The sequence below is a fragment of the Chiroxiphia lanceolata genome, chromosome 7 (assembly GCF_009829145.1).
Source record: "Chiroxiphia lanceolata isolate bChiLan1 chromosome 7, bChiLan1.pri, whole genome shotgun sequence".
Taxonomy (NCBI): Eukaryota; Metazoa; Chordata; class Aves; order Passeriformes; family Pipridae; genus Chiroxiphia; species Chiroxiphia lanceolata.
This window is the reverse complement of record NC_045643.1, coordinates 34,127,659-34,271,837: the sequence shown is the minus strand read 5'-3', so window position 1 is coordinate 34,271,837 and position 144,179 is coordinate 34,127,659. Positions and strand designations below refer to the sequence as shown.

At 40.0% G+C, this 144,179-nt stretch overlaps 3 protein-coding genes and 1 long non-coding RNA gene across 9 annotated transcripts; 3 read left to right on the top strand and 1 right to left on the bottom strand.

Moving 5' to 3' along the window:
* Nucleotides 1-5,100: 5,100 nt before the first annotated feature.
* Nucleotides 5,101-10,541, top strand: LOC116789806 (basic helix-loop-helix transcription factor scleraxis-like; the record flags this gene model as incomplete). The annotated part of the gene is made up of 2 exons (XM_032694026.1): nt 5,101-5,451; nt 10,500-10,541. Coding segments are annotated over 2 exons (393 nt in total), but the record flags the coding sequence as incomplete, so codon positions are not given.
* A 29,736-nt stretch (nt 10,542-40,277) lies between these two features.
* Nucleotides 40,278-78,497, top strand: NXPH2 (neurexophilin 2). Of its 2 annotated transcripts, none has more exons than XM_032692935.1 (2): nt 40,278-40,510; nt 75,655-78,497. In XM_032692935.1, exons 1-2 carry the CDS (start codon nt 40,457-40,459, stop codon nt 76,396-76,398), a joined length of 798 nt encoding a protein of 265 aa, XP_032548826.1. In that variant the 5' UTR covers nt 40,278-40,456; the 3' UTR covers nt 76,399-78,497. The 2 variants fall into 2 exon arrangements, with proteins under 2 accessions (XP_032548826.1, XP_032548827.1); XM_032692936.1 differs by lacking the exon at nt 40,278-40,510 and adding an exon at nt 41,031-41,110.
* On the bottom strand, nt 64,079-127,224 carry SPOPL (speckle type BTB/POZ protein like). Of its 4 annotated transcripts, none has more exons than XM_032692934.1 (11): nt 127,121-127,224; nt 111,228-111,362; nt 110,934-111,055; nt 110,518-110,669; nt 106,823-106,950; nt 102,490-102,667; nt 102,339-102,394; nt 100,672-100,794; nt 99,323-99,465; nt 99,185-99,238; nt 64,079-64,142 (listed from the first exon to the last, which is right to left on the bottom strand). In XM_032692934.1, exons 2-11 carry the CDS (start codon nt 111,303-111,305, stop codon nt 64,115-64,117), a joined length of 1,062 nt encoding a protein of 353 aa, XP_032548825.1. In that variant the 5' UTR covers nt 111,306-111,362; nt 127,121-127,224; the 3' UTR covers nt 64,079-64,114. The 4 variants fall into 4 exon arrangements, 3 of the variants coding, with proteins under 3 accessions (XP_032548825.1, XP_032548823.1, XP_032548824.1); XR_004357965.1 differs by lacking the exon at nt 64,079-64,142 and adding an exon at nt 92,859-97,109 and having other exon boundaries at nt 99,080-99,238; XM_032692932.1 differs by lacking the exon at nt 64,079-64,142 and adding an exon at nt 92,859-97,109.
* A 10,363-nt stretch (nt 127,225-137,587) lies between these two features.
* On the top strand, nt 137,588-140,798 carry LOC116789615. Of its 2 annotated transcripts, none has more exons than XR_004358100.1 (3): nt 137,588-137,650; nt 138,309-138,421; nt 140,506-140,798. It is a non-coding gene; the product is annotated as an uncharacterized LOC116789615 (long non-coding RNA). The 2 variants fall into 2 exon arrangements; XR_004358099.1 differs by having other exon boundaries at nt 137,596-137,650; nt 138,314-138,421.
* Nucleotides 140,799-144,179: the final 3,381 nt, after the last annotated feature.

Below are 144,179 nucleotides of genomic sequence, written 5' to 3'. Positions count from 1 at the left end.
GCCTATTTAATACTATAAATTCTACTCCTATACTTCTCAGTGACCTAGAAAAACTCCAGGGAAGCTAGATTTTCCATCAGTGACATAAGCCAGTAAGCCTGGATCATAAGACATTGCAAAACAGACCTAGCAACCCTTAGCCTGTGAAAAGGCAAGAACACAGAATGTGGAATAGTAAAACATTACACAAACTGGATTGGTGAAGGATCTCAGACCCTAAACCATGCACAACAGCTGAATGTTCTAGACAACATCTTCCCAAACACCAATCAAGCTCAGTTAGGACGGATTTGAAAAGCAGTGAAATAAGGCAGCAGGTAAGGAGGGCTCTGGAAGCTTTAATGAACAAAAAAACCCTTCAGAAACACCGCTTGCAAAAAGTCTTGTTTCCAAGGACAGATATATACTGTCCTCATATCACTTCAATTCAACAGAGAAAAGAACATGCCTTGTCATCGCTCTGCTGAATGCAACCACAGTCAAAAATTACTTGCAAGGCAGTTAATAACAACTTTGAGAGTATCAGCAGAATTGTGTAAAACACCACTTAGATTTGGCAAGTTTAAATGGTTTTGAAATAACAGGTGAATAATATATTTGGATTTGCCTCTGTGGGCAGCTAAAGCAGAGAAAATTACTGTAAGACAGATTTTTTGACAAAAAAACATAAGATAAACAACTCAGCTTCTTTTTGTCAAGAGTAACAGAGTAGGTGTATAAATAAAATGCAGTAGGAAGGATGTCTCTGGAGTTTAACAAGGCCTCTAGAACTCCACCACACAGAAAACTCATTAAGACACTGGGGAATCACGGCACAGATCAATGCAGATGAAGAACAGAGATTGTAAGTGAAGAGATTGCAAGTGAAGAGATAAGTGTCATGCTAAATCTGGTTGGCTAGAATATCAAGAAGGGACTTGTTAGATCCCACGTTAATCAACTATCAGCAGTGCAGAGCTTGTCCTGCTCCTCCCCTACCTGGGAACCTGCACTACAGTAGGAGACTGATAGTTCAGAACGTGTGGAGGATATTTATTACAATCCAGAAGGTTCACCATCACACCTGACAGGACTTTAACACATGAAGCTTTAAATCTACCTCATGATTAACCTTTCCTCATCTAACATGCTCTGCCCAAGCCCCCCTTCTCCAAAAAACTTTCTTGTACCATTCCATATTTTCATTACTCCTCAATCCTCTCTCTTTAAAATTATTCTCTTACAGAACCTGTATGGGGTAAAATGCCATTTAAAACATTCTTCAATCAACAGGTATTTTATGACTGTCACATTTATTAAGAACTGCAATAAAAATGACAACTCCATCATCCAGGTTTGTGAAGGACAGAAGCAGCTGTCACACCAGCCAAAGTCCCAGACAGACACATAATGGATAATATTTTGTCAAATATATTATTTTCAGCTGTGTGGACCTTTCCAGCTATCAGCATCCTTTATTTGTTTCTCTTTGTTAGATCCCTCTGGACTCTCCCTTGAATCTGCCAAGTGTGATTGAAATATAGAGTGTATCCTGGTTACTAACACATACATGGAATCATAGACATCCTCAGTTGGAAGGGATAATCAAGCCTAACTCCTGGCCCTGCACAGGACATCCCAAGAATCCCTCCACATATCTAAGCATGTTCTTTTCCTAACATCCAAGCTAACCCTCCCTGACACAGCTTCATGCTGTTCCCCCAGGTCTTACTGCTGGTCACCAGAGAGATCTGTGCCTGCCTCTACACTTCCAATCATGAGAAAGCTTTAGGCAGTGAACAGGAACACCGCAGATTACTCCAGACAAGACTGCATAATTTGGGTGCCTGGTGCCTCTTTGCAAGGGGAAACAGCTCCCAAGTGTGCTCACAACACCACCAAAATTCAGGGCTGGTCACTATTCCTCCCACTATGAGCACAGGAGCCTGGCAGCCGCTGGAAGCACCCCCGTGTGTGGATGGCTGACCTGTGTTTGGAATGGTTGCCATGGTGATATTTGCCAAAGCCAAAACACAAACTAGGAGGTCTTAAGACAGTCAGTGGCTTGGAAATCCATACTAGAGATCTGTGCTGCTTTTGCCTACAACATATACATACCTTCTCGTGCGTGTGAGCAATATTGTACACAGAAATAAAAATATATATGTATGTGTAATGACTTTAATGGAGAAGACAAGCAACAGAGAGCATAGTCCTTCAAAAAAACACAACATGTGGCAAGAAGCACCAGAGTGTGAGGCAAAAAAATGTGAACAGCTGTGCAAAAAAATAACGATTTTGTCTATAGGATAACACCATATTTCTGCTCTTGAGTAAACAAGTGTCTAACTGAAGTCAATGTGACTTGCAGGTGGAGAATGCTACAAACTTTCAAGTACTGCTTTCTAAAGGCATTTTGTCTCTAAATATCTTTTTTTTAAAAAAAGTGAAACGATTTTGTGTTTTATTTTCTATTTAATGGAAATACATTTGCAAGGTTTCTTTGCTATGACCATAGGCATTCTGCACTACTAATTTAGATTTGTTTCTTTTGTTATCCTCTAAATAACTTGCTCCCTTCGCATGTATAGCTTTTCCAAATTGCTTCCTTCAAAATTCTTTTTTTTTTTATTTTCTATTAACACCATTCTTCAAAAAATAAAGGCAAATTAAAGAAATACCAGCCACTAGACTGCAACTAATCAGTGAGATACTTCATATTTTCAGTCTTTTGAACATTGTTGAATGCTTCCTTACAATGGATATCAGATAACTTTCTCCGTGTAGCACGAAGGCAAATTTCAGGCAAAACCTTATCACTGCACATAAAATACTGCCCAGTCTTCTGCTTTACATTCACGCAGCCCCATTCTTGCTTGCTATTAGCAATTCAGCAAATTGTAAAATAACAGCAATGCTGCACTACTGCACCTTCCTTGAGGAATATTCTCCCCCTAGCACTTGCATAAATGTTATCCCAATCAATAAGCTAGTAATTAAAGTCACCAGCATTTTGACCTTATTACAAGACTCCTTATCTGACCAAAAAAAAAAGTTTCTTGCTTTCTCTTTGGAAAGAGAACAAGCATCATTTGGCCACCCCTTTGTCCTTAACCCCCGCATTAACTATTGCTGTAACGTCACTGAAAATCGTTCTGCTTTTCTTTGCAGACACGGCATAATTTTCTTCCTGAGTATCACTTGTTCCTTTTTTCATTCTTGGTTTATCAATAAGCCATAAATTGTGACTTCGATAATACCAGTAGTAGCCTGTGGTGATGAAGGGCACCATCCTGCTCTTCACCCCCAAGGAACTCCTTTGGATCAGTGGCATGGCACACACCTGCCCATCCAGCCTCATATTTCTCCAGCCTTTGCTATCAAATACCTCAACTTCAAGCTAGATTTATTGCATCAGTATTTTCCCATGGAATCACAAAAATCTTACAAACATCATTTGATGGTAAATCAAAAACCTTTTCCCCTCTTTCTCCCGAGTAATATATATAAAAATTGCACTAAAGAAGTGGTTCATACTGCCAAGGTACAGTACCACTGCAACTGTCTGACAGAGCTGTTGGTCCATTTTTTCCTGCAACCTCTGTCTAAAGGGAGAGTGCAACAAGCGTAAACCAGCACTTTGCCATTCTGGTAGAGGAATGCACTGCAGAGATGTAGCCCTGCTTGTTGGTACCAGCTGTATTTTGAGAGGGCATGACTCCCAGCCAAACATGTCAAAGCAGCTGTCTACCCTGTGTGCATCCATGATTAGAGAGATATGACTCTGCTAATCCAGTCTTGATTTGAGAACACCGCCACAAATAAGCTTCCAGGACCATAAAAAAAGAGTCAGTTGAGGCTGCTTAATCAGGTAGAGATGATTCATTCGAGAAACCCTGCGCCATGACCTTTCATGAGTCTCTGAGCTCAGACAGGATGTCAAATTTTTATGGAGAAAAGAGGTGTAATCAACTAGTGCTTATGATGACCTTTTAATAAGCGAATGGTTGAGGCAGGCACATCTTCTGAACAGAGTGAGAAATTGGATTTGTATGTGTGTCTAGTGCTGGCTGGGGAAGGCGATGAAATCTTGTTCTATTAGTCCACTCCAGCCAAAATATAACCTGAAGGGAGGCTGTAGCAAGGTGGGCATCAGCCTCTTCTCCCAGGTAACTAGGGACAGGACAAGGGGGACATAGCTTCGAGGTTCAGATTGGACATCAGGACGAATTTTTTCACACAAAGGGTTGTCAAGCATTGGAAAGGGCTGCCCAGGGAGGTGGTGGAGTCACCACCAGTGGAGGTGTTCGAGAAACAATCAAACATGGTCCTTAATGCCATGGTGTGTTTGACGTGGTGGTGTTCAGTCACAGGTTGAATTTGGTGATCCCAGAGGTCTTTTCCAATCTAATTGATTCTCTGATTACCTGGGGTTCTTATGGAAGCACTGCAAGCTTCTCCAGCACTGCATGGATGAGGTGGTTGGTGAAAACGCGGTATAGGGAACTCGGTGTGCAATAAACATACAATTAAAACTCAGTTTTGACTAATTTCATAGAGTTACTATGTATAATTGACAAGGTCAGAGGTTGGACTCGATGATCTCAGAGGTCTTTTCCAGCCTAAACGAACCCGTGATCCCGTGATATACACAAATATTTACATTCGCACGGCGGGCACAGCGCATGGGGGGGGCGCAGAACGGGTAAAACCCGCAGAGGTTTGTACACCCTGCGAGGAGACCAGGGTCGGTCACACCGGCGGATGCGGGAGGCGCCTGACCTGGAGGGCGCCGGGCAGACGAGTCCCCCGGGCCCGGCACAGCTCTCCGTCACCCCGCGCTCCGCCCTGGGCGGGAGGGGAGGAGCGGGGGGTTTCCCGCGGGAGCCGCTGCCGAGCGCAGGGGCCGCGACAGGTGCGGCGGCGGCCCCCGGCCGGGAGCAGCGGCCAAGCGCGGCCGGCGGGGCGCGGGGCGAGCAGGGGCGATGCGGCACCTGCCGCGCATAAAAGTGATGCCGCGGCGGGGCGGCGGCGGGCGCGATGCGGGGCGGCGGGGGCGCGGCGGGCGCGGGGCAGGCGCGGGGGCCCGCGGGGGGCTGCGGGCGGCGGCGGCGGGCGCGGGGCGGCGGCGGCGGCGGGGGGCGGAGGGCGGCGGCGAACGCGCGGGAGCGGCACCGCACGCACAGCGTCAACTCGGCCTTCGGCGCCCTCCGCAGGCTCATCCCCACCCGGCCCGCCGACCGCCGCCTGTCCAAGGTGGAGACGCTGCGCCTGGCGGCCAGCTACATCTCGCACCTGGCCAACGTGCTGCTGCTGCAGCAGCGCCGGCACGACGAGGGGGTGGACGCTGAGCAGCCCTGCCCGCAGAACCCGCAGCCCCCTGCGTCCCCGCAGCCCTGCTCGCCACCGGGCAGCTCCACGCCGCGGCCCATCTGCACCTTCTGCCTCAGCGAGCAGCGGCAGCGGGTAAGGGCTGACCCCTGATAGCCTCTCCTGGAGCTCTGTTATGCAGTTATTCGTATGGTCCGGAAGTTTGGGACTTCGCCCCTCTTGGAGCTCTGTTTTGCAGAGGGTGGTTATGGGTATCCCCTGCAAGTTTGGGATTTCGCCCCTCTTGGAGCCCTGTTTTGCAGAGGGTGGTTATGGGTATCCCCTGCAAGTTTGGGATTGACACAACAAAAGGGATCAGTGGCGTCCTTGGTGCATCCTAATCTGTGTTTTTATCCCTTGTACAGCACCGAGAAGGAGAGAAACCACCAGCTGGTCCAGCAGTGAGCGGGCACTGAACCGGCTGAGGTTCTCACACCAATCCTGCACTGACTGTACCACTGCTCTGGGTAACCTCGTCACACTCATGCTGCATGTTTACATTTAAATAGCACAGTCCTAAACGAGTTACTTTTCAAGCCTATATGCACTTTGTTTCACATTGTGAGAGGTTTATTCAGGGTGGGTTTTTTGCAAAATGAAATCGAACGTTGCTGGGAGGGTTGCACCTGGTGCGGCAGCTATTTTAGCGCGAGAAACGTTAAACCTAAGCAGCCAAGCCCTGATCCTGATGTCTCCTGAACCTGTGTCGCATGATGAAACTTGAACTTCCAAACACACGGTGTGCCCTGTCAGAGGAAGCTGTCATGGACACGCTGTGCCCTACGCCTCCAGCCCAGCCTGGGCTGCACGCAGCGCTGCCTCCCACTCCTCCAGCTGCACGCCAGTTCCCGGGGAGGGGGCCTGACACTGACAGCTGACATGCCCGAGAGGTCTCAGTGATGCTGGAACATTATTTTAAGGTGTTCACAGAAAGTCAGAAAACTTCAGTGAAAGCACTGCTGGTGGCTGTGCGCAGGCACAGCAGCACATCCGCACGGGACGTAGCCAGGACAGGACAGGAAGGTGGAGCAGTGTAAGCGATGCTCTTTTCTTATTAACACTGTGAGTCGTGCCAGTCCTTTATATAGCATGGGATATTCCTAAATCTGCCTGGCAAGCACGGGGTAGAGAGGGTTTCCCAAGGGCTTTTAGCTATTACGCAGGTCATTCCCAAATTGTGCCTGTACATCACTGAGGTCATTTACCTCCCCTCTGTTTATTAACTTGTATATTTATATTCAGAAGTAACTCTAAATAGCAAATAAACATGTTATGTTTTCAGTTTTGAACATCAGCGAAGCAGCAGGCTAGAATCTTAAACCCCAGTAATGCAGGATTTTAAAAAATATAGAGATAGTTTAATTTTGCAATGTTTTTATAGCTATTTATAATATGCTTAATTAGACTTTAATTAATCTTAACTTGTCAAATTGGGAGGCACTCTCTATTTTTTAAAAGCTTAGTTACTGTACCACTCTGAGAAGTGCTGCAAAGAATACTTGTCTCCCTTTTGTTCCCCTGATCCCATCTGTTCAGGGCTCCTGGCCAGCCTTGCTTTAGCCAAAAGTGAGGGCTGAAGGAGCAGCACTGTGTTGTTCACTTTATTTTCTGTATAGAACTTTCTCTTCTTCCCCTACGTAAGCGCAAAGCAAATTCTGGCATTCAGTATGAAGAACTTGGCAAGGGCAGGGTCTTGGTATATTGCTCATACAACTTCATAGTTTTAGTTTCCCTTCTCCCCTCCCCAAAACACACTGATCACCTGTCCTTTGGCACAATGAGGAAAACCCTACTGCACCTACAGAACCTGGAATAAACTTCTCCTTTGAATCCTAATAAAGAAAAATACTGAAGCAAAGTCACATCATATCAGTCTATTCAGTTATTTAAAAATACACACTGTATTTTCCTGGATTGAGAAGAGTTGTTTGTTTTTAGAAGGTTTCTATCATTAATCTTGTTTTTAATAAGGAACTTTAAATGGCTGCCAGATTATGATCTCTGTTTTGCTTTGGCATTGATTCATGAAGCTGGAACTCTTTACAAGTTTTGTACAAAGTGCTTTTTAATTTTGATGTTGTGTTGGCCTATGGGTGTGGGTATATATTTCCACAAAGACATCTTCTTGCCTTTTTTTTTAATTAATTTGAAAAAATTTATCTTTTAAAAAGGCATTTACTCTATAATTAAAACTGATCTTACTGTTAGGCCCTACACTCTTATGAACACATTAAATCAAAGCATCTGACCTCTTTATGGATACAGTTAATACTAACTTGTTCATTTAGCTGTATCATTCTGTATGATACTCTAAAATGATAAAACATAATGCAGTTTCACACAATTGTGGGGAAATTCTGCTTTGAGTATGCTCTGAGTTTTGAAATTTGTAAGACAATAAAATCATTTCAGGTTTTCAAAATGTTGTGATTTTATTACAGTTCTAAGAGGTTTTTGTGTGTTTCTTTGCAAATGTATCGTATTTGGATTTAATAGAATGTCTATATAGTCTATATAGTTATTAATGGAAACAAGTATAAAAAAGTGAGGTCCACTTTTGCACCACACTATTAGCTGAAAACTCATGACTTGAAACTCTCGTGAATAATTTGTACAACCCTACAGGAATTTGGTGTTTGCACTGCAAATGGGATTTTATCTCTCTGGTTTTGTGTAGGGTTTATCCAAAATGCTTTTCAGTGAGAAAAGCAGGAGCAAGCCCTTACGACTTGGCCTTCTCTCCTGTTTAATGTATCTCAGTGTAGCATTAAATTCTTTTGTCTTTACTCAGGATAAACTGTTGAATTTAACTGGGCTTGAATACTTTCTCAGGGTTTCAATAATACAGCAGTTTAGTAGCACTGATTGATCATGTCAGTAGTTAGACCCCAGAGCACTGTGGCCCCAATAGTCATGGTATAGACAGATAATATCTATCCAAAACAATTATAACAGTGATTTCTCTGAGGAACCTTTATATATATGTAACACTACTTATTTAAATGGGGACAAGTGGGGACGGATGCAGAACTTTGCTGAAATTTATTTATAATGTAAAATTTCTCTACCCCAGGAGCAAAAAAAAGATACAGGATTGAGCTGTTACTCTGTAATGGGTTTTCTATAAACCAAGACAAAAGAATTTAATTTCTGGAGACACAGATGAATGGAGGGCTCAGATCGCAACTTGTAAAGAGCTCATCATCATTAGGTGCTTTATTGAATTTTTGCTGTATGAGTTTTTGTGTCTTACCAGTTCTATTTTTTTAATCATGGGGCAGGATTATTCATGGCATGCACAAATATATAAGTCAAAATTTTGAGGTGGTGGCGAGGCATTGGAATGACGTGGGTTTTTCCAGAGGTGCTGAACAACCTCTTGTTCTGCTGCAGACATTGGGGTTTTGACTCATTTGCAAGTGCATTCTGCTCTGTATGTGTGAACAGAGGAATGCCTGATGCCAATCCCATCTTTGTTTTCCTGTAAACACTTGGCTATTCGATTTACATGATGCATGAATAAAGCAGAAACAGTGAGATACACACCATTTGGTCTCAGATCCTATTAAATGATTGGTAAAATATTCCCAGCATAGTACTTTGTATAAGCCATTGTACTTAGTCTGCTACATCACAGTATGAAAACAGCATCAAGCAAAATAAATAAATCATGTTGTTTGATTTTGCTGCTTAAGTTTAAAGAAGTATTTGAACATAGTTCTTGGTTATTTATGAATTAATTGTAATGTAAGTCAGAGTAGTTTCATATGTTAGCTACTATTTTAATTTCTGTTCTACAAAACAGAAGTTTCCATTCATGGAAAATCTACTTCTTTACAAAAATCTGTATTTGTTTGCAAAATGTGCTTTTATTTGCAAAAGGAAACAGTATTTTTGTTACTAATTTGAACAATAAACTATAAACACGAAGGTAGTAGTTCTTTTCTGTAGTCTTCTCAGTTAAGACAAAAGTATTTAATCTTTTTCTTTACCTTTTTCAAATCTTTCTATACAAGATTTCAGCATATTTGTGTGTGTATGTAACTACTACTGTGTGCATTGGCAGGACAGAAGGAAAGCTTGGGAAAATGAACAAGTGAGTTCCTCTGCTTGGGACCTGCCCAACATCCTAAGTGCCAAATACAGAGGGAGCTGGATGAAGGGAAAGGATGGAGGAACAGTGGAGGGAGAAGAAAGGAAGAGGTTGATTTATCAATGGAAGTTCAACAGTTTCCAGCATCAGGGTGAACAAGTCAGTATATGAGTGAAATGGAAAATCAGGATGGATATATGCATGCATTTTCCCCAAGAGAAGGCCAAGTAAAGGCAGTCCTCCCTCCAGCTTCTCTTTCCTGACCCCTCAGCTGTGTAACTGGGTCACTGGAACTTTTTGTGGACCCCTTCTGAAACGAGGTGAGGGTTATGATTTATGTTAACACAACAAAACAAATAAACAACCTCTCCCAAAAAACCCTACAGATATCTAGCTCCTTGAAAGGTTTTGACATCTTGATACAAGTAAACTGCGATGTACCAAAGAAATTGTCCCCTGTTCTGATGACAGACAAAATGCTCATGTAACAAAACACTTAAAACACAAGTTGCTTTAGAAAAGCCTTATCTTCTCTCATTTATTTACTACATTCACATCACAGTAGTGTTGTGAGGTTTTAATTAAACATTTGGAAATTGCTATGTGGTCTTCCAAAGAAGAAACCAATATAAGTAAGACATTACACTGAAATGGGTGATGAAACAAGTAAGTGATAAAAGCAATTCTACTTGCTATGACATCTCTCTCTAACATCTGATTGTCTTTCCTTCACATTATTAAAATAAACCCTACTTTCCAAGCATATGTATGCAGATCATTTTTAAATGCAGAGATTACAGAAACAGGTAATTCTTCCAGTAACAGAATGGAGCTTGCTGAGAAGTGTAGGCATCTGTCAGGCCCAGATAAGATCAGACAGCTGTGCTCTATCCTGAAAGGGTGCCATGAAGCTCAGTTTTCTTAGGGAAATAATATTCTCAGTATGAAAAGCAGCAAAATGCAATGAAGTCTCCAAACAAATAAGTAGTGAAAACAGGAACTCTCAGAGCTCATTTTTATCTAAAATACCAACTCTACATCAGGTGAAAAAATGCAGGATGAGAGGAGGAAAACATCTTTACGAAACAGTAAAAAGTAAAGGGCAGGAGGATCATTTCACTTTATATTCTCTAACCCTTTAGATTAGAAACAAAGATAAGATATGAGTTTAGCAACAATAATGGCTGCAGAGAGCAGTTACAGTAAGAGGGCTGGAACACCGGACAGGCTATGGGAAGAGGGGTGTTAAATGGAGACAAGAAGGCAAGGCAGGTGGAAATCCAACAGCAGTCTCACAACAGCTACAGGGGAAGGCAGAGCCAGGCTTTTCCAAGAGGCACACAGTGAAAGCACAAGTTGCAATAAGGTAATATTTATTCTCTTTTACTTAAGGAAGAATGCTTCTCACCACAAGCATGGTTAAGCACTGGAACAGGTCATCCAAGGAGGCTGTGGAAGCTTCCACCTTGGAGAGTCTCAGAACTTGGTGGAGCAAGACCCCAGTCAGTCTGGTCTAACTTTGAAGTCAGCCTTGCTTTGAAAATGGGAGAGGTATTGATTAAATCAAAAGGTCCCATCCAATCTAATTTTTCCCATCATTTTAGGAAATGATGAGCTTATGACTCTCTGGAAAGGAAGATTGTAGAATGGAATAATAAGAAAAACTTGAAAAGTTCAAGGACTTCACAGGAAAAATCTATACCTTTGGGCACTGCCAGGATCTATTCCAGATGAGATAGGAGGCATCCGGTATGCATACCAAAAAGAGCAAGAAAGATTTTGGGAGAAAGGAAAACTGAATATGCCTATAAAGAGAATTTCCAAAAATAGAAACAGAGGCAGGGCATTATTTCTATCAGAAGGACCTCTCAGGCCTATTCTGGCTCTGAATTAGTAAATAGGTTCTAATTATTTGTTTGGATGATGGTTAAATTTACAGGTGACAACTTTGGAGGGTAGGATTATAATCAGAGATTAACTCATAGAACAATAAAATGAGAAATGTTCTTAAAAAGATGCATTTCGGTGTAGGAATGTAGGCAGTGCCACACACGGACAGGAATAACCCACCACACAAACATATGATGGAGAATGACAAGCAGAAAATTAATTTTGAGGTGTCACATATCGCAGACGTGACAAGCCTTTGCAAGGAAATTAAACCCCCCACTGGATGCATATTTCACCAAGACCCCTTTCGGCAATATTTTCTACGATTATTAGAACTTCCCCAAGTTCTGTCTGAAATGTCTGGCTGGGTAGAAAATTTGATAAAATTTGTTAAAAATTGTAACTTAGAAGAATACTACGTGTAGAGAAATACATGATCTTAACTACTGTGTCTGTGTAAACAGAATGATGGAGAGGGACTTGAGATAGTGAATGCCAAACTAGGTAATGGTGACACAGGATACCTGTATCTTAATAACTAATAAATGTCTCCCAAAGACACCAGCAGTAGTATAAAAAGAAGTTTTGAGACCCTGAGGTTTTCAAGGGTAACATTTAAAGAGCCTGTGGTGCTGCTTGTGATTGGAGACTGAGTATATGCTAAATATATGCATATAAAGTAATCAGAATATCAGAAATGCGCGATAGAAATTTTAGCATCGTGGCAAGGGGTATAACAAACTGATTCAAGATATATCCATGGGCAGCAGGAGCCAGGCTGCAGGGAACAAGGTCCTACTACGTGCTGTTTTGTTACCACTGCAACCGATTATTTTTATTTGCTACACTGCTCAAAGAAAATCTGAGTGGAAAAGACAGGCTTTAATAACAGGTGCTGTGAAAGATAACAGCACAAGTGTGAGTTTCTGGCTGATGTAAGAGGCAGTCTCTGGAATGCTCAGTATCTCTACAGGCTAAGTGTTAAGCACCAATTCTGAACTAGCCAAGTGCAGATCAGGACCACTGAAGCACCAGCAGTGGCCAGCAAGAGAGACCCAAAGAGAAATGGCCAAACCCAGCAACTCACAACATTCCTGCACTGCACAAAACATAGCTGAACCCAGCTAGAGGCAGAATAAAAATCAAAGATTACTTTTCTGCTGCATAAAACATGTTAGTACTTATTTTAGCATCTGTAATGAGATGAAGCAGAAATAAAACATGTTATGGGGTGTCTCTACATTCCAGTAAATGCTGTAACATTGCAGTGTCCTCCATTACACGAGACAATCCATTGACTGGCACATTTCAACTCTCAGTGACATATTACAGATTAGCAGATCCTCTTCTCTGCAGAAATTATTTTTCTCTTCCATCTTGGTGTGCTCAAGTGGCCCAGCTTTCCCCAGGATGGGAAATGCATAGGAAAAATGACTGAACAAATCACTACCATTAGGAAAACATCACCACACTTGAAAAGTTTTAATTAAGCTGGTTAAGCTGCTTAATTAAAACTATTTAAAAGGCCCATTCTCTCATTTCTGTTATGGACTTTAAAGATCTTACAGCCTCAAAGAGTATAAAGGGGTCCAAAAGCAGCCATAATATAAATAAGAATTAGCAAATTTATTTTCACTGGCATTATTTATAGTTAGTGATCTTCTCAAGTTGGCTTAATTATCATCTGATTCTAAAAGGCTAATAATTTCACTCCATTACCCTCCAGATCTACTTCTCTTTAGTTAAACAGATGCCAAAAATAAAAAAAAAAATAAGGAAAAAGAAAGATTAAGAGTTTAAGGAATGCAGAAAATCAAGGCTGTTAAAAGAAAAGGTTGCCATTTGCTGAACCAGTGATTTGAAATTTATTGCCCACCACCTCCATCTGCTGAAAGTTGCTGTCTGTACAAGCAGAAACAGATCAAATCTTATAGGCACCACTGTTCCTGGACTCATGTAACTAGGTCAATATATATATATATATATATGTATATATATATATATATATATAACTATAGATATGTATATATAACTTAAACTAGATCAATAGCAGTTTCAAAGGATGCAATAGACAGTTAGTTCTGGTGCTTAAAGCTCTGGTTCCTTTTGCCAGCTCCTCTGGCTCCTTGCTCTGCCACAGGCAATGACAATAACTTCTAAAACTCTATAGTCAGGAATTGCCAGAACTTACCTTTAAATGTCTGAATTCATTGATTTTCAACAAGATTTGGGTCTTTGAAAACAAAATTAAGGTTTTATGGGGAAAAAATTGCTGGGATTCAGATGCTGATTAAAAATGACAGCACCTACAAACATTTAATACCTACACACACACAAACACCCCTCTGTGCATGTACTTCTAAATCAACCATTACCTGAACTGCACCAAAACTGATCAGCATGGAAATGAGCAGGAACACAAGACACCACCTTTGTGTGTTCCAAATTGAGAAAATGATCAGACTCATGCAGAATAATTTATAGGGGTGAACATCAGCTAAGAAATTATGAACAGAGTGTATCACCTCTACGTGCTCGCTACCAGTTTACTTCCATAAAAACACCGACAGAGCATCCTACTCCATCCCTGCTGGACAGGACCAGCCATGCATCCAGGTCACAGAGAGGAGGAGTCAGGAAACAAGATGCCCTGCTCAGTATGTTTGTTCCATTTTACAGTCCAAAGACACAGAATTGAAATCCACGTTTCAGTAACTCAGCTCAAAACAGCAAATTCTGCGATTTCCGCTGAGCAGGTCCCCAAACAGCACAACTGCTGTTCCACAACCAAATGTCAGCAGAGCAACTGAGCCACACACAGGCCTGGAAGGGAAAGGGAGAGCTCAGAAGCCTGGAAGGGAAAGAGAGATCTCAGTGCTGACCAGGGGGAAATAACAAAAAAACCCTTCTGTGTAGCTGCTTGGTGACATATGGTACATGGTTTGAGCTTCCCTGTGAATCCCTGTCAAGTCAATCTGCTAGGCAGAATTGGAATATTACATCAGATAACATCTCAATCCCAATTTTTTTCAGGATCCATACTCCATTACACTCCCATTTTAGGCAGAAATGAAGCCCACAGCCCACTTTGCCTCAATATGTAAGGATAGGTTTCTAATAACTCTGTGTCACCTTGGAAAATTAAAATACCACCTCTTGTTCTGATTGCATATGAAAGTATAGCTAAAACAAATTTCATGGCACTGATTAAGTGTCGTGTCCACTAAACTTTCCAATCCCGTTATGGATCCTTCTATATTGGTGTTTGTGTTGGCTGCACGATGAGGAAGAAAAATCAGATTTCAGGTGCTCCCAGGCATGACAAATAGGCACTGAAGTGGCCTTGAGCACTGGGATGTAGTAACAGAGAGGAAATTGAAGCATTCAATATTCTGAGGTGCCTGAGCCCTCTGCAGATGGCTCGTGGATACTACTTAGTAATCTAGCAAAACAAAAAAGAAATCATCCAGTTTTGTTAGGGCTTGTTTTGTTTGTTTTGGTCTGGCAAAATAAATAATTTTAATGCATGCAATACAATGTGAATAATAATAATACACACACTAACTTGCAGGGAGCTCATCTCTAAATGATTTAGCAAGTCCCTTGCACAGTAACAAATCCCTAGTTTCAGGAGGTTATGGTACATTTCTGTAATTAGGAGCTTTGTGGAATTTAATTCAAGGTTGCTGACAGAATGGCTGGTGATCAAGAGTATTTTAAACCTGTGACTGACAGTAACAGCAGCGCTGCAGTCTATTGCCTTAGTTGGACTATGTGTTCTGCTCATCTTCATACCCCACCATTTCATTAAATAACTTGATGCTTAAAAGCTCATCAAATTTAAATGTATTTCTATATGTTAATCTTTGTATATGTTTGCATTTTCTAAATGGAGATATAATTAAAATGCAGAAATTGAATTATATGCTTTTATTTTGGGGCCTGTTTCTATCTGACAAGCAGATCTGTGGAAAGAGATGAACTCATAGATAAATAGAAGATCTGAAAATATTTATGTATTATATAATCTATTTCAACATTCACTTCTAGTGAATAAAGAAAATATCAGCAGGTGTCTATAAATTAGATACCATCAGCCATGCACAAAGATAAATTTTAATCTGTTCTACTACAGTCAAATTATGGAGGTTTAATATTTTTAAATTAAGAGTTTCTCTGGTTTATATTTTCATATATATGGAGGTGTTTAAATTCTGAAGTAAATTTTAGTATTAAAAAAGTCACAAAATATTAGAATAGTCATATTTCCTCTTAAAATTGTCAGGCACTTGTGAGTCACAGCAAAAATTTCTAATTTGTTCGCACAAATCTCCCTGATCTTCCAGCAAACATTGTTCTGTATCTTTAAATAAAATTAACTTAGATTGTTTGAGTTGTAGGTCTGATCAAATGTGCGTAGCACATTAAAGATCAGAACAACAAATTGGCTATTGCTCAGTAATATACACAGGTGTGACCCCGCAAAGGTCAACAACCAGACACTTTGTTCAAGTATGGGAAGTTAAAAATAGGCTGTGCAAGTGTAGTTTATATAAATTGGTGATGTACAGTGGCCTTTGAAGGTGAGTGAAAAAACGTATTTAATTACTTAAAAATTTAATTGACCTCTACATGGGAAAAATATGAAATATGAACAACCCAGAAGCCATATGAAAGAAATTAAGGGGGCCACTTTATAAGACTATTAGAATTTCTATTGATTTTGTGAATAATTGTGTCCTTGATTATTTTATCTGTCTTTCCGCACATTCAGCCATCCCCTACAAATAAAATTTAATTATTGTTTAGACAGAATCTGAGCACATCCTCAAGCAAAATAGTATAACTGGTGATGGCACAACAATTCAACAGCTCCCTGCAGCAGTACATAGAATCCAGCCAAAATTAGATTGTGTCCCAGCATGCTGCAAAACTACACTTTGCTGGCTGTCCTTATGTTATTAGACAAAGCCAAGTCAGACAAAGGATGAAATGAGGTTGGTTGAATTCCTGTTTCTCCTTTAAAGCCAGCACTCACATACTCACTCACAGAGCCTTAGGACCAAGCCTGCAGACTGTACAAGGGCAGTGATTCCCTGCTGATGGCTCTCTCCTTCAGGAGTACGGAGGGAGGAGAGGTCTGTGTTCCTCCTTACTGAGGAAGAACGGAATTAAACTGACAGAAGGAAAGCAGCCTGTGGAGGATCACTGGGTTGGAGCAACCAGGACACCCCGAGATTGCAGGGCTTGTGCAGTGCCAGTCACAACACTGAGCTGATGTTTCAGACCGGCTGAAGACTCAGGCAGGTATCACAGCACCACTTATCTCCAGATCTGGTCCCAAGTGGTAAAATCTGCTTTATTTTGAGATGTTCTTCATGCCTCCTTTCAGTAGAAGAAGGGTTCTCTGGAAAGTACCATCAGTGTTAATACAACCAAACCCCACACCCAGCCATGACATTTCTGTAAAGGTTGCAGAAATACAAACGAGAGCTGGACTCAGCAGCTGCCTGTCATCTATGCCAGTCCTAGATGCCAGCATAGAAGACTGATTTAAAATTGCATGATTTAAAATGTACATCAAAAACCTGGATTTATACAGGCTAGGTTTATCACTAATTTTATAAGTACATCTTGTCACATTTTCCAGGCAGCTTAACCTTTTGAAACTACCGGCTATTACTGGCCCAAAACCATCCTTTAGGTTTAGAAGGTTTTTAAATTCAAAATATACTTGGTACTTCTGTTTCAAGTAAAGATTAAAAGCTAGTAAAAAGAGTTTCACACTGAGCTAAACCCACCCAGAACGATGTTATAAATATGCAGTGGCCACAGGGAATAAAAACAGAAAAAGACTATTCAGCAAAAAAGCTGCTTCCTTTTCAGGATCAAATGTGATCTTCAAGATCCAAGAAAAAAATGATGAAAACGATAAAAAATTACACAAAATGAGAACTTGAAGCAAAATTTAGAAATATTCTTCAGTGATGTGTAAAAGAACAGGGAAATAATCATCAGTTTATGGTTCTAGATTGAGACACCCAAATTAATCTCACTGAAATGACCATACTCAAGGCTTGAGTAGAGATCAAACTACAATGAGATTGAGGAACTGATGGAAAAGTAAAACTTGATGTTCTCAAATTCAACATGTTCAGTAGTCTGATAAAGAAAGTCTGATAGCATGATTTATCTTATAAATTTAATAAATTTAGGCTTCAAAAGAGAAAATACGCTGTGTATGTTTTAAAATGTTGGATGGAGTAACCGGGGAACTACAAATTCATTGGTCTGACCTCAATAGTATGTGAGTCTTTAGAACACACTTTGAAAGATTTTATGTAATGGAGATAAATGGAAGCAAAAATAATGATGATGGTCCTGTACACTGACCAAAATAGCTTTTGCTTGTGCACTTTCTCAAGAGAGAAAATAGAAAGAAAAAAAAATAGAGGAAAAAAAGGAAAATTAGAACAAGAGTTTACGCATATTTGTAGGCAAATGAACACATGCAAGGCAAACATGAAGCCATCATGTTTTCTGTAATATTCCATGTGCAGCTGTGAATGCTTTTACTAATTCCAGTTAATCTACAGAGCTATGAAGTGAGGGAAGGGAGTGTTGGCTGCAGTACTGGAGTCATCTCCTACTCCTCAAACACTGTATTCGAATCCTTCACATCCTCCTGGACTCTACCAGAGCTGAGCAGATGGAGCCTCACTGAGCTGCTCATTCAAACACAAATGCATAATAAAGCAACAAACATGAAGGCTTTGACATGATACCAAAGCAGAGGAACAGGAATAGTTTTACTAAAAGTGCTTCTCACTTAAACCTTTGTGATGCTTCTAATAGAGTGAAGGGTTCGTGGTTCAGGACTAGCATCGTACAATTAAATCTAAGTAAATCTGGCTTACATTTAAAAACAATTAAATCAAAACTAAAGAAAAGACACTGCAACAGCACAGTCTTTGTTTTTATGTGATGCATCAACTTCAAGCAGCTCTGCAGTTTGCTGAGTGTTTGTATCCTTGCAGTTAAAGCAGAGCTCATCCCTGACATCCTGAACTAAGAGGGTGCCTTTTGGTTTGCTTTTAAGGTTTTTTTTTTTGAAAGGCCCGACACTTTTCTCTTTCATACCTGCTCCAGCTGAAATTTGGAGGGGTTTTTTCCCTTTCCATAAGTCAAAGCTTTAGAGAACAGATAAAATGAGGATGAAAAGTTCTTCTTGCTCAGCTTTCTAACATAAAGACTTTTCTGCTTTCATTTTTTTTTTTTAATTCACTTAAATCTTAGGGTCAGTAGAAAGTGTGCCATTTAAGTATCTCTTTTTCATGAAACCATGGCAGAAACTATCCATGCCTTCCGGAGAAGCACACTGAAAGCAAATCTTTGTTTGTTCTCTTTCTCATGGCTGAAGTGAAATTGCTTGCACCCACTGGATTATAACTTCATTTTAAAGGGGTTTTCTTCATAAATGCAAAGTAGGATTCAGATTATATAGAAAGATAGATGGGGCAGAAAAGGGTAAGGGATTCACAAGAAGAATAATGATTTTCTCCTACTTTGTGGATCTCTTACTGTGATTCTGACATATACTTCCACCTGACAGAGTAGTTCTGACTCCAAACTTTTTCATAGCAGCTCTTTTGAGTTTAAGAACATTGCCACATAATTTGTGATCTTGTGCATTCCAGCCCCTTACCCTACTGTTTTGTCAGGCTGCATTCCTGTCTCCTTTTATTAAATACCCTGAGGACAATATTAGTTGCAACACAATTAGGCAAAGAAGAGAATGTGGAACGAAGTCTTAATTCTGAATTCCCTGACCAGTCCTATGGTTCAAATAGAAATAAAGAGTATGGAAGAAATCCAAACAGGAGAAGAAGAACACAGTTTTCTGTGCTTATTCAAAGGATAATGATGTCCTAAGGGAGCCAATAAAAGAAAAGGAAATTGTGAGAAGGACAATTCTAGTACATCTAGTAAATCGTGTAGGAAAACACAACAACAAAAATCAATAATAAGAAACTATTTGTGAGGATGCTAAATAAAGCAAGCCAGGAACAAGACCTTTGAAATGCATATATTGTAAGCTCAATTCTAATACTTCAAAATAATTATTCATAATCCAGCTTGAAATTCAATAAGGATGTTTACCCAGTGCTTACCTCTTCTTTTGTCTAACCTGACTTTATATAAATGATCAGGGAAAGAGAAACATGGCAAACCTCTTCAGCATAGTACAGTATTCTCTCAAAACAATGTTTGCATTTACCCAAAAGATATGTGCATGTTTAAGAAGAATAGTCCATGTCCTGTTTTGTTCCATTTGCATGGATGGTTAGTCCTGTTAAAGCCTATTGATTTTTATGTAAGAGGAACGGCAAAACAAAAGTGTGAGTTCAGAACACCAAAGTCACACGCTGCACCACTTCACAAATATACCAGCAAAGTCCAGGAGTATTCCAAAATCAGCCTGGCTATTCTGTGTAGCAGGCATAAGAGTGTATTTTATATATGCTACTCGTTTAAAAGGGACAATCATATTTTCATATAATTATTACAATTATCTGTTTCTACTGAAACTAAGCGCAATAAAAAAAGGGTCTAAAAGGGTTTTGCATAAGTTTGGAAAGACTTGGGGGAAAAAGTCACTGACTGAACTAGAATGATACTTGACAGAATCCAGGAATTAATCTTCAGGTGTGCTATAAAAAATATGGATTAAAAAAACAGTAACCTGCCCAAAATACACACATACTTGTAGTCCAGTACTTATGCAAATAAAATAACTTGTATTCACTAATACTATACACCTCCAAAAGACAAGTTCCTAAATACTTACACATTCCTTTGAACTCTGGAACTCTTTTAAGTGAATTGTTTTGAATGAAAACTGCACACTTCAGCAGTACTTATGTTTTCAGGTAATTCAAAATTCATCTGAAAGTTCAAAGAGATTCATACATAAAGTATTGGCATTTCAAGCGGCTGACTCTTAATCTGTCAAATGATATATCTTAAAAACTACAGCAGAAGTCTCTTTTCAGAATACTTAAGGTCTGGTCATGCACTGGAATTTATCAATAGCAAAAAAGCTTGGCAAAGATAGAGGCTGTGGTTGAATTTTGTATCAATATAGCATAAGGTCCCAAGGAAGACTTTCTGTCTCACTAAAAGCTTTTCTAAAGGTTTAACTCAAAAAATGCTAATGTTATTGTAAGATTTCTCTGCACTGGACCCACATTCACCCTGAAGGAGTTTCCCACACATTATCACAGTTATTAAAAATGAATGCAAATAATTAATATAAACAAAAAATCCCTTTTCAGTACCATGGCATTTACATTTCAGGAACTGATGAATGATGACAGTGGTAATTCTGAAATTATTTACTGCCATCAAAATTTGGGCCATTAAAATAACTCTTACTCTAAATATGCAAGTATAAAGTACAGGAAAAGTTCAAGGAAAAAACCCTCAATTCTCATTCTTTCATCATATTTTATAACTTAAAAACTAGCTATATCCAAGTCTTAGAACATTTAATAATTGCATTTCCACCATCTATTTTTCCTTTGAGATGTGCTTTATTACATGGGTGCAGAACTGAGTAAGGATGGTCTGACTGACCTCTCCCTTCTCTTAAAAATCCAAGATGAATTTCCACTTACTATAAATGATCAAAGTTTTATGGACTAATGACAGTTTAAAATACTTTTTTCCCCCACTTTTACTGCAGCCCTGTCATTAAGACTAACAATCTAAAGTAGCTAAGAGAATGAGTAAGCAAGATGATTTACACAGATGATAGTGTGATGGTAAGGAGTGGGGAAAGATTCTTTGAAATTTCTTTTGTAGCTGAAGCATTAAAAAGATTTACACCAAGGTCTTTAAGTGAAAAGAGAGCGTTGCCAAAGAGGTCTGGCAAGCTCTTCTCCCAATAAAATACTCTGATCCATAAATTTAGTCAAACCCTCATCTTAAAACCTGATTAGACGTTAGAAGGATCTTGCTTTGTTACCAGGGACAGCCCACCAACCCCGTATGCAAAGGGATTACCTACAGAAATCAGACAGGATAGCAACACTTTTATAAACTCTTCACCACCATGGCATCTCCTATACCTTTTTTTTTTCCAGGAGGCCATGTACAAAAATTGAGGAAATATTTAGCATGAGAGAGCACAGATTCTAATACAAAACAAAGTCATGTTGAAATTATTTAGGCCTGGACACAGCAGTAAAACCTGTATTTTTTTTATACCTGGCTGATCTCTACCGTATAACAAGACTTAAGAAAAATCACTCCACAGCTTATAAGGTATTGGTTTTAACGTCTTTCATAATATGCTTTAGTTAATTTAGAACAAGCTTCTATCATTTTTATTCATTAGAAATAGCCTCAGAAGTCACTAATCAGACCTAATCAGTCATAGGACAGGTTCAGAGTCAAGGCTTGGTTTTTATGACTGTACCAGTACATACATTTGGAATTTGAAAGCAACAGTATTTGATGCATTTCATGGCAAAATTTCAAGACAAAGAACAGAAAGAACACAGGAGGTTTGCTGTTGCTCAGTACAGCAGAACACTATTATTTGTTGGGTGCTAAAAATGGTCTGAAGGTTGTAAAACATGAGTGTTTTGACAGTCCTTGCTTCCAGATCAGCTGTTCATGACATTTCCATCAACTTGGATTGCAGCCCATCCAGATCTAGAAAACAGGTGCCATCCAATTTTGGACTTCACCCAAAATCAAAAGAGTAAGGATAGATACTCATATGTCCTCACCCTCACCCTGAAAGTCTGAATAGAGTGACAAACTTTATATAGGGTACCCAAACAGTCTGACTCTAGTAGGAAGAAAAGCAAGGGACCAAAGAGGGGGGACAAGGAAAGGAGTCTGTTGGTTGCTTGGTCATTTTATGCCATAGTAATTCATGCATCTCTGCTGCCTGAGGGTAGCAGGTTGCCGCTATTTTGACACCTCTGAGCCAAATTCTTTAACCCCCAAACAGAAATATGTTGAAAGAAATCCCCTTGGATGGCAACCACTGCGCACATCTTGTGCAATTTTACTCTGAAGCTGAATGAGGACGTAGCCTTGGCTAACTGGTACATCATAGTAGCCTTGAGTTTCTATGGAAAAGTTTGATAAGCAGCTGAATATCATTCAAGAATTTTTGTGCTCCTCTAGCCAAATAAGGATGGAAGAGAAAGACACCAAGAAGGGAGGAACCCTCCATAACCAACACCACCTTTTCCAGGTCATTGCTGTGATTTGGCAGTCTGCAGGAAGGCAGAAATGTCAGGAAATTTAAACTGATTACACAAAGGTTACAAGCACTGCTGGAAGCATTTAGAAACACACTCTCAGAAAGAGACAGATCCCACTCCTCTTCCTGCTCAGCCTTCCCTCAACTGAACTTTGAGCACTTGAAGGTCCAGTTTCCAATTCAGCTTTTGTCCAGGTCTTGGTCTACATACTGAGCAGCATCAACACCCAGCTGTAACACAGTGTCACAAAATCCAAGTGTTGGCATGGTAAAATTATTCATAGAGAGCCAATACTGCATCAAAGGAAAGTCAACTTACAATTCTTATTGCCCATCTTTTATCTCCATCACAGAATATACTCCTTTGTCCAACCACAGATATTACCTCTTGCTGTCTAAAATACATTTAGTGACTCTTGTGGTATTCTGAATGTGATAGGGAAAAAACCCCACTGAAGATCACTAAAATTCTGACCAAAAAAACAAGGAAAAATTGGCAAGCACTTTCATGAGTAAATAAACTCACTATTTCAAATTATTAGAGAACCTGTCCTGGCGTTACAAGCATTCATTCAGAAACATACATTCACACGTGCATAAGGAAGCTCCAAAGACAGATATGTCATAAATAAGAAAGAGAATATGAATTTCAGAATGAAAAAGATTTAACTGAACACAGAGATTTGAAGCTGTTTTAGGAAGGTACTTTTTTCACATTCACCAGTTTGGAGAAAGATACCTCTTCCACAAATGCAACTGCATCAACTCTCAATGGCAGATGGTGAGTGTGGACATAAACAGAAGGATTTAACTCTCTAGTCAACATCCAGATATATGATCAAGTTGTCAGGATTTTTATATAGGTTCCTTTTTCATTGAAGGAAGATTTGCGCATATTTCTTCATTTGTATAAAAATATTTGGGAAAATTTAGCAGGAAACTGTTACAGAATCACAGCGTTTTCCACCCCTTAGCATCTTGTACAGCAGCCTGGGAAACCAAAACAGGTCATGCATTGAAAAACAATTTTCAGAACAATTCATTAAAAGCACTGAAGAGTGCTTGTTGCTTACATATCCTCCCGAGATGATGTGTTGAGTGCACACATGCAAGCTCTCATTCCATACAGACCTGGTCCCAAGAGATTGAGTGAGAGAGTTAAAAGTGGGAAGACACACTACTCATCCAAGTATGAGAAGTTAGAAAGGTTCAGAGGGGATTACAAATATCATTTTTGTACCGAATCTCTTTCACGCTAAGCACTGTTTACTGCACACATTCACACAACAGTGCCCTTTGGTTGCACAATCACAGAACCATTTCAACCTCAAGTATCCTACGTGAGGGAAATGCTGCATATTTCTCTTGTTTTCAGTGTGTTTGGGAAAGCCAGGAAACTTACTCATAAAGAAATGGTTTCTTTTCTCACACATTTTTCTCTCTCATGCGAAATTCGATTTTTACATACTGCATATTGATTAGTTGCATAGTATGGTGATTTGTAGCGCTGCACAGAATCACAGAATATGCTGAGTTGAAAGGGACCCACAAGGATCATCGAGTCCAACTCCTGGCCCTGCACGGGACAACCCCAAGAGTCACACCATGTGCCTCAGAGTATCATCCAAACGCTTCTTGAACTCTGTCAGCCTTGGTGTTGTGACCACTGCCCTGGGGAGCCTGTTCAGTGCCAAACCACCCTCTGGGTGAAGAGATTTTTTTCTGATATCCAGCCTAAACCACTACTTGTTTCAGTCATTTTCATTGCAGATTTTTTATTCTGAATATATTTTCTTTTTCGGCTTCCTCTTTCAATGACTGGGTTTTCTTCTACGGCGAACGAGTTAAAGAAAAAGTTGCGGAATAAATTTAGAAGTGTTTGTTGCAGAGTCCCGACGGTGCCTGTTGTCAGTAGATGGCAGCATGTGGCCGCTCAGCTCACACGGGCTCTGCCAAAATGCTTACAGGGGAAACAAGCTTTCAGACAGAAACAGTTGGGTCTTTGTAAACTCACATCCCTATGTATTTTTCACAGCAAAATATTGTAGTCATGTCTCTTAGAAATCCTTCAGGGATTGAATCAGACGGCGAAGTTTTCCTTGATTCTTCGTTTCGTTCTGATTCTGTGTTTTTATTGTGGGTTTGTTTGTTTTTAAACTAGCTTTACACAGAAATTAAAAGATTTCTGTAAAGCGGAGATAATCTGGACGAAGTCTCTTGGTACAGACGCTCAGAAAGATCTGTAAATTTGGAATTCCAGCCCTGCTTCTGCAGTTCAGGACATCAGTTCTAGCAATAAAAACAGCTTTTCTGGCCCTGTCTCTTCAGAATTCTTGACTTACACAAGATATTTTCCTGCTATCAAACAATGCTCACACATACATAATGTTTACTCTCTTTCCTACCTGTATAAAAGGCAGCAGCAGTGTATCTAGGAGTACACACCTAACAAATTTAAAATAAAGAATTCCAAAACTTCGCTACTCTCTTGAGTCATTTTCATATGATAATTTAAATGGAAACAAAACCCAAGTAAGTACCATGTACAGATTTCAGTCATTCTAAATTCCTAATTATCTACGTTCTCCAATACAAAATGGCCTTGAGATAATGAGCGCTGCTGTTTGCACTTGCAATTTACAGTCTGCTTCTACGAGTAAGCAATTATATTAAATGCTGTGGGCAACGTAGCAAAAGTGTATTTTTGTATGTAAAGTTTATTTCAATTCATGTGATGTGGTTCTTTCAGGTTAGGAAATTTAGGGTGCATTTATAATAGAGTTTTCACAGTGGATAGAAAACCTTCTCTCTCCTATCACTGTTAATGGAGCCTGGATATATTCTTTTCACTTTCTGACAATATAGAAGCTCAACAATGTATTTTATTGATAATTTTATAAAAGTGAAAAGAATTAGCAGCCAGCTCATGCATCCCCTATGTTGTGTTGATGCTACAGCCAGAATGACTTGGTCATTTCAAAGAAAATGTTAAAGAAACAAGAATCTGATCTGGATTTCTGGTGTTTTTCTTACCTGATATGTTCTCATTAGCCTTCTTCTGTCCCTCAGAAGCAGCTAAAATTCCACTTTTTCCACATTGTAAGTAGCAGCTGCTTCAGCACTGTAGTGAAAGAAAACCTTTCTGTCAAACAATACATTGCTTTTATATTACAGCACATCACACAACTGATCTTGAAGAAACAAGGCTTCAGGAGGGCCTTCTAACACATGAAAGCACACAGAACTTCATAAAGCAGCAAGTCCATTTGGCTTGAACTTGTGAGGGTGATTCACATGGCTCCCATGCCAGAGGTGGGATAGCTGGAGTGCGGAACACTGATGGAAGCACTGGCTGTGAAGCTTCTGCTCCCTGTGGGCTTTCCAGCCTCTGAGGTCTGGGCACTCAATCAGGGCCTCTCCCTGTCCATCTCCTGCTGCCCCAGGACTCTCAGTGCCTGTCAGGAGCAGCATGTGCTCCCCAAAGCTTCACCTAGCAGCTCCTTGAATTATTTAGTCTCCAAAAGTCTGTCTGTCAAGGAGCAGTTGAAACCAGCTGCTTATTCCTGGAGAGCAGCATTAGGCAATTATTGCTGTAAACTAACTCAAAAAGTCCAAATTTCGATATGCCTTTGAAATTCCATGTGATTTGAGGTGCAGCAGATGAACTGCAAAGAAGGATGCAAAAATCCTTTGTGCTGCTAAGCAATATTAATGGAGTAAAATGATGATGGGATTTAAAGACCCCCAAGGTAATGGCAGTTATATGACAACAATTATAGTAAAGAATGGCAGTAAAAGATCTGTATCAACCTAATATTGTAAACACAAGGAGATAGATTTTCCACTACTCCACTACTTCTCAAGCTGCACTAATATATCCTACTTGAAACTGTTGCTTTGCAGTTCCTGAGGACATCTTATATTCAGCATAACTGGCAATACAGTTCTTTATCTCTTTGATAAATACTCTTCTCATCCTCTGATTTCTATTTTATGACCTCTTTTTCCTTATTACCTTACCATTAATCCCTATTTCCTCCCTGACTTCTCTTTCCCACTGTTTCCTCCCCTATTTCTTCAGGTCTTAATAAATTTGATGTATCATAACACTGGGGGGGGGGAGAAGAATCTTCTCTGAAGCAGCATTTAACAAAGGTAAGGTTAAAAGAGGGGCAACAGGATCTAATGTCATTGTATATTTAAATGCTGCTAATAGTGCATGAGCAGACATGCCAGAACTCACCAGCTGTCCCTAAAGGTACAAGCCAGCTTTCTGCCTCCTCACATTATAGCCCAGTTTAACCTCTGTTGTAACATATCTCAGCACAAAAAGATTATAAAATCTGCTTCACTAGAACCAGAGGTCTAATTTGTCTGCTTTCAGAAACATGTTTTTCTGTAGAGTTAGAAATTCAAAGATTACACTCAGTGTTACAGATAAATAACACAGCAGAAGTTTAATAGTATGATAGTATTGCTTGAAGCAGAGGGTTAGAGCTTGCATAGCAGAAGATTCTTCACAGAGATATGTATGTATATGAAAGATATGTCTGTAGATATATTTATACATATCTATACTTATCATGCAATAGATATATAAGTAATATTTTCTATATGGGCAAACTATGACACCATAAGCAGAATTTGGCATAAATTCGAGTCATGCATGGGAAATAGTTGTGGACATAGAGACATGCAAGAAATTAAGCCACAATTAGCAGAGGCAAGAAGCTAACTGTGCTGCCTCTAGCTAACAGAACAGCCATTGAGTTGCAGGTAGTAATATCTGATCTAGACAGTTTCAGATGTTTAGGTTAATTGGCACCTAAATGGAATTAGAAAACAACAGGTCAAAATTCATGAGGAGCCACATTCTTACTCCCTGCCCTCACTATTAAGAAGCAAAAATAGGGCCTACAAATTAGAAAGAGAATTAATTTCTAGGTAACTGTGTGAATACAAAGGATCTGGATAGTTAATTTTGGCTATGTTCATCTGAATTTGCAATTTCTAGTATTTTCAATAGGCTTTTCCATTCTACTATGTGTCGTGTATTTTCTAACATTGCCTGCATTAGGCAGCCCTTATCCTTATGCAAGTTCTTGTACTTACAAAACTTGTTCACTTGACTGCTTATAAAACAACTTCTCAGTTCAGACACTGACAGAAAAGTTTCTAGTAAAGTACCAATTCCCATTCTCTCCATGTGTGCATCGATGCTTTGGAAATGAAAACAAGCCACAGAAACCAGGCCTAGATTAAAGAGGCAGGGCAGCTGCAGAAGCCAGTTGTGATGCGTGACTTGAAGCTCTGACTGGTGAAACCACAGCTGAGTTTCAAAAGCCTAAGCACAAAAGATCCGAAAATTATTTTTAATAACTGGGCCTCCCTGAGTCACTTTAGTCAACTTCTAACAGACACAAAGAGATCCTGGAAGCAGGATGCACCATGTAAAAGTACAAACCAATTCCTCATTGTCTAATACACAGAAATGATTGCTAGGATTAATAAGCTACCAAACCAACATTTGCTGAACAGGCAAATTATGTGAGGCAGCTTTCCTCAGTTTGTCCTTGGGACAGGTTGATCCTTGCTGCTGCAGACTTGCTGTCCTCAGCCTCCTTGTTTTCTCCTTAGGATTGTATACCTTTCCGTATTTGTTTTTCCTTTTGAATCCTTGAGCTGCCAGCTGTGCCCTTCTCACCAAGCCTATCTGCAGTTTCACCTTCTTGGGGCTCTGTTCTGTGCAGGCTTTTGCAGCTCCTGCTATCAGGTCGGCAGGTTGCTCAGAAGTCTGAGCTGGGGCTGCACAAGCATTGCTGTGTTCATGCTGGGTCCTGGATCACAGACAGCTGGGAGGAGGTTACAGGTACAACAGACTGCTCTGGAAAACTGTTGACATTCTCTTACCACATCTTTTATTGTCAGATCATGTTGCTGTGAGGGAGCAGAGAGCAGCAACACACACTTAATAAAATAAAAGAACCTCTTTGCATTTCATTCAACTCTGACACAGCAGCGATAGCAGCAGAGGATTCACTGTTTGGGAGCACTGAGCACACAAAGGCAGGCAGAAGCACATAACAGACCTCTTCATTTGCACTAAGATGTTAAGCAACAATAAGCCTACTTATGCCTGCAGATGGTTCAGTGCCTATAATGTTTGGTTTGGGTTTTAATGCAGAAATATCAAAAGCTGTTAGTAGCAATGCTGAATGACCTCCTGCCTACGGTCAGTGATTTTCTTTTAATACTGAACACATACTATGGAGCGACTGATCATATTTTGAGACTCATTAGGCAGTCAAAAATGGAAGGAAAAGAGGCAATAGCTAACTATCTCTGCCCTGACGAGCAGTAGCAGGATAAACCACTGCCAGCCCTCCTGCACACTCTGGGAATGCATCAGCAAGGAAAGGTTGGTGTGTGTAGCCAGCAACATGTGCCAGATGTGACACTGCAGGAAAAACACAGGAAGAAGCAAAAAGGCATAATGGATATAACAGCCCTACATGTGGCAAGCACTCTGTCTCTCCTGTGAGATGAAGAAATGTCCATATCTTACCACGTAATCACATCTAACTGCATGAACCCACTGCTTTATTCATCCGAACAGCGAAATAAGTGTTTTCCACCTTTTCTCAGCTGGAAGGCCCTTGAAGTGTTCCAACATTCCAACACTGCAAATGTAAACCACCTTTTAAATAGCATATTTTCCACTATTATTGGTCCCTGAAAAGAAAGGCATTCAACTCAGGACAACAGGTCAGCAGCCACTGAACTAGACCGGTTGCATAAGCCGGGATCTGCACTTGGACCATTTCCATTCACACATACACAGGGCTGCTAAAAGAAGCTTGGAGAAAAACTAGTAAAGCATTTCAATATCTTCTCCAACTGCTGTGAAGAGAAGGAAAAATGACAGATAGAGCCAGACATAAGCCACTTCAATATAATTTTTTTTCCTCTTTTTAATGTCCCAGCATTTTTTCACTCCTTGCAGTAAGGTTTGTCTTGCCAAACTCATTCTGTTAAGCACTAGTATCAACTGATTTAATCCTGAAGTTGCCCTAGAAAATTAAGTATGTTAAGTGTTTCTAGAAAACTGCCACAAATGCTGTAAGCTTGTGGAAATTGCAATTACGACACAAGAATTCCTGGTAACTTAAAAGTTTTCTGGAACAGCTTTGAAGGAGTCTATACATGTCAGGTTGCACCTGCCTAAACTTATGTCCACTATTGCTTTGGACTGACTGGAGCATCACTACTGATGAGAAAGCACAGAGCATTATCTGTTTATACCAATGTTTTTGACTCCTAAAATGAATTTTGAACACACTACTGAAGATTTCTATTTGCTTCACTGAACTATTTGCAATCTGGCTACAATGTGCCTTACGTGATCTGAGAATAAGGAGGCAACTGCACGATAGCATGAAATCCCAAACTGTCTTTTATGAATTATTTAATCCCAAAAAGCATATTTCCCTTGATTCATTACTTTATTCACGATATTTGCTGTTTGAAAAATTACACCAGTACTTGTCTCCGCTAATCATCAGATCAAAGAAGGTCATTAGGGTGTTAATTTTGGTAACACTTTTGAAGAATGCCTTTTGATTTGAGAAACCTAACTTCTCTCGTGCACCTGGGCATTTTCTTGTCTTCTTCCCTCCTGATTCCACTCTGAAAAGAAAATGAAAATTAATCCGTCAAATCTTTCTTTCTCTAACTCTGAAACTTTTAAAGATGGCAAAGGCTTTTCAACTTATCTTACAATCATAAAAGCTGACAGAAGTCTGCAAGAAAAATGAGAGCATGATAGATTTGTCAAAGACTCAGTGGATAAAAATGAATGCAACAAGACAAATGTACGCCTCTTTCTGCTGTAAGTGAAAGAAAACCTCTCCAGAGTCACCAGCAGGAACATTCCATTCCTCATCTTCCAGTCACGCCAAGTTTACAGCTTTGTCTCCCTGTTGGCAGAGGGATGATGTCTCCTATTCAGTCCAGCAGTATCAGGCCTGATCATACTGGTGATACCCAATGATGCAATTTTGGACTCTAGTAACTTCAAGGCCAATGGAGGCCGATTGCTACCACAGTTTCCAGCACTAGGGAAACCTCCAATTTCTGTTCCAATTCTCTCAAAGTAATGTAACATTCACTGCTATATTTCAATTTTCATACAGGTACCTATCCCCCGAGCTGGGTGGTAGAGTAAAATCTAAGGTCGGCACAGAACAAACTGCAGTGTGACCTTACACAGGAATTGTTAATAGGTCATTCATAAATCATTGTTGCTCTCCTTACCTAACACAAGTGGTCTCACCACACCAATTTTAGACAGCTTGCCCTTATTGAGAGGGGTTTTTCAGAGCAAAAGACAGAGTTAAACAGCACTGACAGAGCATGTGGCACACTTAATTGCAAACCCATGGCCCTACCCCAAGCTTCTGCCCCAGCAAAAAAAAAAAAAAACTAAAACACTTTCTGCAAGCCAGCTTCTCTTTCCCCACATTTGATTGAATTTCAAGAACCCAGTCTCCAGAGATCACAGACTTTTCAAACAATATCCCAGCAAATGAAAATTGAAAAAACAACAACACGAACTACTTTGTTTCAGGGAAGATTCCCAAGGCCCTCTGATTTATTCCAATGCTGGAAAAAAGAGCTTCACAGCAGCTTGCCCAGTTCTCCAAAACCATGCCAGCAGCTGGAGTCTGCCTTTCTTATTCTCTTCATCCACAGATGGAAACAGTTTCTTCAGAGGGTCAAAGCATAGCTTCATCCGAAGTTCCTCAGTGGTTCTAGTCTGGATTCTAAACAAAAAGAAGCTTGTGTTGATTTCCCCAGTCCTGAACAAACCTTCTAAAAGTAATTCCCTCCTCCCCCAACAGCTATGAACCCAGCTGAGCCACAGTTTAATGGGAAAGTGGAAGGAATTGTGCTTCCTCTCCACCTCAGCTGCCTAATGACAAGCTTACAGGCAGGACGCGGGAAACACAGGTTCCTTCACGGTGGCATGAGGGAAGCTCAAAAAATTCCCTCTTTCCCTGGGATATAAAAATGTCTTGTGACTAATTGCTTTGGCATTGTGGAAGATGATAAAGAAAACAAAGAATTTGTGACAATTTTCAAAAATCAGCAAATTACGGACTTAGCCCTAAGAGCCTGAGGTTTTTGTCAACCTGCTCTAATTGTTCCCATAACAAAATGCACGTTCTGGACGTTTTATGAACAATTTTATCTCGTGAGGCACCAAAGGCCACTGGGATATGTGCTGGGCCAGATTTAGAACAATAAAAAAAGAGTAACACAATCTGACATCTGCTGATAAACAATGTGAAAATAGATGCAGAGCACAATGTTTTAATTGGTGATTCAAGTCAAGTTCAACTGCTTATGTTGGAAATGATGTAAATAAAGACATACCTATTTTGGCAAATTTGGCCAGAAAAACAATGTTTTTAAAAACTACATGGAACCTCCTTAAGGAATAATGAGATATGTTTCTCTCTATCTTTGAAAAAGTTCACTTGGGCATATTGTCATTCCTTTTGGCTATTTATATCCCTGACTTGCTAAAACTCTATTAAAAATAATATATTTCTGTTGTCTTTTAGAACTAGCCAGAGTTCACCTTTATATTAGTAATTGTACATGTGCTATATGGATATTTTCTTATCACTCCTCATATGAAAGTTGACAGTAAAAGAAATTGCATCTTTTTATATAAGAGATTATGACAGAATTGTTGTAAAAATGAAGGGGGAAGTGGATTTGGAAGTATTCACTGAACAGTATTTTTTTCAGTACTAAATGAATGCAATAGCAAGTTTAATCTCTCAAGACACAGTCATCATTTTAGCATAGCTCTGGGACTTTTTTTTCCCATATTATAAAGTTGGATTTTTTTTTTAACAGAATTACACAGCAAATATTTTTGACATAATACAGATTTGCATCTTTCATCTCCTGGATTAAACATAAACCACATCTTAGAGCTGTGCTGATATAGTTTATTCATATTCTATACAAAAATAAGTTAAAAATTTAAATTAAAAAAAAATAAAAACACGAAAACTTCAAAACTAAATTTTAGAACTTAAAACCTTAGAGATAAATTAAACCGGGTAGCCACAGCATAAATTACACATGAGGGTTTATTCTAAATGAGAAAATATTCCTTTGCAAGAAATTAACTGATTAAATAATTTATCTATTTATGATGAAGAAAACATATTAAAAATTTTGAAGGTAGGAAAAAAAACCCTGAGAGTGTTAATAAAGGACCACTCTGCCCTCAAATGTTATGATTGCTGTCTGGATATTTAGTATTGCAGTAACTCTAGCTATTATGACTTCTAAAACCAATTTGATTTAATAGCTCTTCTTACCCAGTTACAGACAACCCGTTTTCCTTTAAAGCAGAATTTTCATTATTACTTTTCCTTATTATTATACCTTCCAAAATTTTTTCCATGTTCTTGTTTTGACATAGTTTATAAGCTTTGGAAGTTTAACTATTCTAGTAAATTATATTATATATAGTAGACCTTAAAATAAAAATGGGAGAATTTGAGCAATCTTAACTTTCTAGCAAGTGTAAAGCACTAATATAAATTGAAATTAATCTATTCCTGGAGTACCCGCTACACTGTCATATAGAAATATAGAAAATACTGTGAGTGATACAGTAGATCAAATAGATAACATGTTTCACCTGTCAGAGTGGTTCATATGGTTCTAGTTCAAGACAGGCTCTCTGCTGAAGATGTTTATAGGTGACTAAAGAAAATGAAGTTGGGCAGATGCTGAAATTATTTCTTGAAAAGGACTTTCATACAGGCTGCAGCATTTCTCTGAATGGGATTTACTCACCATCAAAGAACACTCAATTCACACAAAAAAACCCCACATAAATTAATTTTTAAAAACCACACACACACAAATAACATGCTTTTCTTGTGACTATTACAGTTGAACTATTGCAAATTCTTCTTCACATAATCAAATATTATTATTAATTTTTGATGGAAATTTTGGTCTAGTTTCTGTAAAAGCAGGAGTATCAGTCACCAAATTGTTTTACAGGTCCTATTGTATGAATTCCCTTAATATTTGCTCAGATATTTCGCCCACCTTTGTTAATAATTACAGGTTTCCAGATGTCTCTTTTTATTCATTCATTCATGCTTATAAAAAGGTTTAAAATGTATTGATTACCACTACTGCAGTTTTAATTAATGACCTGCTCTCACCATTCTTCTTCCAGTATCATCAACATATCTGCTAACAGTTTTGTTTTATCCAAAGGACTGTATTTGTCCATAGAATTAGATCTGGATGTGCCCTTGTATTTACATACAGATCTGTCCTCATTGGTAAACTGTGTTATACTTCACTTGCTTGGATTTTTTAACTTCTTTGAATATATGTAAACTCAGGGAACTCAACATGAATTAGTAAATATTGGTGACTTATTTCTCTTTCAAATGGTTTTTGAGATCAAAAATCAAGTTAAAGGGTACAGAAGAAAAACAGCTCAATGTGGTGGTCCCTCATAGCCTTCTTAAATCCAGCTTTAAATCTAAACATGCAATGAACTGCTTTGAGCATCTGGACTAGAGTCTGTCAGTGCAACAGCACAGATGCATTACCTGGGTTAAAGCAGGAGCAGGCTATAATTCTCTGCTTAGACCAGCCACTGTGGAAAAAACCAGCACATTGGATGCACTGGGCAAAGAGACTTTTTGTGTAACCCAAATCAAAGGATGTGACAGAAAATTCTGGTGGAGAGGCCTCCTCAGCTCCAAGGCAAACTTAGAGGTCAACCTGAAGGCAACTGAGCACCTCAGATAAACGAGGGAAAAATGAATAAAGGCAAATTAGTGGGTAAGAGGATGGATAGCAAAGAGATAGAAAGTGCTGCTAATGCAGCTGTAGCAAACAAAGTGATAAAATTAAGATTTAAAAATTATATGACAGTCATTACATATAGCAAGAGAATAATCTAAAATATTTTTTCAGCAATGCATGGATTCTGGAGAACGGGAGGACCCAGAAGTACTGATGCAGAATATGTCAGCTTGCCAAGCCTTGCCTGGGGAAACAATGCTACTGATAGTCCTGAATGGACCTGAGGAAAATAATTATTTATTGGAATACAGAAAAATAGAAAGCTGAAACAGGCTTGTTTGCTTAGTGTGCAGGTAAGATATTTAGAGCAACCAGTCATAGAAAATCAACCTGTAATGATTAAAAAAAACCCAACAACTTCACACATTTCAAATTAAATTAATGGATAAATAAAAATAGGCCTCCAACTTGGGTTCCTAATGTCTCAGTGCCAAGTGTGCTAGGCCTAACTAGATAAAAATTAGCTTAATATTTAAAGATAAGAACAGACCACAAAAAAATATGGCAAAATATGGATAATCAAAGCTAGTGTATTTTTGAGAGGCCAGAAAGTGTAATAATGTAAGAATCACAAAAAAAAATCACATGAAAAAATACCAAGACTCTTCAACCTCATCCAGAAGTATATGGAAATTAAAAAACCCAAGGCACCCTCTTTTTGGAAGAAAATTAATCTCCCTCAAATTAATTTCCTACTTTAGTTTTCAACATGAATGAAGATTCTGAATATCAGGGTGAATATAACTAATCAAAGGGCAGGAGAAAATGGAAGTTACAACACCCCCAGTAAAATCAAAGGCTGATAGGATCAGACAAATGTAGATGCAGAAGTGGTGGTGGACAGTCTTTACTCCAGAACTCTGAAATAACCAATGTGGTTGGGATATAACCAACTGCAAGTCAGACAGAAGAGATCTGTTAAAAAGTCATAGAATCAGGAATGGTTTATATGTAGAACAGCAAATGCAAATCTTATCCCTAAGAATATGAAGAGAAACACAGCATCAACAAATATGAGCTTTAGAAATATGCAAAGCCACTGAAAGCAAGCTGAAGGAGGAGAAAAAGGCTTGGAAACATGGATAAATAGAAAATGGGATAAATTTATCCGGGTTTTGGTTTAGTTTAAGGGGTTTTTTTGAGAAAGGTAGATTATTCTAGGATGGCAAATATTTCATTACCTGCCTTTGATTAGGCTGCTAATTTCCTAGACAAATGAAATAGAGTCTTCTATCAGCACTTCAGTCAAAATGTGATTGTGTGGGAAAAATAGATAGGTAGGAGAAGGTGACTGGGAAAAAAGTTGTGGAGAGGGTAAGGCGTGGTTTAACAGGTTGTGTTCAGGATCTGGAAAGAAATAACTAATGGGGTTCATCAAAGATTCATCTTGGGGCCACTATTATTCAATAAATTAATTAGCAATTCCAACATTAACTGTAGGACCTTGCTGCTGACACAGAACCAGCAGGCAGACAGTAGTATGAAGGATCTGCATAACACATTGGAATAACAGAGACAAAATATAATTGTGATGTATTCTTGACAAGGAGAATACAGTAACACCATGTATGAGAGGCTATATTTCCAACACAGATAGATTAGGCATTAATGATGTTCCACATGACTGCCAGCATCTAAATTTGGATGTTCACCCACTTTAAAAAAAAATATTCATTCCAATGGGAATAGACAAAAGAGAAGTTTTACTAGATAACACAGGAAATGGAGTGCTATTGCCTGAGAGAGACTGCCTAGCTCACATAATTAATAAAATTTGAGAGGGAATGTGTACCTATACAATGTCAGAAGGAGGAATAGGAGCTCATTAAGATATAGCAGTGACTGTAAAAGGGCAAATGAGTATAAAATCAGATATCAAATGCAGTAAATCTGAAAATTAGAGGTTAGAAAAAGGTTTTCAAATGGCAGAGGAGTGAAATTTTGGAGCAGTTTCCTAACGTAGCATGAAACTCCCCCTAGTCCTAATTTGAAGATGGATTTGCAGAGTTTCCAAAACAAACCTACATTTCACTGTCTGCAGTTAAGGGAGATGGACTGAATGACACAGGCAGCTCTTTCCAGTCCAGTGTTCCCAGTATTTGGAAACAGAGTGAAGGGTCCAAAGATATTGGAGAGCAAAGGTTGATGTCAATGTTTTCAAGTAACTCAGAGGAATGAGACTTGAGACTTGAATTGAGGTTGGACAACAGGTTGGTTTGGTGCTAACTAAAGGTTTTACATGTTTGTGCTTATAAATTACTTTATAAAGAAATAAAAAAAGTACTACTGACTTTATGCACAAGCATTAGAGATCATGTGTTAATCGGATATTTTTCACTGTCTTGTAGCAGCCAAGAAAGTTTAGTAGGACCTTGAGCTCGTAGCTTAGTTTTTCTACAGCTGGGTCATCAATCCATTTCTGGAGAGATTATTTCCTGAAGCAGACAACAATTATTTCCCAAGATGAACCAACTATTTGTTATTGTGCCTTAAAATTAGACCAGAAAATTTTCCTGTCCCCATTTAAATGATGTTTGAAGATCATGCTAACACGACAAAGCACGGGAATGCAAAGCACAGACCTCACATTCTGTTCTTACCCAGCACTACAGTGACTTTTTTGGCAAGTAATGCAAATAATAATAATACTTATCACTTGCTCTGCACAGTGCTTCAAAGCGCTTTACAAATATTTATTGCTAGTTAATCTGGAAAAAGTATGATTTAAGGCCAGATTCTGGCAGCTTGTGTGATAAACTTAACGTCATTTGAATCGACTCCGTTTGTATTTAATAGGATAGAACTGCAGCGCTTTAGTTTAAACGCTATTGTTCCATTAAAAGCCAATTACAGAAATTCGGCTTTCCCTGAAGTCATAGAGGACAGCTTTTCATTTAGTAAAAAAAAAAAAAAAAAAAAAAAAAAAAAAAAAAAAAAAAATCTATTAAATGCTTCATCCGAATTTAGTGCTCGTAATTCCGACCAAAGGCTTAAGAGCCTTTTCAGGAGCGGCACAAAGCGATTCGCCGCGAGGCGGTGCCGCAGTTCCGCCCGCGGGCGGCAGAGGGAGCCCGAGACGCGTCCATCCGCCACGAGGCGCCGGGACCGCAAGAAATGCCAGGGAAAAGTGTCACCTTTCCATGCCAAACACGCGCAAAGCGGCGTTCGGCTGGTTTCCCGCGCGGGCAGATGCGAAAGGCAACTCTTCGGATTTAAATTTTTATGCGGGTAAATCTTGATGTGTTTAATCGTTCTGTATCAAAAGTCGGATCAGATGGTGGCACAGCAGGTTGGAGATCACTAAAATAAACTCTGGGCAAACCCAAGCACAGACACAAAGTGAGCGAAGAATGGGTTGAGAGCAGCCCCAAGGAGGAGGACTTGTGGGTGTTGGTTGATGCAAAGCTCAACATGACCCAGCAATACGTTTGCAGCACAGAAACCCAACCATGTGCTGGGCTGTATCCAAAGCAGCGTGGGCAGCAGGCTGAGGGAGGTGACCCTTCGCCCCTTCCACGCTGGTGAGACCCCACCTGGAGCACCGCATCCAGCTCTGTGTTTCCCAATATACAAAGGACATGGACCTGTTGGAGCAAGTCCAGAGGAGTACATGAAGATGCCCAGAGGGCTGGAGATCCTAGTGTGGAGACAGGCTGAGAGCTGGAGCTGTTCAGTCCGGAGAAGAGAAGGCTCTGGGAAGATCTGAAAGACCCTTCCAATGCCTAAGGGTGCTCCAAGAGAGGGAGAGGGGTTTGGGGCATGTAGCGATAGGAGAAGGCGGAATGGCCTTAAAACAAAAGAGGACAGGGTTAGAGATTAGGAAGTAATTCTTCCCTGTGAGGGTGGTGAGGCCCTAGCACAGACTGCCCAGAGAAGCTGTGGCTGCCCCATCCCTGGAAGTGTCCAAGGCAAGGTTGAATGGGGCTTAAAGCAACCTGGTCTAGTGGAAGTTGTCCATGCCATTGCCACCGACTTGGAATGGGATGGTCTTCCATGTCCCTTCCAACCCAAACTATTCTACAAATCTCTGATTCCATGAAAAAGAACTTTTGAATACTGCTACAAGAAGTAACCACAGGAATCACATCATAATACATTGACTCAGTGACCATCACTGCTTCAGTTTTCTCCAAATCTTTGAATGTGCTGCAAACGAGCCCATTTTAGAGTGGTTTCCTCTATATGTAGTTTCCTTTGCTATAGAATAAGCATCTTTTCTGAACCCAAACGAGAGATAGTGATTTGTGGCTCCATCACATCCACACAGTACATTTTGCAAGACACCTTGCAACAGAGCTAGGAAAGGAACCAGTGGGATATAACAACTAAACAACTGCAATTATTATCTGGTAAAATCATGGCTGCTATCAAATGCAATGAGGGGGTTGCAAAGCTGTTTCTGTCGACAAGGATTTTAGTGGTTGAAAATACAAAAGTGGTCAAAAGGTAACCTGAACACAGACCTAGTAAGAAGATGAGACTGAGAATTAAGAGGAAAGTAATCTGCAAATGACAGGCAAGGTTTGGAAACCGAAACCACTACCTGCCAGTGGCAGAGAGCTTGCATGTCACATCACCTCTGAATTACTGATTAGCAAACACAGGCACTGCCAGGCTGGACACAGGTGTACCTGTTATGGGTCATGGTGGTACCGCTTCAGCCCTGGGCCGTGTGGGAGGCACATGTGCCAAACATGGGGTCACCCTCCAACCCAGCCTACTGCATTCAAAACTTTATTTCCCCTTTCAAGGTCACCACATTACAAGCTCAAAAGCACAGGGACAAGTGTTTCAGGCTTCTCATGCCCACCTCAAAATTGTGTCCAGATAGTGTTTGTTAAATTATGTTATAAAATAAATCTAATCTCAGTGACTTCTTTGGAGATGGGTCCTGCAGCCCTCTGGGCTCCCAGGAGGCTCATGTGTCATTACCCCAACCCCGCTGCCTTGCACAGCTCGAGCCCTACACAAGGAGCCCACTTGGACACGACCCTGTCCCTGTGCCCACTCGAGGGGACGCCATGCCCAGGTGACAGATGCATGGTGTCCCCAGGACAGACTGAGTGTTCCAAGAGCAAACTGAGTGTACTCAGGGCAGACTGAGGGTTCCCAGGATGGGCTGCAGGACCCGGCCGTCTTGCAGCGTCTCCTCACAGCTGGGAAGAAGAAACACGTCGGGTTTCCCCACAAGGACAGTGGCTGCCCATCCATGTGTGGGTATCCGGGGGGGCAATCCACCCTAAAGAAAGGGACCTGTGACAGGAGTGTCCTATAAAACCGGGACTGGGGCCGTCGAGTCCGACTCTTCGCCTGTCTCCCTTTCCACACCGGCGGTCGGGCAGCCCGTGGTTGCTCCGGGAGGCGCATCCCGGCTCGGGCTGGGCGGCTGCGGGCGGAGGAGGGGCCGCCGCCTCTTTAAACTTGCCGGGAGGGCCGGGCTGCCCCGCCCGGGGCAGCGGGGGCTCCTCAGCGCCCGGCGGGGACGCGCCGCCCCCCGCCAAGGCTCTGCTCCACTCCGGCCCGGGCGGGCGGTCCCCGGTGCCCGTCAGCGCCATGCGGGGCAGCGGGGCGGCGGGGCCCGGCCTTGGGCTGTGAGGGGACCCCGCTCTGCCCCCGGGGGAAGCCGGGCAGCGCCGCCACCTCCCGCCTCCCTCATCCCGCCTCCCTCATCCCGCCCGCCATGGCCGCCCGCGGAGCCGGGCGGCGCGGAGCCGAGAGGAGCGGCAGTGCCGGGGTCTGGCTGCTGCCTGGCAGCGCCCCGTGAGCGGGGACAGCGCCCCGTGAGCGGGGACAGCGCCCCAGGAGCGGGGACAGCGGGCGGCGTGTCCCTGCGCCCGGTCCTGCCCCCCCCCGTCCTCCTCCCGGAGCGGGGATGAGCGAGACCCGCGCCAGGGGAGTCGCCGCCTAGACCGGCAGCCAGGATGGTGCCCCTGCAGCCCCTGCCCCTCGTCGTGGTCCAGGGCGTCCTCCAGCTCGTAAGTCTCCAACCCTGCGGCACCTGGGCTCTCCCGGGGGGGCTTCGGGGGCACCGGCGCCCTTCCACCGGGTAGCGCGGTCCCCTCGGGCTGGCTCCGAGCAGCCCCTCCAAACCATCCTTCCTGCAGCCCGCGACCGATTCTTATTCTTTTTTTTTCTTTTTTATTTTCTTTTTTTCTGTCTCTTTTTTTTTCTTCTTTTAATTAAGCGAGCTTGCTTCTTGCCGGGCCGTTTTGGGATATGGGACGCTCGCGTGCCCGAGCCCAGCGCGGCCGCGGGGACCGGGATGCGCCGGGAGCCGCCGGGTACCGCGGGCGGGGACGGGGGGATAAGTGTGTGTGTGTACCGAGCATCACCCGAACTGTCCGCTCCCGAAAAGTTTTCTGCTCGCCTCAAGCGCCTCTTTTCGTGTGCGAGACATAGCGGGTTGTGCAGGTAGAGCCACCTGCGCTTGGGAAGCTCCCCCGTTAGTCTCGGCTTGCTGCAGCGCAAGCCAGGTGTTTCTTTAATTTTTATCAGAAACTGTGCGACCTGCCGGTGTTACGCTAAATATTCCTCTGCATGCGGTGGGGGAATGCGGGGACTGACGTGGTGGCAAGGTGAGATGCAGACTGTGAAATTCAGGGCTCTGAAGGGAGGGAGGCAAAACGAGGTGCGCGGCTGGAGGCGGGCGAGGAGCTCAACTTCTCCCATGCCGGCAGTGCCTCGTTCGTGGAGCACTGATGGTGGGAAACAAATAGATTAATGCTCGTGTTCAGGCGGCAGGAGAGGTTAAAAAGAGGAAAATATGTATTTGTAGAAGAGTTTGGCCATCTTCACTTTAATTTCGAAATCCCATTTTAACTTGGGGTGAGTTTTGGTTTTACTGCCAGATACCTCCGCTGCAAAGTTATGCCTCTCTTCCCCAGCTGCCTTGGACCCGAAAGTTTGTCACCGTAGTCAATAGGGAGTGTGTAATAAACCTTGAAGGGATTAAACACCCTCCTTAAGAACTGGAGTCTAGTATTACAGCGTGAGGTGATTGATTAGTTTTTGAGGAAGCTTATGTCAAATTCTAATCCGGTTCTGGATTGTGTTTGTCGTGTAATGTTTTTTGCTCCAGCACTTTATCATAGCAATGAAGTAGCGAGCTGCAGCCCTGCGATAAGGCACACATTTCTTTCACACTCCCATCCTTTTGGACAATAAAAGGCTGTTTACATTCTTCACATTCCTGCAGCCCAGTTTCCAGCTAAACAACACGCAGGGGTGAGAGATGGGAAAGCAGAGCAGCAAATGGATTACAAAGTTGCTGAGCAGAAGGGAAGTGAATAAAAACGCTCCTTCCTCATGCCTGCAACCTCTCTCACCCCCTCTCACACCTTCCTCTTTATTTTTTTTTTAAGAGATATCAAAAGGGATCGATTAAAACCTGAATCATCAGGGATCGGGTCTGTTACACAATGTCTTATGGATGATGTTGGGAAGTTTCTTGCTGTGGTTTTACATGCTGTAAGTGAAGGCTGGCTAAAAGAAGCAAAGTTGCTGCCTTGAATCAAACAAAAATCACAGTCACTGAAGGTTCCCAGGTGGATGTGGCACTCGGCTCACCCAGGAGGATTCATTTTTTTTCTGCATTCTTTATATACAAACCAACAAGGTTTTGAACTCAATTAGTTATATAGTTTATATAAATTAGCTTAAATAGCAAATTAAAGCAAAATGAGAATGTGTGAGATTTTTTGATACACTTTAGGCTTATCTTGTAATGCTAACCCACTGCTAAAAAGTTGTGTAAATACCTTTTGGCATGCTCTCACCAGAACATCTGGTTAACATCTGGTTAAAGTTTTTGCTTATTATAAATTAAAAAATATTTGATGTTGGTGGTAGTGCATTGAATACAAGTCTCTGCTATTCTTTGTTCTCTGGCCAGTATTTGTAGGAACTGGTGGCTTCCTGGAGTCTGATTAGGAGCTTTACTAGGCAGGCATTTGTGTTACTGGTTCCTGAATTTTTATTTTTAACCAAAGATCAACATGGTTAATATTATTCAAGAGTAAAGGCTCAGCATTTCAGCAAAGAAATAAAAAAAAAATCATTGGTTTCAGTGTTGCAGTACAGCAACATTTTAGTAAGCCATAAATGCTATCAGCAAACCCTTCCTGATAGGGCAACCTTAATTTTTTATAAAACATGTAAGAGGTGTCAGAATGTGAAACATTTTGGCACTGTATTTCAGTGAAGATAGAAGTACTTTTTATTTAATAAATTGAATTTCAAATGGTGCCTTGCCTTTCAAATACCAAAGTGTGCTTACCTACTTCCTGAAGATGCATAAATTAGGATGAAATCCATGTGAAACTTCATAAATTTGAGGACATTATGGCAGAGAGTCTCACTGAATTTCTGAAAGCAGTGTTAGATGATTTTTTTATGTGCTGTTCTGTCAGCAGTTCATGTTTAGTACCTTTAATAGAGTGTAGGCATATTTTTGTAACATGTTCCTGGATTATTATTTTGATTAATAGTTGGTGTACCAGTATGCATGCAGCATAAGCACATATATATTTCCTCAAATATTTTGCATATTTGGGCATATGTAACAGTAAGGAAGCCTGCTGTAGAGTCAGGTTAAGGTGCTAACTTGCTCCTGTATAAATGCTTTGATTTTAAAAGTCAGGTTTACCTTATGTTGACTGTATGGAGCAAAACAACAGTTTGCAATGCCCAGCCAGTACATGTCTGGGCTGCTATTGATAAGAAAATGAAGAATTATTGTGTTGTGTTATCACTAATAGATACTCTTGCTTTACCATTAATTTTCACTAAGCTTTTCCAATTGTCACGTAATTGCTGAATGCCCTGTTAGTTACCTCTTCAGAAATAATAGAGTTCTACATGTTGAATATTGAAGAGAGTGAAGTATTAGGATAATATAGTGTATAGTATGCCTGATAGTGTTTTATTAAGTTAGCTTTAAATACCTTAAAGGAAAGGGGGCTTCTCCTACTTGCCTGGGAATATTACTCGTCATTTTAAAGAAATCTTGTTGAAAAAAAAAATAAAATGCTGTCAGTATCCATTATTTCCTTTTCATGTTATTAGTTTGCACATTTAATGCGTCATGTTTCATAACATTGTTTAAAATAGCTTAGATGGGGTCTTCAAAATGCGTGATATTTCCCTCTTTCCCTTAGGAAAGAAAAGAAATAAAAGCAGTATGCAGGTTTTGAATCGGGAAACACGAGTTAGTTACTACTTTGTCTTGGTGAGTTACAGACACTCACTCAGGCAGGACCTGTGGTTCTGTAGGGTCATCAGGCACCATAACCATTTGCACAGTCTTGCATCTTTGAGGTCTGAAAGTAAGGAAGGATCACAGCAGCATTTTCCAGTGCCTACAGTTAAAGCTGTGCCAGCATTTCTATCAAGAAACTCCCTTCTAACATTATCATTGGGCAGAGTTGTTGCTGTGCTAGAAATCCAGAAAGCAATCATTTTACAAACCCTTAAAAGCAGTTGATTTTTTTTTTTCCCCCAGTAGTGTTTGCATAGATAAGAAATAATTGGGGAAAAAATGACAAAGGGTGTTATTTTAAGACTTTTCTCCACCAACTTTGAGAGTACAGTGTTTGATATGAGGGAAATTCAATGATAGATTGTTGGTCTTGGAATTTCAAGGGCTGAAATTGTCTAGCAAACTGGTTTTTGTTAAAGTTAATGAAACAAAATTTTTACAGAAGTTTTTTTTAACAGAATTTAAGGTTCTTAATGACTTTAAGCTGAAAAGAATATTTGCTACAGTAGAAGACATTGCTTCATAAGAAGAAATTACTTGAAAACTGAGATGACACTGCCTTTCAATTTAAAATATGTATACCCTGTAAGGCATAGAAATACAGAGGTATGTTCCTCCTGGCTACTTTAATTTTGTCTTCTAGCCCTGCAAACATATTCCAGGTAATGTGCCCTTGCAGTGAGAATCAGAAACAGGCACCATGCAAAACTCTCAACTCCATTTCAGAAAGGTAAATGCTTCCCTCTGGTCATCTTGAAGCACATGGCTGAAATTCCATCCCCTTTAATTTCAGGGGGAAATTTGTCATGAAATATATTGGTCCCAACCTTTCATTTGGTTTATTTTGTTATTTTTCTCCATGCTGTGGGCATTCTAAGCCTATGTTTCATTCTTGTATATTAATGTGAGTAACCCAAGGAATGCAGCAGTTTGCAGTTGAAGACAGATCAACAAATGCTGGTTTCAGAAGTTTGAGAATTTATTACCCTGAATGAGAAGTTGTGTCTTAAGGTGGAGGGGGCCAGGTTTAGTTTACGTAGGAGGTTCACAACTCAACCTGTCCTCACATCATGTCTTTTGACCTAGTTCTGTGGAATTGGTGGCTGATGTTTTTCAATTTGACTGAAAATTGTAGGTTGACTGGGGCACAGAAAGGTTAATGATCCTACTTAAAATCTGTACAGAAAGTCTGTTTGGTGTCCAGTAGACCACAAGACACTCCAGGCTTCCCTAGCACAGGGCAAGTAAAATCCAAGTCTCAGTCTTTCCACGTGTAACATGCAAGGAGTTTTTCTGCCATTGTAAAGCACTTTGAGAGATGTCAGAGATGTGCTGTAAGTGTAACCGGCAGGGAAGTGAAATGGAAAGATCAGTGGAGCCCAAATGCTAAATTGGGATGCACTGATCACTCCCACCTTCCTGGTTTTCCTCCTGCACCTTGGTTTCTGCAAGAAAGGAACTCAGACATGGGAGTCAAAAAGGAGCAGCAGAAATCCCTCACTAGAGGGACATTCGGGGCATCAGAGAGATACAACTCTGCTCTAGTTGCACCAATTTTCTCCTATACTGTTGAAAATTTTACCTTTAATCAGCACTTTATAAGCCAAACTGTATGAGAAGAAGCAAGAGCTGCTCAGCATGACGTGGGAAATGAGCACTGGGGTGTCAGCAATGCATGGTCTGTGGGTGAGGTGTTAACCCGTATTTGGCCCAAGTGTTTAAGGCATGGTAGTTCTTGGGCACATCTGGTAAAGAGCTGAAATAAGGAAAGATCAGTGCTAGTCCAAAATGATTTTAAGACAAAAGCTGCGATTCCATAGCTGTGGGTTGCATCTTGGTCAGAAACAGAGCAAGCCCTCCGGGTGCTGAGGGAAACCTGTCGCTTTGGATCTTTCACATGTACTTGTCAATGTATCAAAATCAAAAGCAGTGAGGAAAAAGGAAGATTTTTTTTTTTTCCCTTTTTGTGCCTGCATGCTTCACAGGACGGTACATTTGCTCTGTTAATCCATCTTCTAGTCCTGATTTTTGCTGACTTCTTTAACATACCACTTCACTCTACCAATTATAAAGCACAAATAGCAGCCTTAAACTTTTTACCACATCAAATCTTGGAGAACTGAGTGAAATCTAGCAGGACTGGAAAAGAGAAAAGTTCCCCTTCACATGACTATTAAAAATTCATCCTGAACTTGATTTCCAAACATCTTTTTTGAGGCAGCTCTGGCCATTCATTTTGAATCTTAAATATGTGTATGTTTATTTGTCCAACCCCATTCTTCATTCCCATTCAGTTTCCATTTGCTCAATTTCCCCACTGTGTTTGTAGCTAGAGTTCCTGTAGTTTGTTTAGGTAGTTAAAGACTCAGAGTTAAAGAAAATCAGGGTTGGACCTGCTAGTTAGGTTCTGCTTCCAGCAGAGCATCACTACTGCAAAGTAAGTCCATGAGAGACACATTTCAGCCTCTTAGAGACCCTTTCCTCAATTTAGGACTGTTTACGCTTGCAGGTTTTATCTGGTACTCTTATCTGTAAAAAAAATCCATTTATCAGTTGTTTCCTTGTGGTTCAGAAACTCTTATTGTAGCATTGTAGCACTGAAAATGTGATACCATCCATGCAGTCACGCAACACAGTTGTGCCTGCAGCTGAGTCACGCACCTGGGTTACACCCTGAGTAATCTGAGCTGATGGAGGACCCTCAATACAAAGATGCAGCCCAGGAGTCTGCATCTTGCAAGAGGAACACAGGCTGCAGTCCTAATGTTCCTCTGCTCCCAGACTCCACATACAAGGCACTTGGGATGCTGGAAAACCTACGGGTCCTGTGCAGAAATACGGGAGTTGTCAGCACTCCGCCAGGTGAGCAAGAGATGGAATGGAAGGGGCGGGTGTGGATGAGTTTCTGGGTGAATCTCACACAAAATCTATAAGGTCTGCAGGTCAGGAGTTGGAAAACAATGTTAATTCCTTTCCTGCAGGGAATCTCCTCGTGGGCTGGTGTTCTGTGTCAGCTTTAAGCTCAGTTGCAGTTAACAAAGAGGTTCAAGGAAACAAATTAAGAGTGGGGAGGAAATAAAGGGCTGTGAAGTTGGGTCTGCAGTTCAGACTAAGTAGTTCTGTCCTTGCAGCAGAGATTTCAGTGCTGGTGTGATGCTCTGCTCTTCCTGGAATGGCAGTGCTTACTGTAAATACAGAATTTGAATGATTGACTATAATTTGAGGTAGAATTAAAGAGCTGTTAGAACTGTAGTTCTTGAGATAGGTTTTCTCTTTGTTCCAAATGATTGGTAGTAACAGAAGCTATTATTAGCTGGGAAGTGAAAATGAAAGAATAGGGAGAAATAAAAAAGAAAACGAAGAATCTACTGTCTCTAAAATCGGTTTTTATGTGTATTGGGGGCAATTATGGTTATTGTATCATTGCAGTGCAGATTTGAGGCTACTTTAAAAGCACTAATTCTGCTTTTCCAGATCCAGCATATTTCTTTTATGTTTACAATCAGCTGAGAATTTCTTTACTTGTTTTTGGTGATGACCAGGTATTTCTAATATCACAAATCACCAGTATAAACACGACCTTAATTTCATCTGACTTTACCCATTATCTAGGAAAATAAACCACTTGTGCATAGAAGTGCTTCTATATTTATTCTGTTATTAAGTAGATTTAAGGGCTTTTTATGGTTTTGATGGAGAAGGAGCTGGCTGTGCTTGAGGGTGACCTGGAGGAAAAAAGCCCTGGGATTTTGCTGAGAGAGAAGGAGATGAATATAAGAAAGAGGAAGATGATGGAAATAAAACGATGCCTTCAGCAGTTGAATTGAGCCTGGGCACTTAATGCAGGAGGAGAAGGACAGACAGACTGACAGTAACCAGGAATATTCCCACAATTACACCGAGTTCTACCTGTGTGTGAACCTCAGGAGGGTGAAATATGGGGCCTCTAGTGCTGTCTGGCTCTTCTCCTTACAAGCACCTGCTGGTTGTGTCTGTTGTTCGCTACATATCTCTGGAAAGTTGGAATTGCTATTTCTTGTGGGGCTTCAAGGGTCTCATGGCCAGTGTTTTTTTTTCTTGAGCCTTTAGTTTTAATTGTTACTAGTGAGTGTGTTCTTCCACCACTGGGAGCCTAAAACAGATGAAGTATTCCCAAGTTGAATTTTCTCCTTACTCCAGGTGATTGTTAGAAGAAGAAACCTCCAAAAATTGTAGTACAGGAATAGGTATATAACAGTAATTTTATAGTGCGCTGTAGTCAGAATTCATGACACTTTTTAGTCAGGATGTCTTACACGTGTGCCATTATTGTTTTGGGAAATCAAAGAAACAAAATAGAACCTCAAGGCACATGTCTCAGCTTCACCTCCAGTAGACTAGAAGAATATTCTGCATAGCTGACCCTTTCCTTCACTGGCCCATCTCCATACAAAGGCAAAAAGCTGCTGAATCTGATCTTAACTGGCTGATAACAGGGGCATTTTCAGAGTGGCATAATATGGATCAAGGCAGGAGTGAAGCCCAGCCCTTTCAGTCTCTTGAGCAAAGTGTGCCAGGGAGAAGGATAAAGCCTGTGTTGTTTTCCACTCATTAAACTAATAAAATGCTAATCAGCTCTGTGGAAAGATTCTCAGTAGATAATGTTACTTCTGTGGCTGTGGCACCACTGAATTATCAGGTGTGTTAACCTCGGCCACTTTAAATTAGGTGATCGAAACACCTCGTTTTCTTTTGAAGCCTATTCAATTTTGTCTACTTTTTGGACTCCTTTCAATTCTGTCACTGCTAAAGGCAAGGAAAAGACTGATGTTAAACTCCTTACCGGGTTAGGACAAATCCTATGATACAGCTGCTGTTGTATTCCAGGCTCTGCTTCATCCCGCTGCTGAACCTCTGTGTAGTTTACATTAAATTAGTCTTCCCGTACTGGAAACATCCATTTTTTTAGTTAATTTTGAATCAAATTGCACTGTGTTCTGTGCTGAATGACAAATCCATCAGTCTTCCTTGCATTCCCCTGGCTTGGGTCTGCTCCCTGCTGTAAGGAAGTTTCTGGCCCTCCAGGGAGCTTTTCCAAACTGCGGTCCGCTGTGAGCTGCCTGCTTGCTAACTCTCTTTCTCCCTCCCTCCATGCTCCATCTTCCTAAAGTGTTTTTTTTTTTTTTCCAAGCAGAGAATGCTCAGTTCCTCTGGGAGAAGCAGCAGCTTCCTTGCTTTCCTCTTCCTTCTGGAGATGCTCACCCGATCCAAAGTACAGTAGCCAGCAGCAGGTAGAAAGACTATATTTCTTTCTACTGCTCAGCTTCAATTTTTTTTATTTAAAGATTTTTAAAAATTATTTTTTTTATAATTGTATTTAATTTTTGTACAGGAAACTAGTAGTTAGAACCACCTTTCCAGAATCTATTAGTGGTCATCATTCAGCCTTCACTGACAGCTTCTGTCCAAGCTCTCTGGTAGCGGATCAATCCAAAGGTTTATTGGCTCTGAGTTGTAGATTGTATAATGTAGTTCCAGAACGTTTCCATTTAAAATGGTCAATTTTTAAACCTATTTATCATGATTCAAAATCTGAGTGGATATCCACTATTATAACACATGAGTGGAATGTGATACTTTTTTTTTTTTTTAGGGGAGCAAGTTTTACAGAACTTCAGATCCTGTACACTCTGCCCTAAAAGCATTTGTCTCTAAAAAGCATATTTTTCCCCTTTGACACCCTTTCCCTGTGAAGGTCTTGCTGTGACAGTGAGCTGTGGTGTGTAACATTTAGACTCAGACCAAGAGATACAACAAACTGCATTTCTTTCACATTAACATCCTGGGGGCACAGAAGATATTTGGTTTCTTTACACTCCCTGTTCTTCCTCCTAGAACCCGAAATCCTGGATATTTTTTTTTCTATAGCAGTTCTGGTGAAATCACAGCTGATGCTTTTCCTTACAGTTCTTAAAAAGTAGGAAAGTCATTCTCATCCATCTCACTCTTCGAGCCTTTTCTTATTTTTCTTCTCACTGGAATTCGGTATCCAGTTCCTGGCACCAAACTGAAGTTAGCTAAAATAATACCCATGTGTTGAGTGTCTGACAGGAGAATAAATGCATTGTGAGTTAGGACCTATTTGATTTAAATTAAATTAAATGCCTCTAAATGTAAGAATGAGAAAACATGACATACCTCATACTCAGATCCATTTTATGGTGTTCACCCTATAATCCTTTTATTCAAACACGCATGACCTATGTGTTATCAGCAATGGACAGCTTAAGACTGCTGTGACTAGGGAATTTAAACTCCATATTTTATTTAATAAAACCTTTTTGTGGATATTGGATGGGATCTGTTACTCTACTTGCTTAGACTGAAGGTTCAGTGTTGCTGCTTTTAATACTTGATGTTGAATAATGGGGGAAAGAATGAATTTAAAATAGCTAACTTTGTATTTATGATGACTAAGAATACCAATCTGCAGAAATTTGCCTTCTGGAGAGTTTGCAATATTCTTCCAATCAACAGCAGAGTTATATTTTTGGTGGAACAAAAAGATTAATATGGTGGAAAATAGAAATATAATGGCAATTGTATCTTTCTTGTACTTTGACGGATTGAATTGTCTTGTCCAGTTCAGATTTATTTTTATTTTTTTTCAATGCAACTGGTAATTGTGAAGGAGATTCAATTTTTTTTCTGTTTAGGTATTGAAACTGTAGTCCTGACAACACAACCCACTAGTCACTTAGCTGACTTGTCCCATACCAGTGACTTTGACATCCTTCTGTGCTTTCAGGGAATGTTGAGATAAACTGAGTCTGTGACTAGGGGTTAATAAAGCCTGCTCTTTTATGAACATGTGCCCCATGCCCCAATTTCTGTCTTACCTACTACAGTTATGTAACAGAAATCTAGTTATCCTTGGGATCACCAGCTCTGATCCAACTAAAGCACACAGAATGGCTGAACAGCTATTTCAGTGGGACTTCCTCAGTTTGAGAATAACATCTTAACTAAATGTGGTTAGGATTTTTTCTACGCTTCTGGAAAATTCAAAATCACTGAAAGATGGTACAGAAGTTATCAATGTCACAGCTTTGAATCACACACCTGCAGAATGGTGCCTGAGAGTGAAATTTAGCAAGTTCCCCACACAGAAAGGAGATGCCTGTAAGGTCCAGAACCCTCTCGTGGGTCACAAGGATGCCCACTTTCACCTAGACTAGGAGGCTTTTTAGGGGTAGCTGGGCAGCCTAAGGTAGAACAGCTATTAATGACTAACGAATAAATAGGTGATAATATCTCCATTCTCTCTGAGCAAATAAGGCAGTGCTTATCCCCTAATTAGGATAGCAGATGGGAAAGTGAGCCTGCATCTCTCAAGGCAGTATCAAATTTATCAAGGGAGACAGGATTCTGCAGGAGGGTGCTCAGTCCCTGCCCTCGACAGGACTAAAAGCTGCTTGGATCTACCTTTTGGGGGAAGAGAGAGAATAGGTACAAATTTGTTCATTTATTTTGGTGGGAGGTCAGATATGAACAAATTCAGCGAGAGCAGGAAGCTGACTCTTCTCACATGTATCTTGCTTCTGCACAGAGACACTAGAAGATGAACTGTGATGGAGGCATCACTGCAAGCATTCTTACCTCATTCTGTGACCTTAGTCAAAGGTGCATGAAAACCACATCCTGGATTGGATCCTTCAACAGAAATTAATGAAGAAATGCCTGGATTTGTATCCTGAGAGAGCCCATACACGGATTAGATGATCAGGTCCTCAGTGAGGCATGCTCCAAAACAAACTAAATGGAATTTGCAACATTAAAACTCAAGGACTACTTGGGTCATGTGTCTTCCTGTGTCATTTCAGAAATTATAGATTTAAGCATCTGTTACAAACCTGGGGGAAAACTGCACTAGCTCTCTGTCAAGCTCTCCTTGCTTTTTGTTGTTATCTTTATCAGATGGATACCAGGAAAAGCTATCCAATATCCTGTGATGTTGGCTTGCTCATGCTGAACACTTCCTAGTATTCTTCCTTAATGTTTTTTTAGAAGGTCCCATGATAATCCCTAGGAAGTCTCACAGCTGATGGTATCATATTGTTTAGTAAGTTTTTTCTAATACTATGCACAAAGTTTCCCTAATTCGTTCCCTTTATGCTTAGCTATCTCCTCTTCTATCACTCCTGAGACACTTTGTTCAGGCTGCATTATTTGCCTGTTCCTGGGGACCATTTTCTCAAAGAACTGCAACATTAGCACTATGAGTCATGGAGAGTTTTGCCTCCTTATTCATCTTTTCTACTGATTCTGAGTGTTTAGAGTAATATACACTTTTTTTCTTCCCTCTTCCCTGTTGGTTTTCACAAAACATCTTAAAGGAAAGATATCTCACGTGCTGAACAAATTTGCTTAGATGATGTCTTTTAACCCGTTAGGGATTATATAGGAGTCTTGGAGAATTTGGCAGTTTTTCAGATTAAGACAATGGGCTAGATTCAGGAGGAAGACATTATATTTTGCATAATTCTCTTGGAATATTTTTTCTACTTCAAACCATGATGCTTCCATTACCAATTTTTTTTTTTTTTTTAATGGGCATGTGATCTAGACAGGTTGGATTTTTTTGGGGACATCTGCAGCCAGCCCATGAGGATGGGACACTGTGTGTGTTCTGAAGATGTGAACTACGTGACTGTATTAGCACTATGCATCAGTTAACAAGCACAGCATCAAAAACTAGGATTAGTGTAGGATTCATACAGTTATAAGGTTTTGATCAGCTCAGAGCTCAGGGAGAACACTCTTGTATCTAGCCAGAAACATTATCAATCTCCCTGATGTGATATTTCCATTGCAAGATCTTCAGGGGTGTCTTCTGCTTTGTGCTCTGAGTAAAAATTAGAGTGTCTGAAAAGAAAAATAACAGCAGGAATTACACATAAACAGATTGTGTACCTAAATGTTTTGCTCACTGTAATTTCTGATTAAAGAAATGTCCCACAGATTCCCAAGGGACACTTTTCTTTGCAAGCAGTGACAACCTTTATAGTTGTCAGTGTATAAGAAAAGCTTCTGTTGAAGGATGTTATTAAAAGAATCACATGTTTTGTTGATATAAACCTAATACTGCTTCAAATTTCCTATTCCTGAAAGAAATACATTTAGAGTAGTCTGTAAAATAGTCTTTTTGCCTGGAACCACCACCTTTTCTCATACAAGCCATCATCTTTAATAGATAAACTTTCCATTAAGAGCTAGACAAGATGCTAGTTTTTCTTTCAGCAGTTAGAAACAAGAACAATAAATGTGTGGGAGAAATGCATCAATTTGGTTAGGAACATCAAAGTGTGTTCTTATCTGAAATATAGACAAATCAGTTCAGAGAAGGCTCCAAGTATAGAATTATTGACCCTGGAGGATAAGATACAGAATAACCTTCCTAGGCTGCGCTTTGTTGATTTTAAGTAGTGTTTGCAAGGTGAGTTTAAAAGTCTCATCCCCCTCAGCAAAATATTAATAGTAGATGCATCAGACTTTTTCCTAAAAGTTTTTTCCCTTTATAAATTACACTGCTATAAAAGTATATTAATGTTCTATGCATCTATTAATCTTCTGTAAGACAATATGAATAAATCCAACTGATTGATGTAACTCATAAAAGTACATAATTGTGTCTCTCTCTGATCTGGTTGTTAATTTTCTGATGTGGTCTCAATTCTGGGACTAACTGGTTGAGCCCTCTCTGTAGTGTATCACAATCCTGGAAGCGATGGGGTCTGCAGTCCTACATCCCTGTAGGGTGAAAGATTAACTCAGTAGATCACAATGAATATTTATTTAATCATTGTAAATATAAATACAATTCTCACAAGTTAACTTATGAGATAAATTCTTCTTCCACATGATGCTAATTGTGATATATTTAAACCTATCAGGCAAAAAAATTATTCTGTTTTATTCAAAATGCTTTTGAACCATCTATTCAAGAAATGAACTGTATTCCAGACAACCCAGATAGGAAGCAGTCCTCGTTACATTATCAAGAAAGAAAACCTCATCCTATGACACATTCTCTGTGTGTGTGTGTGTTTGTATAAATATATATATATATATGTAAGACAGTGTCCTGGGGAAGTTAGCAGGTGAAAGCTGTCCTTTAAATCAAGCCCACAACACAAATATGACTTTTTTTTCAAGGAATATGTAGATTAAAAACAAGGAAAAAAAAATTGCTAAACACCTTTGATCCAATATCAACAACTGTCAATGGTATATTTTAAAAATAACTTTATAATGAAATCTGAAGCAAACAAGATTGTTTAAATCATCTTCTTTGGGTAGATTAGTTATCGGGGGGGGGGGGGTGTTTATACTGTGATTTCCGGCAAACCACGTCAAAACTTTTCGGTAATGATAGTGATTATGAACATTTAAGCCTCCAAAATCCCTCTGTGAATTCAGTCTATAAGTCTTAGGGAAGAACAGGACCCATTTGTTACCAATGTCTGGTTAGAGTGTGACACATTAACTGTGGCCTTCTGAGCCTCAGCCCAGCAGCTTTTCACCCACTTTTAGTCCACTCCTCAGGGCAGCAATGTTCCAACCTGGAGACAGAAATGCTTGGGAGACTGTGTCAAAAACCTTGACAAAGTAGAAGACACTCCTCTGCTCTCTCCTCATTCACAGATCTAGTAATTTGATAAATATTTGGCAACCAGTTTAGTCAAGCATGGTAAATTTAGTAAATCCATGGTAAATCTATGTTGTTTATTTCCAGTCATCATCTTCCCCTTCATGTGTCCACATATGACTTTAGAAAGGATTTACTCTGTGATTTCCCTGAGGGCTGAAGTGAGTCTGAGCATCTGATAATCTCCCAGATTGTTTTTAGCCTTTTTAAAAACAGTTGCTACCTCTGGGGTCTTTCCTGGTCATCAGGATCCTCCCCCAGTCTTCAAAACCTTTCAAACTAGATAGTGAAGAGCCTCACAATAACATCGACCAGCTCTTTCAGCACATTTGAATGACACCCATCCATCCCTCTGGGCAATGTATGGGTTCAGATTGCTCAGAATTGTCTCTGTGACTGATAGTAAGGATTTACATAGGGAAAAGAATCAAACTTCAGAGGATTTGAATTAGAGTTACTTGGTGCAAGAGTCAAATGTTGGAGTTCAATACAGTATCATTGAGACAGTTTAGTGATGTTGTTTAGTGATGGATGCTAAAGGATTGTTAAGCCATAATTTAAATAATCATCTGCAAAGGAATGGTTTTCAATCCAGTTTTGTCTCTAAATTAGCTAGAAGGACATGATGGTTCACTCCAGGTCTCTTTAGGAGATCTAAGCTTTACTTCCAGGGGTAGATCTTAAGTTTGGTCTTCCAGTATCAATGCAAATAGCCTTGTAGAGTCAGAAGTAAATGTTCCTTGTGGATGAGGATGCTCCAGGTGAAGCAGCAATGTGCACTCGCTTCATGACTCTGGAGCAGTCCTGTAAGAACTGCTTCATTTTCCCCCTTCTCTAGGGTTTGAACATGGGATACTTTTGCCTGAAATCTATACTAGCAGTGTATAAGATTCAACAGAATTTTCAAGATCATGATTAGTGTGGGTTAGCCCCACTTTCTGGAGCTAAAAACTCAAGACCATCTTGCCTAAAATACTGATTATTATATTCTTTGCTGTGTTACATTTTAGCAATGCCCATAGAAATAATATATGCTTAAGGCAGACACAAGAAGATTTGTAATTCTTTGTAAGCCTCATCCTTCTGAATTCAGTGTTTCGTGGAGACTAAGCACAGAGGTAGAACTGTCAACCTGTGCTTCAACTCAGACTAACAACTTTTGCTCCTGCAAAAACGATTCACATTTTTAATCATCCGTTAGGTTGTGTTCTACATATTGAGGACTTGTAGATAAATAATTAAATTGAGAAATTCTGGATAGGCAAATGAACCTCAAAGCAATTATAACACCATAGAATTTATCAAGTGTAGTGATATTTTTCAGCTATGGAAAGAAATTATCATTAACCATTGTCAAGCACTTGCAGTTTTCTACCATAGGGGAACTTGGTTCTCCCTCAGTTTGTGAGCTGATGTAGTGACAAGCTGCAGAGAGATGACAGATTTTGCTAAGGATTCAGAGTCTGAACACCTGTGCAGTGTCATGCTTTTAAAAATAGAACGTGACAGCAAAACACATCAACCCTCTAATGTCCAAATGGAAACCACAGGGGTTTTTCCTTCAACTTTTATCCGGAGAAATCACTTTCAGTCATCACTGGCCAAGTGAAAACACAAAGCAAAAGCTGTTTTGTTGCAGTCCAAAATTAAGAGCAACAAATCGGGATGGTAGGCACAGGTGCACAGAAAATTCAGTAATCCCCATTTCTTTCTTCTTAGTGCTGTTCTGACATCCTGCATCTCCAAGGGGTGCAGATTACTAATGGTCAGTAGCATTTTCTTCAGGAAGCCCTTGGAGGATGGTTAGGAGAGGACTGTCACCCAAAGCTGCTTTGCATACCTTGGCTTTTGTGTGACTCATTCAACCCTCCAACGAAGCTATCAAAAAACAACCAACACATTTTTTGTTTTCTATAATCTTCTCTCTGGAAGAAAAAAGAAAAAAGAGCATTAACCAAGGGCAGAAAGATAAAGCCAGGCTTGCTTGATTACTGTGTTAGAAGTGTGCAGTATGCTCTTCTCTGGAGGAGCCGATGTCACTGGCAGCATTTGAAGGGAACATCTCCACTGCCCATCTCCTTTAATAGTATCCTTGAAACGTTAATCAAATCTAAAGCGTGTAATCTTTTCCTTTTTTTGTTTTTTTTTACAGAGGGAACTAGGTTTCCCAGTCTGCCAGAGACTCTGAGCCCACTGCCAGCCTGCTCTGCTCTCCTTCAGGGCTGAGCACAATTACTGGGCAGCACTATGGGCTGGCCAGGAACCCACTTCATCTCATTTTTCCCATTACACAGTGCTAACCTTTCAGTATATTCTCTTTCTTCAGCAAAAGCTTTGTTTTCAAAGATCATATGTTTTTTCTACATATCTGGTACAATTATTTTGAGATGTGGTTTCGGCCTCTTTTCTATTGCAATCCTATTAACTGTCTTAAAAAGGACATTTATTCAGTATTTTTTAGACAAGATTTTTATATGATTGTGTGATGGAGAATTAAGGAGTGTCCATATTTAGCTCTTGTGTGCTCTCATTTATGTATGAGAGAGACAGAAATCTACTTTAAACTCAGATAAGAATTAGCATTTTGGATGACAAAATCTATCACACATGAATGAGTCGCTTCTTAAAATCAACCAAATAAATTAGACTCCCTGTTTAGGAGCATCTGGCACCCTTAGAACCTAGTTCATATAATGACATCTCTCTTTGTTAAGAAGAATTATGTAACAATATGGTTGATTTATTTCAAGATGATTGGCTTAGCAACTTAATTGGACTATGCAGTATAGCAAACCAAAAAAAAAAAAAATTTAATTAGCTCATTCATTTGTGGATGACTGGAAGCACTGAGCATCATGCTCAGCTTCTTTAGAGGTGTGCAGCCATTTGGTCCTGCAAGGAACCAAACCTTTTCAGCTTCCACAGAACTCAAGCTGATGTTCAGGCATTGGGCCCCAGACAAAGCCCACAGAAACCAGCAAGAAGTTTCCTCTGAATCCAAAGAGCTCCAAAGAGCTTGGTGACTCCTGGAAGGTAGAGAAACCTTCCTGGAGAAACATCAAGACAAAAATGTACCTTGAAGAATAAGGCTCATTTTCTTCCTCCGTGGCCTCCCTTTTCCCTTCAGCTTAAACTCTCACCTTCCAAGCTCCCAAATGCTGTTAACATACCAGAAAATTACCATGCTGTATCCAAGTTTTATATTCATCCTGGTGCAAAGTTTTATTTCCTCTATTTTCTGGATGACTACTTATATATGAAAAACGTGCATTTGCAACATCATTTGACTGCTTTATGGGGTCACCACCTCTCAGCTGAGACAGAACATTATTATAATTATTACTATTATTGAACATCTTAGTAACACAAAATAACACAAAAGTAGCAGTGTTATTTATTGTAATGTGTTCAAATTACTTAATATCCAAATAGTATTTTCAGAATGGCACTTGACAGTTGTTCAAATTTTCAAGATCTCTCCATTTTATTTCAGTTCCAAATGCAGCTTGTGCCAGCCAAGAGACTGCTTTCTTGTGGGCAAATTCCTCTTAAGTGGAGTTAATCACATCAGCTTGTTTCTACACTCTAGTTTTACACCAATTTAAATAAAATTAGAGGTGTGAGTACTGATTTCTCTTGTGTTGTTAAGCTAAAATAATCTGAGTCCCCAACGATTCCTTTTTCCATTTCTATAATTGAGCAACAAACTCCCCACTTCTGTCCCACCCCCCAAAGCACACAGAAAACAAGACAAAACCCTAAATTAAAATCAGAGTAAGGATTTGACTTACAGCATAAAAGAAGAAATAGGGCTGAAATTCCACACTTATCACACCCTGTAGTACCTAGATACTGCTGCACATCTGGTGTGTGAGATAATGTGCTGTTTAGAGACCACAGTATGAACAGAGAAAATTGGAAATGAGTTTCAAGTCTTAACACTACATTTCCTCACTTCTGGGAGCAAGCAAGGCCCTGTTTTTCACTCTTTTTGTAGGTCGTGTGATTTGATTACCCGGGGTTTTTTTTCCTCTGAATAATGTAGGCACTAAGGAAATCAGAAAAGGAATAGTTCTGTAAGAAGTATTTTGTGCAGCACAGCTGAGAAGGTTTTTTATAAATTCCCAGACCAAATAGCAAGGTTTAATTGTAATATTAGCAGCAGCAAAAAAAATAAGAGATGCTCACATGAAGTCATGGGTGGAGCAATAAAAACCACATGTACCTTGTTCATTCACTTATCACATAATGTAAATAATCAAAGCCAAAGGCAGTGTTTAGCCATTCTCTGCAACAGAGCATATTCTCTCAGGACTACCTGGTCTTACAATTGTCACAATCACACGTATCAGTTATTTGCACGTTTCTAGACTGTAGGTATCAGACAGGAGAAGTTAAATCTGCAGCCAATGTGCTTTCCAGTTATTTCTTACTGAAACCTATGGATGTTTGCATAGGTCTGACTTCTGGCAGGGAATATTTTCCTTGTACAGTCATGTGAAAGAAAAGATTTTTATTACTAAAAATGACCCAAGCATAGTGCATTTAGCTTTGGACTTAACATAGAGGAAATCAAGTACATCTCTTAATGCAGAACATCAGACTTGATCTGACCTTTTAATACTCACATGTTTCCAAACTGAATGCTTTCCCTCAGTTTTATGTGTGTGTGCCTGAATGCCAGTTCACGTGGGGAAGGAGAGGGTTTCCATGGCAAGCCAGGGCACAGAAAAGGAGACTGGCTGTCTTTAATACAGAGCCTGGTATTAGTGATGTGCTCCCAATGTACAGCGCTAGGTGGGACGGCATCGGGGAGGAATACAATGAGCAGGGAACCTGTTGGCATGTCATGGACACCCTGTTCCCAAATCTAGACCAGAGCAGGAGCAGTTCTCATACTGAACAGTGGTGGGAGCATCACGGCCTGGCTACAAGGCCAGGAAATCAGCACCCCAATGCAGACAGAGGTGCAAACAAGAAGTGTAGTGACCCTCCTGCTCCCTCCAATCTGTGCTGCATTTTTCCTGTGTACTGACCATGAAGACAAATGGAGAAGAGCAGCTGAGGGAAGCATGCTGTTAGCACTCCAGAGAAAACATCTCCTCCTGAGTATTGAGCAGCAATGAACTGAACATCAAAATTGTTTAGACATTTCAATCCATATTCAGCTATAAGAGTTTGTGCTGAAGTTCGGCTGAGCCCTAAGCGAAGTCGAGCACGAGCCATGTACATCTTATCTACACTTAATGAGGTGTTGCCCTTTGCTGGCTGGAAGGACATCTGCCAAGATTTTCTCTTCTGGAGCTTGTTCTGGAAATATTAGCTCTCTGTTCAGTGAAGTAACATATCCAAGCTTCTTGTTCTCTGAACATAGGTGATAACGATCCTTGTTTCTACTGTGAGTCTATGCCCTCCTCCAGGTGTGGCTTGTGGACAGGAGAAGCTGCTATGCCTCCAACAGGAGCTGGAAGGTTCCCAGCTTCAAACTCAGCCAAGAACAGGGAAACCAGACTTATGCACAAATTTCTGAGCCAAAATCTGTAACAGACTACTCTGCATATACTCTAGTAAATTTGATGGTCATGTCCGGTCCAGATTAAGTTTGTACCAGTGGACGATCCAGGCACACAGGGAGTTGGCACAGGGCTGAGCTCCCTTCATCCTTATCCCTGCAGCATTGCAGGCAGGTAAAACAGACAAACAAACCCTTCCTGAAATGGTTCATCACAAGCAACTGGCTCTTCCATAGGTATCAGAAGTTGTAATGCTATTTGATGTAACAAGTTTGCTGGCCTGAACATGGAGACTCGGAGATTTATAAAATCACATTTTTATTACTGATTCAGTCATGCACATACATATTTATAGGCTTTGTAATTGATCACATAGGGCAACACATTAAATTTTAATACAGGGGATTACTTCCTGTCCCTGTAGAACCACCTTTTGTATCCACAGGAGGCAGTTTAAAACATTTACAGCAGAGCTGCTTTTATGTCTGTCACAAGCCTATTACCAGCTTTGGTCTAGGCAGCAGTTACATTTAGATTTGTTTCCTTCTTTGATCTCCACAATCCGTGTGAAAACACACATTAGAGACGAGAAGGATTGTGTGGCTTTTTAAGCCTGGCATCACTTAGGCATCACAAGTTCTTGTAGCTTCTCCTTATCAGCTCACATCTCATATTTCCTGCTCTAAAAGCCTGCTCTTCCTACCCCCAGTGTGTTTGGGTTTTGAGATTACTCAGGGCACCTGTTAACACTCATTCCCAAACCCATTCATGGCCAGTGGTTAGGTTTCTTATACAGACTCAGAATCTGGCAATTTGATGAAAAAGACTTCATTTTGTGTTACATCTGTTCAGTCAGTGCATGAATGAAGCAGTGAATACAGGTCTTATTAGCAATCATGAATCCTTCTGAACTGGTTTATTCTGCTTTTTAAAACATAGTGAGAACTGACTACTGCAGAGTGGATATTTTCAGAGTAAACCTTAAATTAGAAAAGTCTATTTTGGAAGCAGATTCATTACCTGCAAGGGAGGTCAAGACTGTGGTCAACTGAAAAAGAAAAATCCCCAAAGAAATTTGAACACCAAGGTGCATAAGGAACATTTTGGTTTTGTTACCCTGCGTGGTCAAGTCCTGGAGCAGCAAAGTCAAATGAGTTGTTAGCAGAGGAGTGTGGACAGTAGTACCCCTGGAACCGTCCTGGTCCAGCAAAGGGGTCCTTGATCATGGCAAGGGGTTTTGGAACTAGATGATCTTTAAAGTCCTTCCCCACCTCATCAACCATTCTGTGATTCTGTGATTATCTAAACTTTCAGGGAAAGAATGTCTGTGAGTAAAGACAAATAAGTCAACGGAGCTGAGATTTCTCACAGAATGCTTATCTAAACCCACCTCATATCAAGGCCTCTGGGGAGTTTGCAGGTTTGGGATCCAGCTGGCTGTTACAGCCTATGAATCCACTGATACTTGCATTCTAGTTTGCATTATTTGCATTTAAGGGAAGACTTTTCAGGTTATGCTTTTATATAGCCTCTCTTCTAAGATATCTTTAGTCTGCATCCAAAGAGAACACTTCCTTCTGTCTTGTTTCTAGGATTGTACATTTTCTAGGGTGTGTGTTTCAGACGTGTGCCTTAAAACCAACGTGCTAAAGTCTCATTTCCCTCATCCCCAGCCCTCCTGCAGGTGATTTATCTGCCATCAGTGCTTGTTTCACCAACTGCAAGCACCCTGCTAGTACAGTTCTTTTCCACAACCTGGAAATGTTATTCTTTATATGCCAATTGGAATGCATCAAATGCATCGTGGAATGAGACCAAATTAATACTTGGGGTTATGTACAAAGTAATTCACAGTAAAAGAGAGACTGTAAGATGTAAAGATGTCTTGAATGTGCTCCCTTCTTGTTTGATACAGATACAGCGCGTGTGGAGCAAATAGGTTTGAAATTATATTTTTACATGCAAATGACAGCAATTTGTATTAACTCCTATTGTGCTAGAACATAACATTTACATCTGATCTGTGCCTTTCTGTCTTCAGATCCTGTTTCTGTTCTTACAGTGCATATACAAAGATCCTAGATATTAAATATCTTGTTAAATTCCGGCAGGGGAACAAACCAGGCCTGTGTTATGACATTCTTCCAGGCAAACTAGATCTCAAACTCATCTCTTCTCCCTTTTGTAAACCCAAGTCACGGATTTATTATATCAGGACGGATGACTGACCAATTTCTAATTAAGCCCTGTTAAAACTTACATGGTGATCGAATTTCAAATTTAAACCTTGTCATTTTTAAAGTGTTTCAAACCTATCATTTCATTTTGGAATTAACATTTCATGTACCACGCACTGGTATTGAATGGGAATAATGGTGGGGGGGTTTTGTTTTAAAAATAAGTCAGAAATCCCAAGTTTTTTAATTGATAAATAGCTAAAAAAAAAAAAAACAACAAACAAAAACTAAGAAAGATCTTTGTATTTTAGGAAGCTTTAACCAACTAATCTCAAACTGTTCTCCCAATCTTTGAAGTACAACCAAATTCAAGCTGAAAGGAATTCTGTTTTTCCTTTTCTTGGGGACACAAAAGATGGCTGAATAAATTAAAAGGGATTAAAACTGGGTTTCAATAGGACCTTACAGTATGAAGTCACTGTTAGTACACCATTATGCAGTACACAATGGCTGCAGGCGTGGCTGGCTGCTGTTAGGCAAAGGCTAATATTGTTTCACCTTAAAACTTAATAATCAGGCAGCTTCAGTCAATGACTTTCTCTTCTTTAAGAGAGTAATTCATTTAGGAAAGCAGCATGCATGCATGTGTGTAGGCAGCAGTGAAATATCTCCAAGTGCCCCAGTGTGCTACCCCATGCTAAGTGGTTTGAAAAGGAAAAAGATTTTAATTTAATTTAGAAAACTGCCGTGGCCTTCCACACGTAAGGCGGGGAGGGGAGAAGCTGTGAGCCAGCATGGCACTGCTCCCCTGGCAGCCATGGGGGGGACAAGCAGCTCCAGCCCAGCCCCAGCTTCCACACTGGCTGGGGAGGAGGACAAACCTCAGCCTTGCCTTCATCCCAAACTGGTGCGATGGTGTCATCCAGAGCAGGAGGGGAAAGGCAGCGAGAAGGGGCTGCCCGGAACTCCCAGCAAGGGATGGGTTTCGGCACAGTCCTGGGAAGATGCTCACCCCCAGGCTTTTCCCAAAGGGCCTCCACCTCATTGAAAAGGCACAAGTGGAGGAGCTTCTCCCCAGTGTGTGACTCCCACATCTCCAAAGCAGCCTCAGCCCCGGCCCTCCCCAGGCAGCCTGACCCCACGACACAGCACTTCTTGGTGAGGGGTAACTCGCCTCTTCCCTCTGTATCCGTGGCAATCCAGTGTACTCGTGCACTTCCCATGTGTTTCTGTCACAAAGCTTATAAGCAGAAATATTTTTCTTAGGGAGATGCCAAGAATGTACCCAGCAGCTCCGACAGCTTGGGTACATTAACAAAAGCACACGTGGGCAGTAGGATTTCCAGGAAGGAACACTATCCTTGAAGTAAGCTGTAAAATGTGTTTTCTGGAAGAAAGCTTTTAACTTGAGACTACTAGTCAATCCCCCCCTGTCCAGCTGATGGACTCTTGGATACATCCATACACAAAGAGCACGAGGAGTCAGGAGGAATCACCAAGAGCCACTGGATAACCCAGCTAACAGGTTCTTCAGCCGGAACGTGCCCAGGAACTTGGAGTGAGCACAGCTTTCCTGATATGTCAGTGAAGAAATCACTAGGGCAGCTCTTTTCCAATGGGAGCTTCCCATGCTGAACTCTGTGGTGACCCTGCCTGAGCCAAGAGTGGTGCCAGGAAAATACCTGCAACTTTAATGTTTTAAACAGAGCATTTCTAACAGCATTTCTAGCATTTTTATTTCATAAATACCATAGGGTTAACAGAGGGTTAGGGAGGAAACATGCCTTCTGACAAGATGCACTTAACAGTGAAAGCTGAGGCAAAGTTCAGAAACTTGGGATTTGTTTCTGCTCTCTCCCCTCGTTACAGCTGTCGCCCATTAAAGGCAGTGGAGTCTGGAAGCACACACGTTGTTCTTCAGGAATGGGTTCTTTATCTCCATCGTGTCACTGGCAGGTTGTTAGGAAACGCAGCCTGCAGTGAAGCAACACAAAAATCTTATGCCTTATTTAAATAATGGTGTTCATTGCCTATTAAAATGTAACTTCCTGCTTTAAAACAGGATTAATTAAAATGTACAAGAATGCAATTCAGTTACATTTTATGCTTCAGCCCAGCACATACTTTTCATCACTCATTCCCAGAAGAAGTATTAAGGGCAGCACAGCATTTTCAGTTCTGCCATTAAAAGCACAAATGAGTATCAAGCCTGTTCTTTTCAAAATCTTGGCTCGAGTATCACCATTGTTAGATTTTTCATAACATATTACTTTGGCCATTACTGTTTTGCAAGATAATTGTATCAGTGATCTAACTTTTGACAGGATCCAAAGTGGCTGAAAATAGTTCACTGCAGCACCTTTGTCTTTTAAAGGCCATTTGGGGCTTGTTATTTTAATCCTTGTGCAGTCTGATTTATCACTTCAAACATCTGTCAGCTGTGCTTTGTCTTGAAATTGATAGTGATAGTGTTACTGATTTTTCAACAGCAGCTGGTAGAGGTTCATTAGTTAGGCTCTCAAAGGGAGTAGATAACTGTAATATTTTTCTTTGTTAATCATCTCTTACACGTTGTAATAATACTGAGTTTGAAATCTGCTAGAAATGCACAGCCTCTCTCTGTTTGTAACTCGTCAGAAGCATCCTTTTATTCTTTTAATCTGGCTCGATTATTAAAACTCTCCTCTTCATAATGCAGTAAAAAATTGAATAATGGCGCGTGAGTAGGAAGAGAGAAAATCCAGCCTTTGCTGTGCTGTACTGAGCGAGGAGGGAGGTCATGGGGGTCTCAGAGTCCACATCCAAATATGAATCAACTCCAAAGAGGAGATTAAGGGCTGTTCTGTAATTGATTTTTAGTTTAAACTCTACAAGGCATACAAAACCTCATGACAACTTCAGTAAAATCAGGTTCATTTCTAACAGATACAGCAGTTTCTGTTAATGCACTTTCCCCGCCACATAAAATAGCCCTAATGGTTAACTATGATTCTTAAAACATTTCCCCCCCAAAAAAATCCTTGCCAGCCTGCCTCCAGCTGAGCACCACAGTGTCTCCTGCTCGGAGCTTCCAGGGACCTGAGCATCTGTGAACTCTCCTGCAGCTGAGAGCGTATCAGTGCTACCGCTGGTTCCACCGGCAGCGCTCACCAACAGATAATTACCGCTTGAAATTAGTATTTTAATGAACTGATCTCAGCAAACGTAAAGTGAAATCTCCCAGGCATTAAAGAAATAAGCAGGAGGGGAAATTATTAACTGTAAAGTTCAACAGACGGCTGGTCAGCAGGCGCTGTGTTGGCAAAGGGGTTGAGTGTTCCCGTTTCCATCTGCAGGAAGAGGCTGGTTTGGGTTTTGCCCCTACAAGCTGCCTCAGTTCTTAGGGACAGGGTTTAGTGGGGCTTGGCAGTGCTGGGGTAATGTTTGGACTTGATGATCTTAAAGGTCTTTTCCAACTTAAATGATTCCATGAGGAGCACCTGCAAGTGGAAGAGTGACTTCAGGGGAGACTGAAAACACCTGGGACATCTCACAGGCTTTCCAGGTGAATAGGAATGTCTTCTAAATGTCTGCTAAAAGTAGCTAAATGCCAGACCTTCATCCTAAAAGGACAAGTCTCAGTCCCATAAGATAATACATGTACTAGATAATACAAAATAGAGTGAAGCTCAGTTCAAAATAGATTGCAAGAGCGCAGCCTGAATTTCAAGGAAATATGTAGGGAGACTGAAAAAACACTTGAGAATCAATGGGGTTTATATATGTCAGCAGAGCATGAACTGTGTTTTCTTCTTAAATATAGACAAGTAACTTGGGGTGGTCTGCATCAAACACCACGATCATGCCAGGCCTAGGGAGAGGAGTGTGTGGAGAGCAGGAACAGGCACCTAGAGGTGAAGCCCCCTGCCAAAAGAAATGTGACCCCCACCCCAGGCTTAACATGTGCTCAGGCAGCCAGTAGACACAGGCCATCACCTAACAGGAACCCGTATGCTCAGCTCAGGTTTCATCCTCTCCCTCTCAGTTCCCAGTGTCAGAAACTACGCTGGAAATAAATGCATAATGATTTTTGAAGTCAGAGTTTCTAAACGTCTCTGTGGAGAAGTCCTTCAGAAGTCCCTCCTGGCTAGAACACTCCATTTGTATGTCACAGACTCGAAGACCTGTTTATTTACTGAAGGACAGTTGATCACTAACACAGTTCAGGACACTGTGTAGCCAGGCAGGTGGATACTCACCCACCCCACCACAGCACTGCCTTGCCTGTCCTGTTAGGAACCAAAAATTCTTCTTGAACATTTCATATAGATTTCTATATACATATATTTATATGCATATATATTTTTATTTTTATATATATATAATCTAAGCTTTCTGCGTCTACCATAACTGAATTAGATATTTCTATACAAGACTTTTTCAGAATTTCACAGAAAGGTTTACATTTAAATTACTGCCCCACCCTTAAATAGTGAATGCCTCATATATAGTAAAGGAGTAAAATTACTTAGTGATATCAGAAAAAAATTATAAGACTCCTACAAAAACATACAGAAAAGATACCTATTTTTTATCTCAAATATCTCTATTTTAGATTTAAGGGGGAAAAAACCCTAAGAGTTTAAGTCTTCAGGAATAGAACTGGTGCACATTTTTTGGCAAGAAACATTTCTCAGAACAAATTTTCTCTTCTCTCAGCAAAAAGGTAGATCAATTCAATTCATGGATATAATTTAAAAGCTATCTATGCTCTAAGCAATTTATCCAATTGAGGCTGGAGGGAACACTTCAGATAACCTAAAACTACTCATCAGGGCTGTGAGAAAGACAGCACACACTTCCCGCAAATACATTTTTGAAATAGGAAATCTTTGGACACTTTATTTTTAATTTTCACTCTTTTCTTCTGCTGCTTCTTCCTCCCAATTGTATTTCTTTACTGAAGTGCTGTTTTAGAAAAATACTATTTTGCTTAGTTGTACAAATTGGAGAATTTTCAAGTGATTTTTTTTTTCTGCAAAATACAATACTGAGTTTGAAGTCTAAGTTTTGTTTAAAAAATATGCAAATAAATTGTATCCGGAATTGGATATTTCTCCCAGCATACCTCTTTTAGATCTGTATTTTTGTCTGTGGGTTATTTGGATGTTATCATCTCATATTCTCATTAAACTAAAGATTTCTACCTGCACCCTCCCCTTTAGGCGTATATAGATGCAGACAGAGATCTTTCTCAGATCTTTTGAGGAGTAATGACAAAGCCCCTTTCAGCCATGCACCACAAACTGCCCTTCATCAGCTTCCTGCTCATCTACCTGGAGAGCAGAGGGGAAATTCACCATATTATAGAGTGGGAAAATAGTGCTGAGTCAAACACTGGCTCTCATGCTTCCAGTTTATGTTTTCTGACTTACCTTCTAGGACAGTTTGAATCTCTTGAAAGGCTAAAAAGTGAGGGAAAGCTTCAGGCTCACCCTTATTGTCGTGTCTGGCTGAACATGAGCAGCCAGTATGTGCCAGGGTGGCCAAGAAGGCCAGTGGCATCCTGGCCTGGATCAGGAATAGTGTGGCCAGCAGGATTAAGGAAGTGATTCCTCCTCTGTACTTGGCACTGGTGAGGCCACACCTCGAATGCTGTGTCCAGGTCTGGATCTCTCAATTCAGGAAGGACACTGAGGTGCTGGAGAGAGTCCAGAGAAGGGCAATGGAGCTGGTGAAGGGTCTGGAGCACAGGTCCCGTGAGGAGCAGCTGAGGGAACTGGGGGTGTTTAGCCTGGAGAAAAGGAGGCTCAGGAGTGACCTTATCACACTGTACAACCACCTGAAAGGAGGTTGTAGCCAGGTGGGGGTCAGTCTTTTCTCCCAGGTAACAAGTGGTAGGAAAGAGGACATAGTATTAGGCTGCACCAGGAGAGGTTTAGGTTGGATATTAGGAGGAATTTTTTCACAGAAAGGGTGATTAGACTTTGGAATGTGCTGCCCAGGGAGATGGTAAATTCACCGTTCCTGGAGGTGTTTTAGGAAAGACTGGATGTGGCACTTGGCACCACGGTCTGGTTGACATTGGTCAAACAAATCAGTGATCAGTGAACAGTCATAGGTTGAACTTGATGATCTTAGAGGGGTTTTCCAACCTAATCAGTTCTGTGATTCTGTGTTACTGTGTTGTGTCTCTCAGGTATTTAAGCTGTACTCTTGTTTAGCGGTATTAGTTGACTTTCAGACAACATGTCAGAGAATATTAACACTGATACACAGTTTAGTCTCCCATTTCTTCTCTTTCCATCACTTTCCTGTTGCACCACTTGGACGCTTCCCCAGCAACACTTTGGAGGAAGCCCTGTCACCAGTCATGGGTAGCAGGAGATGGTACAGGAATGATCACTTCCCTTCCATCGGCGGGGATGCCAGTACAGCACCCCTCTGCAGAGGGGGAATTACTTTGTAGGATGCATTAGCAGGATTACTGCTGTGGTTTAGTTGACATGGTGGTATTGGGTCAAAGGTTGGACTCAATGATCTTGGAGGTCTTTTCCAACCTTAATGATTCTATGATTCTATTTACAAGCAGAAAATTTAATGGGCTGCAAGGTTCAATCATGAAGGCTTTCTTTTCTGCTGAAGCAGCTTGTCATAGTTTTAACTACAGGAGACAGGGCAAAGTTGTTAAAGTAATCCAATTATATTAGTCATTGAACAAGGGGTTTCTCACCACCTTCCTTGAGAGAAAAAAAAAAAGGTAGCAATAGCTGTATGAGCCTTTAAAACTTTCCAAATTACAACCTCACTAATATGTTTGGAGGACTTCAAGAAGTCTGAGTACCCTGCCACCATCCATCTAGAGATCAGCACTCCTGACTCCCTGCTCTGTTTTCCCCCCATATAGATATCTTTGCTGAATTTGTCGTGCTGAACTACACAGTCCCTCTTTATCACCTGTTTCAAAATGAGACAGAAATCAAGCAAGTGGACTCTGAATTTCTGACTTAATTTTATCTTTGCACCAGAGTATTTTAAACAGTCCATCATCGCCCACAGGAGAGAGAAAGCCAGGCACAACAACCTGCTGGTGTTTATTTACAGTTTAGCAAGGGAGAGGTTGTGCAAGTGTAGGAAAGTGTTTCAGTTGTATGGAGTGAGGGCATCCTTAGTTACAAGGTTCAGTCTCTCTTCTGGATATTCACATCCCACCACCCCCATCAGCATGAATATGACCAGTAGTCATATTCCAATCCCATTTGTGCCTGTGTGCTGCTCACAGCTCTCCTTTCTTCCAGGTTGCAAGCTGTAGGCACTGCTTCCAGAGCCAGGTAGGGCACACAGACCCTGTGCTCAGCCCCCATTTGAGATGTCTTTTGTCATTTTTTTTTGTTTTTCAAACTTCATCAAAAGTAAATCCCTGCTCACTCTGTCCTTCCCCACAGCCCAGCTCTCAGTGGATTATGGAATCATAGAATGGTTTGTGTTGGAAGGGATCTTAAAGCTCATCTCATTCCAACCCCCTGCCATGGGCAGGGACACCTTCCACTAGATCAGGTTGCTCAAAGCCCCATCAAACCTGTCCTTTTTGCTTCATTGAAAAGCAACTTCTTGATATTGGGGCAGGCTGACCCACACAATTTTGTTTTCTCAGGGGAAATCCATAAGCTTCCCAGCAGAATTTTGGGGAGACAGGATCAAAAATTAAAAATTTCCAAGCAAAATCCAGAGGATGTGTTTGGGCAGCTGAAGATTGAGGATTATTAAGGATTTTTCTGCGTGGTAGCCTAAGTTGTTAATTCACAGCTTCCACTCCTGGCAGAAGCTGCAGTGGTAAATGAAAGTTAATCCATCTTTCAATCATGAAAGCACATGGGCTGATAACATCCTGAAAAATAGGGCTGTGACTTGATGGAACAAACATGTTTCTTTTATACAGTTCTGTTGAAAGATGTTGCTTAACTCCCAAATTCCTTGAAGCATCCCTGACAGCAATCACATCTGCTGCAATAAAACCCACCACGGCCTCTGTCTGTGGAAAAAAAAAGTATTTAATAATCAGTAAAGTTCAAGCTCAGCTTTTTGTGATGAATTATTAGAACCCGTCATCATTTTCTTGGGGGAAAAAAAAAAGGCTAAGAGGCTATAATGGAACACAATTTTATGTTTTTTTCCATTTAATTGATGATGGGCTGAGTTTTTATTAATATTTCTGGGCTCCAGCATAAGATGCTGAAAAAGCTAATATGAGATCATTGTATCTGGTTAATGTGTGTGCTTTGCAAAATTGATAAGGCCTGTCAAGACATAAATTATTTAATATTTGATAAATGTGTGGAAATCACTGAATTTTCAAACAGACAAAGCAGAGTTATTTCTCTCCCCCTCCGTGCACCTCCTTCAAACTGGGGCTTTTGTGCAGCCGCTTGATGATGCTGCGTTATCCTTGTGGCCTGTGAGGCCCCAAAATTGCCACAGGGAAGCCAGAGAAGGGTCCTCTGCTGCTGCAGAGGGGACACAAGTATAAACCCATGGGACACTCAGGCACAGAAGCAGCAGAGAGGGAAGAGACCACTGGAATCGTCCCCCAGTATGAATTGTTCACTGGTGTAACTGGGGGCAAGAGGAGGTGACTGAACACCACCTCCCTCCCACCACCCCTTCCTCTGCAGCGGTGGGATAAGAAGCTCCCGGCAGCACCAGTGAGTGGCCAAATGGTGCTTCAGAACTGTTTATTCCAACAGACTGATTCATTTCAGCTAATTGCCAAGAGTTTTTAAATGGTTCCTGGCAGGGGTGAAGCCAGAGGAATAATTGCTGGTGATTGATGAATAACCTGGATAAAATTCCCAAAGCATCAAAACTATTAACTCTTGCACAGGGACACCTGCTTTTATTTAGTGCCTTGCCCCCAGAGAAGGACATGGGGACTGAGTTCCAAATGAACCCAAATTTGGGCAAATAGAGAAAATAGAGCATTTATTGATACCAGTGTCTCAACAATGCAGGCTCATTTCTCAAAAAATATCTCATGGCAAATGTTATTTAACCCTGTGTGGCTCTGCCATGGTCAGGATCATGCATGGAAGAGGGAGGTTTTGAAGAGTAATCACCACCTTTCAGAGAAGGGCACAGCAAGAAACAAAGGTTTAAAGTTTAAAACTCCATAAACATAAACCACATCACAGTGGTTTGAGCTGTTCTCGTGGCTTACATAGCAAAAGAAAACAGCAAGGCACGCTGTGGGTACGGCGCATCTGGATGGGTCTCAGAATGTGCTTCTTACTGGAAAACATCTATGGGTTAATGGAAATTTTAGGGTAACTGGGTGCCCTTTTACAGCCTCTGTAATAGGGAAAAAGATTAGGTGATTTCTTCTGTTTGGAAATTGATGGTTTGGAAGGAATGGGAAAACGCAGGTGCAGCAGAGGAGAACTCCAGCAATAGCCATCTATTTAAATGGACACACTAACCTCCCTGAGCTAGTATTTTTCAAATACCCTACCAGCAATATTTTTCACTATAGAGATGCATTATAGTGAAATGGAAAGATGCTGAGGAAGTAATTTTTTTCCAGCATGTGCTGCATTCTTTTAATACAGATTTTTTTTTTATTGCCCGGAAATTGCTAAAGCAACGTGAATAAACATATGAACAAAGCGCATTGGCCTGTCCTTGCTAGGAGCAAAACCTGACCATCAAGGCCTTTGGGTTCTCTTATACTGCAGAAAGGTTTATTCAAAACAGGGGAAAAAAAAATCTGCACACCACAAAGGTTTTACATCACAAAAGCACAATTATTACTCACATTTCTGAACAATGCCCCCTCATTCCTGCTCCTGCATCAGGCACTGAGCAGAACAGGGCGGTTCTTTGTTAGACCCCTTTTTACTAAACACTTGCAAAACACAACCAGTGTACCACCCCGAGCCCACAAGGTCCCTTCCCTGCAGCCCACTGAGCTGACAGCTCTGTCAGCCTCAGAATCTCGCTCCTCTAATGAAATCAGTGAAACAAGACAGCACCAGGATGGATCAGAGTCAAGAATTAAGGCTGGGCAACATTGGAGAATCCCACAACCTGAGAAGTAGTTCAAAGAGGAGGAGGAAAAAAATACTTAAGTGTAAGATACAACTTTTAGCAGTGGCTGGTGATTGCTGTCTGGGCTTTAAACAGGGGTATTACGTCCTTATAATTCAACTTATCAATGATTTCATGTTCCCCTCTTATGAAAGCTGTTGTGTTGCCACGTGAAATAGCCCAGGTCACTGTGTTTCATTATCCCATGAGTACACCTCATTTGGTGTAACACATACATAAATAAAAGTAGTAGTAGCCTAGCACAATGCAACTCAGCGATTTCACCATCACGGTTTTGAAATACTTGTGCCCTAATACGTTATTGACGTGGCAAACCCACCTGGTTGTAGCATGCATTGATGTTTCCAACCCTTCCGCCATCCCAGACCTTATACCCACATATTTCTTCTTTTTCTATCAGAGCCTTCAGCAAAGCACCGTCGGGAAAGCAATGCCCTGCTTTCTCATTTCGAGTGAGAGCCCCCTGAAGAGACATACATTGAGCATTAGCCGCAGCACATGACTCAGTATCCTCTAGATCTCCTCATAAAAGGCGAGAGGAGAAAAGCCAAAGAGCCATTGCAGGGATTTCAATAAACATTGCAGAAGACAAGTAGCCCAGAAGGACAACTGAGTGTGTTCCTGTGCCCTTGCCAGAGGACAGTCAGTGCTGGGTGCAGACACAAGCAAAGCCAGAACCTCCCATGAATCAAACAGCTTCATTTCTACATCATTTCACCTTAAAATTTCCAATCACTTTTCCTATGGCTCAGTCACTAACAGCAATACCAGCTATAGGTGCCCATGGTTTGAATGGCATTTTAAGTAGCACATCATTTAGCTGTGCAAACAAGGAGGAAAGTTTCTGATATTCCAGCACTGCCAGGCCCCTGGTCCCAACTGCAATTTGGAAATGCAGCAGAAAAGTCTCTTTTTTGTGCTTCTCAAGGCCTCAGGTCAGATTTGGGGTGAAGGATGGGTGAATGATGGGTGAAGCACTTCTTTCTTCATCTGAGCAGTCACTGCTTTGCAGCAGAGAAGTGGTTTTCCTAGTAGTGGGGGTGGCCAGCTGTCCTCAGCATCACCAGGCTGATTTTGGGCTTGTGCAGGCTTAAGAGTGGCTGAAAAAACAGAAATAAACATGGCAGAGCTTCACCAGGAGCTTTCCGTCAGAGTGGAAGTGATGCTTCCCCCAGCATCATTATGACAGTGCTATTTGGGCCGGTACAGATCAGCATCTATCACTGTTTCCATTAGAATCTCCTATTTTCCCGGGTTCATAGCTCACCATAAAAAAATATAGGATAGAGGCAGAAAGCTGACATACAAGGTCTCAGGCTGAGAGTGATCACTGTTGTCTTTTCTTCCCTCCTTTTTAATCTGAGGAATGAAATAACATATTTCTGCAGAGACGCACCTGACCGCTGCATTTCCATCCAGCCATGGATTTATTTATAGTGATAAATAAGTGAGAGGACAAGTGGAATAGCTTTAAGCTGAAGGAGAACAGGTTTTTAGATTAGATATTAGGAAGAAATTCTTTACTGTGAGAGTGCTGAGACCGTGGCACAGGTTGCCCAGAGAAGCTGTGGCTGCCCCATCCCTGGAAGTGTCCAAGGCCAGGCTGGATGGGGCTTGGAGCAACCTGGGATAGCGGACTGTGTCCCTGCCCATGGCAGGGGTTCGAATGAGGTATATTTATGATCCCTTCTGGCCCAAACCATTCTGTGATTCTATGATTTAGCAACAGCAATTGCTGCCTTTCAACATTCCAGCTGTGAACGTTGCCGCTGTTCATCATTTAATCTTAATTACTGCATTAGGGGTGATCAGGAAGGACATGTGGTAAGTGGATTGGGGCTCTGGTTTGGAGTCTATTGCTGGAGAACAGGCCCCAGTGAAGATTAAAGGCTTTGGAGTTTCTGATCTTTTCCAGATAACTAAATGAAAAACTACAATTTATAGAAATAACAGTTGGATATTATAGAAATGGAACACTTCTAGGAACTAGAGGTGCAGAAGATCCCTTTGGGATCAGGAGCAGAGGGAAAAGCAAGCCCAGCATTGCAGTTTCCCTAGTGAGACAGGAAGCACAAAATCCCACCCCATGTAATTCAGCGTCTGTGCTCAGTGCTTCGACTGTTTTAGGCAAACTTCCACCCCGTAATCTTGCTACTGGATACTGAACACCCCATCCTGTGTGTTAGTTATAGTGGGATCCACCACCTCGATCCTGGCACTGCCAGATCGATGATGAAGCAAGAGCAGCATTTTGCCAGAAGGAAGGGGCAGTAGCAGTTTATCACAAAGGACATGAGCAGGACAACACTGTCCTTTCTTCTTTCCATTTTAAGCATCTCTTTGCTCTGTTCACATATTTTATAATAGTTGCAGATGAAAGAGTTTTTCTTCATCCATTAGGATGATGGTGTAAGACAGTCCTGAAGAGAACAAACCCTGAAAACACATTCTCCAAAGCTTCCATTTCAACCTAAAAAGTTAGATGATCATTTCAAGCCCGTTGAAACACAGATCCTGCTTCTGACCTCTTAAACATATGCTCCAGTTCTGCATTTTCAACAGGACTTCTCTGCCAGAGTGAACAGGAAGAATATACTTGGGAAATGTGCCTCTACATTCAGTTGGGAATTTGTTGTTGCACGTTTAACTCTGAAATCTAAGGCCAGAAGGAATTTTTTGCTTTCTGATTGCAGACTTAGCTTAGCCTAGTCACGGTTCCCAAAACTGAGCTGTTCTGTGCGCCTGGAATTGCTCTGCACCTCTGGAAGGCTGGGCCTTGCTAAACACAGGCAGATGAGCAGCTGAAATCAGCACACCAAAAATATGGTTATTTTTGTTGTGTCAAGCTGCGAGCACAAACACGCAGGCTAAGTTTGGAAAAAATGGAGAAGGCAACACCAGAAAAGACAAATGTACACTAAACAGTTCAGGACACAATTATTCCAGCAGAACAGGATTTTAAGCCTGAAGCAGTTTGGAGATTAAGTGGGGAGAAAAACAAAGGGGAATGGAAAATCTCACTATTCTATTTCACTCCATCTTTTAGGAGATGGGCCACTTTGCTCTTCAGGTTTTCCACTTTCTTCAGGCATGTTTTCATCTAACAAATCTGTGAGCAGAGGGTGTCTGTCTGCTGTTGCACATCACAGCCATCAGCCTGTCCAGAGGTTTATTCATTTGCCCCAGTGAATGGCTCCTGTTGAGATTTTTGTATCTTCTACAGGCTATTTTGAGTAAGATCCTTGAGCTTTCATAGGGCAGTAGAAATTACTCATTACAGTAAACCACCTGTGACTAGACTGATACAGACCCTGCTGGTGTAAAAATAAATATTAATGGCTCCTTTTCTATCTCGACCATTTTGTTTTCACACTTTACACAACTCCCTCTCTCTGTTCTGAAACAGGTATTCTGTGATGCCAGTCAGGTCGTACAAGCTGCAGACGTGCTGGACTGGGAAGACAAGGATGCTGCAGAGACACTGGTTGATAACGTGGTCCACTCCAGGATGGTCAACCCCTTACGCCTGTTTGTTAAGCCATCTCCAGTACTGAAACACGGCCAGGTGTCCTACTCGGACAGCATAGAAAACTTTTGGGATTGGTTGTCCAACATCACGGAGGTTCAGGAATCTCTGGCACGAACTAAACGCAGACCTATAGTAAAAACTGGGAAATTCAAGAAAATGTTTGGATGGGGCGATTTCCACTCTAACATCAAAACTGTTAAGCTGAACCTCCTGATCACGGGGAAAATCGTCGATCACGGCAATGGGACCTTCAGTGTTTATTTCCGACATAACTCCACGGGTCTGGGGAATGTTTCTGTCAGCCTGGTGCCACCTTCCAAGGTGGTTGAGTTTGAACCATCTCCACAGTCAACGCTGGAGACCAAGGAATCCAAGTCCTTCAACTGCCGAATCGAGTACGAAAAAACAGACCGCGCTAAAAAAACTGCCTTGTGCAATTTCGACCCTTCAAAGATCTGCTACCAAGAGCAGACCCAAAGCCATGTCTCCTGGTTGTGTTCCAAACCATTTAAGGTCATCTGCATTTACATCGCTTTCTACAGCGTCGATTACAAACTGGTGCAGAAGGTCTGTCCTGACTACAACTACCACAGTGAGACGCCGTACCTGTCCTCCGGCTGACACGGTGCAGTCAGCATCAGTCATAAAAATAAGCATTTCCACTAACCTTTTGGAGACGAATATGTTTTTCCTATCAGGTTAAAAAAAAAAGTCTTTAAAAAACTGTAGCTGTGTTTGTGCTGTATCGTAACTAATCAAACTGTTTATGTAACAATCATTTTCATTTGAGACCGTTGCATTTTAGCTCTTGTCATCATCCATAAGGGAACTGCCAGGCAGGCACATGACAAAAATCAAACAGAATTATGTCTGTAATGAACGTTGATTTTGAAAGTCACTTTTTTAAACTACTTCACGGCAGAGAGGTTGTCTTTTACTTAAACTGGACAGCACTTAGCGGGATCCTATTTCTCATTGGGAACTTTAGGTGACAATATAAAGAACAAATGATGAAGCAGCCTCACAGTTACTCATATAGAAACTCCAAATAAACAGCTTTCCCACTGATTTCATAAAGAATGTTACAGAGAGGGCTCAAGTAGTCAAGTCCAAATACTAAGAGGAATTGCTAAATCTAGGACAAAAAAAAAAAAGGAAAGGAATCTGCATTTTTATGACTTGTGGTAGCTGTAGGTACTCACTGAAGTGAAGAGTGAGTAGTTCTTCCTTCAGCCTTCTTACCCATGGATATGCAGTGATGTAATTAGACATCGATGAGCTTTAGTTTTTTAGACCCCTCAGGTGTGCACTTGTGGTGTACATTCCTTCCTTCTGTGCTCACCACTGGTTTTGATTCTTCTCAAACATTCACATACACACCAGTGCTAGTTTTACAGCAATAGAGAATATATAAATACCTTGGAAAAGGGTGATCTCTGTTTAAGTCAACCTGGTGTAGCAGAAGGTGTCCTGTGGTGCAACAAGATAATCTTTAAGGTCCCTTCCAACCACCATTCTGTGATTCCATGAAGTCTGAGGACTGTAACAGGGGCTGACTTCCAAGCAAAGGAAGCAATTATTTTGCTATCCAGCCTCTTAGCATTATATGTTGCGGCAAGGAAAACACATCACAGCACAAGGATACATGAACGACAAGCAGCTTTCTGCTTCATGGCACCAATTGTCTTCCTTAGCAGTGCACTGCACACCTTGAGTCAAAATACCAGCCACGACAAAGAGAGAGAGCAACACAAATCTATGCATCTTCACCTCATAAAGCAGGTTTCAAACTATTAATATAAGTATTCAGCCAGGCTTTCCCCTAGTGCAGAACAGAATCCCTCCAGTGCAGTTAGAACAAGGGCTGGTCCAGCTGTGGTTTTGCTTCAACAGGACAGGTGTTGTCCCACCACAGTCAACAGCAGTTGGCTCTGGCAATGCAGGTTCCAGCATCATCCCCTGCGCTTTCTCTGGGTATTGATCCTGCTGCTGCTGCCAATTTGCTCTCATGGCCCTTTGTGACAGTTTGATGTCACAGGTACTGTGGAAGAAGCTGGCTGAGGAAGTGCTTTTTATTGCCTCCAATCAGACCTGCACGAATGGTTCAAGAAGTTACACATGGCTTAAATAAAGCACTGTTAAAGTACTCTGTTTGAGTGATGTGCACATAGACAAGTGACTATGGCAGCTTGGAAGGACTCACTCATGAGATTAATTCTGATTTCCTTGGTAGAGACTCACAGAAAAATTACTCTGTTAAAAATATACGACTAACTGGCTGATTTGTTTTTCTCTCTTTAGGTGACAAATTTAAATGTGTGGTTTAGTTTGATCAATAATCTAAATGTTTTCCTTCATCTTACTTCATACAGAGTCTCTCCTGGTCTATAATGATGTTTTTTAGTTGGCCTATTCCTGTCAATTCCTACAAGTTGGTCTACTTTGTATTCTGTATAGCGTGTCCTCGCTCCAGCTGTACATGAGCTTGGATTTATTGCTACGAGTTCAGTGGTTGGTGCTTTTGTAACTTAGCTGTAAGCCATGATTTTATTGCCATGTATTTTTACTCAGCACTGTAGGCAATTAAAAGAAAACCCTACATGCTATTTATTGTAGAGTATGTGGAAACCATGTATGTATATACACTTAAATATGTGTACATATACAGCACATATGTGTACATGTATTTGTATGTAAATAAAGAGAGTTTACTAAATCTGGCACTTGCTTCTGGCCTATTTGATTATTTTTTTTTCAAATGTTGCATATATAAAGACACAAAGGCACAGCGACACGTCACTGAACATTTTTCCCCAGCTGGAATTTGTTTTTCTAGGAGGTATTTAAATATGTGCTACGGTGAACTGCGTGCAGGCCTGGGCAGAGTTCAACAGTATTCAGGTGATATTTGAGAAATGAAGTGCATGTTTAGACGAAGACAATCATGAACTGTTTAATAATTGTGCAAGTGAAGGGGTTAGTTTAAATTAGACAACATTCCCAAGCAGGAACATGCTGGGAGACACAGCAGGCCACTGCTGATTCAGCCCTTGCTCAGTTTCACACGGAAACAGGAGCTGGATTCTCCTCCTCCACAGACATCCTCTGGCTGCAGCACAGACACCTCCCAGGCTGAGGTTTCCAAGCCTCAGGAAAACAAAAGATGGGAGAAACTCCCACTGCTCTCCTGCCTTGGCTCAAGGAGTCAGCCTGGCAGCCGGAGCAGGAGCAGAGGGAGGGAGCCTTGGTACCAAACTCCATCACACCCAAGAACTTCCCACCACACTTTTTCCAACCGCAATACTGTACAAATCAACTTCAAAGCAGTATTTTTCTTTGAGATCAGTTTTGAGAAAGTCACTGCAAAAAAAAGCACTTACAATCTTACTGCAGTCAAAATCTGATTAAGAAGAAATTATTCACACCAAGCAAAGTAAGCAAAACACAGTCCAACAATGACAGATTTGATTGGGTCAAATTTCACACTTCCCATATAAACAGAACTAACTTTGATTTCATTTCACACAGAAGAGGCCAAATTTTTTAAAACATTTTTCTGTATAACAGGTGATTATTTCAGACAAGTTTCAAATCTCAGTGACTGTTCCTCTTATGGCTCTTATTCAAAGGATTTTAAATCAAAAACTTCAAAGATTAAATACCATTTTTGGAAAGAGTTTCAAGTGGGCAACAACAACTTATGACAGCAGCAAGTTAATCTAGAAGCTTTTAATATACATCCCATATTCAATACAAATCTCAACAGGATAGTTTTGCACACATTTATATAAATGCAAATATCATAGAATCATAGAATATCTGAGGTGGAAGAGACTCACAGAGATCATCAAGTCCAACTCCTGAGCCCGCACAAGACAATTCCAAAAATCCCACCACGTGCACGAGAACATTGTCCAAGTGCTCCTTGAAGTCTGGCAGGCTTGGTGCTGTGACCACTTCCCTGGGGAGCCCATATTAAATCCATTAAATAATTATTTAAACTTCTTGGTAAATACATATCCTACTCTTCTCACCATCCATGGATATTCATAAAAAAAATCCCAATAAAAAGCTCATTCATGACATGCATACAAGCATCAACTTTTTTATTTTGGCCAGCATTCTGTACAGAGCTGCAGGGACTGTGCAAATCCATATTTTTTAAATCATTTCACCTTGAACGAGGAAGTAATTTAGTTTGGTTTTCCTTTTCCCCTGAAAGATTTTGTCCTTTGTGCCTTTGAATCTCCCTGCAGCTCTCACCAGTGGTCAGATCCTGCCACGAATTCCTCGGCCTTGGTCACTGGATCCCCGTCACTGAGGGCTCTCTGCCCACATGGCACTCCCTGAGCCCTTACACGGGGTGCCCATGCTGTACCACAGAACCCAGCAAGGCAGCAAACAGCAGAGCTGAGTGTTGTGTGCTCTGAGCTCCCTGGGGCTGGCACTTTTTAGGGAGAATTTACTGGGCAGTGCTGAACGAGCAAATCCCTGAATTATCCTGATGCAACTGGAAAAACTCTCACAGCAACTAGAAAAGGTGTTCCATGCAAATCAGCATCCAGTGCTGCTTTTCTTTTTAAATTGTAATTCAAGGACATTAGAATTTGCTATTTGTTTTATGCTCTGTTGACCAGCATAATCTGGATAATGTTTTATTTATAGTATAATAATGATTTGTCATTAGCACTGTCTCTATTCAAATATGCACAGTGGAAAAGACAATAACAAGCTGCAATACACTAAGTAGCTCAATGAAACACACATCAATCAAGTAGATTTTTAGCTGTAGGGTGTCTCATTTGAAAAACTAGACTTTGCCATTCCCATCCCTCCCTCATGAACACCTCTTGCAAGCACCCATCAGAAGCAGCATCCTTCTCTCAGAACTAGCAAATAAATTGGGTTTAAGAAAGAGGAGTTGAATTGTCATGAAACATCCCACTTCATGTCAAAACACACTTTCCTTGGTGGGTTGTTGAACTCAGGGCTGCAAAACCTGTTCAAATCTGCAGTCAGGAGTGACGGGAACCGAAGGCCTCCAGCTGTTGGTACTCTCAAGCAAGAACCCCAGCCATCCAGACTGAATTTTGAAGGGGGGGGGAAAAAAAAAAAAAACCAAACTCACAAAAAAATGCTTTTTCTAAAGATGTAATTCGGTCTCCAACCCAGCACAAATCCAGCACCAGCTGCAGCCCAATTAAAAAGCCATCACGGTCATAGGAAAACAGTTTACTCCAGGAAGAAAAAATTCTACCTGCATAAACAGTGGTAGGACTCTAAAACAGACTCCAAAGGAAACATCAGCATCTTCCTATTCAACAGTAATGGAACAGCCAACAACGTCAGTCTCTTACACTGCTCTCTGGTTTTGTCCTCAAGTCAGAACAGAGGAAAAAGAATTCCACTCCTTCAGGGACATTTTAATGTATTTTCCTCATTTTATGGAAAATCCACACCCATGATTCCTCACCCAGACACAGGAAGGTGACTAATTCTGAGGGTTCAGAGGTGATGAGCATTCCTCTGTGCAAGTCAAAAGGCTCAGCCACCTTTCCTAGCTGGATACCAGGAAAGGAGCGATGTGGGAAACACATAGGGAGACTGTGGTCTCTTTTAGCTTTTCAGCAGGCAGGACTCACGGCTCTCACCCAGAACTGGGCCATTGGAGCAGGGCACAAGGCACACAGGACACAGTCTGAGGGCAGCAGTGGAGCACAACCACGATGAAGGAGCAACTGTGCAACAGCTGCCCCTGGAACACCTTCCCAGACATCCCACTACTCACCTTGCCTCTCTCACGTTAACTGTCCTTGGAAAACAAGACAGCTTTATTACCAGCCTGATCCCAGATCAGCACCTCACATTCAGTCATCATACTGCTCATCTGCCCTTGGCAGTTCTGCATTGCAGCCCCCTTGGATGCAAATCCCATTTCTTTATTCTCCTGCCTCATTCTCAGACAGTACGTGGCTCTTTCATCATTAGCAGTCAAATAAGCTTTGGCTACCTTATCTTAACAGCTCCATATAAGCTGGTGATCTTCTTGAAAGATGATACATGATAATTGGTTCCAAACTGGCAAGAAAGAGAAGTATGAGACCTGGAGGTTGTTTGAATTAGCCCTGAAGTTAAAAATGGCCAAAAAAAACCCCTCCACCTGAAGCTATCAGGGTGTTTGCTTTGAACTTCTAGTATTTATCAGGTTTGTATCATCTGTTACAGTTGCTGTTACTTCCCAGGACACAAGACTCGGGATCTTTTGTTCTGGAGATCCTACAGACAGCAGCAATGCTGCCAGCTCCCAAAAGCAGGCAAAGAGCTCTGCTGTGCTCACTAAGCACCCAGCCACCTCGAGGAGAGGAGGAAGGGCACAGAGCCCAGCACAGGGCACAGTTCAGGTGCCCACACTCCGTGCGTGTCCCTGGCACATGTCAACAATTTTTCAGAGCCCATAGCTCAGACAGTCCCAGACAAGCTCAAACAAACTCTCACTTCTGACCTGCAACATGACAGTATGTTTTTTGCATTGCTGTGATCCCTGCTTTCATCCCTGTGATACTCCCTTGTGAGGGTGGTAAGGCCCTGGCACAGGTTGCCCAGAGAAGTTGTGGCTGCCCCATCCCTGGAAGTTGGGGATGTTGGCCAGGTTGGACAGGGCTTGGAGCAACCTGTTTCAGTGGAAGGTGTCTCTGCCCATGGCAGGGGTTGGAATGAGATATCTTTAAGATCCCTTCTGGCCCAAACCATCCTATGATTCTATGACTGAAGTAATAAACTACTAAGTAGTCATAAGAAAATCATCCCAATGATGAGGTTTTTAGATGGGTGGACAGCAATTACACCACCTTCCATCTCCATTCCAAAAGGCCCTGATGAAATGCAGCTCACACTGAGCTCTTCTAGAGCACGACAAAGGTATCTCTTTAAAAAAAAAATCAGTTCAGGTTTCCAAAACATGCCAAGCTGATTTAACTTGAACATGAGCACATGTGTTCTGGCTTAGCAGGAGAACTGCTCTGAGAGGAGACATCAGTCTATTCTAAACCAAAAGTTCTTAATCCTTAAAAGAAGAGGTGGTGGTGGAAAAGTGCATCTGAAGCAGGTAATGCTGAGCAGACGTGCACTGCTGTCCTGGGAGTACAGAATATTTAACACAGATTTCTGAGCAGGTAAACCGAAGGATTAAAAAATATTTCAAGTTGCCTTATTGCAGATGATAAGCAAGCCTATTTATTAGATAGCACTTAGAGCTACTTAATTCCAATCCACTTCTCATGTCAGATATATTTAACTGCGATGTTTCTGACTTCAATCACTGAAGATTTGGATTAGCCAAAGTACTCTGGGAAAACAAGATGCCTGCTCACACCAGCTTCTTGGAGGGAGATTGCTCTGTCCCAGAGGAAAAACCTCTCTTTTCCACCTTTTTCTCCTGGCTTTAAAGCAATTATATGATAAATACCAGGCCCACAGTGTTTGGTCACAGCCAAGCACAACCTGACTGCTCACAAGCAAAAACAGCACCACAGATGAATGGTGTGCAAGGCAGCCCAGACCCACGAGGTCAGCCAAGCTCATCAGTGGGTCCAGACATTAAGGGATAACTTATATTTGGCTAAAAGTGGAGAGGGAAATCTATTTTGATTCACTACCCCAGTTACCTTTTAAAACAAGCACAGCACCTTATTTAAAATACAAGTACTGAATTGTGTTGCCAGAAGCAGATTAATTGCAGCTTCCAGGAAAAAACTCTGAGCTTATTTCACACGGACTTTATTCCCACTTGAATTAAGTTCCTTATGTTACACCAGCTCATTTGAATTTTTTGAATTGGTTTTGCATAGTATCATTTACTGATGTACTATCTTTAATTACATAACACACATACACTCTCCAACTGCATTATTAATGAAAGTGTTTTTAATTAAATGGCTCTCAGCATAATATTCAGTCATTAATTTCACATGCTCAGGGTGTGGAGAGATTCTACTCCGATGGTCTGGGGAAACTCTGTACTTTAGATGAGGGATACTTGCGAAGTGATAGTTTTAGAGAAAAGTTGAAATCATTATGAGCACTGAATTACCCTCTCAGCAGCTGGTGCCGCAGTTCTGCTCTACTGGGTATTATCTGTTCTTCAGCTCAAGTGCTCCTTTTGCTCTGACACGCTTCACCACTGGTAATCTGAAAATGCCTCTCACTGGATTCACGTATATTCCAGGGTGGATAATAGCAGAGCTATCTTTTAGGAACAATTTACACTTAGACAATGGCACTAAGGCTGCACCCTCTACAATAAAAAGCTCTGCACCCTCCTCCCCAATTATGGTCACACACCTGCCTCCACTCTTAACCTTTCAGTGCTGTTAGAAGCGACAAAGAGCATTCAACGCTCTTGGGACTGGGAGGATTTTTTGCCCATGCACCACATGGAGGCACAGCACACACTGGAACATTACACAGCCACTGCTGGGAGCATACTTAATGCTCACCTGCTGCAAAGGTTGCCAATTAAGGGCAAGAAGCAAAAGAAAAGTACCAAAAATTTTTTTTTCCCTCCAAACTAGCACGAAGTTACCACTGCCTCATACAGAGATGGCAGGCAGGCCTCTTCTCCAGTCCAGCTTGGGAAGGAAGGCCCATCCAAGCAGTCCTGTACAAGCTTTTCCTTTCCACAAAGTCTGCAGAAAGGATTAATTTTCACCTCAGTTTATGCTTTTTATTTACTGATGAAAAAGACATTCCTATTTTTAAAAAAAGGTTCTAGGACAGCATTTTCCAGGAATACTTTGGAAGTCTTGAAATTAATTCTTTTGTTTTTCTAGCAGAGTCTAAAAGGGCCTTGAGAGGAACAAGACTGCACAGAATAGTACCTGTTTGACTTCTGAATTTTGTGGTAAGTTTGTCCATACTCCCCAAAGGCAAATGCATATAAAACTGTATTTGTATTTGTTCCTGGGACTTGTCATCTAATTAGTCTCCAGTCTAAAAAGTCCTGGACTTTTGTTTTTGAGTAACAAAGTCCTTGCCAAAAAAAGTCCTCTAACTTCTCAGGCTTAAAAGCCTTTTTCTCAGTGCTAATGCATGTGAGGAAGGGAGCAGCTCTTGCTCATCCCATTCTCCTGAAAGCAAAACATCCTGGATTACACCTCCCTTACCGGACCCCTCTGTTTCAGCTCAATCTCCCGCTGTCAGGCTCACCCCTTGGACTCCTCTCTCTGCTATGCTGCCCTACAGCTCTGTCCTCTCTGAGCTCAAGGCTGGCCTTTCCAGCTCCTTCAAAAGAAAAAGGGGTGAACACAAAAAACTTTATTAAATAAAGACCTACTCCATCAAAAGATACTATATGTGGACCTCCAGCGCATTTACAGTGAATTTTTGAGAAGAGAAATAACTAATATTTTTATATGACAAGACTAATAATAATACATGCCCACGTTCCCAGCACTTCATGTCTACATAGAACATTGCACCATAATGAAGATAATTGAGAGTATGACTTCCATCAATATTTAATTAGCATTTGGTGCTAACTCATTATTTCAGTACAATTAATTTGACATCTTGCTGTACAGCCTGCACAGATTTCCTTCTAGAGGACTGTTTTATTGGTGGGACATAAGTAACATAAGACATGTGCACCTTCCCCGGGGCTTCTAGGAGACTATGAAATATGGAGAATATGACTGACATTTTAATCTACTGCAGGATACAAAAGGATATTAAAGCTCAAAATATGCAAGTGTATTTGCCTGATGTATTTTTGTAATAAGGGAAGTATTCTACCAAACTAACATTTTCAGAAAACTGTACCATCATCACAACGGCCTTTGCCTTTTCCTCCCTGAATCGTCTAGTTTGGGTACCCAGGAACAATTCAGTAATCCAAAAGTTCCCACATATTAAATGAAGGGCTCCATTGGATCCTGAGTGTGTTGCAAGTGGGGATTTTCTGAGCCACCTTGAGTCAACACGGAGTCATTTCCAGAAGCAGAAAGCAGTTAACACCAAATCCAGCATTTTCCAAAGACAAGGGACTACCCTCGTAATAAATACACAACAGTACTTTAAAAACTGTGGTGACACATTCAGAATTGTCATTTATTGGAATTTTCACCAGTTTCAGGCACCTCCAAAGTTGGCACCATCCCCAAAATTTGAGATTGCTCAAATCATGACTTTCCTACACTTGAGGCATTTGAATGAACTGTTCAACAACGCTTTAGTGAGTGTTACACATTATGTACAGGTATTAACAGCTGTAAGTGGGAAGTTTTAGGAGCTGCTTTAGGAGCTGCTTTCCTTCTCTTGGCACATACTCACATTTTTTATTAAACAAAGTCTCCTCGGGCTGACTGAATTTTGGAATTTTCCTCACCTCTTGATTTTCAAACATGTACTACTTGAAATTTTTAAGGAAAAATGGTTCTTCAAAAATTATTTTCAAGTGAAGGTGAATCTAATGAACAGATTCTACAACTTTGCTAATTTTGGAAACTAAAAGGACAATAATATTCATGCCTAGCACGGTAATTAGCAATATATTTAGGAAGAAATTCTTTACTGTGAGGTTGGTGAATTCCTGGCACAGGTTGCTGAGAGAAGTTGTGGCTGCCCCATCCCTGGAAGTGTTCAAGGCCAGGTTGGACAGGGCTTGGAGTAATCTGGTCTAGTGGAAGGTGTTCCTGTCCATGGCAGGGGGGTGCAATGAGATGACCTTTGAAGTGCCTTCCAACCCAAGCCAGCTTATGATATTTAAAGAACAACAAATAATTGCTCTTTAATATTAAAAAGTGTTCCTCAGCTAGCTTAGCAAATACCATTTTTGACACGCAGGCTCTTCCATGTGTTTTTGTTCAAATCCCTTTACTGGGATGCAGAAGGACAAACATCATGTCAACACACAGTTCTGGGCGAGGAGCAAAGAAAGATCATGTTTTCTCTGAATTCTTCCTGCATAACTTCCCAAGGGTAGTTCCAGTAGCTCTGCCACACACCTACTCAGGAACAGGCTCCTGAGCATGGCACTCACTGCAGAGGCAGAATCTATTTCTTACTGTCATTTCTCTTCACCTACTTCCAGCAGCTGTTACCTGGGAGAGGGGGAGAAAAATTCTGCAAGGTGCAAATGGGAAAGAAGAATACTTGGCCTGCCATGTGAAAGGGGCACTGAGTCCTTTCAGCTCAAACTCACTGGAAATAAAAGCACTCATCATCCTCTCCTTATCAATTATTTGATGAATCCTCTGTTTTGAATATTTGACAAAGACAAAAAAGGAAAAAAAAATATCACAACATTATCAAACTGCAATTGCCTCCTTCCTCTTTTGGCTGCTCCACTGCTCATTCCTCCTGCCCTGCTGAAGAGCACTGCTGTGGGCAACACAGCTGCCCTCCTTCATTTCACCCCCAACTTCACTATTTAAGCCAAACTTGCTGAAGCAACAGCTTTTGACCACCCCATACAGGGATATCAGCTGTTTAGCAGGTGAGCAGTGGTGCCTCAGCTCCACCCAGCCAGCCACACCCTTATCCTTCCTCCAAGGCAGTTCCTCTGGGGGAACTGGCATTTCCCTTACAGATGCTTAAACCCTGTGTATCTGCAGGCATAGAAGCCAGTTCTGACAAAGTTTAGCCTTATAAGAAGGAAGTAAAGATCACGAAACTATGCCAGCAGCATTGATGGTTCTGTGATAAGAATCTCTACATACAGGTAAATAAAGTTTATTTTTATTAAAGATGCTGTCCTTGTGGCACTGAACGTTGCTGAGCCAGCCCTGGGCTTGTGCTCATCTTTAAAGCACAAAAAAACCCCATTGATGCCAGGAAAAGCTTCTTTCCATCTTTGTAATTCATGCTAAAACACTAACGAGGATTATTGTTAAGGACAGTCTCAGTGCAACACCACCTTCCTCTACATATTTTTATCCAGAGGAATCAGGAACAAATGTTTAGTTTGCTCTCAGCAAACAAGCTATGAGGGAAGATTATGGACTTTCTGATAGCACTGACTCAAAGTAAATACAGAGACTGTTCATAGAATGACTACCACCAAGAATGTAGATATGATTATTTATTACACAAAATGTGCCCAAATTCTAGATGCTCTTGGATTTATACTACATGGGGTTTTTTTAATAGTCAGCTGTTGAGGATACTCCAAAATCGTCCTTTAACATCCCTTTTCTTAACACTGAGTCACAAAATACCTACACTTTTTACCTCTATATTTTTAACTGCCCAGAATATCACCTTATTGGAAAACTGCAGCCTCCTAAGTGTGCACCTTGGTTACCATCTCAGCACCTCTTGGACACCCATACTATTTTTTGGGAGGATAATTCTTCCAGAAAGCCAGTTTCTGCTTAAGTACTTTGATTAAAATTTGTACAGAATATTCAGAGGTGGATATAACCAGGGCATGCTGCCCCAGCAAACACCACATATTTAACTAAATGAGTGGCAAGAAAACTAGAATGAAGTATTTATTGATTAAAAAAGTAGTTGAAATTGTAAGCACTCCATGTCTTTGATAAAGTGTGTCTAAAGAAGAAGGCTTTGTAGAGCTACCTGAAGAAATGTTACTTCAGATATACAGAGCCTGCCACTCTTGCAGACTTCCAACCATGAGTTATCCTAACAAGCATCTGAAATACATGTCCTGTGGGCAGGAGAGTTGCAGAGTCACAGCTGCCCCAGGAACAGCCCCAAAGGCATTTTTCTGCATTAGTAGCTTTACAGCATCTCCCTCACACAAAATCTGTTTCAGCTAATTGTCCTGTCAAATATGAAGTTCTATTTCTTCAAGTTGAATCTTTATGTCCTGCCAATGAAACAAAGTTTTACCCTACTGTGCCCTTTTTCTGCTGCTGAAAAAATACTTTCGTTTGATCTCAGTTCTTTCCTCTGGATGAGCATTTGTATGAAAAGGCAAAAGACTAATTAAGCAGAAGCCAAAATTGCTGGGGTTTTTTTGTTTGGTTGGTTTTTTCTAAGAGTCAAACATTAGATACCTGCAGAACGGCATGGAAAGCTTGAGTTTCTATGCAGGCAAAAAACCAATGGCTTTCAAAACTTCATGCTGCTGTACTGATTTCAAACACAAAATTCAGATCATGGATAAATCCATACATGTGTGCATGTCAGGAGTAGAATAAAACTGAATGACAACATAAAGGAGGCATACAGAAACTCTAAAAATAAAATAAACAAACCAAAACCAACTGCTGAAGAACAGATGCCCTCTATTGCAGATGTAGATGTTTTCAGATGCAGACTCAAGGATGAGTTAAGCTCCTGACAATAACTTTTTCCCTACCTATCCACTAAAGAGTACCTGGGAAAACATCTTCACAGGGAAGATTGGAGACCTCGGTTATGCCCTAATTATTTATGTGGAAAGAGTATATTAAAGTCCCTAATGCATCCACCATGTTCTCCCTGTTCAATTGGAAGTACAAAACCAAAAATCTGGAAAACCCCAACACCCCAAAGAAATAAGAGACAAACATACCCCACCCACATACACAAATCTGTATTTTTTAGTAACACTGGAGATTGAATATGCAAATTAAAAGAATGTATTAATTATCATTAATCATTCTTTCACAAAGACTAGAACTAATTGGAGAAATAATTTGAGAAAATTGAAGTACATGACAGAAAGCATTAAGATTCATTAAGTTTCAATTCTCTGGTCCGTCAGCTTGTCAAAAGTAGATGCATGCCATTCTAGCATTACTGGTAAAATACTGCATTTTCCTAATTTAGTACACAATTTAACCCCTTTTACAGTTTGTTCTGAGATTAACTAAATCTGACACCATACATTTTTGTTAAAAGGCACTGTCACAAGGAAATTCACATCTCTATTTCTTTAAATCAGGAAAACTGAACTTGATGACATTTCATTATAAAGCATTTGCAGGTTCACTAGGTATTTTGTATTTATTTATATTATTTGAGTGGTGTCAGCACACATTCCAAAACACCACCACAGCAGATAAACAAGGCATTTCGAGAATCCAAAAAGACACCCACACTTCTCCACACCTGTGTCTCCAATTCACCTTGACCAAAAAAGCCAATAAACACACAAAAAAAATATTTTATGTTCCTCTCTTGACTGCCCTGCAATAACCCTCCCCAGGGAAGTTGTGTTGGTACAGACTCTTTTGATCCAGCATAGTAAACCCCAGTCCTGCTGTAAGGGAGGAATGAAGGCTTGGTAGCGTAAGGACTCCCTCATGTGTGTGTCTGACAGGAACAGCCCATCTGCGAGACGTGACAGGGAGAAGATGCACAATCTAACAGACTTCTTTTTCTCCATTCAAAAACATATGGTGTGGGCTTCACAGAGAACACAACACCACAGCTCTTCATCTGGGGATGGCACAACTACCCGAGCAAGATTTAGTCTTTGCTGACCACAGAAGGTAAACATGTCAGCTGAACACTTCAGTAGCAAGGAGGTGGTTTGTTTTAAAATTTCAAGACTCGGTAAACACAGCTGGGTTAGAAAATTGTGTACACAATACATGAAATTAATTTCAAAGCTTACAGAAAGTCACCAACTTGAAAATGGAATATTTAAAATAGTTTACGTGGCAATTCCTGTTAAAATAGGTCAGCCTGCAGTTAAAGCTTCTATGCTTTAAGATGTCACACTATTAGAACCTTTTTTGCATATGCTTCAAAATTTACCTTTTGTAACTGAAATGGCTCAGTCAACTATGCAGTGAGAAACGTGGGAAGTCAAAAACTGTAACTGCTTAAAATGCAGCACCAGCCGCCTCCATCCTGATCAGCAGCTCGGAGTCTGACATGGTGCAATTTATTTTCTACATGACTATCACTGCCAACGCATGAAACATGCATAAGTTTGGCAAAGCAGAGATTTCCACTCATTATATACAAACCCTTGATTGAAATACAGTACCTGCACAAAAATATTGTTATGCTCCAAACCCTGCTAAAGAATGCAAGACAAAAATGTCGGTGTCAGGCAACGTTTTCAAAGAAGTCCAATCTGCTCCCTGCTTGACAGGATGATAATCACCACTAGCTCTAAGGTTCCTTCAAAATACTTTAACTGAGAACTCAAAACACTCTTGGTTGTTTCTCTATAAGAAGGCCAAGGCCAAGCAAAGTCTGCAGTTATTTTTCCCTCCTGAGTCTTGAGTCACAAGCTCATTTCTGTTATTTATACTTGACTCATGAGAAACCCAATTTTGCACTTGAGCATCAACTTCACATACTGTTTAAAATATAATTTATTTGACACCCTCTGGAATGCCATTCCAAAGCACTCAGGAATTCTCACAGCTGAGAATATCTCACAGTTGATATTTTTTGCAGTGTTTGTAATGGAAAAGGCAAGTTCTTTGCATCATACATCAGAAATACTTCATTCCTCTCCTGTACTTTTATTTTTTCCAGCTCTCTCTGAGAGTACAAAGAAGGAATCTTCAAAACTGACAACAAAACCCATGTTCTTCTAGTGGAAAATTACCAAGAAGTTTGTAGAAAGACAAACTGTTCAAAACTACTCTAATTTTCAATGGCAATTAACAGCATTTCCTGTTACCACACTGTCACAACGTTAAGTGCAAAGTTATCTGTGTATAATGGAAGCAGTTTGTTAGTCTAATTTACTTAATAAACATGGCAAGTTAAAGTTGTAATGGAATGGGTAATACTCTGACTTAAATAGTAACAGAAGTTATCTTAAAACATAGAAAACCATGTGAGGTTTGGAGAAGTGGCACAAAGACACTTTAATCAACATTTCTCACCTGTGACTGCTCAAGCTGCACTCTGAAATAACTTCTCTTCTCATGGCAGTAACAGAGACTGGTTAAGCTGGCCCTACTCTGTAGGACATCAAACTGTCCCTTCAGTGTATGGCAGGATGGGCAATTCTGTATGGCAAGAGATGGTTTTTAATCTAACAGCATATATTACCAACTTGTTATTTGAGTTTTCCCTTTTTAATGAAAGAGAAGGACATACACTGGACTCGACTGACACTGTAAAACACTCAGAAGCATTCATCTCAAAGGAGAAAAGCTTTCTTTAAGTGCCCAGTTTCCTCACAAAACACTATTAGAATTCATTTTAGAAAGAAAATAGGTGCTTTTTTTTTAATCAGTGCTCATTGAATCCATTTTGCTGAATAACAAAACTTTCGTACGATGACAAGATAAACACCTTGGAAGAAAAATTACTTCAGAAAGACTAAGGATAAAAATACAGACTTCTAAAAAAAGAAATAATGAAGTTTAATATTTTTTTACCTAAAAGATGAAGCTCATTTCAAAAAGTTGGACTTGCACAAATAATTCATATTACCACTCACAGTGGTAACAGTCCTGTTTCCCTTGCAGGTTACTGGAGTTGCCTGTGAAGGTGTGAGTTATGCCATTGTTAAACCTTGAGAATTTTGCATGTACCTACCCGCAAACATTTTTAATGAAGTAACTTACCTTGACATCCATTGTTTTCTGGAGTTCAGTGCATCCAAAGTCAAATATACAGAAGGCACCTCTCAATATCAACAGTCCTACATATGATTGCAAAATATTTACAACCATATTAAACCCCATGAACTCCTCACAGAGATTACTCTTACAAACCACTTCTTCTGTAACAAATGCAAACAGCATTCCTGTTGGATGTGGTCATTATAAGCCTATACTCTTTGACAGGACAAAAGATGACAGTTTTTGATGGCAGGTGGACAAAGAAATCTTCATTACCACAGCACCAACCCTTCTTCCCACCAAGCATCAGTCCTGACAGAGTCTGTGTAAAGGCAGTCACTTCTCAGGTAGGCAAGTTAAGCTGTTCAGAGCTCTAAGATATTTGAAAGTGTCAAAATGGAAAAATAACTAAGTTAGTGGAGATCAAAGTAAGGCTGCAAGATGATCCTCCCCAGAAGAGGTTTCCAAAAGCACAGCAGTATATTTTTCACTAGACTCACAGTGCTGGTAAAATACCTCTCTCAAAGCAAAGGCAGCCATTGGGAACAGATACAGGGGGAAAAAAAAAAGGCAAACAAATACAAGCCAGACAGACACTTTCTGTATAAGTAACAACTTTATTGTAACTTGATGTGCTGAAACGCAAAAATATTTTCAGCAACAAGGTACAAAAAGTATTTCACCATTAACATCAGCTGATAAAAAAAGGCTGGATGGTTTGATACAACTGTTTACATATCTGAATTCTCTTAATCATTTCCACCCCAAAACAGGTCTAAGTCATTTCACTGGTTTAATTTCTAAAATAGGACTCATTGATCTTAAGCCTTCAAAAACCAGGTTACAAATACAGTGAAGTTCCTTGCAAAACACTTGAAATAGTGAATTCCCTTTACAAACATAGTCCATTTACTGTAAGCAGAAGCCAAGTTATGAGACTAAGTGTCTTGCTAGCTAAGGAGCTAAGCTCTGCACTAAATACACTATTAACACCAGACAAAGAGGACAGGTAACATTCCACTTGTCAATTAAAAAAAACCCAAAATCAATTAAGCTTAGGAATTTTAACCAGCTGTAAAATTCAACAAAATTCAACATTTCAGGTAGCAACACCTCACATTTTCAATTCACTGTCTTCCATGAAACACAGTTTCAAATACTGCACATCATTTTATACTCCCAAGGGAGAATACTTGCTGTGAGGATTTAAAAGGAACATAATCTCCATATAGGTCTTCTACTGATCTTCTGTGCAAAGGTGAATTTTATACTAAATACTCAATGTTTAGAAAAACATCAGAACTAGAGTAACTCTGTGTCCATGATTATCACGTTTTGACATACACTTATCTTGTAACAGCAAATATTATCACAATTTCACAAAATGATACCATTACTCAACTTGTATCTGTAATACTTATTCCACTTGTTTGTGTAGTTTCTACCTCGGTGAAACTGAATTTAGGAAGAAGAATCAACATGCAACTTTTCCATCTCAATTGAGTATCAAATAGCATTCTCCTTCATCTTTAAAAATACCTTTCACAAAGACCTTGTATCCTGTTAAACCTTCCCTTCACTGCAACAGTTTCCTAAAAAGGCACAATGTGTTCATACTTCTGCATGCAGTAAATGGACTAGGAAATAAGGATTATTTATTGAAGCAACTTCCACCCAAAGCATCTCCTTAGGAGAGGCTCGAATGGAAAAAAAAAAAAATATATATATATATAATACATAATAGCATTTTAACAGCAAATTGAGTCCTTGTTTTTAGAAAGTCATTCTTGACAAAAAAAAAACACCGCACAGTCATACACACACGCGCACGCACACACAGGACACATGCAGGGTTCTCCCCAGAAAAGTATGGAAGCGGTGGTTCACATCTATCTGAGAGGGTAGTGTTGGCAAGCCAAAACATGGCACCTTCATACGTCATAGTCCTAATCTGGATAGAAGACTAAGGAGAAAAAAAAAAAAAAAAAGAACAAAACACAAACCTCAGGTTTCAGCCTGAAAAAAATCTCTCCGTTGATTTAGATAGCTTTTTTTCAATCTGCTGCACTTTGAACTGACAACTGAGGCTTTGAAGGGCAAGTTCTTGAGGTGTGGGGAATGAAATGAAGCTACTGAATCCGAAGAAGATGGTTGTAATTACCAGTTGTCCCGTTTCAGTGAGAACACTGCATGTAGGTAATTAAAGAGGTGAATAATTAGTGCATTCACTTAAGAATACAGCAATTGTTTTACCTTTTTCTTAAGAGCTGACAAAACTTGAAAATATACATAATAAATAAAATCAAATCTAAACAGATCCATCATCATAGGGCTTTTTCCTGTTAGTGTAACATATGGTTTACACTGCCTGACTGGAGAAGGGGACACTCTACGATGTAGATGATATCACAGCACAGTGTCTGACATTTTTTGGTACCAAGTGTGCTATTAAGCTTCTTAAAATAAAAAATTCACAGAAATCCTTAAGCTTTCCATCTGATTACTGTATGTTGTTACTTCAGAACAGGCTGACCTGGGCAATCATTACACCATTAACTATTCAAGTCACTTTGCACGTGAGAGCTGCGAGTTTTACAGTGATCAGCACGAGGATCTGTAGTCCCAACGCATTACACAGTGCAGCAAAAAAATCATGGTTTTGGAATAATTGCCTTTACTCTCTTATTGTGGAGAACGCCTATGAGACCTTATTTCAGATAAATACCTAAAAACCGGTAAAAGGATAAATCTCTACAAATATATAATTTGATGCCTTCTGTAGTAATTAAGTTTCTGATTTTACACTTTATCCATCATAAAGATTTAGTCAGAAGTCAAGAAGAAAATGCATGTTTAGAGGTTTTAGTCTTCAAAATTGGACTGGGTATTTTTTCCTATTTACCTTTGCTAGTGCCTTACAAGAAGCCAAAGTATAAAACTATATATTCTTTCCTCCAAAAATTTTGTTCAGAGCAATTCAGATGAACCTCAATGAAATGAGGATGGAGATAGATTTCAAGACAGTAAACAATTCAAAATTCTTCCTCTTTCCTCCCTGCATAACTTTTTTTAATAGGTCAACTCAAACCCTTATGCAAATATGTGTATAAATTAGGTGAGATCTCCTCTCATTCCCCACTGCTAAACCCAAGTCTTCCCAAATAAAAAGAAATACAGCATATTATGACTATTACAGTAAACTCAATGCAATAACTCAGGGAACATTTAGAGTGTGCACTACTGCAGACTTTTCCTCCCAATTGTAAACAAAGCTATCAAACACTGAGGATGTTGAAATTAAAGCTAAGGTTCATATAATAAAGAACTGGCCCATGACAAGCAGTTTACAAATGTTTCATCCTTTTCACATTATGCAGAATTTCAATACCATCCACAATGCTAGTACAATAACTGAAATGCAAGACTGAGCAAGTCTCTGCTTGCAAATACCATCTGACATTTCAGGGAAATACTCCTCGATGTGTACACAGCCTCCTCAGGTGTTAATGGAAGCTGTGCACATGAGTCAAGATGGGAAAAATCCCTTCAAAGTTTTTACCATTCACATGCCTTTTTCAAATAAGCGAAAATATTCTGTTACTTAAATATGAAAGCTTGCAATAGCCACCTTCAATTGAGTCTTAAAAAGACATGCCTTTCTTTTCTAACAAAACTAAATCCCATGTGGCTGTGGGCATCTTAAAATGTATCTAAAAAGTTAAGCCACAATTACCTGTACCTCATTAATTCATCAAAAGCAAAATATATATGTACCACACAACATATAAAAGTTACACATTAAAAGTGCATATTCGGAATCCATTTGGCCCATTTCCTCAATTTACATTTGGTCATTCTATGCATCCTTTACTTTTCTACGTAACCATACACATGGGATATAATTTTTCCATATACAACATTATTCCTTTTCACACTGAACTCTTTACCTCTCGTTCAGTTCTGCATTAAATGTAAACTAATGATGGACCGTAAAGAAACACAAGCAAGAGGTTTATTCTGTGTTTCTTTTCACCGCTAGGACAGCTTTGACACACACACAGTAAGCATTACAAACTGTAATGAAAATACATTTTTGGGCCAAACCATTGCATATTTGCCCCCACAATGAAAAATAAATTACGTTCAAAGCAGTATATTGCCATAAATAGCCTGTAGGCATTCGCTGAAGGTAAACAGGCTCTCCCTATATTTAGCACTTGTCTAGGGTACATGATGTGCCTCTGGTTCAAGTGCTTTTAATGAGAGGCCAGTCAAAACCTTCCAGTTAGCACAGGACCAAACTATAATCTTTTTTTTTTTTTCTTCTGAAAATAATGGAAGATCCCTTTCAAAAATTAATCTTCAGTTTTCAACTTTACTGCATTATGGAGCTAGTGCAATCCTGCAGAGCCTAGTCAAAAAGACAAGGCACATTAAAAATAATAATAAAAAAATCAAGATACATTAGACTATATGGACTAGAGAGTCATTGAAGATAATTTAAGGCCTTTCAGTGAATTAATCAGTCTAATTTAAAGCTGAGGATTAAACCATAAATTATCCATCTGAAAAGCAAACAATAGGCTTTTTCAGCTTCTGTTCTGTGGACAAGGATAACAAAAACTCTTGTTATGCTTTGTGAAAACACCTCTGGACATGGAGGAGTAGAGTCAGTCCAATTTCTCTAAAGTTCATGGAAGATTTCATGACTGTTTTAGCCGTTTGCGTGGAATGCCAAACTGTGGACACTGTGCAGACGCCAGTGCGCGAAAGGCCTCTGCTACTAAGTGAGGGTGGGAGTGGATCATGGACTTCCAGCCTGCTGTTTCCATTATGTCTGTTGCTTGGCTGAAAACAGAAGCATTAAGAACAGTCACACAATTTTACAAACCAAATGCACAGCGGAGAAGAGCAGGCAAGGCAGGGCTAGTGCAGAAGAGCCATTGTAAAATGACAGACGATGAAAGCCAGTAAGGATGCCGATGGACAGATGCAGCAAATTGCAATATGGGTTTATCATCATAATCAGATGTAGGACTACTCAGCACCAGCAAGACCTCAGCTACAGAACTGCATCCATTACTGCACACTGTTTTAGGATAACCACCTTGAAATTGCTCAGGAAAAACACTAAAATAAAGAGGAAAACTAGAGGAAAATGAGTTCCAGAGCAGAGACAAAAAGCAAGGCGAGACGTGATAATCTCATTACATAAAAGGGCATGCTCAATTTGGGGAGAGAGAAGGATGACAAAATGAATCAGCTGAAACTGCAGCAAAAATGATATAGTTCATCTACTATAAAGAGCCATGAAGACAGATTAGCTGGCTGGCTACAAAACCCTTCCCTGGGAGTCTGCAGTCTCAGTACCAGTGGAGCATACTTGAGAACATTCACCCTTTTTTTCAGTACAGATGATGGACTACATTCAAAATGGCTTTCAATGGCCACTGTTGATTTTTAACTAACATAGAAACAACAACAGATTTCAGCAAGTATTACACTGACATCCTGGAGATTAAAAACTCAATGTATGTATTTACTTTTTGGTGAAATACTATAGACGAAAGCAAAAAAATTCACTCTGCACATGAAGAATATTACACTGGTTGGGATGAATACCACATTGACACAGGATAAATCTGTAATTTGGAACTAACATTTTATGCATCAATCCCAAGTTTCTGTTGCTCTGCATTTTCAGAAGCCTTTCAAGAGCACCCTCATACTGTTTCAGGAACACAATCAAGCATAAAGTTAGCAGTTGACCTCTGTACCATATGATCTCTAAAACGCCTTTGGCAGATTTCTAATGCAAGTCTTTAATCTTCTGCTGCAAGTCAGTAAAGGTAAGTGCCTTGAGAAACAAAACCAAAGTTCAGACTTCCTGGTGCCCAGAGTCAGTAAATTAAGCCAGGCCCTCTCACATTATTTCTCTGATTTACTGTGGATGCTTTAGCCAAAGCAAAGATGGCCAGCATGTTAGCTGGCAATTACTCAAGACTGAAGTCAGCTCAGGAACTTCCAAATCACTTGAGGAGGAATAAATACATCAACTAGTTTACACAGTCACAATTCTGACTTATCCTTATTACTGGTATTTTACTATTTACTTTCCACCAGCCCCTTCTTTTCCACATCATGCTCAATCATTAGGCCTGTGAAGCCTTTGTTATTCAAAGGAGAAACACTCTAATTTAAACTAACTGGCACAACCCAGCCTTTAACTTCTCTAGAGATCCTGACAGTAAGAAATAAATGCTCTACTCCCCTTTAACTGTCTGACCCCACCACTGGCTATTCCTGTCTTCTACCCCATGACTCACTTGAGCTGCTGCTGCAATCAGTCCCACGGTCTGAGCCACACATTCTCACCCTATTTCCAGTGTAGGTAGGAGCACTGAGAGTCAGCCAGATCGGAGGGACCTGCCTGACTAGTTGTGTGGCCTCCAGAGCACCAGTGCTGGCATGTGGGAAGGTGCACAAACATGTCCCCAAAGGCAAAAAAAAGCAACTGCCCTCCTGTCTTTGGAAATACTGCAGGCTCAGGCAACACTGTGGGCTCACACTGACCTAAACAAGTCTTGAAACCACATTGGGGTTATCACTCCTCCAGGCACAAACCTGGTTAGTGAAGAGAATGCTTTCCTTTATAAAGGCTGCTGCCACCATCTCACAGCACTATGTCCCTGGGACTGGGAATAAAAGCCAGCTGTTGTTAGGTTCTCACACTGGAGGGCAGTTAACGCTCCCTATCATTTAAAGGGGAAGTCACAATCATAACTGGGGTAGCATCTGCTGATTCCTACTTTACTTACAGTCAGTGACAGGCCTCAGTAGTGTGGAAATGAAGCAACAGTTCTTAAGATCTGCAGTCTATTTAGCAGTGTTTGTACAGAACATCGTGGGGCAGGGAAACTTACTTGCTATTCCAGTTTTTCCCATCTTTACACCCAAGTTGTCTAAGAACACTGCACCTGTAAGAGACAATTGTGCCAATATTGAAAAGGTACACAAAGCATAAATACAAAGGTATTTAGAGTCCCATAAACAGTACTTGCCTGTTAATAAAGTCTATTGCTTGTGCTTTTAACTGTTCAGCGCTGTGCAAATCTGCGAGGATAAGAATGTCAGCAACGTTTTCTACCGAGAGGTTACTGCAGAGTGCTTCCTCACACATCACCTTCAGCCTTTCCAGTGCATACTGGTGAAAGAGAAAAACTACACTAATCATTCTCCAAAATCATTCCTTCTGCCCTTATCTCCACAGCTCTTAAGACAGTTCCGGTCATGAACGACTTGGTGCCTCTCAAGATTAACATCAAACCTCCTTCAAAACACAACATGCTGCACTGAAGAGTTCTCAAACGTAAGACATGCACTAGGCTTGACCAACTGATCAAACACTTGACCCACAGAACTTTTATTAAAACAACAAAAATAATTAATTCAGAAGTTTTCATCTCCTTTCAGTTTGGTAAGGGAGGAAGAGCAAGGAACACACATGGGCTCTTTATCAAAATCAGAATTAGACAGGTTCTTATCTCAAAGCAAGAGGCAACATATTATGTAATGGAGAGTTTCATCAAACTGTCCAAGGCAAAATACATTAGCCTATTTAAAACTAGCCTGTTTCAAGTTTAGCCCCAACCCATCTTTGAATTTCTTAATTTCTGTCATACCTTTGACACAGCCTACCAGAAATTTGATATAAAACAAATGCATTCTCATAATATATTTTGCATGAATAAACTGTGCTTCTTTTTTTGAAGGATGACACATTATGAACAGGATGCAGACGTACAACTGTACCTTATAATAGTCTCTACGTTTATCAATTATTCCCTAAATAAAGGCCATCGTTCATAAAATAACTTTAATTGCTGAGCTGCTATAAGTCCCTTTATCTCAAAAATCACAGCAGAAAGAGTATTCTTCTACTGAGCAACACTTTAAAGAGTAGACAAGATCCCAACACGGAAGAGATAAAAGATTAGAGAACTGTTATGTTTGTAGGGAAGACAAAAAGATGAAAGTTCTAAAGTAGCAGTACTTTAGGGAGCACAGTTAATTCAGGAATTTGTATAAATCTTCTTGAAGAACACAAAGATCTAGGATACATTTTATTCAAGACCAATTTTCCAAATCATATTAATAATCCTCAAATTCTAAAAAAAATTGGTAGTAAATAAACACCTGAAACACTTCTGTTTAAGAAAGATTTATCAGCCTTCCACTTCTTAAAAAAAAAAAAAATCTACTCTTTCCCATCTTTCTCCATTTCTGATGAGATCTGGTTCTCAAATTTAAAAAATCAAAGTATGTATCAATCTGAACATAAGATTTTTTTTTTACATGAATATTCCACAAGCAAACATGAGGTTTGAGAACTTCAGAGTCAACTACTTACTTTGTCTGCAGCTGCCAACAAATTGTCAGCCATTTTTTCAAGGTTTGGTGCTTTTCCTGTGTAAATGAATCTCATCATTTCTTTAAAAACTTCAGGGTCTACATCATTTATTTCTACACGATTCTGGGAAAGAAGAAGAATCAATAAAAGTCTTTTAAATTTAAAGTGAATATCCATTATCATCTGCACGCACACTACAAGTTTTCATTTGCCATCCATCATACAAAATCCTTACAAAATTAAGTTAACATTCAACAAAGTTAAGCAGAAAGCAATCGAAAAAGCTCTTAAAAAGTCAGGTGGAAATCAGTTGGAAAAGCTTCAGCAATAAAAAGTAATTGCAACTTTCTTTCTAGAAATGTATAACTCTGGAATCTATCATACAAGTTGTACATAAAAATCAAGACACAGTTTCAGGAATATTTAAAAATGCTTCTAAGTTTCCAACCCAACAGCAACGTGTTTGGAATATCAGAAGTCAGTGCAGCAGACACAACAAATTGAGGCATTTTTCGCTTGACTTCAACTAAGTCCACATAACCTACGTTTTGTTCTCAGAATCCAAAAAAGCAAACAAGGCAGCACATTGAACAGACATCATGTAGCTGAAGACCATCCTAATACAACAGTGGTATTGCATGTTTGACCCAACTCTACAGTAGCATTCCCTAGAAGCAACTAAGGAAGTAGGAAATTATGTCAGAGATGTAGAAGGAAGCACCAGACTTTTGAATGGAGTACAAAAATCACAGGCCATCAGCACCCAAGAGGCACTGGTGTGTTCTGGTTCCCTATCACACTGTTTAGGAGTTGGGCTGTGCTGGACATTTACTGCTAACAAGAAGACCAAGGCCTGGCATGGCACACTACTGAAGCTGTAACATGGCTGTGTTTCTTTCAGCCCAAAAATCTCAATAAAATGCTCCAAATATTCCAATTCCACCTGTGAAAGTTTCCAAGCTGGAGAAGTGCAGGGAAGCAAAGTGCCATGCCTGTGAAACTCAATTGTACTACAGCACCATATCCCTCTCTGCTATATTTGCTCACACAGTGGCATCCTGCAGCCTTCAAGAACAAGTGATGATCATCTATTCCTATTTTTCATATTCTTTTTCATGAAAGACACAAACAACTCCTCACTGTGGGAGGTAACAAGTGCATAAAAGCAGAAGCAGCTCTCTGCTGATTAACTATCCATCCAAAACACTTACACAGGTCAAGTGCCTGTAGAAGCTGTGAATGAAAAGCAGTGTTTCACTGCCTCAGGGCTTAATTCGAGTCATAATTCACCCCTTGTTTCTTGGCTACCATAAAAAAATGCTTTAATACACAATAGTAGAACCTTAGTCAAGTCAATCAGCTTATGTGAAGATAAAAACTAAAGCAGAAAGGGGCAGAGATTACCAGGCCAATTACAGCAGTAGCTAATGTTTAGAAACATTATCTAGGGCAGACACAAGTACCTGAAAAAACAAATCCTGCAGCACCTCTCTGTTCTATGTACACAAACTCCCTCAGAACTCACCAGGAGAGAATTCAGTAGTCCCTCCTCCCCTCATGCACCCTCATCACGCAGTTCTCATCTTCCTCAATCTGAAATACCTCAAGTTTTCCGCAAGTTTTCCCTTTTTCACAAAGTTACAGGTAATATTTTCAGTAAAGCTTACCTTTTTGCTTTCCTCCATTTCATGTTCAAACATTGCATTAAAAACTGGAGATCGTGCTGCATCAAGAAAAGTTAAGTATTAAATATAATCAAATTTTAAACTTTAAGCAATTTAAATTACAAAATAATAGCGAGACAAAAGTAGAAAGTACCTGCAAGGACAGATTTATGAGCTTTGAATTCTTGTCCTCCTACATAAAAACTGCAATCTGTAAATCTTGTGGTTTCCCAGAGATTCCCTAAATCTTCTGCTAGTCGACATTCAGGTACCTTCAAAGTGTTTGTATTAGACTGTCCTGATATATTTACTGAGTCTTGGACCACGCTTACCTAACAGAAAATCACAGCAAGACAACTCCTTCATAACTGAATGCCAATAATAATAATATTTAAATTACAGTACCTATTGCTAGAATTTCAGTAATTCCAAAGAAAAGCAAAAAAACAGTGATGTTTCTGGCATTAGACCAGAACCATAAACCAATGCTTTACAGTTTACTTTTAAGTAAAATACAACAAAAATAGGGCTTTACTTAGAGACTTTAATATTATTTACTTATCCAACCAAAACAAAAAGAGCGAGCACAATAGCACATGCTACCTGAAAGACATGCCAAAGTAAATAAGTCGAGGAGAGATATGGTTCTTAGGATATCAGTGGGATCAAAAAAACCCTTAAATTAACAGTTTAACTATTTTAGAGTTAAATTACCAGTTCGACACTTTACACTTAAATAAAATATATACAAAATTTTATACATATCATCAGGATCACAAGGTCACAGAAACTTTCCATAAGAATAACCCACAGAAATTTTTAATCAGATAGCCCTTATTTTAATGACAGTAAGTTCATACTTAACCTGCAATGTGATAATGCAAACTAAGTGCAAGTAACAGCTCCTTCCTTATTTCCTTTTACTGTGTCCAGCTGAGGCAGGAATCACAAGTGATTGTTTTCCAAACAAGATTAAAAGCCATTATTTTCATAATACGAGATGTAGCAGGTAACTTCAGTAATGAAATGCATGCTCACACGATGTAATTTCTGTACAGAACTACTGAAGAAAATGGTGAAATATGTGTATTTGAAGTGAATATATTGCCATTATGCTCCATGTTTAAGTCTTTCACATAAGAGTAAACAGGTCAGTAGCACTCCTACTTGCTTTTTTTCAGGGATCTTCATATGCTAAATCCTTTTAATGAGGGAAAACAGAAGAGCTCAGCAGGTTTTGCTTCTCTTGTCTGAGAGTACACATATGAGAATAAAACCTTTGTAAAGAGCCATGCTAAAAGACCTTGATCCTCCCAAATACAGAAAATTAGGGTTATATGTTAAGAGAAAATGCTGATACTGCCAGGATCACGGCTTTGATTGATTTCCAGAGGCACAGCATCTGGAATAAATCTGGCATGAAGTAAAAATAGCACAGCTAAGCTTCACAGAAAGTTGGAGCACTGCAAACCAAACTCCAGACCAGAGGAGGAGGAGGATGATCCAATTATGACAGCAGCTTGGGGATTTGAGTCATTGCATAATTCCCTGTATCAACCCATTCCCCCTTGTGAATATAAGAAATTCCTTTACATTCTTCCACCTTTTAAAGAGGGAAAAAAAAAGAAACCCAAAGCACTGCAAATCTTCCCTGTCACGGTAAGACTGTACATTTATAAAACTGAAAAAATTTATAGAGCTGTTGTGTTCTCTATTTCACAGTTTTCACACACACAGTGATTTCAGGAGATGAACATACACAAAAAGGAAGTTTTAGCTTAGACAAGTTCATCTTCTGTTGCCAGAGGAGAGCTGTGCTTCTCCAGAGCCTTGACTCAAAGTTCATGATCCCGGTTGTCCACTCAGCATCCTCTTGGTGGCTACAGACAGTGCCTAAGAAGGTCATCTACACACTCTTCATGTGCACCTAAACTGATCACTGACCTTCCAAGCTTCCATTTTAGAATGCTTTCCAGTATATATCGAAAGTTGTGCAACACAACAATTTATTATGGTTTTAACATATAACCCAAGCAAAATTTTAATTCAAGGCTCCTCCACCTGAGCGGCCTGGCATGTATTGTCTATAAATAGCAAGAACTTTTAAATATTCTAAATACAAAGGCTTGCAGAGGTCTGATGTTTCATATCTCACTTGTCCAGATGATATGCTTAAAATCAACTGCATTTTCCATTTTTAATTTATTTAAATCAAGCTGAAATCCCACCAAGATAATTCCATATAACGAAAATTCATCAACTTGAACAAGTTCTGTGTGTGAGACATTATTGTGTCAACTCGTATAATTTTCTTGATTTTGAATCTGTGGTGACCTAATAGTAAAGATATAAGTGATTCCCTAGACTACTCTCATCCTAAGCCAGGTAAGAGATCCGTGAAAGCACTCATGAGGAAAAACATCCCTGCAGAGAATATACTATTCCATTAGCAAATGAAAACATTTGTAAGGCTTCAGTACTTTGAGATTATACAGAAAGGGAGAATTGAGTGAAACAGAGATCAGTTCACTTAAAAAAAAAAACAAACCAACCAAAATTGAGGTTGTATTTAATCACAAGGCCACTTTTCGGTGGCAGCACCAGATTTTACAAAGTATTTAAACTTAACAACCCTTCAGGTTCCAATCCAAGGGCATATCCAGCTGATCTTAGGAACCTCTGGCAACACAGAATATCTTTGCTGCCAAAGGTGACCAAATAATCTTCCTGCAACCCAACAGGAGGAAGAGCCGACCAACACGGTCGGCCTTTACTAAATACCTGCTGTGTCTGACAAGTCTCATGCAGTACAGTTTTAAGTGGTAAGTCAGTTTTCCAACCAAGATACAAGTAGGAAGGCAAACGCAGAAATTAGTACTTAAAGTTAAGTTTGAAAAGTTCAAAAACTTTGGACTTGTCTATAGAAAGAGGTCCTGCAAACAACACCTGTTATTTCTAATGGCAGCTGAAGAGCTAGAATTACACATCTAAATAAATTCTTAAAATATTCGGATTGCCATTTTTTCCTTTATCCTGAAATAAGCCAGAAGTTATTTTAACATGTTCACTATGCACAACTGCATGTTTTACTTCCTTCAGCATTTATAATCAGAGCAGGTCAAGCACTTCACAAAAGTCACTCACATTAAAACATCAAAAATTTTGTAGGGAAATACAGTTACATGCAACAATTAGCATCAAAATTTAAATAACAGTATTTCTCTGTGGAAAATTCAGTATTTCTTCTACTTTTTTTTTTTACTTCATTTCTAAAATTAGAGAGTGATCTATTTCCAAAACCAAACACTACTTTTAAGAGCTGTTCATTTACATCAAAGTGTTCATTAAGAAGACAACTTAAAATGAGAAAATACTCAAAAGTATCTTTATAAAACCATAAAACACTTGTTTTATCTGCTTTTATCACCCAAATAATTGTATTCATAACAAATTTATCATGCAGCTAATTTAACTTGTCTAAATGAAAATAAGATGCACTATATTTGCAATATCTAGTCTCAAGGGCCACATTTCAATTATTCTTCCTACCCAGCATAATGACATATAATTAAATTGTAATCTTGCCAAGACAATTTTACACATTTCCTGTAAATACACAGATCAAAGCAAACTTATTAGCAGTTAGAGCATCTATCATCCTCCTAAGTCACTAATCACTTTATGGTGGCCCAGATAACTGGCCAATGTATATTTAACATACACTCTACTTACACTGTTACTTTCTCTAGTTTCCATTTTTAACACTAAGTAAGCTTTTTAGTGAATTTTAATATGATAATTTAGGTTACCAACATAACTGATATTATAGAAGTGAACCATAATACTCCATGAATTTAAATTTATACCACAGCTCTCAATACTAATTTTCAGTATCAAGCACACCTTCTACAGGATACTTGCATTTGCCCAGAAAACAAAATGTAACAATTAATACAAAAATAAAGTGTTTAATTTACTGGAAAGACCTGTTAATTGGTTAAAGCCATCAATTAGGATATTAAAGGAACAAAGATTCTGGCAATTAGCTGGGGGTTTTTTATAACATGAACCAGTACATAAACATTTCCTTTTGCTTATCCAGAGAAAAACAATCCTCTGATTCCAAAGAGAGCTTCTTTAAGTAAAAGTGACCTCAGTAAAACAGCACTTCTATAGACAGCACATATGTATATGCATAAATAATTCTACAGTTGATTCTAACATACTCCTGACAGATTCATGGAGAAGTCCAACAGTTTCCAAGTGATCAGTGCAGACATTTCACATTTCAGCACACATGCATCAAAAAAGAAAAAAAAATGCAATGCAGACAAAGCAAGTAAATGTGTATTTTACACGTTTACAGTTTACAGAAGACAACTTCTAGAGTATGTTACTGTTTAAGTCAACATAAATCTCTAGCTCTTAGAATATAAACCACTTCATTTAAAAGTTTACCATTTAAAACCTCGCAAATATCAACTTACCTCACAAAATAACGTAAGCTTGTCATCTGGTAGAAGACCATTAGCTTCATCTAGCAAAAAGTCTCTTCGGATAAATTTCTTAAACCCCCAGTCCTTGCCTTGCACAAATCGATAGGCTCTTTGGCTTTCTGATAACAGTTATGGACAAACAGAGCAAGTTAAAGGCAAATATTAACAAATAGCAACACCTCATTCTACATCATTCTACATCAAGGCTAAGTGTTAATAAAAAACCCCGAATCAATATCACACATTTGGATCGTGTGTCACATTTCTAGAAAACCCACAACTGATTAAAAGCTTTTTAATACTGTAAAACACTTGACAGAACTTAGTAGAGCACAATTTGCAATTCAAACCATATCAACTCCTTAGATCTATCTTAGGCACCTCCCAGCATGAGGAGTCTTTCAGTTCATGTTTAAGAATGCCAATGTGTCAAAACACAAATTGTTCAACAGGGAAGTATCATTACAATGAATTTGTCACCACAAACACATCCTGACAACTTCTGCAGTTGTCATAACAATCTGTTTTGACTTCTTCCTGAAATGGAAAATCTTGTTTCACAGGTTGAAATCAGTTTGAAATACAGTAGAAGCATTAAAATAGCCAAGTAGAAATATAAGTTTTCAAGTAGCAAACTAATTTTTGGTCATAAAAAGATATTATTTACTTTTACATTTACCTTTTAGCCATAGTTCTACGAATTTTTTTTAAAATCCATTAGATTTGCTGTGACCACACAACTCTTATTTTCCGGTTCTAATGTTCACAGCCCGAAAAAACAGTTTCCACAGTCATCTCAGTGCAAACACATATAATTCAGTAAGATCAGGTATTTTGCATGGCTTGTTTACTGTAAAGAGGTCACTTGTTTCCCAAGTTGAACCACAGGAAAAAGCACCATATACTTTTATGTAGAACTAAAACATGGGAAAGAAGTTCTTTGGGAAAGGCTTTAAGAATACATATAGAATAAAGCATATTCTGGATTATATTTAGAAAGATCATTCAAAATGAAGAGAGCAAGAATACTTCTGAAATAAGACCAGAGGGGAAGCAGGGAGGGATCTCATGAAGAATTCTCCAAGACAGAACTTTCCTTTCATTCCAAAAAAGCCGGGCAAGAAATGCATCACCATCTGATTTGCTGGATGGGGAGATGCTTTAGCCTTCTGGAGAGCAATTCAGAAGTTTAAGTCAGAAGTTTGTATTAAAAGGAAAGTATTTTTCATGACAGAATCTATTAAAATATCAATTCCTTCTACAACCTCCAAAATAAAGCCATGAGGAAAAGTCACACTTCTCTAGACTGATTAACTTGGTAGCATCACTGGAACACACCTGACCACGAACTACACTGTGTATGTTAGAAAACATACATATCATACATTGTCCTCACCATCAGTAGCTGGAAAAATGATATTCAGAACAGTTTTTCACTAGAATTATATCAAGAAAAATACAGTGTAGAGGTTTTGATTGTATTTTCAGAATGCAATGAAGAACCCCTCAGGAACTGACACTGCAAGAGGTGTGGTGTCTCTGTCCCTATCACCTTATCACACTCGTATATCAACTACAACCCTTTACTTGTGCAGAGCACAGAGGGAAATGCACTCACTGATTTTTAGGCATCTGGATTAGTGTTTTCATATACTGGCCAACTTTCAACCTCATTAAATTGAATGAAAAAAAAAATCAGAAAATCACATTCAAAAAGGGTTCAAAACTTTCTTCTCTAGATTCAGTCCAGTTCTTTAATCTGTAGACTTAGATTTTACTCTTACCAGCAACAACCAGTGTTAATCCCCTGAAATTAAGTCATCAGTAGCACTTTAAGTATAAAAAACCAAAAAAATAAAGCAGCATAAAAGTATAAATGTACTTTTCTTTCAATAAAGTTAAAATGTTAGTTTGCTATCTATTTTGCACACAGCTTCATCACTTGAAGGCAGCAGTCTGTGCAGGAATTATCAATTTAAAAAGGACATCTGAAGTGGGGCATAATTTCACTGTATAAATAAAAACATGGCATCTCCAGCAGACAGCAAATGGTTGGAAAGTCCAAGGAAAAAGATTTCTGTTGCTAATTTCCTAAAGTGAAAAGATATTTACATTTCCTGTGGTGCCAAATACAGCACAGCTACTATTGAAGAAACTGAAGACACACCTACTCACAGGATTTTGAGGTTTTGACACCTTGTGATTTTTAGCATTGCAATGGATAATGAACCAGTTGAGAGCTTTTAAGTCAGAATTAGAGGGTAGGCCAATGTCAGCAATGCTGTGCTCAGTGTCTGCTCAGATCTACTGATCAGGAAGAAACAGGTCACTGGAGATTGGGATCCTGGTAGACAACAAATGAATGAGAGCCTGCAGTGAACCCCTATGGCAAAAAAGGAGCAGCAGCATCTAGTTAAACACTAAAACAGGCTGCTCAGATAAGGTGTGGAGTCTATATCCTTGGAGATATCCAACGCATGACAGGTCCCAAGAAAACTGCCCTAGTTGACCGTGCTTTCAGCAGGGGGTTTGGGGCAGACAAACTCCAGTGGTCACCTGCAACCTTAACAATTCTGTGATTCTATGATTACCTCAAAATATTTTTTGATGCACACACTGCAGTTTCACATTTTATCACACACACCAATCCACTACTGGACTAGAAGACTGTCTCAAGCCAAAAGATTCACCAAATGTATACAAGTGTATCTTTGCTCACATGAGCTCCAGAACCTGGAGGCTTGCAGGGAACTGAACCATCTCCATCAGTGAAAGAGATGAAGGAGAGTAAAACATACACACGAAACACAAACATTTACTTTCCTTCCAAAAAATCCCACAATTTAATTTTTAGATTTGCACTCAGTTCTGTGGATTTACTTAAAGATTACAAATGGGCCTAGTTACATAAGGAGAAAGAGCATCAACTTTGGGTACAAGCACTGCAGAACTTTTTAGAAGAAATTCAGAACTCACAACAGAACAGACCCTGCAAGATCTCTTAAATCCTGGAGTAGAAGGGATTATTCATATACTGGACTTGCAGCAGCACAAATTCAGTGCAGATCAGCAATAAACTACACATTTTCACGAGAATTCCAGCTTTCCCAAAAAGCATTTCCAATGAAGGTGGGGCTCATACTAAGACCCTTCCATACATTTTTCATATCAACACAACAATTAAAACAAATCACCAGTTATTCCACAGTCTTCTAATTCCCTGGATACATGGCTCATGTTTTTAAACCAGTTCCAGTGTAAATCAGAAGAAACAGGCCAAAACATTGTAAAGGAGTATCTAAAAAAAAACCAGCCATGCATGTTTATCTAATTAACTATGGAAATCAAACACTTCCAACTTTAGCTACAAACAAGCAAATACACCTCTACTAACAGGAAGCAAGAATAATCTGCTAGAAAAAGCAGGTGACAAGAATCTGGAGTGACAGCAGTTAGCAATGTGCTGTAATTTATACTGCTCAGGATAAAATTAACATAGCTCAGTGATCGGAAACGTGCGAAATATGAACAGGAGTTTTTAATTAAGTTTCTAAAAGGATATTAAAAAGATATTTTTAAAGTTTATCTCAATATTAAATTCTGTTCTCAACTGAAAAAAATTACATTGCTGATGTTCTCCAGGATGTTCTTACAAATCCACATGCAACACATTCATACTCCCTTACCCATTGCTTTTGTTTCTTCTCTTTTAGCATTCAGTAGGGAAAATTTGAATTTTGCTCTGACTTCACTTTTTGGACAACTGACTAGAAGCAAATATAATGACAGATAGTCTTTGCTTTCATCATCTAATCCCTTTGGATTCACTCTCAGGCACCTGAAAAAAAAGGACAAACTGTAATTTTTAAATGGTATCCACAATAAATTCAGAAATATTTCTACAAGACACAATGATACATGTTACCAAAACAAATGTTCCCCTTGTGACTGCTGAAACTTTGAAATAAGAACCAATTCAAACACATAGTAAAATTCCAAGAAACGTCCAAGTTTTAAAATTTATTTGTAATTTAACTTCATATTTTTGTAAATAAAAAACCCCCCAAAAAACCAAAAGCAGTTGCTAGAATAAAGACCTTACCACTTCATTTTGTCATTTGGCCCTGATGAAAAGGTAGAACTCTTTAGAACTTCACCCATTTCTTCTCGGCAAAAACTGAAATTATTAATGGTCCACATGTACGAAAATTTTACTACTTTAACCTGAACAAAAGATGTAGAAAATATTAAGAAAATTTAATTTACATATCAAGCATTAACTATGACAGCTAGTTAGACTGTCAGCTATAATCTTTCAACATGTCAATAACTTTATATTTTTTTTATACAATAACTTCGACTAGAAAATAAAGCCATTGGAATTTATGTAGATTACCTGTGTGTAACACCAGCTTTCAGCCACAGGTCCACTGGACATCTCCCCAGGAGGAGGTGGGGTGGGAACCCTTGACATTGCCACTTATTGCAGGTTTATAGAATCAAGACAGCAATCCAAACTTCGGTAATTCTCCTAAAAAAAGTAATTAATAGATTTTGTTCACCCTTTTTAAAGTGTGGGAAATACGGAAATCAACATTACTGTGTTTACTAAATGATGCATCTGAAAATTAAACCTGAAAAGAGGACAGTGGCTCTGCTGGGTGTCACAGTTTTAACAACTCTTGGTGCTCAAAACCTGCAGGCTGAACCCTCATGCAATGCTTTACAAAGGTAAGCACCTATGTATGCATCACACAACACCACTAATGACCATATTTCAACATCCCCTTTGCAAATTACCACCTTGACCACTCCAGTCATGTCACAACTTTCTTTAGGATCTTCTCCTTTGATTTGCAGAATAACCAGGGCCTTGTGAACACTCAGTTATTAGTACCAAAGCCTTAGTGTTCCACACAGGCATCATTCAGCCCTAGAAGAACACCCAGCCACCTGGGAGAAGAACAGGTTCACACAACCCTGAGATTTCTAAAGGGAAATTAAGAAATTAAACTTGCATTAAAAGTAGTATTTCCTTCACATGTCTTTCATGGATGCCTTGTATCTTTAACTCCAAGAGCTTCTACTCAAGAACTAGAATCACCACAGCCATGTGCTGGTTCCCTATCGAAGTACAAAGCTGAAAAACAGCTTGAAGTCAACTCACCAACTCTCCAGAACTTTCTAACTGCAAATGAAGCAATTTTGTTATGAATTACCACCTAACAGAGCACTGCAGTTTCTCCTGCCCATCAGGAATTGAGTCACATGCCCAGATCCATCACATAATACCTAAAGACACATCATTAGTCAGCCTACTCGCCTCTGAACCTGGCTAATGAGAGAAGGTGGGCCCATCAGAGGGTAGCTCTGGGTTACTGGGCTGACTCTGCTCTAGGGAGGGTTTGCTCTCACCTGCAGACAGGTTGCTGCCAGAAGCACAGCCTCTCACTTAAGCCGCTCCATTAAGTTGCTAAAAAGTGAAATGAACCCTGATCAAACCAGATGAAAGTCAATTATTTCTGCCACAAAACATTTTCTCTTCGTACAGAAAGTTTCTCTAAACATACCCTGCTATCACTTAGGGCAACCATCTTCCTGCAACATTTGCCATAAAGGTCTTTTTAGTTGTGATAGAACAGCATTAATTGCCCTACTCAAAAGACCTGATTGCATATCACCAGTACTGTTGGAACCCTTAGAACTCTTCCTTCAGGGATGGGCAACACTTAGAAACAAGGTTTCATGCAAACTTTGGTTAAGAAGACACTGCAAGACCACATGTAACTCACTCATGAGGTAAAGGAGTTTATTATTCCTACAGGAAGAATTCTCCTTTCTGAATTGCTATGATCCTCAGTGGATGTTTTCCCACCCACCTTTCTGGTACCGCTTCTCACTCAGCTGTGGTATGAAGTAGCCCTTCCACATTAAAGCCTTCTGACATGGGGATCTGAATCACAAAAGTATAAAACCCTGAAAACAGAGCTAATTCCCAATTTTTACCAGATGAGGAAGCAGATGATATATAATCACTCTACTAACAGATCTGCTAAGACAGGATGAAAACAAAATATTGAATAGGTCTCCTGCAAGATATGGATCACTGAAACACTGAAGACTAATCATAACTACAGTTCAGCTGTCTCTCATAAATGACATTTTCCCAAATAAAACTTGCATTTATTTACAACAATATTTAGTACTTAATTAGTACTTGTCAGAAATGAAAACTAGTAACAAATGGCACTCCTAAATTTAATATAATAGAACTTGTTTGCCCCATATTTTAAGCAGGAAACATGTATTGTTGCGTTAACACAGATTTTGCTTACAGGTTTATAACTGGCTTTGATTCTCTGTACAGAACCATCCAGAGTAAAATTCCTGAGAAGGATACATATGAACATCTCTCTTTCCTAAAGCAAATATTTAGCACTTATATTACCATTATTTCAGGAAGCACATCCTAGTCAGTGATAACAACTGAAGCTGTTCCCCAAACACATGATTGACTTTACACAGAACCATACCCTGAAAGGGTTAGAACAGCTTAACTCAGCTTTACTGAACCTGTTTGCTGCTCTTCGATTCTTCAAAGCTAAAACCAAGAAGAAATACAGCCCATTCCTTATTCTGTCATTTGCATGAGATGCACAGGACTGTCTCATCTCTCATCTGTACCTCAATTCTTCAGTCCACTGGACCAGTCAGCTCCCTGTAACCATGAAGAAGCAGCAGATCTGAGACAAATTTGCTCTGAAGGGGTTTCTAAATTGAAAAAGCCTGAAAATAACTGCTGTACAGGATCTCTTTAAGAAAGTGTTCAGTGACCTCATGCCAGCTACCAGTAGCTACCTGTCCCCTCCTGCCTCACAGTTAAATCAGCTTGATTCAATAAGAATTTAACTCTAAGTAAAGGTAGTTATTTTCAATTATTTTCGGGTCCGTCTGCTGCCTTGTCTCTGTACCACCTCTACCCAGGGCATCCTTACTTTAGAGGATGCTTTCGCCTGGTGCTTTTAATTCATTCAGGTCCTGAAAGAAGGTCTGATTTTACATAAGGACACTTTTCAGGTCTTTCAAAACAGCTTCAGCTTTTTGTAAAGCTTCCAATTACAGCATTAGGATGAGACAGCTGATTTTCATGACCTCCTGATATGTCTCTGAGAAGTAGATTAACATCTCACTTTTTTTCACATGGATGTACTAAGCAAATCAAACTTTTCGATTGTGAAAACTGGGAGAAAGCAATTACTTTAAATATGTGATATTATCCTGGGAGTCTGTGCTGAGGAGCTGTTTGTATTTTTTAGTATGCCTGGATGCACAGTTTTAAAAAGTCTTACCCACTTTGAGTGGCCACTGACGACCACCAGGGCAAAGTGGACACTGCACGGGCAGCCTGAAGGTGTGGACAGACGTGCAACTACACACCCACCCTTTGTTCTGCTGAGCTCTGGGTAGGGAGAAGACTACTAAATACTACTTTGAAGAAATTGTTTATGAATCATTGATTAGCCACTGTCATCAGCTCTGACAAAAAGGTTTTTCAAGCACCAACCCCTCATCACAGCCCATTAGAGCAAATGGTTGGGAACAGAGAGAGCTGCAGTTCACAAAACCAGTTGGAGAAAGACTGGGCGGAATTAAATCAGTGAAGTGCAGGACAACATGCCTGCTGTCTGCAGGATGAAACAACTTAGAGGGACAATTTTCATGCTACAACCTGCATTTATTTCTCTGCAGGCTATCCTGAACAAAGCACCAGAAGTGACAGGACATTATCAGGCCATAGCTCCAAGAGTTTTCAGGCAATGTCATACCTGTCTGGACAGGGCTCAGCAAACCAGTCAGTGTGGCCATTCTGCCAGGCAGGAATCTCTGGCCATCTGAGGAACTTGCACTGGGAACAGCAAAACAAGTTTTAGCAGATGAGGGCAAAACAAGTTTCTGGTTTTCAAAAGGAAAGCAAGATGTATTTTTGAAGGGTGTCAAGTACCTTTGCTGTTTGTTTGTTTGTTTTTTAATGAAGTGATATACTGAATAGGGTGCAGCAGTCAGTGCTGATTTTACTCTCTGAGAGTTTGAGTTTATTGTCTTAGAGAAAAAAAAAAAAAAAGAAGAAAAGCTCAAAGATACTTTCCTTCACCTGTACTCCCTGACCCCAAACATGATGGGCTTGACAATTCTTCTACTGGTCTCTTAAGGAAGGTATTGGCTTCACCTGATAATCACTCTGCTCTCTGATAAACTCTCACCAATCTCTGATAAATCAGGACCTTCACAGAGTTCAGTACTACTTGCAGAACAGTGGGCAAGTAGGCACATAACATAAAAAAAGAGGAATTCTCAAAGTACATTTTATTTAGGATTCAACTGAAGTGCTCTTCTAGTCGAACAAATATTTGCGTTTAACTTCAAGCCATCTGAGGTTGATTGCTGCTAATTTATTACCTGCACATACAGCGTAAAGAAAGCATGGGCTACCTTCCATAAAATGTATTTATATGGAATTTCATTAAAAGCTGTATTAGCTTTCTATTTTCTTAACTTAGGATGAGATCTTAAGATTCAAACCTACTTCCTACATCAATAACGTGAATTTCAAAAATATTTTGTTTCCCCTCTCTGAAATTGAGTATTTATCAACATTATTCTAAACAAAGTTACTTTTCAACCTCTCAGAGCTAGACAAGAACACATTCCCAGTCTCTTACATCTTGCATTGGAATTATCTCAACTTTTTCACTGCAAAAACGACTAGCTCATTAAGAAAGCACCACATACATATGAACATACACAAAGAAGAATTCTCTACTCCCCCAATAATAAACCCACAGAACACTTCATAAACTTATTTGAAGAACTGCCCCATTAGCAGGATCTTGGGCCAGCTCTCACACCTGGGAGCAGAAGCTCAGTTTAACCAGATCCTAGGAGATCCTTCAGAGCACTGACAGTGTAACAGGGGCACAGGAGCAGGTGCTGCACCTTAAGCGGTGACCATGGCAAGGGTTTATCTTTGTATTTCAATGAGGATTACAGTCAGCAAATTACTGGCAAGAATGGCAAAACAAACTGCCTTCTGCAGGGTATCCAACATACCCTGAAAGTCAAATCCAGCCTGGCAGAACCCAAACCACAGATCAGTTCACCAAGCAAATCAGTGACCCTGTCCTGTTCCCACAGGAACGAGAGGAAAAGCACATTGTGAACTGGCTGATCAGTCCCTGCTGAGGCTCTTCTCTCCAATTTCCATTCCTTCCAGGGCTTGAGCCTCCAAGATCAAAGTGTTTCCCTCCTGGGCCATACCAGCAAATCCCACTTGAGTGTACTGCATATTCCCTTTGAATGATGATGGTCTTCTCCCGAGCAGGGCTGAACATTTCAAGAAATGCAATGCTGTTGTGAATTAACTTCTTTCCCCTTGTCGTGGTTTAACCCCAGCCAGCAACCAAATTAACTCTACCCCAGCCAAAACCAGCACACACCCCTCCCTTTGGAAATATTGATATTTCATCACTGGTTGAAATAAAAGATCACTCTCTGAGGGTTAACTGGCAAATAACACCCCGCTCCTCCAACTTTTTATTCCTAGTAAATACACGATTCAGAACCCAAACACAGTTTGTCTAACTGTACAGACAAAAGTTTTAATTTTGTTTTCTTTTTTTAAATCTGAACTGAATAACCCTTTCATTCAATAAAATCAGCTTGCAATAACCCATTCAAAATAAACACACTCTACTTACAGAGATATTGATTTTATTTCCTCTCATTGAATGACCACCAGTGAATAAAGTGTTATCAGTATTTGTTATTCAAGGAATTAGTTTTGGTTTTCAAATGACTGAGGAGGAAAATTCTTGGGAAAAACATTTAAGTGCTTTAAGGTTCACCATCTTATCACTTCTTGGGTGAGCAAGAACACATTTCTGAAGTTAAAGATGGGAGAAACAAACAAACCAGACCAAACAGTTTCCCCTCAGGTGAAAGGCACTCTAAGGCCCAAGAAAAAGTCACTTATCACTCCCCTATCTGAAGCAATGTTCCACTGTGCTCACCAGTTCCAAGTAGCATCAACTTATGGAGGGCAAACTATCTAAAAGTGAGGAAAGCCATGTCCCTTTCTCCTTGGTCACAGAAGGATATGTGTAACAGCCACTCTCACCTGGGTCATGCTTATCCAGTGGCACGAAACTCCTCTGGCTGGAATGCTGCTCAAATCCACAGAGGAGACATTATCTTTCTCATTGAATCTCAGAGACTAAAAAAATATCCAGTTGAAGAAACTGGGATGTTTTTCCTCTTTAAGGATTTCTCTTATAAGCTAGTTATGCTTACAAAAATTCATAAGATTTCTACTCTTAAGTAGAAAAAACCCCAAGTTTGTGAAAGATAAGGTTGTTTATTAATTAGCAGGATTTGCATCTCTTCACAATTGATCTTTCTGAAAGAATCACTAAAAACTAAGTTTCCTGATGGATGATCCACAACACAACAACAGACATTTGAAAGGTCTATTAAGCTCAGGCAGTTATCCAATTTGTTCAGTATCATCACTGGCTTCTCTGAAAACAGACTCAGGATACACTTAAGAAAATTTAAATACAGTGTTTAGTATTTATTGAATTAAAAACCTATCTATCATTGCATCGTTTTAGTGAACAGAATTACTGATACTTAGACAATTGCAATCACACATATCCACCCCCTAAGTTAGAAAACCTACAGGTGAAGGACAAACTACACTTTACATTACCTATAGTACTTCTAACATACAAAATGTTTCTTTTTCAGGGCTAGAGAAGGGAAGTTGGCCTGTGCACAGGAAAATCCTGTGACACTTACTGAAGAAGAAGCCTATTATAGTTAAAAGAGTTTGAGGCTTTTTTAGAACATAATATTAAAAAATGCTTATTTAAGTATATGTTTTCCCTGGAACTGCACAACAGCAACCAAGTTTGCACAAACCCAAACCAGCTGTGGGGCTTAAATCATAAGCTCTGGCTACTCCCACACACACACACACACACACCCCCACCCACCCACCCACACACACCCCCACACCCCACACACACACACCCCCACACCCCCACACCCCCACCCCCACACCACAGGCCAATTCCTGACCCTCTCCACACTTCTCCAGTGAGAAAAAATACTACCTTGGACTGGACTGTGACAGCTGAGAAACTACATATACACTCCGTCACCCCTGCCCAGGGGACAGCAAACTCCAGCAGGGAGGGCAGGCAGCTGGGGTCAGAGACAACCTAAAATAGCTGCAACTAAGACTACAGAATTCAAAAGCAAATCCTCATGGTAGCTCCAGCAGAAGAGCCCCAGCAAAGCAAAACCCAGCACATGTGAAACGCCCAAGTTTTCAGGAGGATGGGGCTCTACCTGTAACTGATAACACTGAAGTCAGCAGCTCAAAATTAGCAAGGTGATGATGATATTAGCTGTAAAAACTGTGAAGCTGAGTACATGTAACTTTCAGGCTTTTCTCTGAATTTTCTTTCCTATCCTAAGCCTTTGAAAAATAAAGTTGAATTTTACCTCAGCTGAGAGAAAACCCTAGTGGCTCAGCAGAGCTTCAGCTGTAACCATCTAGTTTACATCAGCCAAGCTTATTGACAAAAATCCCTCAGCATTAGCCTTGCATTATTGTTCTGTAGTATAGGAAACCCATTGTGCTCTGTATCAGACATCCCAGACCATTCCCTACAGCAGTCATCTATGCATTTCCCTAGAGAAGAAATGCAAGATTATTTCTTACAGCATTTTTCATTTTCATTGCCCAGTCTAGTTTTATGGCACCCAAAAGATGGGTATTTCCACCACAGCTTCTCTTGGGAAACTATTCTATTTAAATAAACTATTGCTGTTGGGTTTTTGTTCCTGGTATACAGCCAAAGTGATCTTTTCCCCTTCTTAGTTTCACTCCATTACTCTTACTCCAACAAACCAGTGACATGTGAAAGTATATTAAATAAAGACATTTTTTCCCTAAATACTCCAGTTACACACAATCAAGAGTTCACCAAGTCAAAAATGCTAATCTTGACTTTATTCTTTGCACTTGAAACAGAAGCTTGAATTAGCCAGCAGAAAGTTGACTTCAAATGTAACAAAAAAAACATCTTTCTCTAGTAGATTCACAGCTAGTTTGGGGTGTTTTGCTTTGTTTTGTTTCTCTTTTCGTTTAAAATTCATAAGAGTTGTGAAAAGCACTGGACTACACTCTCCAGAGACTGGTGCTTTCATTTGCTGCAGAGAAGCTGTTCAGAGCAGCAGAATGCTCTGCCCATTAACCTCTGCAGACTGGTATCACCTGCAAAGCTCACACTGAAGTGGTACAACTGCTTTCAGCAGCCAAAAGCTCGTACTCACAGATGTTATCAAGAGGGGGGTTGATCATTCATTTATTGCCCTGTTACCTCTCATGGCAAACAGTGGACACGTTTGTTCACACAGCTGCATCCTGGAAATGTTGAGAGCTACAGCCTGAGGATCAAACTTTGTGCAAAAAACAACTCATACTTACAAGCTAGGAAATTGAGGAAAAAAAAACCCCAAACTCATTTCTGTCAGAGGACCAAAGTGCATTTTGTGCTAGTTCACCCAAATACTCTTGTAACTGAACTAATTTCAATGGACTGGGTATTAAATTTCATTCACAACAGTTGATTAGACACATCCTAGGAAAGACAGGTAGGTCAAGAGGTAAAGCTGCACACTCACTTGCTTTGGTGAAAATGAAGCTGGAATCTCTGAAAGCCATCAAGGCAAGCAAAACTTGACATCTCAGTATTGGACTGCAGCTAGATAGGTTTACACCCACAGAGGTAAAGAAGAAAATCCTAAAAGTTCATAGAATCATAGAATATCTTGAGTTGGAAGTGACTCATAAGAATGATTGAGTCCAGCTGCCAAATTCAGTCCAAGAGAAACTAGTTTCTGAAGTTCAAAGACAAATACACAATTTCTATCATTCTACTGTTTAAAAAACATCCAGATACCGTTTGGCTTATACTTTTGGATTTAAGAACAACTCAACTGTAATCTGTTTAAGATCCCTTTTTCCACAACTAAAGCAATTTCAAACCTTTGCAGTTCCCTGTAAGTTTTCCCACTTACAGCACAGTCTTAGTTGCTCAACAGAGAAGAAAATTCCCCAAGCTTGGAAAGTACAGTAAGGCAAAGAGGCTGGTGCAAGGCTGTCAGGGTGGCCTGGTTATTGGGCACAGTTAAGCAGATTTCAGTCTGACAGAAGCAACGGGGTTGATAAAGAGCAGCAAAGTTCTATCACACCAAACTCTTTTGATGAGCTGCCTCAGCTGCTTTCAAGAGGCTCTTTCTGGCAACACACTCCACAAGCCACCACGTGGGTGTCTGTCACCAGAAGCTGTGCCTGCACAGGCTGCATCACCCCGGCAATCGCCCACTGACAGCTACACTTCAACAAGCCAAATATCCCTCCCAGCTTTGCTGAAGCACAGTCGGGCTTGCAAAGTCCTCCACTGGCTGTGGCAAGTAAACAGATTTGGTTTCATCTTCGGTGCTGTCAAACAAGGCAGACCAGAAGCAGATGCTCTTTGCCTCCATCCACAGACGACACAGCCCCGGTGTGAATCATCCCGACGAGGCCACCTCGTCAAATGCAGTGCAGCGCCTGCAGTGCCGCCACAGAAAAGTGCTCTCCCAAAGCAGGAAAACAAACAGAAGGAAAAAATGCAATTTAATACCAGGAAATCAAGAAGTCAGCCAACATCAAGAGATGAGCCTGTCTTTACAAGTGCCTCTGAAAACCTCTGTAAAGGCCCAGACACCCTAATTTATTACTTACCCAGACTAACACTTGATGATGGTACTGCCATATATCTTTCCTCTCACCGCTCAGTGAGTGGAGTCTCACAGTTGTTGGAAGGGATGGCACATTTCCAAACACAACTGCTATTTAAATCATTAAAAATGATGCCTGGCCTGTAAAACAATATTCAAAACCACTGACTACAGAAAAAAGGTTGATTTTGTTTGATAATCTTATTAATATAAGTAATCATAGCAACTAACTCCGGATATAAAGTTTACCACACATGAATTTTGAGTGGCCTACTGCCTATAGAAGCTTTTCTTCTGCTTCTGCTTGTATCATGCTTTACTTCCCTCCCCCCAGCCTTTTTTTTTTCTTAAAGATTACAACCCACTTTAGGAGAACATTACTGATAGAGCATCTTCTGCTATAAGCAAGATAGGAACTTCCCTAATCAGAAGCCTCTCTTGGGATGTAACAGTATTCATTCAAGACTAACATATCTGTTTACTGTATTTTTTCCCCTAGATCAACCACCTGATCGGTGTATTTTGCAAAACTTGCAAAAAGTGTATTTACGCAAACTTCTTCAGTAAAAGGATTTTCAGTTTCTTATAAACTATATCACCCCATATTGCAACACAAATATCATTCTCCTGTCACGCACATAAGGAACCAAAAAAATCTACCTTGACATGTTCCGCAAAGATCAAAAAAACATTGAAAGTACATTTCATATATTCTATTCCTCCGAAACCACCATATGCCAAGCACAGTCCCAGACCCAAGAGTGAGATCACACCCACTTGGACAGTCAGCACAGCAATGGATTGCATTAACCTACAATTACCCAAATCAGCTAAAGATTTTGGACAACTTGGTTTCCAGTATAACGTTTCCAGAACTGAAGTAGTATGACTTAAGTCTTTAAATGAGTTCATACAGGCTCTAAGAACTTTCCAAATACATGAAAAAAACCACCCAAAAATAGGTACAAATTCAGATGAACACAAATAATTGCTGCAGTTAACTTCGCACACAGCACAGACACATCAGTTAAAATGACTGTACTTTGTCCTGTTACAAGAACAGTTATTCCACTTGATACATAAATATCAGTGTGCCCATACATCTGATGCTGACAAAAAGAAGCTAAAATTTACTATTTCCATTATATATTGCAGCATCCCCAAAGCTGAAACAAACTATATTAAGCACTTGTTATCTAAATCAATTACAAAACAGTTCTGGTTTCGTCTTCAAGAGTTTTGTTTATAAGCAAACAAGTAACTCTGAAATCAATCTCAGTTAACAAGGAATCCATCTGTTTTAAAATTTAAGAAAAGCTGCCACCAAAGAGTACTGGTTTTGTTGCTGAGGTAATGTCTACAGATTAATTCAGAGCCCTATTGTGTTCAATGCTGAAGGCAGTACACATGTGCCTCCTCTAAAGAATTTTAAAAAAATCATTAGCTAACTAATCTGAATCATTAGGTTAATACATTAAGCTCTCAAAACAACAAATTATTTAGATTTTATTTCAACTTAAACCAGTGATTTTTAACTTAAATTCTGCATATTGAAACTGTCTGTCCTTCACAGGCTACAGGCCGTGCTGATGGAAAAAACAGATTCATCAATTAGAAACTGAATATGAACAAAGAAAGCCAGGAAAATTAAAACTTTTGTGAAAAGAAGTTTTCCAAAGAAAAAGGCAACATGGAACAGAGAGCTAGAAAGTAGGACACCACAGGAGAAAGTTATACCAGCTCTTCCTCGGGCCAGAGTTCTGCACCTACACATCACTTCAGTTGTTCAGGAAGCAACTGTTGAAGTAACTACCCCAAACCCTTTTAAAGTCACCCAAGTCTAATTAATTTGCTGAACATTTAATACGCAAGAAAACAAACAGTTTGAAGGAAATCAAGAACAAGTCATTGCTTCCCCCATGCCCTTCATCTGCACTCATAACTCTACCTCTGAATTGATTTTGCAAAAGACTTGACCAACTGGTAAGCGAGCTCTTGGGAGGGGACACACATTAAAGGAACAATCAGGAAGGAGGCCGAGAGAAAGCCTGGCTCCCAAGTTTCACCCAGTGATCCTTTCCACTGCACAACAATAAGAGGTTCCCACCCCATGAACTTTGGAAGTTTCCCAACTGCTGGAGACATTTACTCCACCAGCAGCAGCACTGCCTACGCCAAGAGCTACTCTGTTGCATTCTCCCTGGCACACAATTGCTTTTCCTTTCTATAAAGCAGCCAGGCAAATTACACATCAAATGATAATTCACCTTTGAACTACTTAAGCAGTCAAGTCACAATACAGTGCAAAGAGCAAATGTCACGCGAACGAAGGTGGATGAACTGGCACAGGCTGTTCCCTTCTCAACTGCTGAGGTACCACCAACTACAGGCTCAGCAGCTGCCTGTGCCAAAGCAATCCTACAGCGTGAGGACAATCAAACTGCAGCTTCCAATAATGCCTTGTCAGCTAGAAGAGCTGAGATCTGAAGTTTGTTCCATTAAAAACAATTGTCTCAAAAAAAAAGAAAAAACCAACGAAATCAAAACAAAACAAAACTTTCACAGGCACACAAGAAGTAAATTGCCATCTTTGAAGTGTTCACACAACCCACCAGCTTCATTCCTTTTATTTAGCAATGAAATCACAGGAAAGCACACAGGCATTTATAATGCTTAAAAAAGAGGTTACGAGTACATACAGCAGCCTCTTTTACAGAGGTGAGAACTCAATACCAATACTTCTCCCCATTCATCCAGCACCAAACTTTATGTGAAGTCTACTTTGAAATCACTTAGTCCATCTTTAACCTCTGAAGAAGCAGCCTGACAAGGAAATTAGCTTTTTTTCACTAAAGCAACATATTTCATTTGGTTTATATCACCTATTTTTGATGATTTCCACAGAGAGAAAGAGACAAGTAACCAATTAAAAGTGGCAACTGTAATATTTTTCACCAAAAAAAATTATAAATCAAGTGATAAATGGCTTCTGAGAGATACAAGGCAGTATCAAGGATAAGTAATCTAATTCAGGGAATTTGGACATGTGAGCTCTTTGGATTATTCCATGCCAATGAGTTTCTGAACCAGCTGAAAGAGTATCTCACTTTCCACTACATTTCCCAAATGCTATATGCAAACACTGATCACAACAACGCTGACAGACACATACATGCTTGCAAAGTGATTCCATAAAAAACCTTTATAGCTGACAAAGAATAATTTTAAACCAGGTTACAAAAAAACACATTGGAAAGCTATTAAACTTGGGTAAAATGGAACCAAGAGAGTTGAGGTTTTTCAGGTTAAGCTCTTTCCAATATTCAACATATACTCCTGCCAAAATTCCACCACACAAGTTGAATAACTAAAACATTACAGAAAGGAGAAAAAAAATTTATGCGAAATACACACTCTGTAACATACTTATACACACTACCTAAAAAAACCCACTGAACTAAGGCAAGTGTCCATTTTCTCTCAGTTAAAAACTACTACAACATCTAAATTACCACTATTAAAACACCTCCACTTCTCACACAGTTGCAACAATTCTCCTCTAAGTACTGAGCACAAACAGAAGGAGAGATTTCCTACTTCCAACAGGAAGACTTTTGGTATCAGTGGGACAAGAAGAAACAGAAACAAAGCTTGCTAAGGACATAAACTGGATAGTTTCTCAAGTATTCAAAGGAAGGAGGAAGTCTCTTGTGAATGTGCACATATTTTGCAGAGGGGAAAGGGAATTGTGGAATCATAGAATGGGTTGGGTTGGAAGGTACCTTAAAAACCATCTTGTTCCAACCCCCCTGCCATGGCAGGGACACCTTCCACTAAACCAGGTTGCTCCAAGCCCCATCCAACACGGCCTTGAAGAATTCCAGGGATGGGGCATCCACAGCTTCTCTGGGCAACCTGTGCCAGCGCCAAGAGCCAAAGGTACAAGAGCCTCTTGGAGAGCACAGTCTCTGATGTGATGGCTCAGGCATTAGACAAGCACTGAGGCAAGTGCCTCCTATTCTATCCTAAAAATGCAAGGCCCAGGATATACACAACAAAATGCACAGTCCATGCTTTGATCCAGGGCATAGTGTTTTGAAGACCTCAGGATTTTACTACAACTGTTTCTAGGGAGTGTAACAACCTCATTTACACTTCCTTAGTTTTAACCATGTTTTGCTACATACACAGGAAGCAGAAAGGGCAGCACGTTGTCAACTGCTTTTTACAACGAGACAGAAATGCCCATAAGGAGCATATGAACCTGTCACAAAAACTGTGAGAAAAAGAACACCAAAAATATCCACTTGTCATCAACAGGAAAACACAAGGAAAAAGAACAAAACAGGATGGGGTAGTTTTGCAGTGCAAGACACACAGAAGCCTATGCCTGAGCATGCACCAGAGCCTGGAAACGAATTCAATAAGACACTTTTCTAACTATGATTAGAATCACTTCTACAAGGGCATGAGATGTAAAGAGAAAAACGTGAACAGATAAGGTAGAGATGTGAAAGGATTGTATATGAAAGGCTGGAAAAACAACAATGCAGACTGAAAACCTGGGAAGAATGAACTAAGAGAGAAGTTAATGAGATCGATGTGCAAGTCGATCAATGCTACCTATTGGTGTCCTCGGCTATTTCTTCTCCACTCTAACTTGTGTTGATAACGGCAACTGGTTTCATTTTCTCTCCTGTATATTTACGTTCAGGTGCTTTCAAAGGCACAAAGAGAGAAACATAACACATAGAAAAAAGAGGAAAAAAATAGTTTTATAACGTGATTTCAACTGAAAACTGTAAAGAGCATGCACTGACAGTTGAAATCAGTGATTAGGGCCAGAAAAAAACCTGGTGGCTTTTCAAATTCATTTTATATTTGTCTATAGTATATACAAGTTTTTAATAGCAACGAGTAGCTCGCACTGCCTATGCAAGCACAGAATGTAATTCTTTATTTTCACTGACAGTTTAAAAGCAGACTGCAAAGTACCAAAGTTATAAGTTTGGCAGAAAGCTGTTTCAAGGCAATATAACACCAAGGATATTTCTGGATATATAAAATCTCAGGTTTCCAGAAGAGAGTTAAAAGCAGTTTCTGCTGAGGTACCAAAGCCTATATAAAGTTAGTAGCTTTATATACAAAAGATACATTGTTTAAAAATCATTTTGCCTTTCCTGAGTAAATATCCACTTACAGAGTGGGGGGAAAACACCATGCAGTAGACACACACTGGAAATCCTTCACAAACATTTACATTTGTCCTCACATCCCAGAAGGCCCAGAGAGAGAGAAGCCAGGTAAAACTTTCAGAAGTAACAGTGAGTACTACCTGTCCCTCTAAAGAGGGATATTTATTTCCAGAAATAAAGGTTTTAGTAAAAACAGAAAAAGGAACAAAGCCTTTTTTCAACAGTTAAAACAAAATGCCTTGGCAGTCATACAAATGGCTCAGCTCAGAACCACTGTGGAAAAAATTCCTGTAACCATATGGGATATCTATCAAAATAATGCGTTCTGCAGAACTGATAAGAATAAGGAATGACCCAGCTTGACTGTCACAGATTGTTCGTCTTGGCAGGAGGCTCGAAACAATCCTTTTTGTTTAAACACTATTTTTATAACTCTTAACACCATTTTAGAAAACAAGTTAAGAACACATCCACAAAGCAAAGCTACGTTTTAAAACAGACTGGGTTTATATCCTGCAGTTAAAAAAAAAAACCAACAAAAAACCCCCAAAAACAGGAACTCAGCGATATCGCTTGTGTTGCCTCCTTTGTTTTGCTGTTTTCCATTCTTTACGTTCCTTCTCACCTACTTGTCCTCTCAAAGAGGCTCAAAGTGATGCAAATTCCCCCGGACTCCCGGGAATTTCAGCAGGCGACATCATCAGGTGAAACCCAGCCTTAGTCAACTCCACTTCCTGACCACGTCTAAGATGGAGCGCGCAGCCCCGATGAATCAACCAGGAGCTGTTTTACACATTATTCACTCGCCCCTACAGCCTCCCTCAAAGTTCTCCGCAGCCCCGAAGGGAGAAAAACCCCCTCCACTTCCCTTCCTTCTTTTACTTCCTTACGAGACGCGAACTTCCCAAAACAAACTGCGCTTGGGGATAACGAGGGCACAGGCGGAACACAATGCGCTGTCTGGCTGGGCTCTCCGCGGCTGGAAGCGCTCATCCCAGGGCCTGCGGGAACCCAAGGCAGGGATCCTGGATCGCTGGACCAGTGGATCGCCGGACCAGTGGATCCCACCCCTGCGAGCACCGCCCGACCCAGCGCCGGGCAGGGCCGCTCCCGCCCTGCCCTCCCCGCAGCACCGCCAGGCCGCTGCCCGGGGCAGGGGCACCCGGGCGCACAACAAAAGCTTTTCCATCCCCGTTCCCAGCCCCGCACACACACAGACCCGCGCGGGTCCCCCGGCACGTACCGGATCGCGGCGCTGGCGGGGTCGCGGCGGGGCTCATTCCGCCGGGGCGCGCAGGCTGTGACGGTCACCGGCGCCCCGCGGGGGGCGAAGGCGGCGAGCCCGAGCGGCGGCGGAGCCGCATCGCTGCCCTGCCCGCTCCCCGCCGCTCCCGCTGGCCCCGTCCCGTCCCTGCCCCGCGCTCGGCACCTCCCGGCTCCCGCACGGCCCCGCTCCCGCTCCCGCCGCACTTCCGGGAGGGAGCGGTCACGCGGCGCCGCTTCCATCCGGGAACGCGCGCGGGGCGGGGCGGGATGAGTCGGGCGGGGCCGGGCGGGCGCTCCCGGGATGGGACCGCGGCGGGGCGTGGGGTGCGACTGACCCCCAACTCAAGAGCATGGCACAGGATTAAGTCCAGACGGTTCTGGAATATCTCCAGTGAGGGGGGCTCCACACCCTCCCTGGGCAGTCTGTTCCAGGGCGCGGTCACTCGCACGTTCACTCCACCCCATGTTCAGGTGGAATTCCCGTGCGTCAGTTTCCGCCTCTTGTCCATCCAGAGGGATGGAGCACCTCTCTGAGGTGCTGAGGGAAAGGGATTGTCCAGCCCAGAAAAGAGAAGGCTTTGGAGTAGGTGACCTAGCTGTGGCCTTCCAGTACCTGAAGGGAACTTCAGGAAAGGCTGAGAGAAAGGGATTTTTCAGCCCAGAAAAGAGAAGGTTTTGGGGGTGACCTAATTGTGGTGTTCCAGTACCTAAAGGGACCTTAGATGAAAGACTGAGAGAAAGGGATAGCCTGGAAAAGAGAAAGCTTTGGGGTGAACTTATTATAGCCTTCCAGTACCTGAAGGGAACCCTTCCAGTACCCCTTGAGGAAAGGCTGAGAGAAAAGGATTGTTCAGCCTGGAAAAGAGAAGACACTGGAGTGACCTAATTGTGGCCTTCCAGCACCTGAAGGGAACTTACAGGAAAGATGGGGCAAGGCTATTTATAAGAGCATGGTGTGAGAGGACAAGGGGGAATGGCTTAAACTGAAAGAGAGTAGATTTAGATCAAATATTAGGAAAAAATTCTTTACTGTGAGGGTGGTGAGGCTCTGGCAGAGGTTGCCCGAAGAAGATGTGGCTGCCCCATCCCTGGAAGTGTTCAAAGCCAGGTTGGACTGGGGTGCTCAGCCTGGTGGTCTGGTGGAAGGTGTCCCTGCCCATGGCAGGGGGGTTGGAATGAGATTATCTTCAAGGTCCCCTTCCAACCCAAGCCATTCTATGACTCTATTGCTTGGCATCACCAAGAAGAGCCTGGCTCCATCTTCTTGGCACCCCTCTTTAAATATTTATACATGTTAATGAGGTCCCTTGATATGGTTTGAAGCTGGCTCCCTGCCAAGTCTCCAAACCTTACCACCAGAAGTCCGTCCCCCCCGCCAAAACCTCAGGGAGAAGAGGGAGAAAAACAACCAAGAAAACCCGAAACGAGAAAGAGACAGCTAAAGTGATATATATAAATATATATTTACACTTATATTACAATTATATACAATTAAAATATATACAATTTCACAAGGGAAAAGGAAGGGGGAAGGGAAAGGGAACAAAACCAAAATAAAATATATATATATCCCAATCAGTAGCCCGAGATCTAGTAACTAAAGAGTTAGCAAAGAAAATATCCCACCACTCTCCTTGGGACAACCGAGAGTCGCTCCGGGACGATCGCCGGCAACCTCCGCCTCCCAAGGTCGACAAGGCCTTACCAGGCCTCGCTCCCCAACCCGGCAGACTCAACAGCAGGGAACCTGCACCTCCAAGCCGCCAGAAGGAAAGAGAGCAAAGGCCTCTCCTCCTTTCTTCTTATAGTCTGGTTTACGTAAAAATCGTAGGGAATACTGGGTAAATCTGGACCCTTCCTTGGTTACAAACTGGTCACCAAGGAAGGCCTAGCCCAAACCACCACATCCACTCTCAGTCGTCTCTTCTTGAGGCTGAACAGACCCAGCTCCCTCAGCCTTTCCTCGTAAGAGAGATGCTCCAGTCCTCTAATCATCCTCGTTGCCCTCTTCTGTACCTCCCCTCAGAGTGGTCAGAGGGGCTCCCCTGAAGCAGCTGCCTGGTCATTACCCCAGTTGGCAGAAAGGTTCATGATGTGGGGCAGATTTGGGGCTTCTGAGGACTTTTTAGTTAGTTAATTATAATTTTGTTTTTCAGATGATGTCATCCTAAAATTGACACTTGTGAGCTCCATCTGCTCCCTGGTATTGGGCTTAACAAGAACCAGCCTTTGGTGGCTGCTCTCTGACTTGCAGGGCTGATGTTGGGTTCTCAGCCTCTCACCTGGTGCACAGATCTGCTCCTGGCTGGCACAGCCATGGCCTTCCAGTCCTTCACCCCACAGCTCCTGACCAGGGTTCTTCTGCTGTCTTACCACCCATGTTCACTACCCAGCAGTTCTAAAGAGCTGTCGGTCAGATTGGTTTCCTTTAGACACAGGTGAATTTCTCTACATCATTGACATATCTTCCTAATTGCTTCTAAAAATAAATGGTGTGATAATTTGTAAATTGCATATACAGTACTGCAAACTTCCCTGTGGGGGGTTGGAAATAAAGCTTAAGCAGTATGTTTTACTTTGTTTTTCAAACAAATGGGACTTTAAAGAAAACATCCTCTATGGAGACAATTAAGACTCAGTGACACCTTAATTGCTTCTCTTGAGAAGAGCACTAAGAATACATACACACAGCATTGTGCTGTGTAAGGATACCCAGGCTAGCAAGGTCTCAAGATCGATACAACTGCATTAGTGAGGCACAGAGCCCTGGATAATTCATCCTGCAGAGAAAAACTGCACTGACAGGGCCATACTGCTTTTGGTAGTACTAGTTCTCAGAACTATTTCAGGAACCTGTCTAGCATTGCACTGTATTTTCAGATGTCTCAGCATTTTTTGTTCTCTTGGAGCCTTTTTCATACCAGGAAATAGTTTTACAGCCACGGCCAGGACTTACTCCATTTAGAAAGCCAGATGAGTGCCAGGAGGACCAGGCCATTACCTTTCATAGGGCCCATTACTTAGAGGAAAACACAATATACATTTGTTGTTTGTATCAGACACAGGTAGAACACAGCCTATAGGAATTTTTGGTCTTATCGGTGCTTGGAGACACTGTTGCAACTGGGAAGTGAAAGATGTCCACTCTTTCACAGGGCAGAATTCAGTCACTGCTACTGGAAATCAGGAGTGGATTCCTAGTTGTAGCTGAGAAGTCTACCATGGAAATCTTAGAATTTAATTAGACTAACTTAGCACATAGGAAGAACAGTAAACCAAGTGAATCTTTGTATGTAATAACCATCATTTCCCTTAAATCCTGCTGTAGAGAATGTCTGCAAAGATGGATCATTAAAAGAAGTTATGGAAAACTGCATATTTGTCAGCAGACAAAAGGTGAGATTACAGCTCACGCACCCCTTGGGCTGAAAAGTCCTTTTGCTCACCCTCACCTATACAATATTCTGGTGTGGGTGGGCACATACCACAGAATGGTGTGTAAATGGTTGCCAAGCAAAGCAACTTCCACCTTCCAGATCTGGAGTCTCCAGTTAGTTTTAACCAAAGTTTAACTCATTTTCCTGTGCTTTTCATCCACTGCTCTGTCCTATTCCCTGCTATTCCCCCTTAGATTCCCATTTTTGTCCCCGCTCAGAGCTGAATTAAAACACATCATATAGTACTGGCCTCTTGTGTAATGTTAAAGCAAAATGGTGTAGTGTCAGGATGCATTGGTGTTATTTGCATTATGGCAGCACTTAGTGGGTCAATTGAGATAAGTGACCCTTCATGCCAGACATTTCACAAAACACAGTTTGTAATCTAAGAAGTCAGGACAGAAAATGGTAGCAAAAAACAAGGCAGGGTGAAATGATTAAGCACACTTCCAGAACACAGATTCTGTCAGAGATGAGGAGGAGGACGAAACTTTCCTGGGTCCCGAGTGAACGCCTTAGATCATGCTTCCTCACACCAGACAGGAGGTCCCATAGGAATATGCTCCTACAATACACACCACTTTCTGGCAGAAACTTGGTGGCATTTATACTGTTCAAAGCTTTTCATAGAAAGAGCCTATGTTAGTTTATTGTCCTAAATAAAGCCTAATACTAAATATATTTAGTTATCAAGTTATAGCAAGGGAAACTATATTTCCAAAGAAACCTTGACATAGCACAGTGGCTGTTGTAGTTGTTGTTTTTAATTGTACACACAGCCAGTAGTCCTGACTCCTCTATTTAGACTGTTTATCACTTCTCATTATGAAAAAGATCTCATTGCACACATATGTGTAGGGGGAGGGGTTGTTTAATATGTGAGACCTGTAAACATGTCATGATTGCAGCAGGGAACATGAGCTTGGAAGCAGTAGCAGCTGTCAGGTATTAAAGTCAAAAGAAGAAATCCACTGTTGTAGAATTTCTTTCCTCCCAGCTTCCACTGGGACAGAGCAATGTTTCCACTGCACTGTGGTGGTACCATCCTTAATTATTAAGTCCTTATATTTAGAATAGAATAGAATAAACATTTCAGTTGGAAAGGTACCTACAGTGATTATCTAGTCCAAGTGATGATATTCCTTTACTACAAGCAATCTGGATCCTTTCTTAAAGGCTGTTTCAAACACATTACCTAACAGTTCTTAGGGGTTTCTTTATAGAATAATTTTGATTAAGAGTGCTCCTAAAAAGATTAAGTAAGCATGTTAACATAGAGTTATACAAGGATTAGTATTTGGAGATTTTAAGTGCTCTAGTCTGGGCAGCCAACGCAGTGATCCCAGCGTGATCAAGTTTCGGATTGTTGGGACTTTCACCTTAAATAAACCCTTCAAAATACAAATTCTGTCTGGTGTCATATTAAACATCATATTTCCTGTGTTTCTGTTTGAAATAGAGAATGTATTCTAGGTTATTGATGAGATTTCTTTATCCTTGTTTTGTGATATGAGGTGAACTGAATTAAGCTGCTGCACATAATGATATTAACCCTCAAAGCATGTAAAATAGTTTGTTTTCAGTATTAATCCCACAGATTTAAGGGAGGTAGTTGCATATGTAAATATGAAATGAAGTTACGAGTAGAAGCTACCCAATAAGTAGTCACATTTCCATTAAATTATGTATCCTAATTAAAGATTCATTATAAGCCTATTTGTGATCTTTTTGGTGAAAGGAGGCATTATACACACACATGTAAGCACATTCCTGCAGGATGTTTTCGAGAATCACAACAGGATTATATCAATAAAATAAAATTTTTGAAAGAAATTAAAGGCAAGAATATTAATTTCATCTATTTTCCTAATCAGTGTCATTATTTTTATTGACACATTCTAGAAAAAACGGTGGCAAATAACTCAAGGGTATTAGTGTCACATGCTTTCTGTTTCCTTTTCCTGTCTGTTGTCCAAATGAGAGCACCTTCTGGAGGAATAATTATAAATCTGTAACATCTTTTTTATTTTACTCTATTTACTTTTAACAGAGCCAGCAGACAACATTGCAAATGTACTGCCAAGATGTATGGGTGACTTTGCATTAAGTAAATGCAGAGGCAGATCTGACTGATATGAGTCACAATTTCATGGGTAGTTTTAAAAGAGTATAAAATTTCAGCAGGGAAGTTTTTAGTCTTTTTATAGTATAGTGGCTTCAGAATTTGACTTGCTTTTTGGAATTTAAAGTTCCAGGGTATTAGGGCATACATAATTTATATTGAATTTTCCCTTTAACTTCTTTTTGTATTTTCCTTCTAGATTTTCTTTCTGAAAAGGAAAACAGTAAAACATGTTAAGTTGTGACAAACAACTAATTCCTCACAAGGTAAAGATACAGCTCTGAAGTTGTTCAGTAATGTTTCAGCAGAGTGGGTCTTCACTTGAAAAGGTCAATGTTTTGAAACCAGCACTCTTCACTGTGAAATACATGCTAGTTTTGGCAGAAAGGTTTTAGTAAAGATAGTTTCTTCTGAGAGAGGAGGATGAGTTTATTGTAGGAAAAAACAGTGTTCCAGTGGCTGCAGCACAGAGCCTGCAGTGGTGGGTGAGTCAGTCAAGTCTGTTTTTCCTGATTCAGTGTGAGTTTTGATATGTCTTTCATACCACAGATAAAAACTTAACCACCAAGCTGATATGCAATTAGAATCTTCTCTGTTTACACGGTTGTATAAACAAACACTAGTTTTAGCAGATACTTGAACTTGGGAATTCCAAACTTTGCCTGAGCTCAGCAGCTGTTGGGTGTGATCTTCTCTTTCTTCTTTCATTAAAAACAAATAAATAAACACTGAAAAGATTTTCATGCAAAAGGTGAAAACATTTGAGTTTTCTAACTTTCACAAAGACAGGCAAATATTTCCCACATAGTTTTAGTCAGTTTTTCAACATATTTTATTTCAAGGGATGCTTATATGTTATTAGTGTTAAAAAAGAATTATTAAATTGAATTTGCTTTGTCTTGTCATGTTCCTTTCTCTCAGTTTTTCTGTGTTTATTCACTGTTATGCTGTAAAATAGACAGTAAGGACTTCAAAGCAGGTATCCTATCTTCCTGTGGATATTTCTTTGATGCATAATGGCAGAAAACTTACTGGAGACTGGTTGCGGCACTGAATGACAATAATTTTTCTGCAGAATGCCGAGCTGCAAATCACTGACCATCTTTGTTTACTACCTTCTCAGTATTCTCTAATGTGTTATCACCAGTTTCTTGTCAAAAAAATTCCCACATTTCTTTCAGTCATTCATCCAGATAAATCTGCTGATTTTTCACTTATTTTTCCATCCTGCACACCTAAGTTGTTGAATTCATTCGTATTTGCTAGAACTCCACAACTGTGACTGTATAACCATGTGATGTGTCCCATGGTCTTTCTCCTTTCTTCTCCCTTCGTTGTCATTGCAGGGTCACAAATGATATGGCAAACCAGAGGGGTATTATTTGACGTACTTAATAAGACACAAACCTGACAGGTGCTATTGCTAACACTGGATGTGGTCAATTTTTTATAATAGTTTCATGTAGAAAAGATGATTTTATTTTTTTTTAATAAATTTAATAGATCTTTTTTGGATCTTGAGAAAGGATGAAACCCCCACTTTTAAGTTTTTTGCAAATCAGCATTCCTCTCCTTTCCCCTGAAGAAAGTGAAATGAAAGCCTGTATTTTTGAATGTAATGCCAAATCTTTCCTTGTCTACTCCCTTCTGCTCTCCAAAAAGCACTGAAACACAAAGGACCTTCTTTTTCATAGACTTCAGAGAGTGTGGAATCTTTTTTTTATACCAGAAAGCAACAATAAAGAGCAAATTTTGCTTTGTGACTTATACTCATAAATTTGATAGTGACACCCAATATATACTCTTTTCCTCATTTCAATACCAAGTAGCTTTTAAAATGCCTTTAAAAGTAATTTTCAGAGAGTGAAGAACAAGCATGAAGTTCTGAATTTTATGTAGCCCCCAAACATCATCGTTTATAAAGGGGGATAAACCCAGCATCTGAACACAATTTGGTTGGCTCAGAGAGCACACAAATAGACTCTCAGAAGCATCAACAAATTCTTCACTGGATGAAGATCAAGTTGCTAAGGCACATTTAGAGAAGGAAAACACACACCTCAATTCAGTCTGTGAGGAAGACAAGTTGTTTTGAGCTTTATTACCCTTTTCTGCTTTGAGATTCTGTGGTATTGCCTCTTGAAACATCCTCCTGCTTCCTAACTGATAAACAAAATCCTTAATTATGCTACTCACAAGAGTACTTTTTAACATTAATATTCCCCCAGTTCTCTTGAGTTTCATGACAGGACTTGGCTCAATTGTCTCTGTGCATAGTAAGAAAACCAATATTCCTTCTAATGTAGCATTTTACAGGGCTGAGCTCTTTTGTCATACTTTGCAAACCTAACATATTTAACATGGGACAGTAATGCATAACTTTTAATAATTCCAATAAACCAACGCTGTCATTTCAGTAAATGCCTATTTTTATACCTGCCAAATATGCAGAACAGATAACTGGATATTTACTAGTTGTTGCACAATTGGTATAATTTAGCCATGGATTTATGAGTCGCACATACAATTGCCTATTTTGTTCGGTTCTGCATATTGCACAAAAAATATTGTGGGTTTTTTCCCCATATTTTGCAGGTTTTTTGTAGGAAGTAATGGAAAAAATTGATTTGATGAGAAATATTAAATTGAAAGCTCATCCTTTTATGTCTTATACATGGGTTGACCTCTGTTAATTCAGAAGGTTAATTAACCTCTAATGACGCACATTTTTACTGTGCGTATCAAACAGCATTTTTGTTTGACCATACATTGTTTTTCTTCTTTTTTTTGTTTTCCCTGAGAAGTGAAAGCATTCTACTGGCTGGGTTTTCTCTAATTTTTCAATTTCAGCACTCCCCCCCCCCCAAACCCATAATTTACCCAGATTTATTCACCACCTTTATCTATAATTGATCTGGTCATATGGTCTTAATAAAGTTTAAGTAGTTAAAATGTAAGAACACAGCTATCCTCCGAAAAAGTTAATTTTAAACTGTGCTGAACCACATGCACTAGATAATAAACAATATTAGTGATATATGCATGTAACAATATACGTGTATAATAGTAATCAAAATAACATAAGTACAATAAGTATGACTTCCTATTGGAAAATCTCCTAAACAGAATTACTTCTGAATTTTGCTGAAAAGACACAGGCTCACTGAATTTCATCTCTAAGAAATATTGGATATTTGTATAAGACATTCACCATTCATTATGAATAGAAGTGAGGATAAATAGCATATTCTAAATACCAGGAAAAAACCCCAAACACCTTTCAGGATTATTGGAAGGATCCCAACACAAATGTTAAATACTAAGCTGAGAACACAGAACAGCCACATGATAATTTCTAACAGAGTTATGCTTGATATTTGAAATTTTCATGAAGCAAACCTTTTCATTTTAAGAGAATACAGGTGTTTCTTACCCATTTTTTATTTCTTTTGGCATCTATTTAGATTTAACACCTTTTTACATAGCAGTATGTGCTATTAAGTATGGTAGTTCTCGTTAGCAAAGACTTTTTTACTGTTGATGCTTTCATCTAGTTCATTTCTCCTTGCTGGCAAGCATTTAATGTCTCCAGACATATTATGATTCATAAGATGAATAACTTCCTCTTGCTCTGGGATTCAGGAGACCAGCATGGAAGTGTCCTATTCCTAGAGCAAAAGCTTAGATGAATAATGTAGTATGACGACAGTATCACTAAGTGAGGGAGTTGTTCTGGGGAGTCTCTTCAGCAGCTTAAAGCTGTTGGTCAGGAAAACGTAGATTAAGACAGATAGTGGTCTTCTGAGTCAGATTTTTTCTGACATAAGAAATATATGGTGGTGAAGCAGTGTTAGAATCATTTTGCAATACTGTATTTGGATGCAAACTTCATTTGAGATTTTAGCTTTCAACTGCTTTACCAAATTTATGTAACACAAATGTTAATTAGAGTAGAAAATTATACAACAAACTCTTATGCACATTACACTTAGTCAAGGTCAAAATCCCATTTTTATAAAAAGGTTAATGTAGCTTCTTTTTTTTTTTAAATAGTCTATTGACACCATTGATTTGGAAAGCTGTGATATTTTCAGTAATTATTACATCATGATGCAGTATATTTGCGTATGGGTTCATTCTGTATCTCTTCATTAAAAAAGAATTTTTCCATAGTTTTCCCATATATATGTTAAAAGCTCAATTTTATTGTAACCCAAATTTGAGCTACCTAATTGCTTTCAACTCTTTCTTGTTTTATACTTTGAATACCTAAAGTTAAATACTTGAGGTTTAGAATCTGATCTTTCAGTGTAGCTGTTTTATACCTGTTTTATCTCTATTGAATTCACCAGAATTATTCATAGTGGTAAAGAAGCTGATTCAGTAATGGTTATATCCAAAAGTCAGGAATTCACTTTAGAACAACTTCAACATATTGTGTTTAAATTCATAAAACATACATACTAACTCCCTAGTGAGTCTTGGTGAAAAAGACCAGATAGGTACCAAAGCAGAGAGATATCTTGCATTTCAGTTGTTCAATAGTTAAGAATTGAAATGTCCTTTGAATTTTAGTATTTCAGGGTGTTTATATAAGCATATAAAGTAGCTAATTAAAAAGGAAGAAGTTAAAAGTTATCATCCTGGTTATCTACCTTGAGCTGCCCTTAAGTGCCAGCAAAAACTTGAAGTGTGTTATCCCGAAGTCATTGGCAATGATGGCTGCAACTCTAAAAAATGTCTTTTAAGAACACCAGTGTCAGATTTGTCATCTAAAACACTTGTTTGGCCCTGCAAGTTTTAAGATAACGGAAGATGACAGCAGCATCTCCTCAGGATGAAGAGATTCACAGGAAGCCATGATCTCATAGACATAGACAGAATAGCTTGAGGCTTTGCTCTGAGTCATCTCTCGCTAATGGCAATTTTAAGGTCACTCCTGAACATGGTCAGTTTATTTTGGAGATGAGAAACAATACTTGGCAAGAAAGAAACGGAGATCAATTGGCACAATACATGAGTATAGATCAGTTAATCAAAGTGCCTTTGAAATACTTTTAATGTGTAGCTTTGGTGTTCTGTTGTTCCAGAAATATGTTCTAAGTTTTCATCCAGTACTTTAGAAAGGAGTCTGAATTCCATAACATCTGGTGTGATTTAGTTTTAGTACTTTGAAAAGTCTTCGTTGACAAAGCTGCATTACTGAGATTCGTTTCTTAGTTTTTATTTCAAAAATTTTATGCAAGAAAGAAACCTATCACACGTGTTAATTCCTTGGAGTTACAGGCTAACTCAGAGACCAGAACAGAGAGGGAAATTTTGTGTTCATATGATAGCTTTGTCAGAACAGCTGCGTAGAAAGTGAAGGAAAATAAATATTGTTGAAATAACTTCCACAGATGTGGCTGAGAAAGCAGAAAGCCTAAAGGAGACCTAAAGCTCATGGCAAGACTTTTTCACCCGGTGTACTCTGTGTGTCCACACATGCAGATAAAGAACATTTTCAGGCAGTGAAGGCAAACCATTGGTTTAGGAGGAAGTTCAATATCAAGAGAATTTTGAGTTGGTGCCAGAATGAATACTATAATGTTCTTTAATGTTTTAAGTAAAGATTTGTCACACTGTTTGAAGAAACGTGCACGTATCCATCTGCAAAAAGCCAGCTGTCCAGGAAGCAGTTCTATTGTAAAGAGTCCACTCCTGCCTTTCAGGGAAATATGTAAATTCTCACTTTCTGATGTGGAACAGAAGGATTCACACCCTCTGAATACTTCCAGCTACTAGTTTTCTAGACATGTGGTCCTATCTAAACTCGCTGTATGACATCCTTACCTTTTGCCCCTGATTGCTCAGAGCTTCCTTTTTCAGGCCAAGGAGGGACTGTTACCCCTGAAGTTAACAGAGAACTCACAGTGCTTTTACTCCATCAGTACTGTCTGCTTCAGGTAAACTGTCTTTCTAAATGTCTGACATGAAAGATAATTCTAGGCAAATTTTAAATATTCGTTCAAGATATGATGAAGACAAATAATTTCAAAGACTTGTTTTCATTAGCAAATCACAGCTATTAATAGCATGATTACTTTTCCAGTGAAGGGAAAGAATTCCCTTCTACTTTCCAGCTGTTTATCTCAGTTAATATTGCCTTGCACTTGCTTTTAGTTCCTTGATTACTCATGTGCAAGGAGGTGGATAGGTCTTATCTCATAACTGTGTGCACCTTGTCTCAAATGCTTTTACCTGAGCTTGGGAATTTGGCTCTTTTCTGCCTAAATGAACAACCACAAAAGAAGCTTAAAAAACTAGTTCATGAGAGTTCCTTATCAGTAACAAATCTATTTACTTCCGAGAAATGTTGATAATGACACCATGTTTCCCTTCCTATTTAAAAAAGTCTATCATTATTTTTATTTGAAATAAATGGAAAACTGTTTTCCATTCAGTCATTCATTAGTTATTGAATGGTCCATATTACTTGCTCTTCTCCCTGTGCACTGAATAATAGAATACAGATATACAACAGGGCTTTCAGAAAAAGTGTGCAAGAAGAGAGGGGGTTTGTGCAAAACACATTTGCACAGGTGAAGGAGGAACTTGACCCCAGGGCTTCGGAGTACAGAACTGTCATAGAGAACTGGTTCCTGGGAGCAGTCAGAGACAATGCTGAAATAGAAAAATCTGTGCTCCTGATGCTACATTTTATTCATAGAAAAGTTGCAGTTATATAGTATGGCATGCTGGTTAATGAAGCTTTAATTAGCTCTTTTTAGACTCAATAAACCTTGGAAGTGTAGGCCCTGTTTGTACACTATTGCTGACCTTCATGTCTTACCTGAAAGAGAGCAAATAACAAATGGTGTTAGTGCTACCCGTGAAGATAAGGCTGAAGTTAAGCAGCAATTATGGCTGAAAACCTGCAACATTTGAAGCCTTTTCAATTCTTATGCTATAAGGAGTCTTTCATGCAAGTAATAAATTGGGTGGCACTTAGATGAGGAGTACATGTTGAAAGAGAGAAAAGTGAAGACCAGACAGTGCAAATCTATGTGCACGACTCAGACATTTGCCACAGTTCTGGGATTTCTGTAAGTGGCAGATAAAGAACAATTTGACTGTAGAGCTCAAGCTGTTACTATTCAGCATTCCCAAGATGAAATTTGATGTCACTGAGCAGATTCATGGCACCTACAGCATGGCAGGAAATGCAAATAAGAAGGAAAAAAATGCAACACCTACAGAAAATGATGATGAAAAAAATGAAGGTAAAATTGGGTGTTACTTTTTTCATTTTTCTTTTTTTTTTTTCTCTCTACTTTCCCATTGTGAAGCAAGGACATAAAATGATTGACATTGTTACCAGGAATAACTCCTGAAATATTGAAATAAGTAATAAGTGTCTGATGAGAACTGTGACCTGAGACAGAGAGAGGCTGTAGAGTGAAAAGGATCAAAGCATTAATAGCCATTAATGTAGAACAAATACAAAAGTTCAAGGTAAAGGAAGGGGGAAGCAGAATAGGCAGACACGAACTGAGAGAGCAGACATTGCTGCTTAAGGTAGAGAAAACACACAGAAAAGGCAGGAAGCAAAATGCTCAGTCTAAAATATTACTGAGTGCTGTGTAGGCAAAGAAAATATCCTAGTGTTTGCTCCCTAAAGGAAATGGAAGCTGAAGCATGTGCAGGCACACAGAGAGGCTACCAAGAAGAACAGGTTGTATGACCAGATTGTCTCCAAGGTTCTCCATATGCACACTCCTTATCCAGACAAAGCTGACTGCTGTTCTTTCCACTTTGCTGTAGGACCAGGGTTCTGGCTGACCAGCAGAACTATAATCTTATTCCAGCAACACCAATAAGCAACTGGTACATGACCATGAGAAGAGAACTTCAGCATTGCAAGATCAGAACACTGGCTATCAAAAACATTAATCACAAGGGGATATATTGTTGCCTGAATATTTTAACAACTGGCATGGAAATACTCTACCTTCCAAGAAAACTCCCTCCCAGAACAGCCGAGTAAATCTCAGATGAGCTATCAACTTGACCCAGCACCAAAACGTTTAATTTTTTCCAAAGCAAATTAAATGACTTAATTCTTTTTTCTACTTCTCTCTTTAATTTTAAAGTGACTTCTAAAGTGTTTCCTAATGAAAAACCAATATGAAATTATTATATAACCTAAATGCAGAATGTTTCCACTATTCCAAAATGCGTTGACTTCTCTTATTGCTTGCCATTTTTGACACTTACCTGGACAAAATTTCACTTGAAATCACAAATAACTTCGGTTCTCTTCAGTATTTTGAAGAGAAATAAGGAAGTACTTGGCCAAGGGAATCAAGAAACATGTACCACAATAAGGAAAAAATGTGCCTCGATAGTAAGTACAAGGCAGGATTCACTGCTCTGGAATAAGGAAATGGTTCCACTTTCCACATGAGAGACAGGACAAAGCCTGAGTTGACAGAGCTGTCTGGGAGTACCAGAGGGTTTGCAAGTCCTCTGTTTTGGATTGTTTGTGAAAACAAAGCTCTCTGTGAATTACTGTGTTATGTTCACACCTCACATTTTCACAAACCCCAGTCTCTGTTCTAACAAAATCTCACAAGTGACACAATTATAAAAGTAGACTAACATTAAAACTGACAGGATATAAAATGTTCTCAGTTCAGTAGCTTGGATATAAGCTAAAAGCGAAGACAGCACATTTCTACACTTGAAAAACTTCCCCCAGAATCTTCTTTCAGGGACAGCTTGAAAAGACAAATTGTACTGGAGTTTTCCAGTCTGTCACAGTAGAGAAAATCTTCTGAGCTGTAGAGAGATGGCTTCAAATGAATAATATATCATTTTATTTGTGAATTTATGAACAAATTTATAAATTTTCTAGTCTGCTTGGTTTTTTTCTCACTTCAAATATCAGAAATACAGCTTCCAACTCTAATCCAAATACATACTACCAAATCAACTGTATTAGTCCAAACCAAGTGTTGGAGTACCTCATTAGTTGAAATTTGTGTGTATTTGTAATGTTAATTCACTCTTCAAAATTAAAACGTTGATGTAGAGCAAAGTGATCAAGTATTTTAGTGGGAACTCTGGGCTAAAAATGATCTCCCATACTGCATGAAGTTGGAATTCAGGATCAGTGTATCGCACTGAAAAATAACAGTACAAGTGAGAGGTTATTGTCTCTTGTGCAAGAAGAGAGATTATGTATAAGACCCTAAACAGCAAGTTAGTTTTAAGGCTAATGAAAAACTCTGCCAATCTCTGACTTAAAATATGTGAATTTAACCAGTTTATGAGAAATCTGCCTCAGTGCACAGGAGTTGGTAAAATCTCATCATGCTCTGACATGACACACGTAAAACTGAAAAAAGAACAGTGTTTTCTGATCAAATTATTCATAGAAATTCATATAACTTCCTCAGTGGCTGCTTGTTCAGTGCTCATCTATGATCATCTGTAGGGTTACACTTTCATATGAACTCTGTTCTAGCATGCTGTCATGGGTGATAGCCTTTATAGTTTGCTGAAGTTCTTAAAAATGAGCATTTTACAACTCATTTTCTACTTGTTCTGATTTCTCTTTTTGTGAACTGTGTTAACTGCAGGTTTATTTTCTTTTCCTCAAGGAAGGTTCATATATATTTTTTCAGTTAAGCATTTTGATTAAATGAATCACTAAGATTTTCTGTGAAATGAGTAAGTAATGATTTTCATGTTTTATAAATGGGGAAGCTGAGGAACAGAGAAGGAAAGTGACCTTCTGTTCTGTAAGTGGCAAGGCTGGGAATAGAAACTGGAGATCTTTACTGCCAGTTCCACTCTAGTTGATGGAGACCACTGTTCCACGGGTGACATTCCCACAGCTCCACTCAGAGCTACATAAAAAAATTTCTATACAGTCTCAATAGTTTAATAGCACTGGCTGAAGCAGGGTCCCACCATATCCTTCCCTACTCCTCCTCCTTTTTCCTAATTTCCTTTTTAAAGTAATTTTCCTTGTGGTTTTGCAGATCATATGATAAGTGATACACTAAGTCACCTGTCGCAGTTTCATGCAGTTTTATTACAAAATAGTAGAAGGTGATGCTCTGGAAGTGTTTTGGAGAAAATAAACTAAAAAAAAAAAAAGCAGCAGATCTTAATTCTGATTCTTTTGAATTTTCAAAAATTAGAAGGAAGTTCAAGAAATGGACACATAAAATTCAGCAAATTATCAAAAATATTCAAAGAAATGGTTATAAAAGTGAAAGTGTAGAAAGCCTATAATGCCTTAAGGGAAAGGAAATGTGTAGTGGAGTTGTTGTGATGGTATGTAACTCAACACCTTTCATTTGGTATAATAATATGAGGGTGTAGTAAGTTAGGATTTTGAACTCCTATTGCCAGATCAGAAAAAAATCTTGTGTTCCCTCTGCAAATCATCATCTCAACATAAATTGCATTTGCTAATTAAGATGTTGTCTGTCTTCACGTCATGGTAAAAAACCTTCATAAACATCATAATTAGGCTGGATATTCAACAGAAGTGCAGTTTGCATCCATGGTTGATGTGGATCAGATTTATATGGCAAAGGGACTTGATCCTGTGCAGATCTGGTGTTAGTGAGTCATGGCCTGAGTCAGAATGAACAGTAAGGACCAATCTGGAAAGAATCCCTGTGTTATCACTTCTTTTACCGTAGTAAAAGTCTCAACCAGACATGGTTCTGCCTCTGTTCTCTTTCTGGCTCAGTTCTTTGACGTGTCCATGAACAGTTTTTTGAGCTGTCTGTTCCCAGCTGTTGGGCTGTTCTTGCTCCTCTGTTCTCAGCCTCATTCTCAATGGACATACTATGTTTTTTTCTTCTGCCTCCAGTATAAGACCACCCCCACCCAAAAACCTGTGTGCCAAAAGGATCCTTACTCAAGGTGACAGGAAGATTCAAATTCCTTATACTGGTGATAGGCAAATAAGAAGTCAGTAAATTGCTAGGGTGATTCTCTGATTGCGTTAAAAGATTTAGTTAAAAGACCTCCTTCCTGAGCTCCTACCTCATCTCTTCTTGGGCAGACCCAGGTGTTTCTTTTAAAAATACACTCTTACAAACTTTACATCAGACAGCAACAGAGCTTGCTGACTCCTTACCAGCAGGTTAGGTTGGGGAACCCCATATAGCAGCTTCTGTTGGTGGGAAGTGAGCTGGGTTGTGCAGAAAAGCTACATGAAATGAGCTAAGACATTAAATAACAACTTTCAGCCAAGAGTAAAAATTTTAAGCCTGAATTATGAGCCTCCTGTAATAGAAAGTGTAAGGGAAATTCAAACAGGCTATTAATTGTAGCAGTGCCAATATATTAAGATGAATAAGATTTTCTAAAGGTATATACTAAGCAATTTCAGTTCCTTTTACTTGCTTCATTAGGATGAAATTCTTCGCAGATGCATTTTCAATAAACGTGTGTTATGATTTAAGAGCTCC

Coding starts and splice junctions, on each gene's coding strand:
- NXPH2 (XM_032692935.1), top strand. CDS start 40,457: ATGGTGCCCCTGCAGCCCCTGCCCCTCGTCGTGGTCCAGGGCGTCCTC. Junction 40,511..75,654: donor TCCAGGGCGTCCTCCAGCTC/GTAAGTCTCCAA, acceptor GTTCTGAAACAG/GTATTCTGTGATGCCAGTCA.
- SPOPL (XM_032692932.1), bottom strand. CDS start 111,305: ATGTCAAGGGTTCCCACCCCACCTCCTCCTGGGGAGATGTCCAGTGGA. Junction 111,056..111,227: donor AAAGCTGGTGTTACACACAG/GTAATCTACATA, acceptor TCTTTTGTTCAG/GTTAAAGTAGTAAAATTTTC. Junction 99,239..99,322: donor GCAATAGACTTTATTAACAG/GCAAGTACTGTT, acceptor TGTCTCTTACAG/GTGCAGTGTTCTTAGACAAC.